At 41.4% G+C, this 144,179-nt stretch overlaps 3 protein-coding genes across 8 annotated transcripts; 2 read left to right on the top strand and 1 right to left on the bottom strand.

Moving 5' to 3' along the window:
- Positions 1-62,862: 62,862 nt before the first annotated feature.
- On the top strand, positions 62,863-83,154 carry Slc24a5 (solute carrier family 24 member 5). Its single transcript, XM_057782043.1, has 9 exons — positions 62,863-62,983; positions 63,569-63,748; positions 75,352-75,435; positions 75,523-75,626; positions 75,956-76,056; positions 77,819-78,099; positions 80,278-80,484; positions 82,255-82,356; positions 82,795-83,154. The coding sequence occupies exons 1-9, from the start codon at positions 62,863-62,865 to the stop codon at positions 83,115-83,117; spliced, it is 1,503 nt and encodes a 500-aa protein (XP_057638026.1). The 3' UTR covers positions 83,118-83,154.
- Myef2 (myelin expression factor 2) lies at positions 82,999-118,740 on the bottom strand. Of its 4 annotated transcripts, XM_057782044.1 has the most exons (17): positions 118,457-118,740; positions 112,116-112,324; positions 110,862-110,914; positions 109,453-109,460; positions 109,261-109,354; positions 104,826-105,017; positions 104,063-104,216; positions 103,576-103,625; positions 103,405-103,468; positions 94,565-94,666; positions 93,080-93,130; positions 92,740-92,808; positions 92,348-92,446; positions 91,995-92,066; positions 90,254-90,462; positions 89,997-90,048; positions 82,999-83,850 (listed from the first exon to the last, which is right to left on the bottom strand). In XM_057782044.1, exons 1-17 carry the CDS (start codon positions 118,588-118,590, stop codon positions 83,687-83,689), a joined length of 1,776 nt encoding a protein of 591 aa, XP_057638027.1. In that variant the 5' UTR covers positions 118,591-118,740; the 3' UTR covers positions 82,999-83,686. The 4 variants fall into 4 exon arrangements, with proteins under 4 accessions (XP_057638027.1, XP_057638029.1, XP_057638028.1 ...); XM_057782046.1 differs by lacking the exon at positions 91,995-92,066; XM_057782045.1 differs by lacking the exon at positions 93,080-93,130.
- Positions 118,741-131,414: 12,674 nt separating this feature from the next.
- Ctxn2 (cortexin 2) lies at positions 131,415-141,385 on the top strand. 3 transcript variants are annotated; one of them, XM_057781814.1, is made up of 2 exons: positions 131,415-131,617; positions 140,839-141,385. In XM_057781814.1, exon 2 carries the CDS (start codon positions 140,896-140,898, stop codon positions 141,139-141,141), a length of 246 nt encoding a protein of 81 aa, XP_057637797.1. In that variant the 5' UTR covers positions 131,415-131,617; positions 140,839-140,895; the 3' UTR covers positions 141,142-141,385. The 3 variants fall into 3 exon arrangements, with proteins under 3 accessions (XP_057637797.1, XP_057637799.1, XP_057637798.1); XM_057781816.1 differs by lacking the exon at positions 131,415-131,617 and adding an exon at positions 131,811-131,973; XM_057781815.1 differs by lacking the exon at positions 131,415-131,617 and adding an exon at positions 132,008-132,210.
- Positions 141,386-144,179: the final 2,794 nt, after the last annotated feature.

Below are 144,179 nucleotides of genomic sequence, written 5' to 3'. Positions count from 1 at the left end.
TACCCGTACCATGGAGGGTCATCTTGTCAGTTTATATAGCTCTGGATTTGCGTTTTTCTTCCGTCAGTCAGCCTACGTATCCTTATGCAAGTCAGTTAGTGTTAGTGGTTATAGGCCACTCCTTCGTGCATTACAATATCTTAAAGAAAATTCCCCATCATTCTTCTTGGTTAAAACTATTGTTTTATATTGTTTATATTGTTTTATATTGGTAATACACACTATTGCTTTTTATTATTGTTTTTTCAAACTAAAAAGACAGAAATTGTGTGCAGTTTCCTGTCTCTGGCCAATGTTGTGATGAGCCACCAGGTCTTCATTCCAGAGCAAACACTCCCCAGATGCTACGTGTCCTGCCAGGATATTGCTGCAGATGTACACTTGGCTGGAGAAGAGTACGGCTCCCCTTGATCAGGCCTCCTTCCAGAAATAGCATGCACTGAATGATTGCCTGTGGATGAGGGGCCGCACAAGCCAGTCCTCTGTCCCAGCTCAGTGCAGTTCTTGAGGTCTGAGCTTGTACCAGGACTGCCCACGAGCACAGGGGAGCCCTCTTCCAACTGCTGTGCAGGCCTTTCTCAGCTTGCCCCACTCCCTACCCCTTCCCCAGGCCACAGCCCTAGAAACCCAAGGCCCTGCAAGGAAACTGCAGTCCAGTCAGCCTCCTGGAAATCCCGACTCAAGACGTCCCCCTCTAAAAAACAAAACCATCAGTTCTTAGATAACTACAATCCATGTAATGATGATTTTGTCAAAACTATATTAATGAAATGTTGTCTTCTCATTTTATTTGTTTCCATTTTTCAATATTTTCAAAAAAGTTTAGAATGTTCTTATGTCTTAGAACCGCTCTCCTTTAAATTTATTCCTAAGAATTTTGCATTTGTCATTGATATTTGTGTGTGTGTGTGTGTGTGTGTTTGCATGTGTATGTGCATGAGAGAGAGAGAAAGAGAGAAGGAGAGATCTGATGTTTTTATTACCCTGCAGTAAAAAGTGAATTTATAATTATAGACTATCTTGTAGAAGAAACTTTCCTCTTTCATTTTGTAAGACTTCAAAGTCTGGAACTAGACAGTGAGAGTGAGTGCCACAAGGGCACACTTCAGGCCACTTGGCATACACCTCAAGAACAAGGGTGCCTGTGTCCTACCCAGCACATCTCCAAGAAGGACAAAGAGGGACTCTCTTTAAGGATTCAGTCCCGTGACACCTGAAATTGGAAGCCTACAGGAGGATCGAAGTGACTCTTTCAGGGGAGTGACCACTGGAGTTGTGTGCAGCTGTGTGCAGCTGTGTGCTGGATAACCCTCAGTGATTCAAGATTCCCACAGGCAGGCTGCAGTGACGTCTTATCCTACCATGAAGCGCTCCCTTCTTATTCCCCTTGGCAGAGCCCTGCAAACCAGTGTTCCCACAATGCCTTTGAGATACTGCAAAGACAGACAAATACACTTTAAAAAAAATCTCGTAATGGGGGAAATAGGTTTGATTTAAAGCACATATGACTAACTTGAAATATGAATTAAGCTTTGCTGCTAGCTATGATGACCTGGAATGAACTTACAAAATAAGAACAAAAAAAAATACAGATCTCAGCAGATCGAAACTAAGGAATCCACCTAAAACTTTGAGGACTTGGTAAATGGCATCTCAAAACATCCCAACTCACCTCCTGTTCTCTAAATAACGCTTTATTGGAAGGCGGCTGAGACTACGCCACAGGTGCTTTTGTGTTATAGGGCGAGGCCGCAGCTGTCAGAAAAACTCTATGACCTGTACACGTAATCTACTTAATAACTGGCCCATTGCAAAGGAAAAGCCATCAGCAACCCCAAGCTCAAAAATAAGACAATGGGAATAATCTAGTGGTTAAATCATAGAATCAGACTAAACTTAGTTACAGTGTGGTTTTAGCCAACAAATATCTCATTTTAGCAATCCCCTCTACTAACTGTTGGAAACAGAGATAATCACAGTATTTTGGATTATTAAATAATACAGCATCTGGCAGATTGCTTAGCACAGAGAACACAGTCAATACCATAATATTTAAACTCAGTTTCTGATAGTACATTTTAGCTATTACTGCCATTGTTTTAGGACAGAACAATGTCAGTCTTTTGATTGGTGTTTCCTGAAAACACAACACAAAGTAAAGCCGGAGAAAGTAAGGAAACCTCAGTGGTTCTTAATGTCAAGCCATGTAAACTTCATATCAAGAGAAATAACAGTAATAAAAAGATATCAAATATTGACGAGAGGATCAACTCACTGAGACATACTAGCCCTAAATTAAGATTCCTGAATAAAATACAAATATCACATAAGTCTAGTTATACTGAAGTGCTGATTAGCTAAAATCCAAACCCAAGGAGACATCTTGAATTTGGTCAGTCATGTCTTACCTAGGTCTTCGTATTCCTTCTAGAATGAAGACTTGCTCCCCAGTTGCTTGGAAGGGCTACTTACTGGGAGAAGGCTGTGAGCTATGAACCTCAGCTAAAAAGAGTTATTTCACCATTTTCAGGCCTACCTTCTTGAGTAGCCTGCCTTTGATGTCTGACTGCAGACAAATGGAGGGATATAAAAGCCAGTCCTGCGACCCCCTCAATGCAGCTCTCAAGTAGATATCTTGGGTTCCACAGTCATATACCACCTGGTTATTCATTCAGAACAGTAGTTCTCAACCCTTTGGTGTTGCATATCAGATACTTAGATTACGATCCATAACAGTAGGAAAATTACAGTATAAAGTAGCAATGAAATAATTGTATGGCTGGGGTCACCACAACATGAGGAACTGTATTAAAGAGTCACAGCATTAGAAAGGTTGAGAACCACTGCTCTATAAGGACAAAGTATCAGACTAAATTCAACCAAAGGAATAGAATGAGAAAAAGAAATGGCTAATTCTATAGCTGTATTTAGAAATTACACACCTTTCTTTCACTACTTTACAAAAAATATTCAAAAAATAAGAATATAGACATGAACAAAATCAATTTGGCCTAATTAACATTTATAGAAGAAACAATAACATTTATAAAACACATGAAATATTCACCAAGAGAAATCATATCCTAGGTAATAATTTATCAATAAGCTTAAGAAGAGGAAACATAACTATTAAATAAGTTGACCTTTAAAGCCTTCGGAACAATCCTCAGGTACAGATGTTTTGCATATGTCATCCCCAGCATTCAGGAGGCTGGGCTAGGAGCCTGGAGTTAGAGGCCATTCTGAATTATGGGGTGAGTTCCATTTCAGCCTGGAATACAATGAGAACCTGCCTCAAAAGCAGAATGAAGCAAAAAAAAATATTACAGTTAGCACCACAGTGGGTTGAGAAAAACTCAGAACATTTCTGCTGTTGACCATGGTTCTCTAGAGGAGCACAGCAACTTGTGGAAGGGGGGAAAAGAAAGAGGGAGGGAGGGAGAAAGGGAGGGAGGGAGGGAGAAAGGGAGGGAGGGAGGGAGGGAGGGAGGGAGGGAGAGAGGGAGAGAGGGAGAAGGTAAGAGAAAAGAGGATTTTAGGCCACAGTTAACTAAGAAGCAGGAGTGCGAGAGCACCTTCACACTCCTGTGCACCTGCCCACCCCTCACTCACGCACTCCTATGCACCTGCACACCCCCTCATCTGCACGCACACACAAAAAGATAGAAGACTCAGAAAGGAAACAAAAGCCTCCGGCCCAGGGAGAATTATTCCCGGACCTCAACTCTTAGCCAAAGAATGTTTGAATCTTTCAACTGGAGTTAGGATTGCTGTTTCTGAAGCACCAATGACTTCTTGCCCCTCCCTGCTTTTCTCCTTCATGGACAGGAATGCCCAATGTGGTTCTTCTGTGTTCCCTGCACTGTCCACTGCTGCAGCAGCAGATGGAGAAGTGGATTTTCTCATTTCACAGGTGAAGAGACGTTGTGCTTGAGTTGCATTGAACTATCTTTGAGAAAGGACACCTGAGGAGCCACATCTTCTCCTCAGTCTGGTTTAATACAAGCTGATTCATCTTTTAAACATTAATGCTGGGGCCTCAGGCAAGAATGAAGGTGTGTTGCCTGTGATGCTGGTGAGAAAATGAGAAACCAGAGGGCAGGCTGTGATGCCCAGCCTCCACTTGTGGCAAACTCAGTGTAGCCGTTCCCCCATGGCACTGAATGAACACAGTGCACAGAGGTGCCCCCTCGTCCGTACCATGTTATAAAATCGGTAGTTGCCACTTCCACAGATCGCTGCTCACCTGGAGGAAGCTACTGGATTGTGTGATTAGCCTGTAGAGAGGCCACCATGGCAAGAGACCAAAGCCTCCAGCCTTGGGGGGTCTTCTACCTCTCAGATGACTGCTTTCCTGGGTGACATCTTACTTGCAGCATTCTGAGATCCCGAGTCCTTCTAACCCAAGGATGCTACTTCAGTCTCTTGGTCCACTGCAACTGAGATAACAGACGCCTGCTGTTTCAGGCAGCTAAGTTTGGGGTCATTTGTTCCACAGAAATTGATAGCTGAAACGTCCGCCTCTCTACAGTCCAAAGTCAGGCCTTTGCCAGCATCTCTGCCACGGAGTTGAGCAGCCAAGTGCAAGGAGAAGGACGCTGAGTCAATAACAAATTAGTCAGCCACAGATAAGGAAGAAAGCAAGGGTAGAAGGCTCCCTGGAAACTGTGGATAATGATCAATCCTCCTGATGAATCATAACACGTTCCTTGTGTCAGTCAGGCTAGAGGTGTAAAACTGTTTCCTAGGGCAGAACAGCCAAGTGGAAGGCACCAAGAGTTCAGCGTAATGGATACCTGTCCAGCCCTCAAACTCAAGGCTGATTTAAGGCAGCAATACATTTTTGAGAACAGGACCTTCATCACTGTCAGAGCAAGAACAGAATTCAATTCAGTCTGACAAGCTATGGTGGCCTCTGCTTCTGAGGCACAGGGACTGACAGGTGATCTAAGTTAGAAAGCAGGTCAACTGTGGTTTGCTATAGCGTTGAGTCACCCCGTGCTGCTCACACTGATAACAAACTGGTGCCTTTGCACATGTGCTAGGTCACTACAATCAGAATTAAGGGGACAGAACAGAGGCCGGACAATAAATAAATGATAATGGGGATCTAAAGAAAACTCTGAAAAGGACCTCGAGTGGGGGGAGATACAATTAGATTATCAAGATTCTTAAATAGTGTTTAGGGTTGATTCTGGTATCACTATAGGAGAAAAGTCAAAAGGGTCACCATCATCTTCAGCATCACCACCGTCACCATGGTCATCATTAGCAGCAGCAGCATCACCACTGTCACCATGGTCATCATTATCATCAGCAGCATCACCACCATCACCATGGTCATCATTATCATAGCAGCATCACCACTGTCACCATGGTCATCATTATCATCAGCAGCATCACTACCGTCACCATGGTCATCATTAGCAGCAGCAGCATCACCACCATCACCACGGTCATGACACTGTCACTAGCATCACAACCATCACTATGTTCATGACCGTCACCAGCATCACCACCATCATTACTATCATCACTGCAAACATTAAGTACCCACCTGTATGCCAGATATTCTAAATTGCTTTTACGGACTAATTTATTTAATCCTCACAATAACCCTGTGATAAAGTTGCTATTACTTCTTCTCATTTAAAAATCGCCAGAGCATGGAAGACAAGTAAATCTCCTCAAGTCACAAAGCTGCTGGCAGGCAGCATAAGGACACAAGCAAGATGTTCTAACGCCCCCTGCGCCATTCTCCTCTCCCTGAACCCATGTGGAGCCCATCAGAAGATGAGCTTGCACTTTTACCTGACAAACGCCAAGGTAAAAGGAAAACTGGGCTTAAGAGTCCTGGATCTGTTACCTTCCTCAGCAATCCTCAGCCAAATGAGGGGGAAGGGATTGACCATGTTCAATAGGACAGCCTTTCTCGTTGGCATCAGAATCCCATCTCCCCATCCTAGGTTCCAGAAGGAAGGAGTCTCTCGAAGAGAACCCTTTCTCAGGCCACACTAGAAAATTCACCACAGAGACCCTGTGGAACCCTGGGTTTGCTGAGGGTTGGAAAGCATACCTTGCCAATGACTGATACATAGCCCTTTCTCTTTAACTCCATCTCATGTAGGCTATCTTAGCCAGTGTTTTAATATCACATAGGGGACAGTGGGTAAGACAGCAGAAGCAGGGCTTGTGTATAAAAAGTAGAATGATGAATAAGTTAAAGTGTTGCTGCTACTGCTTATAAAGTAAGTATATTACCGAATGCTCATTTCTTTATCTTGTTCCTTCCGGGTTCTTGTATGGGTGACAGCCAATGAAGAGAGAATCAGGAAAGTGTAAACTAAACCTCCTTCACAACATCTCCCCAGAAACACATTTGAGGACATCTTTACCTCCATGTTTTTGTGTAAGTTTTATACTTCTTATGTCACCCGCTCTCTTGTCCCAGGGGCATAAGGACACTGAGTTTTCTAGCATATGTGGTTTATGCAGTCTCTGTCCCCAAGGCGGACATGGACAGTAACACAAAGATGTATAAGCTTGGAGGTATTCCCATAATATTTTATTCACAAATATTGAAATTTGAAGTTCATATGCTTTCTTGGGTCAGAAGTTATTCTTTTGGATTATCTCTTCCCATTTAAAGGTAGAAAAGCCATTCTTTTTTATTTGGTTGTCCTTTTTTATTTTTTTAATTTATTCATTTATTTACATCCTGGTCTCAGTTTCTTCTTCCTCCCCTTATCCCCTTCTATTTCCATCCCTCAATACATTCCTCTTCTATTTCTGTTTAGGAAAGGGCAGGGCTCCCATGAGTATCAACAAAACATGGCATATCAAGTTTCAGTAAGACTAAGTGCCCTCCCTTGTATCAAGGCTGGGCAAGGAGAAGCAGTATGAGGAGCAGGGTCCCAAAAGCCAGTAGAGACAGAGACAGCCCTGTTCCCACTGTTAGGAGTCCCACACGAGGATCAAGCTACACAGCTATAACATCTTGCAGAGGGTATATGTCAGTCCCATGTAAGCTCTCTGGTTGGCAGTTCAGTCTCTATGAGCCCCTGCGAGCTCAGGTTCATTGATTCTGTGAGGTTTCTTGTGGTGGTATCCTTGACCGTCCCTCTACAGGCCTTTCTCACTGTCTTCTCCGGGATTCCCTGGGCTCCGCCTAATGCTTGACTGTGGGTTGCTTCTGTTTCCATCAGTTGCTGAATGAAGCGTCTCTGATGACAACTGGGCTAGGTACCAATCTCTTCTTAGTTCACAGGACACGTGTAAAGAAGTGTCATCTTTCCAGGCCGTATCTTTCCGACACTTTCTGAAACCAGAAGCTACCAAAAGGCCAGCTGAATCATCCCTGGGTCACCAAACCGCCCAGCACACTGCTTCAGAGAAGTTCAATATTTGTGTATTGAATGGTTAACCACACAGAAGCTGTGATTCTCCATCCTGAAGATCTGGATATAGATCACTTGGTTCTTTGGTAGTTAATTTATCTTTGCCACAAAACCCATGTTTCTAATTACTGTCCCCAGACTTCAGCCTCATTTCTTTCAATGAGCCGTATCAGCATTTGGATTTTGCCTTTGTGGTTGGTTGCTAGTTCATCTATGTGTTTACTTCTGTAAATTGCCGGCTGGCTGCTCTGCCTTGAACTTCATGCTGTTTAGTTTGGGCCTAGTGGTTATATTCCCAAGCCCATCATCCCCAAATTCCTCAGGTATAATCTGTTTTCTATCTCTAAATGGCATCCGCTTGCAAAGGAAATTTATTTATTGCTCTGGTGCAGCCTCACTGGGCATATTAACCCCATTTCATGGTAGGTCCCATACTCAGTAGTAAGTAGCCAACACAAAACTAACTCACCGGTATTTTTGAAAACTTCTATGTCAGATTGCTTTGTTTTGGCAGTATTGGTATTTTGCTTGGATATTCTGGTTTCTGATTTTGTATTTTAGTGTGTGTGTATGTGGGTATATGTGTGCATATGGTGTTTCCTGTGTTTTATCTTTTTGCTTCTAAATTCTGGTTTGGTTGGCTATTTACTTTCTTTCTTTTTTTTTTTGTTTTGTTTTGTTTTTCAAGACAAAGTTTCTCTGTAGCTTTGGAGCCTGTCCTGGAACTAGCTCCTGTAGACCAGGCTGGCCTCGAACTCACAGAGATCTGCCTGCTTCTGCCTCCCGAGTGCTGGGATTAAAGGTGTGAGCCACCACCTCCCAGCTGGCTGTTTATTTTCTAAGATAGACAGAAAGAAGGCATGAATTTAAGTGGTGGAGAGGGGGCAGATTCTGAGAAGAGCTGGGGGAGGAAAACCATGGTCACACTATATGCTTGCAGCAATGGTACTGCCAGTCCTAGGTCACAGGGCACACTCCTAGGACACCGACATCAAACTCAGACAGATTTCTAGTGTCGATTCCTATAATCCACTAGGTTGAGCCTGTGGTCGTGGAGGCATTGGGGAAATGAAAGCAAAATTTCAGCCCAAATCTGCTACTTCTGTGCACTGGGACTCAAGTCTACCAAGCTCAAGCATAGTTATCTCAGACACAAAGAACCAAGAAGGGTCAAGAGACTCATGGCAGACTTCTGAGCACTCCCAGAAACCCCAGGGACAGCGCTCAGAGCCATCTGCGTCCCCAAGCGGTTACAATCACAGATGTATGTGGCTATGAAGCGGCTGAGCATCGACAAGAGCCCATACTTGGTCTATAGAAGGCACTCAATAAACACCTGTTGGCAAAGTGATTGAATTCCGTCTGCAGACACTTGCTTTATCTGCGAGTTCTTTCTCCCATTGACCACTAAAACCACGCCGGTCATAAAAGTGGTATACACTGCTTGTTGAATAAGAGATTTGTGGTTTTTTTATTTTTAATGTTTTCTATATGATTTATTAACTGGGGATACCGTTTAAGAGGTAAGTAAATTAACAAATCAGGGGAATTCTTTTGTCCTATTTCCTGATTTATGTGTTAAAACACACAATCACTCTTCCTAATGTCATTCTTACGAGCTACTTTCCCTTGGACCTACAGCTTCCGTCATTCCTCGTCCAGGAGCTTATAAATTAGAGAAGCTTTCTGTGGGTAAGAGCGCTGACGATGTTTGAATACCCACTTTAGAGCAAGTAGCGCAGGCATTTTCTTCATGTGCTTTCTCTTGTAATCCTGGCAGCTTTGCGAACGCTCCAGTAACTTTCAACTAAATCATCACAGAGTTTCAATTTCCATCGTTAAGCCCTGCAGATAGATCTGTAACCACATTATGCTAATAAATAACTACATTTCAGGTGGATGGTGGGAAATGATAGAAACGAATGCGCAAGGTAATAACGCAGGTTCCTAAGCCCAAGCCAAACCTCATTTACTCGCTTCCTCTCCGGTGATCAATGGCACACTAGCCAATTAAAACTGAAATTGGGAAATGGTGCTGACATGATTTCGTTCTTGCTGCTTACTCTGAAAAGGGGAACCCTGCAATTTCACTAGGTCTGTCTCAAACACTGCAGGAGAGTGAGCCGAACTCATGAGTGGCTGTTTTCTCAGATAGCAGAAGAAAACGGAGGTGCTTTGCAGTTGTTGAAGGAGCTGATTTTTCATTCATGATCCTAGGCATTCTAGGATTTAATGTCCCCATGTGGAAAAAAAGAAAAGAACTTGGCCTTCTTGGAACATCTTTAAGAACTAACATGTACAATATTTATATAGGACGTCTCAGGTTTGTTTAGGAAGACTTGCTTTAAAGGGCATTTCTTTATAATCCTTCAGTATTTCAAAGATTCAGTGTTTTCAAATGTCTGACTAGAGTAGTCCAATGTGTTCTGTATCTCAGAAGAAAACAGGAGTAGCAAGGGCTGTTTGGAATGACTGTCTCTTGCAGATTGCTTTCTCTTGGTCCATCTAATTCTCAGCCTTTCAGTCTGTTGGGAAAGTTGTTGATAAGATTTCAGAACACACCATGCTTTGAAAAACAAATTTACAAACTCTCTCCAGTAAATTATACAACTCCTTTTGTTCCAAGGACGCTCAGGGACTCCTACAGCTTCATCCACTCACACGGAATCCAGAAGACTGCTCCATAGTCTATTGGACGTGCTGCGTCTCGCCCTGTGCCAGCAGATGGTGCACCTTTGGTGTTGTGTCCCAAGGAGTCTGTGCGTATGTTAGAACCCTGTGCGTAGGGCTAAAGATCTCAGAGACTGACCCAGATTCACACTGCGCCTCTAAGAGGAGGTTTCAGATGTGGAACCATGCCGAGGAGATGAGCATGCGCTAGAGAGATGGTAGTCAGAGCTCCAAGCACTCAGCACCAGAGCGCCGGAAGCCAGCAGGCGCAGGGAAAGGCAAGGGAAGATTGTCCCCCAGAGACGGCAGCAGGAATGCAGCCTTGGAAACACCTGAATTTGAACTTTGCTTTCCAGTATTAAAGAAAGTGAATTTGTGTTATATAAAGAGCTTTGGTTCATATCAAATCGCTATACTGGCCCTGAGAGAACTAGCGGAGCCAGACATCAAGCTCGCCTTCTGCTTGGAGACATGTCTGCGATTTGATTCTCGTGGCTGTCTTTTTTGTCCTGACAAGCAGCTTCCCAACTCCAGCCACTCTCCCCCACCACACCCTGCCAAAAGGAAAGAGAAGAAAATCTATTCTTGTGTTCACTTTAACCATATCAGTACATAACGTTACCACGAGAACATACTTAAGCATCATTGGCAATGTACTGTTGATAATTAAAATGGCTAATTGTTTCCTTTCCACTTGGGTGGTCTTTCTTGTCCTCTTACTGAGAACGAGAATGGTACTACTTTGTCACAATATTTTCAGTTATTCTTTGATGGATCAACGGTTCTGAAAGAAAAGGAAGATCCATAATGACGAGGGAAAAGAATACAGACGATTAATTTTGTCCAGGTCCTGGCCTTGAGCCTTTGAGTTCCTGTAAGTGTTTTTATGGAACTGGATGATTTCCATCTGGTTCCTTACATGCCCTGTCACCCGCACATTTCAACATCCCTAAAAAGACACCATAAAGACAGTAATGTGATTTCCACCTCTGAGACCGGGCATGATCAACATACTATCCCAAGGATATATTCTTACCAAAAACCAAAGCCCAACACACATACTTCCTGGCTGGGATGGAGCAATTACCTAATCAAAGGCCTTGTAACAACTGGTTAACACGCCAGGATGTCTTCTAGTCCCAAGAAGAAGCTCGGAACATTGCACAACTGAAAACAGCTAAGCCACAACTTCCAAAGAACTTAATTAGATTTCCAACCGTTATCCTGAAATTCATTAACAAGACAAAACAAAGCACTGGCTATAAACAAGGCTGTGCTCGGTCCTTACTGTGTTTAAACACTATGGTATAACATCTCCTAAGATGTTCTCCACGGTTCTGTGGTCCTCTGCATATGTTCCCCTTACTCCCTTCTTTTTCTGGAGCATGGACTATGATTTGTTATATTATCCCTAGATGGCTTGCTCTTACACAAGATGCACATTAAACAGAATAACGGAAATGAGCATTGGGCTGAAGGGCTTCCTAGCCACAGAAATCAGTGTCCAGAAGCATAAACAGCCTCCCTGTACCAAGAAGATCTTAGTTATTCTTTATGCCACCAGAAATGTTCTCCATGGAATAGTCCATCCCCGCACTATCTACCTTCCCCAGGATGTTATGGCCACCACCCGTTCCTCCCAAGCTGCAGTGTTGAGACCTTCCTGATCTAGGAGGGGAGACTCTGCTTCCAAACATGATTTGGCTCAGTGTGGCACTCGGTCACATCAGACCTTACCCTGTGTGCCTGGGACATGGAGCTGCCTGCCCTGAGCATCTCCGGCTTTCTCATTCACTTCCCTTCTTAGAAACCCCAGGCTCACCCAAAGTAAACACTGTTTACTGTGCAAATACATCAGAACCATCCCAAACCCTGCAACCTAAGCTGACTCCACCTAGAGATCACCTCACCTATCTGTCTGGTGACAAGCCCACCTGACCTTCACAATCAGTCACAGGGCTTCCTCTACCATGATGCTTCTCCCAGGTATACCAGCCAACGAGGATTTCCTGAGACCTTCTGGGCCTTGAGTTTGGTGTGTAATTCCCCCATTGCCTTTAGTTCCATCAGTTGTCTGATTCTACTAGAGATCCATTCCTGGAGGTCTGCACTGCCGCAGGCCTTGTGAAAGTCACAGGCTTGTCTCTGTCTTTCCCCCTTTCCATGCCTGTTGCAGGTACCCCTGACCCAAGGCCCTGGGCAGAATATATCTGAGTAAGTATTTGTCAACTGGAAGACTATGTGGAAGCATAGGTCCGATGTCTGTTCTCGCAGAAACCATTGACTTTGATGATTAGAGAAGAGTCACACTGAAGAAATAAGAGATAATAAATTTTCCTCGGGACAAGTCACTGTGCCCTCTCTTCCTTTAGGAACAAAACAATGTGGGGAGACAGAAGACTTCCCCCCATGGAAGCTCCATGCCTGTGGGCTTCTTATGCCAATGACAGGATGTCACTATCACATCCCACCCCCATCCCCACCCCTGCCACTATCCTCCCACTCTGAACCCCTTGCAACAAAGGACAAAGCAAGGGAAGGAAATGAAAACCCAATAGTGAGGAGAGTCAAATAAGCCTACAAGTTGGAAGAGATGGCTGCAGAAGCCCAGGAGTGTCTGTCTCTTGGCTGCCTTTGTCCTTGTTCCACATCTCAAAGAAAGGTTTATCACTTGAGACGAGGCTATATCTCCAGCCTGATCTCTGACCTCCTTGCCACTGAAGAGTTTCCTAGTTCAGACTAAGAATTCTCTTCTACCCATAGCTAAGACCATCATGTTCAAGTGCAAGGGATGAGGTCAGCGGCCTGGCTAAGCAGCCAGGTCACAGACAGAGATCACTCTGAGCCATTTTCAACCATAGCGATAGCCATAGGGAGAAGACTCACATCCTGCGTGAGCAGGCAAAGTGGAAAGCGCAGGGATGGGACCAAACGCACAACACAGGTCTGGAGGGTCCAGGTGTGGTCTTGAACTGGTACAGAAGAAAATTTGCCCAGGAGTGGATGAAAGTAGAAGATTCCATGCAGAAATGACTGCTGAAGGAGTACCATGGCCTCCTCATCAACATCCCAATCATGGCTCACAGTCTGCTAGACAAAGAGGAAGAGGTGGAGAAGATGTATGGAAAGAAAAGAAGTATTTGCTTTGCATACACTCAGGCCAGAGAGAGCCTGTAGTGGAAGGGGAAGAAAGAGCTGAGTACAGCCAGGGTGCAGGGAAGGCCAGATGTGCTCAGATGAAACAACAGCTCCTTCTAAAAAAAAATGATGAGGAAACAGGCATTGACAGCTACAGTGGACAGCATAACCAGAGAAGAGATTATCTGGAGAGGGGGAAGTCGGACCATGGTATGGAACATTAGCTTAAGTTGGCTCCGGGGCAGGTTGGAGAATTGGCTCCCTCAGCCAGTTTGCAGAGTTGCCAAGGACATTTAATAAAATGCAAGCTCCCAGCCTCCAACTAGAGGCTATGATTAAGCAGATCTTGTATAGGGTCCAGGATCTATAAACAAAAGATGCTGGATAAAAGGGGAGGCTAGAAAGCTAACGAAGTGAACTCAGCTATGGTGGAAATCCCAATAAACATTTCCTAATCCTCGTGACAAGGCGAAAACCATTAAGGCAGACAAGCAGCAACAGGCATAGTCTATACCCATTGTCCCGCCCGAAAGATGTCTATCCAAAGCCCATACTTGGATCCAGTGGCTTCTTGAAGCAGGAGTTCTCTGCACTATGATCCAAGTGTCATTGTCTTCACTTGCCTCTATGGCCACATTGCTTTGTGTGACAGTCCATGCCCTCAATTCATGCTTATCAGTTCATCTTGAATGTACCTGTGGAATGCAGAGGCAGCCCCGAACTCAGGAACAAAAGACAGTGATGGATCTTATAAAGTGGAAAAGTTACTTCTCAGTGCCATAAGGGTGACACAGGGATGGCACTGTGAAGGCTGAATGACCAAACTAGCCACATGCACTCCTTCCGAGAACCAAAGCACCATGTAAATACAAACCATCACTTCCTGTAATCCGACCGCTCTCCCCCCAGCTAAACCACCGCCCGCTCTGGATACTGTGTGCATCATCTAACCACTCTGCGCCTGGTTGGAGCAGGGCCCTGGAGTCTAAGTGCAGGGTTTCTCACGAGTGCTTCTGTTGCCAGACAGCAGTGCACAAAGTGGGAGAAGCATAGCCATGCAGTCTGGAGTGCCTTCAGTCCACCCGTCCCTGGACAGTCAAGGAGGACTGCGATATGGGTCACTCTCAACACAAGCTAGAAGACAGATGCATTGCTAGGAGGATCTCCACCTTGTCCCCTGAGACACAGAGAGAAAAATCTACCACCTTTGGTCCCAGTGGTATTCTGGATGCCAGCCACAGCGTGAGTTAGGAAAAAGCTTGCTCATCCAGTGAACATCAGCAAGACAGCAAACAAGACAAATGAGAAGAACCTAAGCCGGGACTGGATGAGGTTTTGAATGGTTATTAGGCCAGCCTAGGACTGTTGTTTGTTACCAACTAAGCAGGATGTCTCACGAACTCCTCCACAATCACACACGGGCTCAGAATATATGAAGGGATACGATGATACCCTTTCTCTACAACTTGATTTGTAGATTTTGTTTTTCTGCTTATAAGAACACTGGTGCTGGCTCTGGTCCTTTCTGCATATAAAGTGCCTCTTTAAAGTTCTCATTTGGAGTGAATAGTCCATTAGCTTTTTGTAGTATTTGGCTTTGTTCCTTGATGTCTGGATTGTTTGCCTCCCCACTTTGAGGAAAAGGGGAAGATGAAAGCCTTCTGTAGCTATGGGAAAACAGTGTATATACCACTGGGCTGCAAGGAGAGTGGTTACAAGGTAGACATTCTTCTTACGTTGAAGGCAAGTCTTGTGAGAGACTCTTACTATTGGTCCCTCAACACATTAACAAATTTGCTCATCATTTTCTGTGTGTGAAACTTTACCTAGTTTTGAAATGCTTTGGTGACAGCTTCAGCATTATTCCAGTTACTCTGAGTAGTGGATAAAACATCTGAACACTCATTAGCACTTGCACATTCTGGACCAAATGATGCAAGTATCTCGGGACCTGGGGAGGCTACAGACTCAATCTAGTGCTGAGACATGATCAGGGCTCCTACAAACCAGTCTGACAATGGAGCCAATCTTTCCATGAGCTCAGGTGCAACACCATGTGAAGGGTGTGTTAGTTACTGTTCCATTGCTGTAAAAAGACGCCGTGACCAGGGCACCTCTTACCAAAAAAGGGGGGCATTTAATTAGGGGCTTGCTTATTATTTTAGAGGGTTAGTCCATTACAATCACAGCAGAAAGCAGACAAGCAAGGTTCTAGGACAGTAGCTGAGGGCTTTACATCCTGATCTGCACACAAAGGGACCAAGGGAGGGAAGGAGGGAGAGAAGGAGGAGGGAGAGACTGGGCCTAACCCTTCCCAAACAGTTCCACTTCCTGGTGACTAAGCATTCAAATATAAGGATCTATGGGAGTCATACCCATTCAAGCCTCCACAGAGGACAACCCAGTCTCTTAATCTGTCAGTTCTTTGCACAGGGCTTTTTGGGGTTTGGGCGGATCCCCCTAAGAATATGGAAACATATCCACAAAGACAGTGAACCTCAACAGAGATTCAACACCTTCCCTGAAAGTGAGGAGCCATGCTGAAGGGGGCAAGAGTTCTCAGTTCAGTAAGGTGTAACATAACCCTTGCTTTATCTCTGAGCCCTAGGAGTCCATAGGATCCCCAAGTACATGGCTAAGTTCTGGTACATCATTGCATACCGCATTCCACAGTTTTGTGGACATATTCCAGGCTGCCATGTTTGTGCCAGAGCATATTTGGGGATCACAGTAGCCTCAACCCAAGTGTTTTCAGTCAGCATCAAAGTTGCCCTGTTCACGGCATACAGATTTTATACTGGAATCAGGGCAGAGATGAGCAGTCATAGGCCAGGAGGCAGCAATTGCAGAAGCAATTTCCCTACTCTGTGTGACCTCCTGAACCATCAGTAGTATCCTCTGGCTAATAGAAATACAAAGGTCCTAGAAACCATATTAGCACAACATGAACAAGCCAAGCATCTTGAGGGTGGGCGCTTGACTACATCACCACTGGAAAATCACTAAGGTCTTCCAAACATGTGACTGCAAATCCTTCCCCAGCATGGGGTGGGGTTCACCAGAAAGTTCACCCAGGCACCAGTGAGTGGTTTTCATAAAAAGAAGGACTTGTGCATGTTACTTGTGGTCAGATTCGCAGTAACAGCAGCCTGTGTGGCCCCTGGTGAAAGAACAAATGCAGATGAAGCCCAGTCTCCGGAGAAACCTAGAAATCTACTTCCGTGACGCTGGGCGCAGTTGTTTGGGATTTGGAAAGGAAAACTTCAAGGGCTCGCTGATAGAAATCAAGAAACCCCCTAAGTCTCTAGGGTCTGAAATAAGTACCACGAGCTAGCCCAGGCAGGCTGCCAGAGGAGGCAGTAGGAGGGAAAGCAAGTGATGTCATTGCAGAAGCACCCAGGAGCCCACAGCCCCAGACTTTAGACATCAGAACCAACTGTCAGCTGCCCATGTCATCTCCTCCTGCCACCTCTCAATACCTGGCCACCCGTTCTGACAGGATTCCTCACAGTAGAAGTAGACACAACGGAGCCACCTGATACCGTTTTAAGGTCAAAACTGGGTGGTAACTGACTGTTTCTTTGCCAAAATTCTTTCATTTCATAGTAGTCTCAGAGTGGTGTTACTTATATGATAGTCTAAATAGTCTCAATTGTCTGAACTTGAGTCTGGCCCAGGCCTGAATTCTGGAGCCAACACCAAGGCATTGCCCACTGTGGAAAGTTCTTCACAATTTCCAAGTGCGTTCATTCTGTTTTAGCATCTGGACACTTTGGAAATCGCTAACACTGCTGAATGAACCTCTGAGAAAGACGCAGTGCTGGAGGAGTAGTCAAGTACTTTACGTCCTGATATGTGGGCAGCAGTCAGGGAGAGACAGTAGACCTCAGAGTTCATCTCCTTCAGTAAGGCCACACCTCCTCTGACAAGGCCACACCTCCAGCCCTTCCAAACAGTTCTACTAACTGGAGACCAAACATTCAAACACATGAGCCTATGGGAGCCATTCTCATTCAAACTGCCACACCAGTCCTGGTTTAACAATGTTTTCAAGGTGACTTCCTGTAAGCTTACCTGCATTTTCTTGAGTCTGTAAAGGTTTTGTGAAATAAGCTGAGAATTTGAGAAAATCTTAGTAATCCCAACAGTAGATCTGAAAATGGAATTAATTAGAAAAATCAGAGTGGGTCCGGCTGGACGCCTAGGCACTGTGACCCTAGCAGGACATTTACCTTTATAGACTGAATTCTCGTTTACTAAATGAGAAATGCTGCCTGCTTACTAAGGATGAGCTAAGGTTCTCGGGAGGGCGTGTGAGTATGGGGAGCTCTCACACAAGTGAGATGGTATGTGTAGCCAAGGAGTACTGGCTGTAGGAAGGATGCTTCAGGCTCCAGTCTGGGTTGGTAGGGTGTCCCATCTCTGCTTACACTTATTTAAATAACTCTCTGGAATTTCACGAAGACTAGAACACAGGTATCAAGTCAAGATACAAGAGATTTATCTCAGTCTCAGAAAAAGAAAAAGAACCTTGAAGACAGAAGACCTTATACTAGTTAAATAATAACAACAACAATAAGAAAAATAATAATTTATGTGTATGGATTCTTTGCCTGCATGTATGTACCACACACATGTATAATGCCTTAGGAAACCAGAAGTGGGCATCAGATTCCCTAGTACTAGAGTTACAGACAATACCATGTGGGCTCTGGGGATGGAGCCTATGTCCTCTGGAAGAACAATGAGTACTCTTAACCACTGAGCCATCTTAGTTAAATGTTTCTTGTTGTAACCAAGTACCTAATGAGTGGCTGCTTTGGAGCCAATGATAGGAGTCAGCAGGTAAAGACACCTGCCCAGAAACACTAGTAGCCTGACTTCAATCCCTGAAACTCATGCAGAGGTGGAGGGTGTCCTCTGGCCTCCACACCATGCTACACGCATGCCTAAAATAATAAATAAGTAAACATTCAAAAAGCAGCGTTGTTGGAGAGAGCAGGATTACCTGGTTTGGTTTAGAGTCACCGGTACGATCCATCACAGCAGGGAAGGTGTCACATCACCAGGAGTATGAGGTCCCATAGCATCCACTGTCAGGAAACAAAGACCCGTATAAATGATTTTTTGCTTTTTTTTTTTTTTTCTATTTAGCCCAAGGTCCTAGCCCATAGAAGGCTACATGGTACCAACCACATTCTGGGTGGGTCTTCCCTCCTCAGTTAAACTTCCCTTAGAAATGTCCTCAGATTTGTCCAGGGGTTTGATACTCAGTCCCATCAAGTTGACCTTTGAGACTGACCATAACAGAGCAGCCCACTTGGTAAACAGAGCCCACCACCTGGCCTGGAACACATTCACAGTCCCCAAGGAAACTCCTTTGCTCTTATCGTGTTTGGATCCCATGCCCTGCTCTAGGCTGTATACTCTACGTTCTGACCTGACTGATATGCTCTCACAGGAAAGCCTCTAAAGATCTTGGCAAAGTACTGCGTACACTAACAGCTGGGAGAATGGCTTTTAGGTACCGTGGTTGACCTTGGGTCCAGAGTCGGCTTCAAATAAGACCCCTCTCCTGGCTGCTTCTTCAAATAAGACCCCTCTCCTGGTTGTATCTCACTGAACAAAGTCCTTTGTCTGAGTTCAAAGTAGAGCCAAGGTCTTCTCCCAAACTACCTCCAGGTCACATTGTGAGAGCCAAAGTTGCATTTTAAGTTTTAATTACTATGCCCTAGAGATCCATGAAACAAAAATGCCTCTGATCTGCAAGCCCCTTGCCCAAGAACAGATGGTTCCTGAAGTACTGGAGGGTAATGTTTATGGGAGATAACAAGCCACAAGTTTTCATGTCCCTAAACAAGTTTATTTGACCCAACTGGCGGGAGGTTCACAGGCAGGAAATACGTAAGGATATACGCTTGCCCCTGATTGGATGTAGGCTAGAGGTATGTCTGGATGTAAGCTCGCCCCTGGCGGGAAATACAATGAATTATGGGTTTTCCTTCTTTTTTTCAAATATTTATTTATTTATTATGTCTGTCTGTCTGTGTGTATGCCTGCAGGCCAGAAGAGGGCACCAGACCCCATTACAGATGGTTGTGAGCCACCATGTGGTTGCTGGGAATTGAACTCAGGACCTTTGGAAGAGCAGACAATGCTCTTAACCTCTGAGCCATCTCTCCAGCCCCTGGGTTTTCCTTCTTAAACTGATGCAAACCATGACTTGGGGCCATTTCCCAGGAACTTGGGTGTGGACCTGGCCAGAGCCCATCCACCTGGCCAGTATTTAATTAAACTTTACTTCTAATTTGGCTTTAAACTGTGGTAGTGCTCTGATTCTCGATAGGTGGGCTTAACCAAAGCACCCACACACACACACACACACACACACACACACACACACACTGCCTTCTCTGAAGCTGCTGTTGACTGCGTCCTGTGGCTTCCATGAACAAAATCAGCCTTCTTTCCCAGACACAAAAGGTCTGGATTAGCTTTGAAGAGAGGTTTCCTTTTAGGACCTCGCTGTATCTTCCAACACCTCTCCTTCTAGAGTAGTGGTTCTCAACTCCAGGTAGCCACCCCCCCTTTGGGGTCGAACAACCCTTTCACAGGGGTCACTTAAGACAATCGGAAAACGTATGATTCACTACAGTAGCAAAATTACAGTTATGAAGTAGAAATGAAGTAATCTCCTGGCTGGGGTCACCACAACATGAAGGGCTGCAGCATCGCGAAGGTTGAGAAGCATTACTCTAGAGACTCTTACTGGTCTAGAACCTGATCCTCTCTTCTCTGCCCCACTCCCTGACGTCTTTCCTAAAATCGTTTGCTATTTCCTGTTCTTATATGCAGCTCATAATCCATCTGACTGGCTAATGAAAACTGAACTGGGGAATTCCAAGTAGGCCGGCTTCCTTCCTCTCTCTTTATTCATTTTTATTCATTTTTAATAGCACTGCAGTTTCACTTTCCCCCTTGTTCCCATGAGGCGTCTTTCTGCCCTATAGCGTCTTCACACCTAATGGGAAGTCAGTGCATTGGACTCAGGCAGGCCCAAAAAACCACTTTAGCATGGAGAGTAGACACTGTAAGGGACAAACTCCAGACAACATAAAAGTAGATGAATTGCGGCTATTCATTACCTAAAAACAGAGACTTTGAGACTATTTCATTTTCTTTTCTACTTTTATCTCTGCCTTCTCCCCATTTGCCAACTTCAATCTCTCCACAGTCTCCCCCTACGTGCATTCCAGTCAGCACCCAGCATCTGCCTGCAGCCTGTAGGGAGTGGATGCAGCCTTCTCTCCGCTTTCTTTGAACCTTATCTTGGAACCAAGGCTAGGCCAAACGCCAAGTCACCTTGGAGGGCTACTCCCCTGGTGCTCTGCAGATGGTTTCCTGCCTCCCTCTCCTCTGACATGCCTCTTCACCTTCCGAACTGCCCCATACTGACTCCAGCAGACTTAGACTCCTTTTGACCTAAGCCAGCCTTGATCTGCTGTAACCTTAGCTGTATTGCTTAGCTTTCAACTTCCAAGAGCTCACCTCTGCCCCATTTTAAGAGAGTGCCTAATTCAAAAAGTCACCCTTTCAAGCAGACAGAGCCTTAGCAAAGAGGACACAGCCTTTATTTGAAATCCTACATATCCCAGAGCGTACATTTCACCAACATAGCGATACACAGCAAATCCATGCACGACTTTGAAGTCTGAATGAGAACGACAGTAAGAAGTGGAGTTACTTTCCCACAGTCATACCTGAGTAGAGGACCCGGTGAGAACAGAATTGTGTGCTCACAAATCTCAGGGCTCTCTGCACTGTCCTGCAGACACTGGGACCATTCCCTTCTTACAACGCCACCACACCAGACTCCCTAACATTGGTCTCTGCTGGAGCCAGACAAGTCTACAGGTAGAATTTCTAAAATTCCCAAGAGGAGGTTCCATCCATCACATCCCCAAGCCAGCCCATCCTGAGCCTGAGAGATGGTAATAGGAAGAGTGACTTTTATATTGAAGAAAGGAAGAAAGTGAGAAGCTTAGGAATAGAGAGGATTTAGACTGTATTTCTTTGAAGGGTCAATTTTACTGTAAAATCTCTTTTAATTTGCTTTAATCCAGTTAAGTATTCAGTTTGCTGCTAGACTGTCAAATTTCTGAATTGGTATCCTTCAAGCTTCTTTCCTAAGACAAAACATCTGCCTTTGTTTGGGAATTTGGGATATTTTTTCCTTATTTCACTTTCTCTCTCTTTCTTTTTTATCACCCTCAAGACGGCTACACCAACACCATAGCATCATTAACCCAGCTGCAGCTTTGATCTGCTAGCTCTTTACTGTGGCCCACAGATGTTGCCTGCCATTGTCCCACCCTGCAGAGAGGTCAGCGGAAGCCATAACTCACAGGCTGAAGCATTTGAAGAGATACCAGGGAGTCATCATCCAGGCTTTCAAAACAGCAAGGAATCTACATTCTGAGAACTTTACTGTGGCAAGAAATCAGGACAAAGTCTGCCTTTTGTTGTCCTTGATGCGCAGGGAATCTTCCCATTAACAGCCCAAGAGAGACAGGAAGCCTGAAGTAGCTTGACATCTGGGAAATTATGTTCTCTTAATACCCATCATGGGAGCATCTACTGGACATCTGGATTGGTCGCTCTCCCCAAATCATCTGGAACCCTTTTCTGTGAGGTTTTCAGATAAAGAAACTGAGGTTCAAAACGGCTTGCTCCTTGCCACCAGAACTGTTCAAATGAACTTTGTCTGGTGTTGCATAAGTGTCTCAATTCCCTGCGTCCTTTGCTCAGAGAAGAGGTAAACATCCATGTAGAATTTGAAGGTTTCCAGCTGACAGCTTCTGTCCAAGTCAACCAGGACCTGCTGTCCACCCAGGACAGAAAGCTAAAGTCAGGATTTCAGCCCACCCAGACCAATGACTCAGTTGCCACAAGACAGTCTGCTGGCTCTGTGCTAAGAAGCTGCTGAAGACAGCGCTGCTTCAATGACTAAACCCCTTGCAGAGTCTAAGATGAACTTGACCTGATAGCCTGTGTAACTATGGCATGTTTCCAACAGAGTCCAATTTCCCCCAAAATGCAAAGAAGAATTGTAAAGGGAAATAAATTGAGTTTTTTTGGTTATTGGTTTTTTTGTTTGTTTGTTTGGTTGGTTGGTTGTTTTTTTGTTTTTTGTTTTTTTTTGATTACAACTAAGTACTGCATGGGCAGGAATCAGAAGATTTCCACCCAATTCATGGGTTCTGCCAGCCCTGACTGACTGTGCTATACCCAGAAATCCATGGTAAAACATTAAGGATCCAAACATGATGAATGCAAACGCTTGAGGAAAATTTGAAGCAAACAACATCCCTATATGGGTACTTCATAGGGAGGGGGTGTATTCTGTTGTGTTGGCTTTTTAACTCTCTTTGGAGAGAGTTTAAAGGAGACGAGAGAAAGTGTTCAGCAACATTGCTCAGCCTGAGTCGCTGTATTTGCCATACTGTGTGGCTTCTGGTGAGAGCTTATTCACCCTAACTGCCTCATAGCACTGACAAGCACCCTACCTCCCCACTGTGCTGAGAATTTGTGCTGTCTTCACGGAGCATGTATTGAAATGTTATGCTGATTGAGGCTGTGAAAGAGGTCCAGCCACATATTACCAAAGGAATTAAACAGATGTGTTTTCTGCCTTCCAAAAACTCATGGTCTGGTAGCCCCTTGGCCCATATACAGAGACGTGGTATGTTAACCTAGAGAGGACGTTGATCTGTGTCCACGTTAGCTGCAAAGTCAAAGCCATTCAGGGTAGCAAAAGCTGACACAGGGCCAGTTTTACCTTGCTGGCTTTATATCCGAAGCACTAACTCAACACTGTTTTTTATTGTCCATCTGGTAAAGCTGGGGGTAGAGAGGCTGGAGAACGGGCTAAAGATGTCTGGTTTGCATGGTCTTTGATAGAACCTGGAAATACATGGTTTTGAAAGCAGCACACGATAACTTACCGTAGCTTTCAGATGGGAGAAACTTTTAGGCATCATACCAAACCAGAAATAATGAAGGAAAAGACGGTCTTGTTTAGCTATGGTATACGCACACACCCCCCAAATTAGACAGCATATATCATGTATATTGTTGACGGTCAGTTATTCATTAGGTATTTTAAGTTGGTTTAACCTTGCTTTGATTTTGCACAGGGATTCTTATTAAGTTCTGTCTTTTATCAACATGATAATAATTTATTTGCATATTTAATTAAATGATAAATCAAAGCTAAGGAAGTCTCATCTGTCAGTGGGACAGCAAACACATGGTAATGAAAATGCAGCCTGGGACCTTGGACTACCTTCTGGAAGGAAAGAGATTACATGCCTCAGGAAGAAAATAGCCGAAGGGCACTCATAAGTATTCCAAAAGAAAGAAGTGAAAATGAAAACAGTCAGTAAAATACAAAAAGATGTCCAACCTCAATCATTATCAAAAGAAGTAGCATTTTATATATAATATTATAATATATATACATATACTGTATTTATATACTATATGTTGTACAATGCACACACCTTTAGATTGGCAAAGGCAAAAAATAATCAAATATATTCATTTTTTTAAAACTCAGAAAACCACCTACTCTCCTGTACTTCTGCCTTGACCGTGCCTGTCTGTAACTGTTTAAGCTATTTTGTTTTTTCTTTTTTTTTTTTTTTTTTTTTTTTTGGCTTTTCGAGACAGGGTTTCTCTGTAGTTTTGGTGCCTGTCCCGGAACTAGCTCTTGTAGACCAGGCTGGCCTCGAACTCCAGAGATCCGCCTGCCTCTGCCTCCCGAGTGCTGGGATTAAAGGCGTGCACCACCACCGCCCGGCTTGTTTAAGCTATTTCTAATTGCCACTTGGATCCCTGCAATGACCTCCTACCTCATCAACTTGTCTTCCATCTTGCTTCTGCTACTCAGTTCTCTCTACTCAGCCAAAATTATCTTTCAAGATATAAAGATGATCTTCAGACTCTACTTATATCTCTTCTTCCTGTTAAAAATAAAGCAAGGGGGCTGGAGAGATGGCTCAGTGGTTAAGAGCACTGGCTGCTCATCCAGAGGTCCTGAGTCTAATTCCCAGCACCCACATGGTGACTCTCAACCATCTGTAGTGGAATCTGATACCCTCTTCTGGCTTAAAGTCGTCCATGCAGATACAATACTCATATACATAAAATAAGGAAACAAATCTTTAAAAACTAAAATTAAAGTGGGATCCTTGTCATGACCTCTAAGCCTACCTCTGGTCAGTTCTTTTTCCTTACAGCCTCTTCAGTCCACGCCCACCCCTCACCCATTTCCAAGCAAGCTCTCTTCACTTCCGGTAAAGCTGTGTTTATATGAGCCAGCAAGCATTCATCTCCTTCGTTAACCGGTTAACACCTGTTTGATCATCAGGCCTTACTTTTAATTCCTCCTCCTTCAGGAAGTCACCCTTGAACTTCCAACTGAGTCAGTTCATGTCCACCAACTCAACAATACTATGAATCTTCCTTCAACAACATACCAGATTCCACAACGACCCAACACGAGGCTCTTGGCACATACTGGGGTCTCGGTCAATGTTATTGAATAAACTTTAAATCTTTCCAGAGATCATTTTGATAACACATGCCAACTTTTTTGACATAAGTATATTCTTTGTTTGAGAATTCTACTCAAAGAAACTTCTTTTTCTTTTATCTTTTACATGCATACCACATACATCACAGACATGTACACACATGGGGGCCAGGTCTGACGTTTTCCATTTTTTAAAAATATGTGTATATTATTTATGTAATCAAAAAAGAACAAAGAAGGTATTTTTGTCTTGGATATAAAATGTAAGCCAATTTTGTCTAATATCTGTTGTATTGCATAAAAGGAAGAGCCTCAAGATATTATTTTTTAAAGAGGTTACCCCAAATTCCTGTGGCAAAAGGATGGTGTCAAATGTAAGAGCAGGGGCCAGTGAGATGGCTCTTCTGGTAAAGGGACTTGCCACCAAGCCTGATGACATTGGACACACAAAGTGGAAGACAAGAATGGATTCCCACAAGGAAGTTGTCCTCTGAACTCCACATGCAGACCATGGTATGTTTGTGACCCCTCCCCTGTCACACAGATACCAACTAAGCAAAAATGCAAAATTCCTTGTTTAAACAAACAAACAAACAACAACAACAAAAAGGGGAACGTGGGCAGACTTGTAGTTGAGATGGGCAGCAGAGGAGGAACCAGCAGCCCTTCACGATGAGGATGCATGGAGGCTGGATGAGGGCTCAGCAAGTGAAGGACGGCAGGGAGGGACAGCACAGAGAGCAACAGGAAGTTCAAACAGGGAACATGCAGACTAACAACACAACCAGAGCATAAGGAGTGTAGAGGGCAGAGAAGACGGGTGAGAGAGCCCAGGCTTTTCCATCCCGGCACGAGACAAACATGACCAACACAAGCAGAGAGTAGCACGGTAGTCTCTGTGCTTTGTTTTTCTGTTTTCTTTTACTTTTTCTTTAATCTTTTTAATGATAAAATGCACTACCGTGGTCAATGTTACAGGAAATGCATTGACATATTTCTATATTTATTCAGACACAGGTATTTGATTGTCAGAGTCTATGTGATTGGAGGAGACATTCCCAGTATGCAGGTGACATGTAAAGGGTTTCACACAGTGGATTTTGGTGGAGATTCTGAAGTTGCAGCCTTCAAAGTTCTAGTTTCCTTCCCGGTGTATAGTTCCCTACGTGCTTGTCAAAACAAGCTGGTCAAAAATACATTCATGAAATCTTGGACTCTTGGTTTTAAAATGCTATTTGAATTATGCATGCCAGTTGTGAGGGACCCAGGCATGCTTTCCAAAACAGTACTGATTCTTTTCCTATTGATTTCTTGAAGTTGTTGTATTTTAACAGATTTAGCCCTTCATCTGACTTGGTTGTTACAAATATTTTTTTAACCTGTACCTGAATTGTTTTTTGACTTTATTTAGTGTTTCCTACCATGGAGAAATGTTTGATTTTTATGACCAAATGTATTCATCTTTTCTTTCATGGCTCCCGAATTTTATCGTGCTTCAAAAGGCCTTTTCAACTGCAAGACCATTAAATAGTTTTTCAGTGTTTTTCTAGACCCTTGACAGTTAAACTTCCGTGTTGATAGTCCATCTGGTGCTCATTTTGTTAGGAAGAGTTTTAGAAATACAACTCTATTATTTTCCAGATGGCTACTCAATTGCCCCAGCATTATTTATTGAATTGTAAAACTACTCTGTACTGATGAAGATATTCAACCTTTATTAAGCCCTAAATCCTCACCAGTAGCAAGGTCAGCTTCAATTCTGTTGATCCTGTGGTTCTGTGTATCCTTGCACAGATATGAATCTGTATTACTTAGGTTACTGTCCCCTGCTTTACAAGGGAGTAGTGGAGGGGATTGCTCCTAACATTCATTCCTCCTTTTCCAAATTTTCCTGGATACTTTGGCATGCTTGCTTCCCCATTGAAACTCTTATCCCAGTGTATCCAATTTCAAGAAAATATTTAAGAAGGCTTAGTAATTTTACTCAGAGTCTATTAGTTTTATCATTAATTCATGGAGAATCGGCAGCTTTAGAGTAGCATGTAGTCTTGGCCTTTTCATTTGCGGAGTTTCATTTTTGAAATCCTGGTTAGCACTCGACAGTGCTCGTGCCGATCTCACAGGTTCCATACCATATAAGGGGTACTTATTGTTAGAGAAGAGCAAGACTGGAGGTGGAGTGGGCCACGGTAGCTCATGAAGGCTGAGGCAGGAGGATTACAAGTTCCAGAGGCCTAAAGTTCCAAGTCTGATTGGGCAACTTAGGCACACTTTTCCCCGTTGTTTTTCTGTCTTAACTTAGAAGGGGAAACGAATGAGATGGAGATCAGTGGTGGGGCACTGGGTTCCCTCCTCCAGGATCAGAGGGAAGGAGGGAGAGAAGGAGGGAGGGAGGGAAAGGAGGGAGGGAGGGAAGGGAGGGAATGAGGTAACTAACATGAAAGGAGAAAGGGGTGAACGGTTTTGGCTTTTAAGTGATATGTTTGTGTGTCATGTTGAGAAGGGGTAGAGTTGGGCTTAAATTTAATTGAGCAAGCCTACACTCCCCTGAGAAGAGAGCTTCAGTGAAGGTTTGTCTACATCAGGTTGGCCTGTGGATGTGTCTGTAAGAATCCTCAGTGGATGCAGGAAGTCTGGCCTGAATTCAGAAAACAGCTCATGGTGACAGCCCTGATAAAAGGACATGAAAGAAGGAGACCATTTTGCTTTTTTACCTGCTTGCCCTTTATTCTTGCTTCCAAGTTCATCTACTCTGCTGCTGCTGTTTCTGATGCATTCACTGATCTCAGAACCAGCTTCTTTATGCTTTCAATGTGGCCTGAATACTCCTTTGATTTCTTGGGGGTAAAGGTCAGTGAGGAGACTACTTTCCAGGCAAGGTGGTTCTTGGGTTTCAACAAGATGAAATGTCCAACAGATGGGAGGAAATGAGCATCTGCTTACATAGGCACAGGCTTCTTAGAAGGCAAACCCATTGGGTGAGTCAAAACTCTTCTGAGAAGATGGGAGGTAGGTACTAGAGAGACAAGGATGGAGGTGGGACCTTGAATACACTCTTGTTTGGAAAGAAAGTAGAGCCAGTAAAGATGTGTGCACATTAGCGTGTCTGCATGTGTGTGGTAGTGCGTGTGTGTAGTGTGGTAGAAACAAGTCAATGCGGAGCTGAGGCAAACAGACAGCAGACGGGGTGGGAAAGCATTGCTGTGTGACCTCCATGTAAAACATCATGATAAACTTGCCCTGGAGATAAGCTCTGTGGAGTTCAGTACTTCAGACCCACATAAATCAAGGCAAGATTACTTCTCCGGGCCTCCACGTCTTCATTTGGAAAATGGAGATTGCAGCACAGCCACTATAATAACCATGCAAAGACAGCAGGCAGTCCGAGAGCTCAGCTCCACCTCTAGCACACAGGGCTACTGAGCAGAATTTTGGTAAACTGGATTGTGGTTGCTTTGTGCTAAAGGAGTGTGTGGTTCACAGTGCACAGAGAAATCAAGGAAGCTGGAGGCTTTGGCATTTAGAATACGTCAGAGGTGAGGCAGGAGAGAGAGATTTGCTCAGAGCAGAGGGTACAAAGAGTAGATCCCAGGAGATGAAGACATCACCAGCTTGTTGCCTCCTCTACGCCCTTTCCTTGGGTCTCCCCAGCCTGCTCCCTTCCAAACAATCCTTTTCTGAGCATGAACAAATACCGTCTGGACACATACACTCTGCTCTGTGCCTGGCTTCCACTGCCATGGGCCCTGGAGCTCAGTCCTCTGGGTCTGGAGACCACCGTTGCTCTCCACAGCTGCACTCTGCCGTGTGGCTGTGCAATCACTTGGCTCTCCAACGATGAGCACTTGGGTGCTCTCCAATCTTCTCCCATGTAAAAGATGCTCTGATGGTTAGCCATGCACACCTGGCGGTTCACACAGCCATTCTAGCCTCCCTGGAAACTCCCCGAAGTAAAGTTGCTTCAAGACGAAAATCTTAATCAGACTTAAAAGGACAGTCAACTCCTGTAAATACATAAACCAAACTCCAGTTCTTTGTAGGGTGTCCAGTGCAGCACAGGAACAGATAACTGAAGCTCCCCACAGGAAAGATGCTTCTATTTCCTCTCTTCATAAAAACACAAAAGCAGTGCAAGCATCCATGATGAATGTTAATTTTATTCCCTATTTAATGGGCTTTCCTCCAGATGTTGCGGAAATCGTTGCGTTTGACACACTCTGCTGTAGTTTTAGTCATGATGCTGTTCCATGACTTTTGAATAACATTGGGACAAGGCTGAATTTTGTGGGAATTAATGTACAGAAACTTGGGCTGGGGTTGGTTAAGATGTCAACTGTAGAGTCGCTTTGAGACAGCTGCAGCAATGACACACTCCTGACTGAACTGCTGAGTTGCTGGCAGGTCTGCGAGCTTAAATTCCCATGGCCCCCCTCTCCTTTCTTGGCTTTTCCCAGCACCAAATACCTAACTCACACTTTAAGACAGGAACCGTCTTCTCCCGGGCCACAAGCATGAAGCCAGCCAGTCTGTCTGTGGCTGCTGAGAATGGTGTCTTGGCGCTTCCATGCATGAGACAGAAGAGCCAAAAAGAATAAAGAGCCAAAAAAAAAAAAAAAAAAAGAATAAAGAGCCAGAGATGGCCCAGTCTCTTTATTCCTAATACCCATCATTTCCTCCTAGATGACTCTGACAGGAAGAGAGTGGCATTTTTCCAGGGGAGTTCCCTCCCAGGTCACAACCTCATAAATCAGGAAGGGCTGCCCTCCCACGAGTCTACACCAAGGACAAGCACTTTGGGTTGAACAGGAAGCCATCCCAGGCACCCAGAAGGGATGACGAGATGCTGGCACTGGTGGAGACATCGGAGAAAACCAAAGACTCTGTCCAGCCGGCAGAACATGGATGCCCGTTCCTTGGAGCATTTTCTATCAAACTGAAAAATCGTTGTAATAACAAAAAGTCTGATGGTTCAGTCTTCAAGGAAGAAGCAGCAGAGAAACAGGTCAAGCTGGAGGTGGCTCACACGTGGGGCTGGGGAGATGAAGCCACCTGGGGATGATACAGGGAGGCAGTACAAGGCTGAAGAAGAGCATACAGGAACTCTGGCCAGCTAAGGGAGCTGGAGGAGGAACAGCCTCAAGAAGCAAAGCATGGCTGCTCTTTTTTTTTTTTTCTGCTTAAATCATTATATATTAGCTACAAATTTGGTTTGTTGGCCAACACTCAAAAGTGACATATGGCCAATAAAAGGTTCGGAGTTTTCCATCTGCTGCTCAACTTTATCCCGGCTTCCACACGTACAGCAGCATGTCAGGGCGAGCACACATCAGATTCCTTTCCTGAGTCTGCACAGCCTGTTAAGTGGGCACTATTTTCAGTCAGCATATGCCACCAGCGCAGCAGAACGCTTCGCAGGTTGCGATGCACGTTCTTGGAAATCTGTTCCGCTCACAGATCCAACTGCCTGCCAGGAGCCACGGAAGCAAAGTGGCTGAGTAGAAGCCTCTGTAACGTCCCAGGCAGTCGGGCAGTCGCTGCCACAGCGCAGAGCCCCGGAGGCATTGTCTAGATGCTCAGCAAAAAGCTTGCGAGATGACACTCTGGGTGCTCGTTAAAACCCAAAGCCAAATGCAAAGGAATTGGCAGGCGCCGTGGCCAGGATTTGGAAACTGTATTCACTGGCATTAAAATGCAGAGAGAAGAAGTCTATTTTCTCGGCTCTGGATCCTTCATTCCCCCTACCTTGAGACTAGAATTGTCGGCCTTAGCACACCAAGGCTAGGTGGCCCCATTTGTGATGTGTCCACGTATCAGTCAGCCTGTCTGCTCTTTATAAACGCTGTTCCTCTGCCACACACTTGGGGACACAGTGCTGGTCCTATGTGGTTTTGCCTTTTTAACTGAACTGCCACGAGGACAAATTTTCACTGAGGCTTGTGAATGAGAAGGCTCCGGATACTCCAAACCGTTCTAATCCTTTCCTCACTCTTGTGTTCTTAAAAGCAGGGCCCTGGAGAGGAACTGATAGCCACAGAGACTTTTATGTTCAAACAGAAGACAGTGGGGAGGGGGGGGTTGATGAACTCACAGCATGTGGCGGCTGGAGGACCAAAAGCTCCCTTTCCTCCCATCCTCCGTGATGACGTCATCGCGCCTGCTTGCTCCGCACTTGCACTTGTCAGGAATGATTGCTAGAGGCAGAGAGAGGTTGCAGTGAGGCGCAAAGCCAGCCTGCGGCTGCTGTTTCAAATGTGTCGGCAAAGGTGGGCTAGAGAGATAGACAGAAGAAGAAAGACTCATTGAAACACTACACAGGAACCGACATAAAAAAATAGAGTCCCTGAGACTGCATAAAGTGGCATAAATTCTAACAGTGAATCATTTGCACAGAAATGGCCCCTCGGCTCTGACAGACAGAAGGGATTTAGGAAGATAGGTTCCTCCCGAGTTCAGTAAGAAGAGCTGGCAAGGAGGCCAATGGGGCTTGGGGTTTGGCTGAGACAGTCTTTCTCTGATGTGCTGCCTCCGTGGGAACTGTCTGTAGGAGACAGCCTCTCTGGAGACTGTACTTTTTAACGTGTGTGTGTGTGTGAAACTTTAATATCACTGCCTCTGACCCATTTAGACTCAAGTCACCCAAGAGTTGCTTTGCTCTGTGTTACTAGATGGCTAGTTAATAGTTTAATTTAGAAACAGCCCCTGGGTCTGGAAAAACACCCAAACCGAGAACCAGCATTCAGCCCAGTTTCTGCTTGCTGAAATAGGAGGCTCTCTCTCTCTCTCTCTTTTTCTCTCACTCTCCCCCCTCTCTCTTTTTCTCTCACTCTCCTCTCTCTCTCTCTCTCTCTCTCTCTCTCTCTCTCTCTCATATATATATATATACATATATATTCATATTCCCCCATCTCTCACACTCCCTATACCCTGTGTACACTCACTGACACATCCACCTAAGGGACTGGCTCTGGCAGACATCAGTGGAACAGGCTGGCTGGCTACCATGGCCATGAGCATCTACATAGCTGTGACTAAGACTCATCAGCCTGAACCAAGAACACAGACATTCTTCCTGGGGTGGGGGTGGGGCATGGGGACATGGGTTCCGCTACCACTGCTGTCCTTTCCTTAGTATTACCTTTGGAAAGTGACTGATCTTTTTATATTTTATAATTATTTCTTGTGTATGGGTACAATGCCTGCATGCATGTCTGCATAGCATATGCATGCCAGGTGCCTGTGGGGGCCAGAAGAGGATGTCAGAACTCCTGGAGCAGGTGTTATAAATGTTTGCAAGCCACCCTGTGGGTGCTGGGGATGGAATTCCAGACCTCTGTAAGGGCAGTTAGTACACTTAAAAGCCGAATCATTTCTCCACACCTGCCCCCAGGGACTTAATCTCCGGAGGTTTTAGGATATCATTCGACAGATGGTGAGACTTATGGCATTGGCCACATGTCACATTGTGTTTAGCGTGGTCACTACGAGGGTAAATACTATTTACAATACTGAGCTATGATTCTTTTTCCAGTGTGTATGATACTTTCTTGATGCCTATGATACCTTTAATCCCCGACCACTGCCTCAGTGGCCGTTAGCGACCAGTTCTAGTGCCCTCAAGCAACTTTACAGAGACATAATACGGCAGCACTTGCCACTGGCCTGAACCACAATGCTCTCACCTCCACAAGGGCCTCTTCGTTCCCTAAGGTTGGGCTCTCCCTGGATCGGGCGCTAAGAGAAGTGTTGAGAGGTGATTCTAGTAATATTTGGCTGTTGTTTCCTGATCGAATCTTAATATCCAGGCAGCCCAGGCTGCCCTCAGCTCAATATGTTGCCAAAGATGACTTTGAACTCCTCACCTACCTTGCCCTACTTCCCAAGTGCTAGTATTGCAGGTGTGTACCACAGTGCCAGGTTACTCTAAATTTTAAATTAAGTCTTTCTGCCCCCATCTCTCTCTCCCTCCCACCCCCCATCTTTCTTTCCTAGTCACCGTGTGTGTGTGTGTGTGTGTGTGTGTGTGTGTATGAGAGAGAGAGAGAGAGAGAGAGAGAGAGAGAATCTAGGGTTATACAGGATTCCCCTCTGTATGCTGTGAATACCACTGGTTAATAAAGAAACTGGCTTGGCCTGATAGGGTAAAACAGAGCTAGGCAGGGAAAACTAAACTGAATGCTGGGAGAAGGAAGGCGGAGTCAGGAGAGATGCCATGTAGCCCTGCTGGAGACAGATGCCAGAACTTTGCTGGGTGAGCCACAGCCTCATGGCAATAAACAGATTAATAGAAATGGGTTAAATTAATATGTAAGAGTTAGCCAATAAGAAACTAGAGCTAATGGACCAAGCAGTGATTTAATTAATATAGTTTCTGTGTGGTTATGTCGGGGCTGAACTGCTGAAACAAGCAGCCTCCTACTACACCAGGAACTCACATCTGCTAGGCAGTGCTCCATCACCTCTACCACCAAGTCACATCCCCAGAAAAGCTGGGACCATTGATGAAGGGATAGCAAGATGAGAGAGGAACCAAAAGACAGCAGATGAAGAATGTATTGGTGGATACGTTGCTGCCGTAGCTAACTTAGACGCTACCCAAAGTCTCAGAAGACCACACAGCGCATGCATTCTAATGGGCATAGCCAGTAAGGTAGCAAAGCATCTGTCCATCACCTCTCAACGCCCAGGTTGTTAGCTCCCTGGCATGTGGGCTTAGCACACTCTCTACCCAGAGAAAGTCACAGATAGCTGCAGGTGCTGACTGGAGAGCCACGTTTATACAGAATCCGGGAATTCTGAGAGCCAGAGGTAGACACAGATGCAATAGCTTTGACTGCCCCACTCTGCTCCAGGAGTTTGCTAGACTCGGGCTGTGCGTATAGCTAAGAATCTACAGGCAGTAAAGAACGCATGGCAGAAACTCTTCTGGAGCTGATGGGGAAAACAGGAAGTGGTGGATAAGCCCCCATTTATCTCCTCAGGGTGGATCACCCCGAAATCCAGTTGATACTCTTTCTTAAATTAATTATCTCGTGAAATCAAGCAAAATATCTCACTCGGGTGGAGGAAATTAGTTTTACAGGCACCCTTCTCGCCCCTTCTCTTTTCTGTTCCACTCCCACAGCCCTCAGCCCTGCTCCCTAAAACCAAGCCGTACTAACAAGCTTGAACCTTAACTGTTCTTTCCAGGGAACCCAAGCTAACACGAGTTAGCATCGTCTCCATTGCGAATTTCCGAATTCCCATTGCTGTACCAACTTCACAGAGCCCAGAGGCACAGCATGGGGCATGAAGTCATGCGTGCACCTACTGAGTGACTGAGGCCACAGCATCCAGGAGAAAATGTGAAATTCTAGTACTTGAGTAAGCCCCAGCCAGGGAAATCCTGACCCTATGGATCATGCACCACTGTTGTAAAGTTCCTGCTTCTGCATATTAATCAGTAGAATTTGTAGAGCAGCCGAGCATTCCCCTTTAGTGGCTTCCCAGAGTGGAGCGAGGAGCAGCATCCTTGCGTTCTATCGTTATCTGCAATCGCATACCATCCCTACCACGAAACAGCAGTAGAATGGGCCCTTATCAAAGAGGAAATAAAAACACAGACACTGTGCTAACTTTAAGTGTTTCAGGTCAGTGTCAGATTTTATTGTTTTGAGCACAGAGACATTGTCTTCTTCAATGCAAAATCCATGTGCAATACAGGAAACAAAACTCACATCTTATATGCCCTTTGCTGTGGCGTGTCAGGCATCCCAACCTGCCTCCTTGTGAGTCCCAGCAGAGATATCAGCCTCATCTGCTGGGGCTGCCCTGATGCTTGGACATGGGAAAGCTCGGTGCATACTATATCACTTGTTTCTGAAAGAAGGACCGTGACCCTTCCACTACCAAAGTGCCAATGACTATTCAATGAGGATGCTGCCCTCTGCCCCATCATGACACACCACATGCTAGCAGAGTCAGCAATGACCTGAGTGAAGCAATTTCCATGTGACCCCGGCCTCACATTCACCGACAGGAAGGACCTGAAATGCCCAGAAGAAGAAATGGGCATTGTAGGGCACCTGGACATCAGCTTTGCCCTGGGCCCACCCTGAGTTAGACACAGGGTGACCAGAGTCTTCTCCCCAGGGCCAGCGACCCAAGGTGTTAGTCACTACGGTCTATATAGTCTTGTATGGAATCATTCCACTCTATGAGTGCCCAACAGAAACACAAATGGATACACTGCATCGTCATAAAATTTACCCAAATAGGTCATGTTCTGATGGACCTGGATGAGTTCTTGTCACCTTCATGAACACACCAGGGTGATGTATTGTCCATACTGTGGAGTTTTTTCTCAAGCCCAAATACTCTGCAAAGAAATGACACAGCAAGACCCAAGCATCCTAGCATAGTTCAACTTACTATGTACTCTTCATAGAAATGAGAAGTGGGGGAAGCAGAGGGTATCCTTTCAAACTAACTGTGAGAAGATGGGAAGGAAGGAAGGAAGAAAGGAAGGAAGGAAGGAAGGAAGGAAGGAAGGAAGGAAGGAAGGAAGGAAGGAAGAGGGAAGGAGGGAGGGAGCAGGGAGGAACAGAAGAAGGAAGAAAAGAATGAGCAAGATGACAAGGTCTGTCACTTAGAGGAGTATGGATGGAGAGAAGGGGTCAAACCACAGCAAGACCGATCATCCCTTCAGAAGAAGAACCCCACCACAGGAAGGGCATGTACTGCAGAACTAACTGCTTCAGAGCAGCCTACTGTGCTTCTGACACGGGTGCTGGGCATCCACATCCTTAACCAGGCACTCATAGGACTGAAGTGACCTTAAATTAAATAATTTGTAGAAAGTACGTAGTACAACTTGGCCACTCAGCAAACGTCAGTTGTCATTAGTTGGTGTGTTCTAACCCAGTATGAGACCAAGGAATGGGATGTATCAGCATGAAATTGCAGCCATAAATTCACCCATGCTTGCAATGGGTAGCTAATAGTAGGGGCCCCACTGGGGAGTCCACTGAACTGTCTGGAAGAAATGAAGGGGTGACTCAACACACACACACACACACACACACACACACTTTCCCGCAGAACACAGCCCTTCCGTAAGCCCAGAACCCGTTAGTCCTTGCCCCTAAGAAATCTCGCTCTCCCCAGATTTCCACATGTGGATATGTTACACACTAGATGTTAACTTCCACACTCTGAGGGTGCCCATCAGGAAAGCAGGAGTATGCTTCTCCTGCCATTTAGTTCCCCCACATTTTCCTGAAATCTCAAGTAGAGACTCAAGAAAGAACGAATGAGTTAAAATATAACTCTTAAGATACATGAGACTATTTGCTCTCTAACTCTGTTTGTGGGAAGCATGGTGAGGCCTTGTTCACAGCACTTGCCCCTAATGGGCCAACATTAGACAAGGGCATTTAAGATGAAGAATTAAATTCCCGGGCAGAAGCATAGACAGCGCCAGAAAAAGAGAAAATGAGAATTGGAAGGTGACTGTTTCCTGGGCTGCAAATACATATCTCTTGTGGAGTCCTGCTAGCCTCAGTCCCTCCCATCTTGGGTATCCAAGAGCTCTGAGCTCTACTTCTTGGGGGAGAAATTTGAATATGTGATGCTATGCAATACTGGTGTCTAACTCCTCTGCCTACAAGATGAACAGCAGTGACAGATAATCTCAGATACAAGTTAAGCTGGGACACAGTAAAAATTACTTAGGACCCCCACACACATACATACACGTTCTAATTTAGTCTTGATAGGACTAGGATTTAAAAGAGCATTTAGCTTTTTTTGTCACGAAATATATGCACAGACAAAAAGCCCACAGGTGTACAGCTCAATACATTTTCATAGAAGCACAGAGCTATGTGACGTGACTACCACAGAGATCAGTAGACAGAACATCACAATGAAAACCTCCTCTCTTGCCCTTCCAGGCCTACCACTCCCCCAATGGTAACTAGCCCAGCTTCCAATAGCAGACCAACTTTGTCCATCTTTGTGGATGATGTAGATTCAATCATACATACAGGACACTATTGGGATGGTTGTTCCAGTTGTCAACTTGACACGTCAAGAATGACCAGGGAAACATCTCAATGGGACATTGTCTAGATCAAGTGGGCCTGTGGGCATGTCTTTTGGGGATCATCTTAAACACACTGAAGTGGGATAGGCCTGCCCACTGTGGGTGGCACTGTTCCTTAGGCGTAGGATTCTGAACTGTAAGCATAGTGAAAGTCAGCTGATAACTAGTTACGTGGGTTAACTCGTTGCTCTCGGATCTCGACAGTGATCAGTTCTTCAAAGTGCCTGACGCTGTGCCGCCCGACCCACAGCAGACTGTGACCTGCAATGGTGAACTACAATAAATCCTTTTTTCTCTTCATTCGCTTTTGTCAGGATGTTTTTATCATAGGAAACAACCCAGACAGCTCTTCAATATGCAAGCAAGCTTCTGCTTGGCACTTCTAGGAACTGACTCTGGAGCCTGCTAGAGAGACACTCTGCCACAGAACTACATCCACACCCCTTGTAAGACTTTGAAGTTTTAGATTGTTTTACAGAAAGGAATACAGATGGCGCAGTGTTTGTGCACGTAGCTCACCCCCAGACCCTCTTCTCATTGACACGTTGCCTAACTATGGAAATTTAAAAGGGGCTTTTCCTCAACATTTTACTTCAGGGATTTCCCTCCTGTTGAGAGGTTGGTGCTCCATCCTCATTGTTGAACGGTACTTCATTAAGGGAAATCTCCCTAATGATTTATCCAGACTACCATGATGTATATTTGGAGAGCTCCCAATTCAGAGTCTTTGCAAATGGTGCTGTTATCAACAGTCTGGTAGACACGGAGTGTGTAAAAGGCTTTTTGAGGATTCTAGTGTCTAGTCCTGTACCAAGCTTTTTTTCTTTTTTCTTTTCTTTTGGGCCACTAACCAGCTCCCGAATCATGACATGGAGACTTCTCATTAGTTATGAATGCTTGGCCTTATCTTATGCTTGTCCCCCTAGCTCTTAGAACTTAACCTGTTTCTCTTCATCTGCTGTTTGCCTCAGCGCTTATTATCTTTCTTTCCTTCTGTATATCTAACTTTCACAGCTTGTGTCTGTCTGTCTGGCAGCTCCTGGCTTCCTTCTCCCTCATTCTCTTTGTTCTCCTCTCATTCTTCTGGAGCCTAGATTTCTCCTCCTATTTATTCTCTCCACCTTCCTGCCCTTCCTATCACTCTTCTGCCTAGCAATTGGCCAGTCGGCTTTTTATTAGACCAATCAGGTGCCTTAGGCAGGCAAGGTGAAACAGCAACACATATTTATATAACTGAACAAATGCAGCATAAACAAATGTAACAAATCTTTATATCGTTAACAAAGGCAGCAGAAACAAACGTAACACACCTTTACATAGTTAAAGTCCTATTCTGCAGCATGAACAAATGTAACACATTTTTACATAGTTAAATATTCCACACCACAGCCCCAAGTGGAAAGCACTGGTATAACAACCTGAACCAAACAGTTCCCTCCAGCTTGAACTATTCTTAGCCTCCAGTGAGTCCTTCTCTATGTAATTCTTACATTCTTCTAGTACACATCACTGTGCTGAGGTGAAGTGGGCTTCCACAGACCCATGGCTTCCTTTAGCTGATCGGTTGTTTCCATTTCCAAATATCTCTACTCCAGGTTTGTACGGGTTCCTCCCACTGAGAGATCAAGGCACACAGGGCCCACTTAGCTGGATCTGGCTCAGTGAAGGCCTTCCCTCTGCTCCTCTGGTGACAGATCTCTACAGGCATCTGTGGGGAGCAAATCCCGAGTGTGATTCTAGGCAGTCAGCCTCCCAAGGAGCTGGACCAATCGCATGTCTGTCTACTGGTCATTCATTATTCCTTTTGTATACTGTTTCCCAATTATGCCTTTCAAATGTCATATTTTTCTTATTGACTTTGAAACACAGCTTCCCACTTAAGAAAGCTGACCCTGCTTTTCTGGTATAGATACTGCCATTCTCTTCAGGAAGGCTTGCCTTTGAATTTTGTGTGTGGTCGACCCTGAGAAGCCCACATCAAAGCTAATCTTTGTCCTCCCTAGTTCTTCCCAGTTCCACACTAAGCTGTGGGCCTGCATTATTCTCAGCTCATTCTCAGCAGTGCCCGAGACTCTTACTCTAACAGGGACGGCAGCTATGGCTCTCAAGAGTTTATCTACATGTTGTTTTCCCAGGTTTTACAGCAACAAGATGCCAGTACAAGCATGTTTATTCACAGTTCTGCATGTCAGCTCTTCAAAATGGAAATACTGAGAGAGGCTTGCCTAGAGTCCCTTAGGGAGAAAACATCCTGCCTCTCGGGTCCTGCATCATCTTCCTTGGCATCCGCCTTGCTAGTCTCTGCTTCAGTCTTCACGCCGCCTTCATCTTGGTCTGTATGTCTCTGGGATGGTTAGTTTCTGTACCAACTTGACCGAACCATGCTCCTCAGATGCTTAACCAAGTGCTAATCCGAACGATTCTATGAGAGTATTGAGAGAAGACCAGTGTTTGCGACAGTGGTAAATACTTGGAGTAAAGCAGGTTGCCCATTCTAATGTAGGTGGGCCACGACTGATTAGCAGGAAGCTGGAATAGAACAGGAGAATGAGTCCTGAAACCAGAAGGGATTGTGCTGCTGAAAGCCTTCCATCATGAGCTGTTGTACCAGCTCCTCTCTTCTCTGGGTCTGAAGCTTGCTCTTTGGCCTGTAGATATGAGCCTTGCCAGCATCTATAGTCATGAGCCTGTTCCTGATTCAAGTAATCCTGTCTATGCTCACACACATCCTGGTGGCTCTGTCTCTCTGAAACTCTCAGGCTAAAGGTTACCTTTTCCTAGACATCTACCGCCATTAGATGCAGAGCCTACGGAAATCCGTTATGACCCGTTCCCATCACATCTGAAACGTCCTTGAAACAGGACTGCCCTTTCCTCCAGTTCACAGCTTCAGACACCCTCTGTCCTCATTTAGGAAGCCTCTCTTTGCAAGAGAAGGAGAGCACTGCAGAAACCACAACCAACCAAAATGCAGAGCTGAGGAGCCCGGTGCTGATGGAAACATCTACAAAACAACCCCCAGACCTAAGGCTCGAGGAACATTGTAAAGGGGTTTGGAAAGATTGTCTGAGCCAGAGGAACAGGGAATTTGCTGTGAGAATGTGTCTTCTAATAATGTCAGAAATTGTGCCCATACAGCCTCAACAACATGGCTGCCAAAACATGAGAACAGGAAAACCAGCAATAAACGTGCTAAAGTGGAGGAGGAAAAGAGCACAAGGCCTCAAGCCTACATGGAGGACTAGCAGCAAGTAAGAAAGGCTGAGCGTGGGAGACATAGTCTTCCCCAGGGAGGAGCACACCGGCTGGCTACACAATACCAAATTATCAGCCCCAAAAACATACGTGCAGGTAGCATTATACAGATGGACCAGGTTATATTTAGGAAGATACTTGTATATACATATACATATGCAATAACAGTGAAAAGAGAAATTGAAGAGCAAAGAGGGTATATGAGGATTTGGAGGACTGAAAGGAGATGAGATGATGATATAATTATATGATAATCTCAAAAATAAAATAAAAATATTTTTACAAAATAACACTAAAATAAAAATCCAGAAATGAAACCATCAATTGGCACAGTGCACACTATGGATACCTTCCCATCCTGCGACTCTTCCCTAGCTGAGCCTGTGTCTGTGCCCGAACCTGAGGGGAGCTCCTCTTTAAGTGGGCAAGGAGCCAAGTCTGTTACAAGGAGAGGGCTGCTTGTTTGTCCTGGCCACCCGACTAGCTTAGTCCCAAAATAATCATACAGAAAACTGTGTTAGTTAAAACACTGATTAGCCCATTAGCTCTAACTTCTTAGTGGCTAACTCTTACATCTTAGTTTAACGCCTTTCTATTAATCTGTGTATCGCCACGTGGCAGAGGCTTACCCGGCTAAGTTTTGACAGCATGTCTTACTCTGGTGGCAGATCCATGGAGTCTCTCTGACTCCGCCTTTCTTTCTCCCAGTATTCAGTTCTGTCTTCCCTGCCTCCCTAAGTTCTGCCCTATCAACAGGTCAAGGTGGTTTCTTTATTCATTAATGGTAATGACAGCACACAGAGGGGACTCCCACATTACAAGTCTTAGTAAGGGCATATCTCAGGGGTACAGTGGGAGCTGCTGGAAAAGCAGGAGTTCAGTAATCTGATACCCTGTCAGGTCAAAGTACCGCAATATCGAATCATCTGACCCAGATGCCAGGTAACACCAGGAAGGACCAGTAAATACCCACCAGTGAGAGGTGAGGTGGTAAGGGATAGAAGCATTAGTTTTCAGTAGCTATGATTATTACCTGCTGTGTGCCTGTGTTGCCTTTTATCAAAACATAACTATGTTTTCTTTAACATAAAGTCAAGAAAGTCCTCGGCAGATCATTTCACTGGCGTCCCAGAGAGTCAGAGGGAAGCAATTCATTACCGTGCAATTGATCATAGCTTCTCTGTTAAAAGTGCTTCCCCTTTTGGTAGCTGTGAACTTAAGAATGACAATTGAACCCAGGACGCAAATTCAGCATTACTCCTCCTATGATAAGCCAAAGAATTACTAAAATATGTGCCCGGAAAGCACAGCACTTTAAGGATGCGAGCTCGTGCTTCTCGACTGCTGAATAACAGTCTTGACACACACCCCACAAGCTCGTGCTAGGACTTCACTGGCTTATTCGTTTTCAGATACCAGGTCAACAAAAGACCCCATGCTGGAAACTTTTGTTTCATTTGCTCTCTTGAGTCAACTGCAGGCAAGGGACAGAATGTGGTTCTTTTAGAGGCTGTCAATAATTATTTTCATCAGAAAGCTATTTTAACTCATTATTGATGCTTTTTAAAAATGTCACTCTCTAGTCACCACACTACTGATGACAAAGGACAAAAAAATAAATAAATAAACAGTGTCTTGGGAAATACAAGGCACAAATCCTCTGAATACAGTCATTGCTTCATCCTGATATCAGTCACTAAATTATCTTCCTTTTCAAGGAAACACAGTAACCCTGGCAGAGATTCCCTGTAAACATCCCTTCTCTTCTCTCCCAGAGTCAGGTTTGATGCCAGAATGACACTGTGGTTCTGGGCCGAGACTTTAACATTGTACCGATTGCCAGCTAACAACCTTGGCCAGTTTCCTTAACCCTTCTAAGTTTCTGTTTGGAAAATGCAGGCTGTCGGGTGTATGTCTCTTGTGGGATGGGTACTTGGAGGAACAGGCAATGTGCTGCAGGACCCCAGCAGCAGAGAACTGCAGTATCAGCTGTACTGTGCAACGTGGGCTTGCAACAGCCTGGTTGGTTGGCAGCATCTTGGGCCCCTTCTCTTTTCAGTGGTGGCTTCATTCCTGGTTCATGCATGGACAGCAAGAGCCTGTTGATCTCCATGTCCTTCACATCCCATGGCCGCATTCTGCCTTGTAGCCTAATATTAATCTCTTCACTCTGCTTTTTTTCAAATGTCTGACACTGGGCACCTGTTAAGAACAAAAATTTACTTCTTATAGTTTGGGAAGGAGAGAGGGGCCAAGAGCAAGCTGCTGACAACATCTGGTAGGACCTGCTCTTCATTTTCAAAAAGGCGCTTTGGGCAGAAGGAAAGAACACTATCCTCATATAGCAGAACATGGAAATACAAGGCTGCTAACCTGTTTATGGCATCAATGGTGACTTAATGTCCTCACTGAAGTCTCCTTTCTCTAGAAGCCATCACATTGCTAGTATCCAGGATCTTATAGCAGACAGCTTGGACCATGACTCTATGCTGTGTCTTCCTTTTTGTTTGCAATGCTCTATGCTGTGCCCTCCTCTTCCTTGTTGGTGCTGCTCTTCCACACAGGCAGACAAGGAAGACCAGTGTTGTCTCAGAAATGAGCTCATCCCTCATCTCTGAAGAAGGCTCAGACTTATAGCACTGGTCTGTTAAATCTTCCATTAAAGGTAATAAAAGAGAAAGTAAATGAAACTAAGTATCCCTTCTTTTAAGAAAAAGACAAGAGTTTACCTTGCCCACACTACCTTGAACACAGGCTTAAAGTGTAATGGAAAAATATCATGGATTGGGTTACTTACGTGATATCTTTCAGTATCAAATTACTTTAATTTCAATACTAGTGGGTTGCACTTTCCCTCTTCCTCTCTACTAAAATCCCACTCATCATTCTAGATTGTGTTATACATGTTCCTTCAGAGAATGAACACACATAATGATGCCCTGTACTTCCTGCTAGTCCTTGTTAATTAAAGACTTGAGCTGAAGTTATTCAGGTACTCTAGAAGTTGCTGACTATGTGGTAGCTCATCCAATCTGAAGCCAGAGCTCCTGCTTTCATTTCTTATCCACAACGTATAATCCATATTCCTTTTCACACTGTGTCATCCTTATGATGCCAGCGCACACTAATAGCCCCATTTGCTATATGAACAATAACGACTGAGAGAGACCCAGACCTATAGTGACTCGTCCAAAATGACATTATATTTCCACAGCCATGGCATCGACCAAACCATAAGCAACGGCATTGTTTTTGATAATGCAGCTAAGCACAAGGAAAAAGGCAATGCTGGAGCTGTTATGGTGGCACACACGCCGGGTGGAGGGGTGTTCTTTTAATAATGTGATACCGGAAACCTCGAGATGCCTCAAAATGGATTAGCTATTCTTAGTTCGAACCTGAAAATGACTTTTCTCACACATAAGAATTGCAAACCTCATCAATAACTGCAATCCTTTACATTTTTGCTTCTGGCTCCCAAATTACTAATCCTCACAGAGGGAATGCAGCGGTCCAATCAATCTCTCTTTGGAGCCACAAAAGCCGGAAATCTATATGACCATAGGCAGCATGTTGGGGCAGTATTGATGAGAAACAAAGTCTACAAAGTGTATCTGAGGGACTCAGAGCCGATGACACCGAAAATAGAAACATTCTGCTTTCAACCACTTAAACCAATTCAACACTCAAGTCCTGCGGGATGGATATGTGTGCCCTTTAGTCCGCCGGCCTCCTCCTCTAGGAGGAACAAGATTTACAAGAAATCTTGAAAACAGAGCCAAATCTTTCTCCCTCCCTCCCTCCCTCTCTCCCTCCCTTCCTCCTCCTCCTCCTCCTCCTTGTCCTTCTCTCTCTCTCTCTCTCTCTCTCTCTCTCTCTCTCTCTCTCTCTCTCTCTCTCTCTCTCCTCTCCTCTCCTCTAACACAATTCTCAGAGTCTGACTACCCAACGACAGAACACTCAGCCCATCTTTCCCAGCTCCCAGCTGCTCCGGCAGCCTTTTCTTCAGAAGAAATACACACACACACTCACGCATGAGTGTGTGCACGTGCGCACACACACCGCCAAGCATTAGTTCTCAGTGCTGTCTGGACTATCCACTCCTCAGATACTTCCGGGATCTCAGAATCTGCCCCTCTCACCCTGCGCCTCAACATTCTGCTCCACACAACACTGCCTTTGAAGAGTTCATAATTTTCTAACACACTAGGGAACATTGGCCTTCCTGCAGCTTCTCCTGTAAGCCTGCAAAACTTTCCAGGAAAGAAAAACTTTTCTAGGAAACACAAATAACCTTGTATCCCGTGAAACTGGGAGGCAAAAAAATAGCGGAATGTGCACAGCAATTGATATCTCTATATCTTATTCCACAGTGGAGATATAAATAGGATGTGGGGGACCAAGGGCAGATCAGATCTCAGATAAGAGCGACCTGAGACAGGCAGAGAAGAAATCAATGTGTACCAGAATTAGTCTAGAAAAAAAAAATAATCTCTAAGGTTTGGGGGGAAGAGGAGACGAAAAGAGGGTGGAGGGCTGTGTGCCATTTCTTCTCAGCCTGAGCTCTGCACACAGTGAATGGTGAGTTGACCCCTCTGCACAGGGGATTGTCCGGAAACTCAAGCTACAGAGAGCTTACTGCACGTTAGACACCAGGTCTATGCTACTAAGTGCTAGACACTGGGTTTGTGTGATGCTCACTTAATCACCAAGTCAAACAGGAGGCAAGCCAGATATACAGTTGTGCTCAGAGGACTGTCTTGTGTATGAACAGAACGTGAAAACTGTATCATTTTTAAAGGACATCCAGATGTTGGGTACAGCTTTCACATAGCACAGATGATTTGAAAAGTAGTCCGCCCTTGTCCGATTTATTATGGTACTCAGTTACTCGAGAGACAGAAATCTTGAAAATCAGTCATCTATATTTAATGCAAAGATTAGCACTTGCCAGAAAGGAGTGGAGATAAGCCCAGTTTGTCATGCCCATCACATACCCAATCAGTACAGGCACAAATCTTCCAACCACAGCGTATGGTCTCAAGACTTTAATATTTTCCCCATGCAGTTATTTGCAAAATGGTCCTGAGTGGAAGAATGGAAGAATCTTAACCAGGTTTGGTGACCAGGCAACCAGCGAGACTACACACGTGTGGGAAATGATGCGGTAGAGCTTCGCACTGCACGGTCATTCATTAGCACGTGTTTATTGTTAAAGAATCCTAGAAATTATGTAGATTAGCTAATAGTAGAAGAGAAGACTTGCTATTATCTTATTATCTGGTAAAAACCATGATTAATGACTTGGTATATATTTTTACATGCACATAGAACACATTTCTAGTTTTTACAAAAATATTGACTTCTTAGCTTACTTTTAAGTATAGGAATATATTCTCATATAAACAAACAAACTCCCATATAATCAGGTTTCTATTTAGAGGGCATTCAGTTATATCATATTAGAAAATGCAGATTCTTGCCCGTGTTTAACATTGCTAGCCACATCACAATGAGTGAGTACACTGTAGATGTGTTTGTGGTCAGGAAGTTATGGTGGAAGCTATTCAAATTTCAAAAGCTGTTTTGATCCAAGCTGCGGAATTGCCCTTCAGAAGAGTCATTCCAATTTACACTCCCACGTTGTCTGGGTGAGGATCCAGAACATAAATCCCGATGCTGTGACTCCAGCTCACTGGCAGAGGGAACTGATGATTTAAGGATCTGAAGCCCTTATAACACACTGTCCATCGTGCACATGAGCACACCCATGAGTAAAATGATCACATTAATAAACTATATACACGGGGCCTGGAGAGATGGCTCAGCAGTCAAGAGCACTGGCTGCTCTTCCAGAGGTCCTGAGTTCAATTCCCAGCAATCACATGGTGGCTCACAACCATCTAAAATGAGATCTGGGACCTCTTCTGGCATAATGTTGTACATGCAGATAGAGCACTCATATAATAAATAAATAAATCCTAACAAAACCTAAATACACATATACCTATATATACATATATCAACTAAAACAAAAATCCTTAGCAACAGATTTGGCATTTGCCATTAACTCCAAAATCTAAAGTCTTGTTTCATCAAATCACCATCTGAACCTCAGTTCTCTGTCTATCAGATCTGCCCTGGCACCCTTCTATTAGGAAGTCTGTGCCTCAACCCTTCAAAGGGGGCAAGGGCTCCAGCCCTCCATCTGGCCCAGCCTCCTCTTTTAGCTCCACCCTCTACTTCTCTTTCAGGGAATCTTGAAGCCACTATCTCGCTTCCTGAATGAACTTGGTCAGCTCTGAATTCCATGTCTGAACACTGCTGTACTTCCTAGATTGCCTGACAGTTCTACTCCTCTGCGAAAGTCCAATTGATACAATATCATATTCATGAAGCTTATTTTTCATTTCCCAGCAGTCACTCTGTTCCCTGCCACACACATCATTCTATTTATGCCTATTTTGCAATATTTATCACACTAAAAAGAAAAATATTATTCATGCCTGTCTCTTCCTTATTGCAATGAATTCTCAATATTTTCTGGATTTAGAATTTTCCTAAGCCATAAGAGATGTTTAATATGTAGTTGATAAATATGCAACAGCAATGAATGAATAGGTTATGTATTGTCTTGCTTCATCTGTGACTTCTCTAAAAACCTGAGAGACTTACTCAAAAATCACTAGAAGACCATCCTTTTTTACATCTAAGGGTCAGTGTCTCTTCTGGGGCTTATCAAAATCTAGTCACCCCGTAATAGCATCTTTTTTATTTCCTGTGAACAGGTGTCATCTCCCATGGCCTCTGCTCACGTTTGTCCTCTTGGTTTCTGCATCCTTGTGCATTTGCAGTCCTTTAAGGGCCCTTTCAGTCCTTATGTCTATATACCCGTGAAATGACCTCAGCAAATACATGCTCCAAAATTTATGAACCCCCTGATTAGCTCAGTGAAGTCGCTGACAGGGGCCTCTGATGTAATAGATTGGCGCAGAAATGCTTTTCTTTCTGGTGATCTGTGAAACCTGGGTGACACGATCAACATTGGAGGGGGGGGTGTCAGGGAGTGTTTCGAGGCAGGGTTACTCTGTGTAGCTTTGGTGCATGTTCAACATTTTGGGCTGTAGAAATTTGAAGTTCTTCAGAAAAGTGACTGGCCTAATCCTCAGGAACATGAGTTGGTTTAGCAAGTTCTACTCTAGATCTGCACTCATGGTGCCTGAAGCTGAAGCTGGACCAGGATTCGTATGCCCACCAGACAGCTGAGCAGGTGAAACCGGGGTCAGCGGAACATGCCACCCAGCCGTCCCAGCAAACATGCCTCACAGTTAACTTTAGAGAAAGATTGCAGAACAGGAAAAGAAGCACAAGAAAAATAGCAAAGATGGAGGAAGTCAAAAAAGATAATTGGATATACAAGGGATAAAATTAGTTCTTAAAAAAATACAGACCCCAGCCCTAGACAATAAAGACTACAGGCAAATAAAAAGAGGGAGAAGTAGTGTCTCCAAGGGATGAGCCCCCTCGGTAGTCTTCCAGTTCCAGTGGTCAACCCTGAAATCACACACACATAAACAATACCAAGCAGATTCATCAGGTTATATTTTTATAGTTATACATTTACATAAAGGTAACAATAATAATATAAAAGAGGCCATTTGTTGAGAGGGAGTAGGAGAGATATGGGAAGGGTTGGATGAAGGGGTCAAGAGAATGAACGCCTGGAAGGAAGAAAGAGAAGGAGGAATATGTTGTAATTATATTTTGATTGAAATATCTAAAATTAAATAAATAATCTAAAATAAAATACAAATTAATTCACCAAACAGGTTTCAAGTAAACCTCAGTAATACCCAGGTTATATCATTGGAAAAAATAGTTGCTATGTTCTTGTGAATATTAGTTAAAGTTTAATCTGGAGCATATAGCTGGCTCTAAAGTGAAAAGAAAAACTCATATAAAAGATTGACAAAAATGTATCAACTTATAGGGTAGAGGGTAGGTGGGCTGGCTTAACAGTTCTGACATCTGCTGCTCTTCCAGAGGACCTGAGGTCTAGTCCTAGCACATATGTATCACAGGAAGCTGTCAACTGTCGGCAATTTCAGCTCATCCTATGTTTCTGGAACCCAAATACATGTCCACACACGTTTATACACACACACACACACACACACACACACACACAAATACATAAATAACTTTTTAAAGAATATGTCACCTTACATAGGAGAAGCACAGGCCTTCCTACCATAGAATCCTAGACTAATATCCAGCCTTTAGCTGAGATTGGCAGTTAACAGCTGCTAGAGGAAGAAAGTCAGCTTTCTTTAGTGTTGTGCTTTCTGGAGGGGCTCTAGTGGGTGACTGCATCCAAGTGTATATGGATGCACTAACTGGACTCAGTATTGTGCAAAATAAACAAAATATAGAACATTACATTGGGAAGGAGACATGGAGAGGGATCTAGGAGGAGGTGGGGGTGTGTGACTGAAATACATTGTTCATACAGATGAAATTCCCAAATCATACATATGTGTATAATAACTTTAGAGTAATATATTTCTAAATCCAGCGCCTTAGACCACTCGGCCACGCTACCTCCCAGAGTAATATATTTCTAAAATAAATATTTGCCTTAGAAACTTTTGCTTTGCCCTGTGGAAACACCAAATGATTTTCTGGCAGTTTTCGAAGAAAAAAAGAAACAGAAAACAAACAAACAAAAATAACATGAGTCTTCAGGGAATAAAAGACTCCAAAAATTTGTCTAGAGACCTTAGGTTTTACTTCGGTCTCCCCAAAAACAATAGAGGAAAGCCTCGCCCTCCTGACAGCCCTGCTTATGACTTCCCATAGCAGAAACTGAGCTTGCTTGGAGTTACTGGCTGTGTGAGTGTTAAGTTGGGTACAGCTAAGTCACCCTGCTTCAGTGGGAAAGCCAAGTGATGGTGGGTGGAGGGTCACCGCTAGCCACACGTCCAGGCCCATGAGTGTGAATCTGTATACAGGCAGGCTAATGGCTGAACCGTCACACTCAAAAGTAAGCCCAGAAGGGGCTAGAGGAGAGGATGGTTTTGAACTTGAACCTCTTGTTCCTTTTGTATCTCACTGGACAATCTGCCAGTCTCCGAATTAGAAGGATGCCCAAGAGTCACAAAAAACAGTTGTGTGTGTTGGAGGGAAGATGGGAAGCAGTAAGTAAGTAAAAGAGAGGCTGAAACAAGACTATAACCATTCTACAACCACGTTGCTGTTGGCTCTCCCTAGCCAGGCATAGTAGCCTCCTGCAATACCTAGGACAATATGGACAAAGAGACAAGGAGGCCAGCTAGGACTCTTGGGCTACAACCAGGCCAAAGAACACCTCCCATTGGGTTCTAACAGCAAGCAGCCTGTGCTAGTGTGATCTCAGGTGAGGTAGCCTCCTGCAGCTGCAACCTTACCTGAAAGACTCGGATGCTTGAGTCCGTGTGTTGCCTGTCCATCCAGCTGCTGGATTAGCGTCCTTCCAAGGGGTCAGGGAGGCACTTGTCCAAGAATATATTCTCCAAACCCCTTCCAGTTTGAAGAACAGAAAGACAAGAGATGAGGGCTGGGAATGGCAAAGGTATGTGTGCCTTCACGTTCTAAAATAAGCAATTTAGTTCTTGTCTGGGCAGCCAGATGGTATGCCGACAACATGGAATGCAAGGGTTCTTCTCAGAGAGTTCCCTCAGACAGTGCATTCAGGAAGTTGATTTAGTAGCAATAGTTCCATTCAGAGAAGAGTGTTGGCCTGCAAGGCCTAGTGCACTGCTCATGGGGTGTTTCAAATCAATTCCCTTCTCCTCCAGCTCCTTGCCCCCCACCCCCAAACAATAGGCACAAGGCCGACCTACAGCTGATTGCAAAGGAAGGTCTTTGGGGGAATATTAAGAACTTGCAGAAGCTGAGTACTGTGGAGAGAATTACAAAGCCTGTGTTGGTTGTCTCTTTTCTGGACCAGAATCTCTTCCATTCAGCCTGGATGAGCTCTGTGACTTTTTGAGTGCCAAGCCTAGGGGAGAACGTCCAAGCCCAGAAAATTCTGAAGAATCCCTGCCGAACTCCTTCATCCTGAGCAGAGGGAGCATCAATCTCCCCTCAGAGGGATGGCAGCCTTCACAGCAGCCGGAGGAAAAAAAAACGATTATGCTAACTTAGACCCTGAGGGCGTTATTATATTAAAGCAAAGAAAATAAATCTCCACATCCCAGAGTGCTCGGCTCAGGGTCTCAGCTTCTTTGTGCCCTCAGCCCCTCCCCTGGACTCACAATGAAGTAGAGAGGAAGGAGAAAATGATAACATCATGCTGGAGACAGGCCATTTTCCAGATCACTCATTAAACCCCAAAATAGTGAAGCCCTGGGAGGGCACTGCTTGAGCCTGAGAGCTAAGATTGAGTGAGATGAGCCCAGATGAACTGAGAGGAACAAGTATCAAAAACGTCAAATTTCACTGAATTTAAATACAGCCAACAAAAGTCTGCTGAATTTTCCCCAGTTGAAGTTTTGTGCCCAGCACATTTAGTTTTGCCAGGAGCTAGGCTTCCAGGAATCACCTAGGGCAAAAGATACTCTCCTCGTGCACTACCTCAAAAGGATGGAGGAGGGGCGTTTAACCCGGATTCTGCTAATTTTAAAATTCTTTCAGCTCTAAAATGTTCATTTTTAAAAAGTGCATTTGTCTTTTGTCTGCATGTATTTCTGTGCACTATGTGTGTGCAGTGCTGAAAGAGGCCAGAAGAGGGCATCAGAACCCCAGAACCTGGAGGGACAAATAGCTGTGAGCTGTCACATGGGTGCTGGGAACTGAATCCTGGTCCTTGGAAGAACAGTCTTAACCATTGCACCACCTCCCCAGAACTGTACTGTTTATTTTAAATAATACCTGATACCCACAGATGGAATAGTTCCCAGTAATTCAGAGGCCAGGGATGTGCCCTGCCATGGGAGAGAAACAAAAAAAGTACGTGCTTAATCAGGGAGTGGAAATACAGCCTTTCATCTCAGCACTCGGGAGGCAGAGGCAGGTAGTTCTCTGAGTTCGAGGCCAGCCTGGTCTACAGAGTTTCAAGACAGACAGGGTTACACAGGGAAACTTCATCTGGGTATGGAGCACAAGCTTTAAGAAGGTCTAAAAGCCTAAGAGTTATTAACTTCGTTTACTTGAAGTTTTTGCCTTGTTTTATCTTTTATTGAATTTTTTGACAACTTTATGCATGTATGTATTGCATTCTGACTGCGGTAGCTCCCAGGTCCTGTCTCCCTACTATCCATACTAATCCTCCCTTCTCCCTATAATTCCCTTTACTTTTTGGTATTTTTATTAATTTTTGAGCATTTTATACAATGCTTTTTGGTCAGCTTCACCCTCCTTGCTGCTCCCTCCAGTTCCTCCCAGAATGACCCACACCTCCTGGCCTCCTCAGCTTCCTGCCCCCTGTTCAGATTCCATCACCACTGAGTCTAATTTGTGCTGCTCGTCTGCTCACGAGTGGGAGGCCATCACTGGAGTACGATTTCTCCCGGAGAAACTGTCAATTGTCTGCAGCCCTCCAAGGTGGGAGCTCATGAACCTCCCCCACTCCATTCTAGAATATTGACTGATTTGATTCTCATATGAGAAACCACAGCTTCTGTGAGTTCCTGAGTACAACCCTCCTGTCCTGCTGACAGGTACAGAAGATGTTATCTTGTTTCACTTCTCTCTGCCCTCTGGCTCCTCTCATCCTTTCTTCCCCTTCCTGTGTGATGGTCCCTAAACCTTGGGGGGGGGGTACAGATGTCCACCCTCCTGGGTGATGGTCCCTAAACCTTGAGGGGGGTGTACAGATGTTCCACTAAAGGCTCAGCAGTGCACTGACACTCTTAACCAGATATGTTTCTGAGTTAACTACCACCCACTGCACAAAGACATAACAATGAAACCCATTTTGAGTTGCAAGCTGTGGGTGCTCACTCATGTCCAAGGTCAGGGCTCTGTCTTGGTTTTGAGGCTCAGTGTCAGTGGGTTTTCTGGCTAGCTCACTGAGAACCGGGGTCTGGGGAAGGTGAACACTGGGTAGAAATGTTGACTCCCTTTCAGCTTTGGCTGTGGCTTGAGCTAGCAATGCCACAAGGATCAAAGACCCCGAGAAGTCGGACCCCAAGCTCCTATTCATCCTGGGACCCAAGCTGCTTCCTAGAGAAAAGAACAAGTGAAAGAGTTTCAGGCAAGGAGCAGTGGAGACAGTGAAGATCCAGGGAGCGATGCTCTTACACTGAGGGCTGACTCCACCTCTGTCTTCTCAGGCTGGGCATAACATGGCGACAATAACTCAGCACATTAAATGTGAGTCTTGAATTTACATGTTTAAATAGCAAACGACAAGAAATATGTGCTCTTTTACATGATGCATTATCTATACTAACTAGGAGTTAGGAAATAAAAAGGAGATATTAACGAGCTGAATCTAGCTTAGACATAGGTATAACCTCCCCTTCCTTTGCCTTGCTCATTCCTCATTGTCATAGGGCAGCCACTGAGAACCTTTGTTTCAGAGACTAGTGAGCAGGTACTAAAAGCAGAGGTTACCAGCGTGCTACCTTTCCTCCATGTGAGTCAGCTCTCCATCACAACGCCCAGCACCTACTTGATGCATCAGCAGGTGGAGCTGAAGAGCTGTCTGAGCCACTGCTCAGGGATGTTAGGGGACCTCCCAGACAACTATTCAAAGACAGCTCTGATGGCATTTTATGTCAGATAAATGGCAGGAAGACCTGACGTATTCCTACAGGTCCTGTGGATGTTTTCTTGAGAAACCCGGGGAGAAATGAGTGCATTGCCCAATTCATTTGTCCTTTCACTTGCTCCCCCACAATTGCAGGGCACCGGACTGAACGCCGAGGAGCTGCAGGAAGGCAAGTAGACAAGCCCTGCCCTGTGCTCATCACTAAGGAGCACAACACAGTCTTCTTTCGAGTACTCTGGCACCAGGCAGGGCTTGTTCTCATCCTGACTGCCATGTGGAGAATCTGAGATTTTAGGAAACAGATTTGTCTTCACACATGAAGCAAGGATTGGTAAACCCACCCCAGGAGTTCTCCATCTTCCAGTGTCACCTGGAGGTTTTACTTTAAGCTTCATGCCTGGGCCCCTTATAAATTTTGGTTCAGTTGGCCTATGTAAATACCAAATCGCCAGTAGTTTCCAAAGTCACGTGTATGTCTCCTGAGGAGCAGTGAGAAATCCTTTCCTTTTCAGAGCTGGGTGTTGAGCAACACACACCAGCACCGCCTGCTTAATCAACGTGCAGCCATCGGCTTCGATGCCCAAGTACAAATAGTGGTTTCCTACATCAGTAAATGTGAGGTACCCAGAGCCTTTATACAAAATGGATCAATGAGCAGAGAGCCGTGAATTCTGATAGCTTACCAAGGAAAAAAAAAAAGACCTTCCCTTTTACCACCTGATCAAAATGCAGTGACTTCTTGCATTGTTCATTTCTGCGGCTGTCATCAAATACTGTAAAGAAAGGAACTTTACGAGACAGGGCTTTTGCTTTGGATTACAATTGCAGGGAAGGGATTGCAGAATCAGGGGCTAGCAGGTCACACTGCATGCACACACAGGAGGGGGGGGGGACAGGAAAGGGACCAGGCTACAAAAACTCAAAGCTCATATCCAGTGATGCAGATCCTCCAGCAAGGCTCTCCCCCTAGGGATTGCATAACCTTTCCAAACAGTGCCCCCAGCAAGGTGGGGGCCGAGCTTCGGAGCATAAACCAGGAGATGTGGTTCATGCCTGTAATCCTAGCACCTGGGAGGTGGAGGCAAAAGAAGCGAAAGTCCAAAGACACCCTCTGTTACCCAGTGAGATCCAGGACAGCCTGGGCTCCGGTAGAGGGCTTCTCTAAACAAGATAAACACGCTAGGAAAACAATGAAAGAGGGAGTTCCATGAATTAAGAAAAGCCAGGCTGAACAAAGACATTCTTCTATAAGTTTAGGTGAAAATAATAATCCTGTGTAAAAAAAAAATCAGAACCGGTGAAATCCCACAAAAACGTATGAGAATAGGAGATAAGCAATAGCCCTTCAAAGACGTCAGAGGCACGCCCTGGAACAGTCATAGCCGTGGAGTCTGCACTCCAAGACACAAAAGAAATCAAAAGACATGAATATAAACCAGACTGTGATAGGGGAAAACTCAGAAATGAGGTGGTGTAAAAAGTGGGGGAGGACGTCAAAAATGAATCTCAAGCCAGAAGAAACTAAAGAGAAACGGACACAACAATGCTATCAGAAGACATCTTAGGAAAAATCGAGAGGAGAAAGGTAGGTAAACAAAATGAGTGTGTGTGACAGGACAGGAGCACAACCCTGGGAGAGTGGGGCAGAGGCAGAAGGGGAGCGCGTGGGCTAGCCTGTGCTACATGGAGACCTCATCTGAAAGGAGAACACAGAAGGGAGTGTAGGGAAGAGAATGGAGAAGGAGATAAAGAGCAAGTTTGAAGGCTGGATACTCAAGTACCCATGATAAGAATTACTGAAATTACAGAAGTCTGTGAAAGAAGAAATCCAAAGAAAGGCGAATAGGAAAACACTAAAAACACTATTGAAATAATCTCAAAAATGATACAGAAAAAGAACACATTGCACACCGAAGAATATGAGCTCAGAACAGTCAATGCTTTAAAGGTCGAGAAAATAATCCTCGAAGTATACAAAAAATGGGGGCACATCGTTCATAAAGGAAAGCTGTTATCAGCTTCTCGACAACAATGCTTTATGATGTGAGCAAACAGTTTCTGTGCAGCAGCGCCGCTCTTGAGACGCTTTTCCCTCCCACTAGGTCGCCTTGTTCAGCTTGGATGGTTTTCGCCTGGTCTTATTGTATCTTGGTTTGTTCTGTTGTCCCTTGAAGGACTTCTCTTTCCTGAAGAGGAAACAAAGGAGGGGTGGACCTGGGGGAGAGGCGGTGTGGGAGAGCTAGAAGGAGTGGAGAGGGGAGACTAAGGTGGGGATGCATTGTATGACCGAAGAGACTTCAATTAAAGAAAATAAGAAGGAATCCCTTGAAAAATCCTCAGCATGGTAGAACTCAGAGATTATCATTCCATCTGTCCTACCAAGAAATCGAGAAAATAAGCTTCCGACACTAGATATTTAAAGAGGCATGAGCCCAAGGACCAGGCGAACACCACGTAAGCACACTTGTGAGTTCTGGGCCAATGTGAAGCTACCGGGAAGGACGAGCTAAGGCTGTCTCGAGCTATGCAGGTAAAGAGGATAGAGGGCTCCAGCAGAGGCTGGACTCTCGAGCAGCTCTATTGGTGTCCCTCCTGGCTGCATTTATTACGTCAAGACTCTCTGGTGGTAACCTGAGGCCAGTCTAATGCCATTGTTTCCCATATTCGTGAGAACAGGCTCCTTGTGTAGGAAAGAAGGGGCGTGCAACCTCCGCTGGAGCAGGCCCGAGCCAGTGACCTCCACTGGGGCAAGCCCGATCCAGTGACCACCTAGGGAGCAGGTATGAGGGAGAGACCACCAAGGGCGCAGGCCAGAGCCAGCAACTTCTATGGACAGGGCGGGCTCGAGCACATGACCTCTGCTGGAGCAGGCCCACGCCAGGGACATCTGCACATCTGTGGGAGCAGGCCCGAGACAGGGACACACATGGGAGCAGCCCAAGCCAGGAACCTCCGCCAGAATAGGCCCAAGCAAGAAGGCAACCAACCTCCGCAGGAGCAGGCCCAAGCCAGTGATCTCTGTGAGAGCAGGCCCAAAAAACCTCCAAGATTGCAGACTAACCTCTGGGAACCTTCATGGTGACTGGAACCATGGCCCCAACTCCACAACAAGGAGCAACTATCTGCACCTTGGTTCTACTGGCACCTGGAAGAGTGATCACCAGACACACGGCTCCAAATACACCAATCAGAGGAAAAGATGGGTAGACAAGAGCACACTCAATACCACAAAGAACAATGACACCAACAAAAACTAGTGGCTCTAAAACAGCGAGACTTGAACACCCTAACAAAGATGAAGCAGAAGGAAATGACCTAAAAAAATAACTTTAAGAGAATGTTTGCGGCTCTTAAAAAGGAAATGAAAAATTCTCTCAAAGAAATGAAGGAAAAGACAAACAAAAAATTGGAAGAAATCAGCAAATTCCTTAAAGAAAACCAAGAAAAAGCAATCAAACAGGTAAAAGAAATGATTCAAGACATGAAAACTGAAATAGAGACAATAAAGAAAAAGAAAACACAAACCAAGGGAATTCTGGAAACAGAAAATATGGGGAAATGATCAGGAACCGCAAATGCAAGGAGAATCTCAAACGTTGAAGATACAATACAGGAAATAGACTCATCGGTCAAAGAAAAAGCTAAATCTAACAAAACCTTAACATGAAATATCCAGAAAATATGGGACACCATAAAAAGACCAAACCTAAGAATAATAGGATAGAAGAAGAAGTCCAACTCCAAAGCACAGAAAATATATTCAACAAAATCATAGAAGAAAACTTTCCCAACCTAAAAAAAGATACACATATGAAGATACTAGAAACTTACAAAACACCAAACAGACTGGACCAAAAAAAGTCTTCTCATCACATAATATCAAAACACTAATCATACAGAATAGAGATAGAATATTAAGAGCTGCAAAGGAAAAAGGCCAACTAACATACAAAGGAAGACCTATCAGAATTACACCTGACTTCTTGATGGAAACAATGAAAGCCAGAAGGTCCTGGTCAAGCATTGTAGACATTAAGAGATCACAGAAGCCAGCCAGGACTACAATACCCAGCAAAACTTTCAATTACCATAAATGGACAAAATAAGATATTCCATGACAGAACCAGATTTAACCAATACCTAGCCATAACCTCAGCCCTACACAAAGTACTAGGAAAAAAATTCCAATCCAAGGAATCAATCACAAAAACACAGACAATAGATGACCTCACAGCAGCAAATCCCAAAGAAGGAAAAACACACACAAAATAACATCACTAAGAATGAAAATTAAAATAGCAGGAACTAGAAATCACTGGTCATTAATATCCCTTAATATAAAGGATCTCAACTGAACTATAAAAAGACACAGGCTAGCAGATTGGGCTCAAAAAAAGAATCCATCCTTCTGCTGCATACAAGAAACACACCTCAACCTTAAAGACAGACATTAACTCAGAGCAAAGGGTTGGGACAAAAAATTCCAATTAATTGAGCCTAAGAAACAAGTTGGTGTAGTTATCCTAATATCTACCAAAATAGACTTCAAACTAAAATCAATCAAAAGAGACAAAGAAGGACATTTCATATTTGTCACAGGAAAAAAATCCATCAAGGGGAAATCTCAATACTGAGCATCTATGCCCCAAATGCAAGGGGTATATGTCAAAGAAACACTTCTAAAGCTTAAATCACACATTAAACCCCACACACTAATAGTGGGAGACTTCAACACCCCACTCTCACCACTGGACAGGTCTGCCAGACAGAAAATTAACAGAGAAATAAGAAAGCTAACAGATGCTATGGCTCAAATGGACTTAACAGACATTTATAAAACAGTCTACGCCCCCCCCCCAAAAGAATATACCTTCTCAGCATCTCATGGAACCTTCTCAAAAACTGACCACATACTAGGTAACAAAGCAAACTTTAACAGATACAAAAAAAACTGGAATAACCCTATGTACCTTATTGAATCAGCATGACTTAAAAATAGAATTCAACAGCAATACTAATTTCAGAAAATGCACAGACACATAGAAATTAAAAAATGATCACCTGAATTACTAATCGGTCAAATAAGAAATAAAGGAAGAAATTAAAGATTTCCTAAAATTCAATGAAAATGAACACACAAAATACCCAAATTTATGGACACAATCAAAGCAGTGTTAGAAGGAAATTTCATAGCACTAAATGTCTGCATAAAGAAGCTGGAAATATCCCACACTAGTGAGTTAACAGAACATCTGAAAACTGTAGAACAAAAAGAAGCAAACTCACCCAGGAGGACTAGATGGCAGGAAATAATCAAATTGAGAGCTGAAATCAACAAAATAGAAACAAAAAAAAAAAAAAACAGTTCAAAGAATCAATGAGACCAAGAGCTGGTTTTTCAAGAAAATCAACAAAATAGACAAACCTTTATGCAAACTAACCAAAAGACAGAGAGAGAATATCCAAATTAATAAAATCAGAAACAAAAAGGGGAACATAACAACAGACATGGAGGAAATCCAGAGACCCATCAGGTCATACTTCAAAAACCTGTACTCCACAAAATTGGAAATGGGCAATTTTTTGGATAAATATCACTTACCAAAATTAAATCAAGACCAGATAAGCAAATTAAAGAGACCCATACTGCTAAATAAATGGAAACAGTCATCAAAAGTTTTCCAACCAAAAAAAGTCCAGGACCAGATGGTTTCAACACAGAATTCTACAAGATTTTCAAAGAACTAATACCAATACTTCTCAAATTGTTCCTCACAATGGAAACAGAAGGAACATTGCCCAACATTTTTACAAGGCTACAATTACCCTGATACCCAAACCACACAGATATTACTAAGAAAGAGAATTACAGACCAATCTCACTCATGAACATTAATGCAAAAATAAAAAATACTCAATAAAATATTGGCAAACTGAATCCAAGAACACATCAGAACCTTCATCCACCATTCAAGTTGGCTTCATCCCAGAGATTCAGGGATGGTTCAACATATGAAAATTTGTCACTGAAACTCACCATATAAACAAACTGACAAAAAAAAAAAAAAAGACAACCACACATGATCATCTCATTAGATGCTGGAAAAGCCTTTGACAAAATACAACATCCCTTCATGATAAAGGTCTTGGAGAGAACAGGGATACAAGGAACATACCTAAACATAATAAAGGCAATATACAACAAGCCAACAGCCAACATCAAACTAAATGGAGAGAAACTCCCAGTGATTACACTGAAGTCAGAAACGAGACAAGGTTGTCCACTTTCTCCGTATCTATTCAATATAGTTCTTGAGGTCCTAGCCAGAGCAACAAGACAACAAAAGGGGATCAAGGGGATACAAATCAGAAAAGAAGTCAAACTCTCACTATTTGCTGATGATATGATAGTTTACATAAGCAATCCCAAAAATTCTACCAAGGAACTTCTACAACTCATAAACACCTTCAGTAATGTAGCAGGATACAAGATTAACAACAACAACAACAAATCAGTAGCCCCTCTTTACACAGATGATAAATGGGCTGAGAAAGAAATCCGAGAAATATCACCCTTTCACAATAGCCAAAAATCACAAAATATCTTGGAGCAACTCTAACCAAACAAGTGAAAGACCTGTATGACAAGAACTTTAAATCTCTGGAGAAAGAAATTGAAGAAGACACCAGAAAATGGAAAGATCTCCCATGCTCTTGGGTAGGTAGAATTAATATAGTAAAAATGGCAATCTTCCCAAAAGCAATCTACGGATTCAATGCAATGCCCATCAAAATCTCAGCAAAAATCTTCACAGACCTCGGAAAAACAATACTCAACTTCATACGGAAAAGCAAAAAACCCAGGATAGCCAAAAGAGTCCTGTACAATAAAAGAACTTCTGGAGGCACCACATTCTCTCAATTCAAACTTTATTACTGAGCTACAGTACTAAAAACAGTCTGGTATTGGCATAAAAACAGACAAGAGGACCAATGGAACTGAATCAAAGACCCGGATATCAATCAACACACCTATGAACACCTGAATTTTGACAAAGCAGCAAAAAATATCAAATGGAGAAAAGAAAGTATATTTAATAAATGGTGCTGGCATAACTGGATATCAACTTGTAGAAGAATGAAAATAGATCCATATCTTTCACGATGCACAAAATTGAAGTACAGATGGATCAAAGACCTAAACATAAAGTCAACCACACTGAAGAGAAGTGAGAAGTACACTTGAATGCATTGGCACAGGAGACCACTTCCTAAATATAACCTCAGCAGCACAGACACTGAGAGAAACAATAAATGAGACCTCCTGAAACTGAGCCTTCAAAAGGAGTAACCAATGCAGTTGATCGGACCCCATCAATTCTAAACAAATTAATTAATTCAAATCATTTTAATCTGGCTAGCTATTTTGGAGGAAGATAAAGGCCTTGAGAAGTAGTGACTGGCGGGAAAGACTCGAACATGCTTTATCTTTCACTGTTCAGCTTTTTGTACAAAGAGCAGATGGTAGTAGGAGCCATCTCTGAAAAATGCTGCAGGACCTTGAAACCTTCTTCTCTCGCAAACTCCAAAGAACTCCAGCATCTAAAAAATCAGCACGAATGGGCCGCTCACGCTACAGAGAGACAGACAGCAGCAGGCCTGGTGTGTGTGCTTCCGGCGAGCATGGTATCTCTGTTCCGCCGGGACAGTGGGAGTGGGTGTGAGGCTGCAGCAAGGACACGCACAGGAGCAGCCTGAAGGATGGCACACGGATACCGGAGTAAGAACAATGGGAGGCTGCTGGGTAAACTGTAAGGGGGCGGGGACAGCCTAAAGCGCATATAGAGGGCATTGAGGGAGACAAGACTAGACTGCGGCTTCCTGGGGGGTGTCCCCAGTGGCATGATACTGCTGACCAGATACACGCACACTAAAGTATCCGGTGCACAGGTCAGGAGGGTGGTTTCTTTGGCGAAGCACACACTGAGGAGCATGAAGGGGCACTTGGGGTGACTGCCAAGTTCTAGTTGTTAACCAAGATGTTCACAAGGTCTTTGTCATATATAATACTATAACAGAAGCCGTACACTTTATTTATGTGGCTTTATCTGTTTGGGTTCACAGATTCTTAAGACCGATGCAAAGGCAGTAAGAAGGCACTAACCTCCAGTGCCTTGTTCTTGGTAAATTCACCTTTAATAGGTTACTTTATTTAGACTGGGAACTTCCGTGTTTCTGAGACTTTTCCCAAGAATTATTAGTGTTTAAGCAACCAACTAATGTTCCCTGTGTGCCTACTATGTGCCATGAATTTCTGCTCTGTGTCATGCATGAGCTTGGACCTTCTGGCACTTGCTTCCTTTCTTAGCTTGGTGGACATGCGCTGAAAGGTCTGTATTTGGGCTCCTGCTATCGCTGACACTCCAACTGCGAGCGAGGCTTTGTTGCACGAACTGGTTTGTACCTTTCAGAGATCTTGAAGGACATCCAGCCAGCGCCTAGTGGCCTGCTTCCCTGGCCCCGCCCCCGTTATTTCCTGGTCCCGCCCCGTTATTTCCTGGTCCGGCTTCTGTGAGCACGCGGCCGCTGCTGTTGCACTTGTGGAGAACAGACCCTTCTCATCGACATTTGGATGACACCCCAGCCTGAGCACCACGTTGCACATCCGGAGAGCGGAGGGGCAGAGAGTTTACACCAGGAAGGCTCCCAGCAAAGCCACAGCGTGCCGGGGTGTTTTTAACAACACAAACTCGCGAGAAGCGGGAAGCGTCTTGCTCTCTTCACCAGATGAAGCCGTTTCTCCATCAAAGGCTTGGCACAATGATTTTCGAAGTTTTTTCAGTTATTTCAGTTAATTTACTATTTGATAATTGCATACGTGTATATAGTACACTCTCACCACACCAATTTTATGTGCAAAGCAAAGGAACCATGGCAGTTGCAAAGCTACAGGATTTCTCTGTGACGGCTTTTATCTCAACCCAAGAAACCGTGACAGACAGACAGACAGTGACAGGATGACAGAACACTGACCACACAAAAGAGACTGTTCTCAACAGGTTACATGCATCTGTGATGCAGTACTCACCCAACCCAAACAGAGGCTTTACAGAGAGTGGAAAGGAGGAACAGAGAGGTTAATTACCTTGCCCTAGGTCACACAGCTCATAAACATTGCTAGAGTTAACTTGTGAGGTCTCCTCCAGGCCCTCTGCCATCAGCCACAGGTTGTGCCACTGCCACAGGTTTTCCAGGATCTTGGCAAGCTGCAAGGTGTATTTGAATGCCGGCTGCCTTGTCCAATTAGCGTTTCATGCAGCTCCTTCTGGCAAAAAGGCACTGCTGATCTATGATCAAACAGCATCCATTCTGTCTCCTTAGTAGTTCGTGGCGTGCGGGCTTCCCGCCATCCCCACTGCTGCTGCCTTCTTTCATGCCGCCCTCATTCCCCAGTTCAGCTCTTATAGTCCCCTCCTTATTGACCTTTCTGCCTCTAGCTCTGTGGATGAAGATGAGCGATCCAAATAAAAACACAAAAGATGCCACGGTAGCCAAGAGGTATGCATACGCCAGCCCAAACAATTCCTAGAAGCAAGGGCTGGAGAGAAAGAGGGGGCAGCGTCAGGCAAAGACAGGTTTTCACAAGTCTAGAGGAAGTCAAAGGCAAAGTCAGTATGAAGACATTAAATATGATCCATCCTGGGCACAGACGCAGGCTTTCTGGGCCTGCCCTCAGAGACCCAGCCTGGAAACAGCTGTAGACGCTTGTCTGTGCCCCTCCCTAACTCCTCCAACCTCCCTGGGGCTTGGGTCTTCTGATCAGAGGAGCTGGGCTCCTGTGCTGGCCTCCTAAGCTGTGCCCCCCACCCCCCCGGGCAGGCACTGGGCAGGAAGGCCACTCCTCACATGATTCAGCATAAGCCTTGGTTGCTCCCTTCCTGAACCACACACTGCAAAGAGCACGCTGGAAATGCAGACAAAATGGGGCGCAAGTTGGAGAAGAAGGGTCCTGCTGCTGGGCATCTGCTGGGTCTCCGCACACCTGCCTGTCCGGGGTGTCTCCCTACCCAAGCGCCTCCGAAGGGCCACAGGTAGGTGGACAGCGGGTTAGACACCCAGACCTCACATCTGAATATGAGAGGGCAATGCTCTCACTCCTACTCTGTCTGTTCTGCTTCCTGGCTCTGCTCCACTTCTTGACAAGCCAGTGTGTGCTCCCCAGTGCTCTGTGGTAGTCACAGACCAGGGCTGACTGCGCTGCAGGTCTGTTTGTTGGAGAAATGATCAGAGCGTTCTCTCCTAGAAACTGCAGCAGGGGATGACTCTTTGGAGGTCTGAGGTCAGCTTGGGCTCTGACACAGAAAATGACAGAGGCCAGTGGCCAGAAATATTTATCCATCGGGGCTCTGGTTTCTTCTTGGGGACGCAGGCAGTTTCAGAAGAACTGTTTAGAGGCAACACGCAGAAGCGCTCTAAACATTCTTTCCTTTAATTCTCCCTGACCAGCTGATTTCATGAAATGATGTCTTTCAAGGACTATGTAAGGCTTATTATCATACTCACACTTCACATTTCCACCAATTTCTCCATATTCTAACCAAAAGCTCCACTTTGGTCTTTGTGGATTTGAGATGTGCGACCCCAACATCTTGCGATCTTCTCCTTTTCCTTAGTAGAAAACAGCACGCAGTGTGCGACCTCCCCAGCATCGGAGTTTCCTGCAGGGTTCTTCACGAGGCAGGAGAGCACGGACGGAGGCATAGTAATCTACGTCCTCATTATCGCCTACATGCTCATGGCAGTGTCGATCGTCTGTGACAAGTACTTCTTGCCCTCCCTGGAAATCATCAGTGATGGTGAGTGGCTGCGATGCTCTCCTGTGACCTTCCAGAAGGGCTGTCACACAGATGTCAAAACAGCTCAGTAACAGCTCTGTCCGTCTCAGCTGGCGGCAGAGCACCAGTGTTTGTCCTGGGGTCCTGTGTGGTTCATCCCGGGAGTGTAGGCAGGGGCGCAGCTTGCAGTTCTTATTATGCATTGCTCACTTCCATAAGGTTCCTGTCTGTCTTAGAACCTAGGAGGCTGTTAGAGAATGGCCCCAAGAATGTGTCCTCAAAGTGCTCCTGATACTCAGTTTCCTATGTCAAAACCTTCTTCGTTTTTATTCCGAGTAGATGATAAGCAGATGTGACTCTCTGCTCCTTTGCTGGCATCCTGCCATTAAGAAAACTGATATTCATGAACCAATAAATAAATCCTAAATTCCATGTAAAGTGATCTTAGCCATCAGATAACAACAAATTTAGATATTAAGCATTAAGTGTTGGTAGATTCTAGAAATAAGATGAGATAGTCAGAGCCTCTACTGTAGATTTCCCAGAACTGAGCATAGGCTTTTGTGGGTGCATTCTTTCCTGAACAAGGGAAAGCGATGGTTATGCCATCTACACGGTCAGTGCCTGCAGTCTGTCTCAAAGTTGGCTAAATCATTAAGTATTTTCATCTCACAACAAAATCAAAGAGCTGTGTCCTATTGTAAGACTACAGGGAACAGCATCCTCCTCAACTCCATCCCACACACGCACGCACGCACACACGCGCGCACGCACACACACACACACACACACACAAGCTGAGTGTCAATTCTCTTTTTCCCATCCTTCCATTCTCCACACATGCTGGAATGTTAGACAAATTATTTTCCCTTTTACGTACACCAGCAGTATCTTTAAGAACTAAAACAGTACCTGTAATGGCAGAGGAATGAAACCTCTATTTGCTCAAGAGGAGTAAGAAGCTTATCATAATGATTAATATTTAAGTAGATGAAAGTGAAGTTTTTTATATCAGTAGTATATTTCATGTTGATAATACATTATTACTTTAATATTAGATTATTGTAGTACATTATTTTTACTTAATGAAATGCAGTAAGCCAAACCACCTACATTTTCATCTCTTGAAGATCCCCAAGGATTTCTGAGCCCACCATTTTGCACGAGTATTTTTCTGTCAGCCTTGAGTACTGCTATTATATGCCTATCCATCCATGCATCCATCCATATATCTATCCTTCTATTCTTCTATCCTTCTATCCATCCATCCATCCATCCACTCAAGGGTCTTTACTTTTCCATATATTTTCTTATATATTTTCTGGTAGAGATTTTCTCATATTGCATATCTTCAAAACAATGATTTTGAATGCTAGCATGACAGTCCATGATCCTATAAGCAATTTGAGAACCTAACATTAGATTTTACTTATTATAGTGTTCAGTGAAAATTTATCATTTTAAGCTACTAATATCATAGGATTGCTTTAAATAATATTATATCCATATTGTATAAATTCTTAGCACAATTCTGAATCTTTGTAATTAGAGGACAAAGCTATGCATATTCAAGCCTTGTGATAAACATTGCCATACATACTCCACGAAGGGTGTGCCAATGTGAACCTCCATAGCACACAGCAGCGTCCATTCCTAGGAATGAGTACAACTTTTTTGTTTGTTTTTTGGGACAGGGTTTCTCTGTGTAGCCCTGGCTGTCCTGGAACTCACACTAGAGACCAGGTTAGCCTCAAATTCACAGAGATCTGCCTGCCTGCCTCCCTGAGGGCTGAGATTAAAGGCATGCACCAATACCGCCCTGCATCACTTTAAAAATATTTGTTAATTATGTAAAGCTAAAACTTCATGCTATAGAACTCGTAATTCTCCCATTTGTAGGATTGGTTGTGTTTATTGAAAACCATAGCCTTACTTTTGTGCTTTCTTGCCTTCATTTGGTTGGGGAGTGTTTATCTTGTTTTTCTTACTAACTTTTCCAGTTCAGGATTTTAAAAAGTTTACACAGATATTAATACTAACATAATTTGTATAATTTTTCATAGTATGTCACTTCCTTTTAAGTTGTACGCATTCATAGCGTTGAAGTTGAGATATTTTAAAATTAGGAAGCCTCCCTGACTTTCCTTTGGTCTTACATATGAAAGGATCTCTTTAACTGCGCCTCTAAAAGCTGCTGCTTCTGCTTACTTTTTTTTCTTCTACATTTAGTCTCTAGCCCAAACCTCATCTTGGTAGAATACATCATCTTACAAACTTGATCAATTCTCACATATGAAGTATATATGTATATGTATGTATGTTTCCATAATCCTAACTGTAATGATCTTTTCATTTTTATGACAGCACTACACATTTAATTAGAAAATGGGAAAAACTGAAAATTCAAAATATTGTTCACACCTCCACTAAGAACTGTAAAGTTCAATGACTCAGCTGAGTTGATGAAATAAATCTAGCAAGATTTCAGTTTATAAAAGTTGCCTGTAAGGGGCAAAATAGTAAAAAAAAAAATTCCAGTCCTGCAGAAGACATAACTTACTGCACTGAAGTTAGATCATGCTCTCCACATGTTCTCGGTGAGGTGACTTCCTCCATCTCTAATAACACGCCCACAACACCCCTTGCACAATCTTCGAAACAGGCAAATATGCATTTCTCAAGAAAATCGGCGTTGTCCACACAGCACAGTAGCTATTAGGAATGTGTGACCGATGGACGCCCACATGACACAACACAGGAAGAAGACGGGCTTCCTCAGCTGTAACATGTGACTCCGCTCTTTAGTATTAAAATGACCGCCAACAACATGAGATAGAAACAGTGGTTGTCCAACCCATTTGTTAAAGTCCTATCATTCCTCTTTCAAGGTCTGCTTTGAAATGTTGAGCAACCTAAGAAACAATCCCCACAGTTTGCTTCTCTCCAAAGGAACCTGACTTCCGGAGTCAGCAAGCCTTTGCTCCGTGCTTCTTGACGAGCACAGACCGGTACACTTCCAATCATTTCATTAGCTAACGAGCAATAGCACCCCTCAGAGTCTCCCACGGATACTCCACATTCAACTGCGGCAGTCCCTTACTCGGATACCTGTCACGGCGCAATCATGGAAGCCCAAGCACAGCATGCAGTTGTATATGTGTGTGTGTGCATGCGTGTGTGTGTGTGCGCGCGCACGCGTGTGTGCGTGTGGTTTCAGCTACATAAAAGTCTTATAAAATAGGGACTAATGCTGAGGAGGAAAGTGAAGCTAAGGAAGGTGAAGCTAAGTACACAACCAGGACAAAGAGAGCCCTCCCGATCCCCCCTCCGCTTCCGCCCCCCCCCCCCGTGTTCCACAACCCAAGCATGATGTCACATGCTAGGTGCTGTGATTTTCCACATCCTCTCTTGATATTAGTTACCATCATATGGTTGTTTCAGAAGACCAGTTCTATTTGAACAATTTCATAAGCAATTTTCTGCCCAAGGGCACAGAAAATTTTAACAAAAAAATGTATGAGACATTCACTGTAACTATGAAGCAAGCTACAAAAGTAAGAGTTGTTTTCTGAAATAGGTTTAGACTCTTAGAAACCTAGTGAGGGTTATAAATTAATTTTATAAACATTTCCCAAGATATCTAGGTTCTCAACCTAGCATGATGCCTAAAATACAGATGGGATTACTATACAATAGTATGGAGTTCAGTGGTCACATATAATGTTGTAACTTCCTGTTGGCATATATGCTGTAGCTCAGATAAGGCCGTGGTGAAGAACTGATGGGCCCCTGTCCAGTCCAGTGCCATCATCCTCGCGTTCTCTCTCCTCTAATCCCCAGTGAGTTATTGGGTTAGCAGCAGTCTTCAGTCAGGTGAAAGTGTAGGGGCCTCAAGACTAGACTCCGTGCAAAGGAAGGGTCAGAATCAGTGGCAAACAGAGCCTCTTCCTGGCAATATGGCAAGACCCCAGTCAACAGGTGCTCTTGTTCATTCTGCCTAGCTATAGTGTGCTGGCAATTTCTCCTAGACCTGCTACCACTAGAGGCTCCCAGCAAGGAGAGTCATAAAAGCCACACAGCCCCTTCCATAACCTTCAACCCTAGAAAAGCATGCATTTATCTCTACTGCACAGCCGAAACAGCCTGCTGATGCCTCGGTTGTGGGAGACCGCTACAAGAAGGTGTGGCTGGTTCTGCCCCTTCCTCTGATGCTCTCATCATCGCCTCCTCCTCTGCCCATTCTGACATGGATTCCAATTTGGCATCTTCTCCCACTCATTTAGGTTGGTGTGTAAGGGGAATTACAGAAGATTCTCTGAACACAGAGGTCTACATTACTATACAGGGAGAAGAGCTGTCCATGATGTTTTAACTGGAGAAAAGACCTGGCTTCTGGGGGGATAAGCAGGATGTAGACTCTGCAAAGGGAGGTAAAATATCAGTTCAGCCTAGAGCCAAGGGAACTAGGACATGATGTCATAACCTCAAAGACTCTCCTCATCCCCACCAGTTGTGCTCTCTAGACCTGGACTTGGAGGAGGCTAAGGAGTGGGTGGGGATGTATGAGACAGCAAAGAGATAAGGGATTCAAGATGACAAGGAGGAATGGGGCCTCGGTGGCATCTGGTCATTAAGTAAATAAGACTGGCTCAAGAAGCTATGTCAATGACTGTCATGCTTGGTTTGTGAAGTTAGGTACACTCACCTGTAACTGTGTCTTACTTGCTTGGGGCTTTTCCCCCTCTGTCTTTTCGTCCTATATGCTCATGTGCTCCCTGATAGGCCTATGACATTTCTGAGTATACAGAGGAGCTGGAGGGGGAGCCCTGGCGACCACATGTAGTGGCAGCATAATTCCTAGAGTGGAAGTGGTTGGAGGTGTCCAGGCTGAAGACAGACATGTCTGAGTCTAACTCCCAGCTGTGCAAGGTGCTAGCTCTTAGGAAAGATTTAACATCTGTCTGCCTCAGGTATGTCAGCTGGGAAACAGGTAATTATGGTTTAGTTCAAAGAACTCTGTCCTATGTACATGAGTGGTATTAATAAAGGGAACAAAGGCAACAGCCACTGAGTGCTATCTCAGAATGTACTTAGAAGGCTGTTAAGACTCCCTTACCAAGGAAAAATCAAGGTGTAGAAAGGAAGTAAGTCAATAAAAATATGCTTAGAGCAAATACCAAATCTATGGTTCATCTATGACAGCCTGAAGCCCATCTTAGGGTAGAAAACATCAGACAGTCTCACAGGGCAAGATGCAAACTTATAAAACCTTTACCTAACAACCTATGTGGCAACTTTACACTATAAGAGAGTTCCTTTGGTTTTTTTTTTCTTGAATATATTATTGTATTTTAGTAATCTTTGTTCAAAAAGCTATCTCTAAATATAAACTAACATACATATTTATAGTACACACATGAACACACAGCTCAACTAAGATCCCCTCGCCTGTCTACACCAATTTGATATGCATCTTTGTCGAAACAGAACACAGTATAAAAGCAGTATCCTTTTGCTGTATCACAGGCATCTCAGGTATACGGAATGGCTCTTGAGCCCCTTCCTTTACAGGTTAAAATCTCTACATGGAAAGTAGAGTGAAGCTCTTTATAGTCACTTGCTTCAGCCCAAATTCCAGGGAGCTAGTTATAAAACCTTTCATTGGAATGTTACTATTCAGTTACAGCAACTAATCCCTCCACCACGCTAACACGTTCTAAGTGAAAATGATCTTCCTGTTTTAGAAAAACACTTCAAATATTTGCTTTTTGTTTTTTAAAAATTACTTTCACTACCTCTGCCTTGAATCAATGTTTGCCAATGTTTCTACACTATGTTTCAGAGATAGATAATTTTTTAAAAAGGTAAGTTTTAATTCCAGATAGAGCCGGCTCTAACTGGAGAAGCTAGGATTTAGTAACTCTGAGTCTGACATTTGGATGGTCTACTGTTTGAGGGGATTATCTGGCTTTTAAGCCTCATGAAATTTACAGAGGCAAAGGCGGTCTCAAAGAACAAAGAGGCAGCATAGCGCCTCTTCCGCTTCCCTGCTGTGTGAGCTCAGATTCCCGAGAGCCTGGCGGAAGCTTCACTGGTGTTTCCCCCCACTCTGCCCTGAACTGTGAGATTCGTGCTCTGCTTCTGCATCTACTGTAGGAGCTAAGTATTCTGTGTACTTCCAAAATGCCGGTGCAGGAGCAGTCTGAAATGATAAAAATTGAGCTGTGTACTAATCGCTTTCTCAGTAAGTGGCTAAAAGGACCATTTCTTTGGCAGAAGAAAGATATAGATCCTATTCCATCTCTGACCTTGGGCAACAGTAACTACAAGGTTCAGAGGACAGGTGAATGTACTGTAATGAGCAGCTAGTGGTTTAGGGGAAATCTTTTTTCAGAAGAATCAGACCTTTAAAAGCATTATAGATATATTTCAGAATTCACTGTTTACAATATGAAGTGATGAATATAAGGCTTCGCTAAGAGACCTCTCTAAAGTCTCCCATCAAATTATTTGGCAGCACCAAAATTTGGGTCTCCATTTTAGTTTTGTTCTTTTTACTACATGATATGGAAGCTTATTTCCAAAAACTATCACAAAATTTCCAACTGAGCATTACAGAAAAGAATACACTTAGGAGAAAATCTGCTGGATTTTAAAACCATCTCATTCCCACAATACTGTACATTATGTAAACAATATGTTGGCACCTGAACCTATAAAAAAAGGGGGGGCTTCATTGGACATCTATATCTACTATATCTTGAAGTAAATGTGGTTGCTCTTTCAGAGAAAAAGAACAATAGCAATAGGGGGAAAACCGAACCATTTATCTTTAATAATAAACTACAGCAGAGGAAAATGTTACCCAAAGGTCAAGAAAGACAATGCCAATCTACTGTAAAGTTCAGAGGTATAAACCACTTTACAAGATATTCTTACAATACAATAGGGTTTGTAAAAATACCCTTTAAGTTTTATTCAGCCATCTAACAGAATTCTTCCTTTCATAACTATAATTAGAGCCCAGGGAATAGCAAAAATGCCTTTCATGATCAGAAAAATTGCAAAAGGCCACTGCTTTACCCACTTTGATAGAGAACAATCTACCACCGTTTCTCTCTGGAACGGTTTGTGTAATGAGGCAGTCTTCAGGCAGCAGTAAGGGAAGAGCGGTCACTGAGCGTACACCATCGCTGTAGGATGAAACGCTGTCACCACTCCAGGGTCTTCCTTTACTGCCTTTGGAAGGCAAAGCCTAAGAATTTGTGACATAAATTTTTAAGTTCTTGGAAACAGGCTGGAAAACTGTCAAGGGTTCTTGGTTCCCAATAACTAATTTTCTCCTACTTAAGAACAGAAGTGGGGGGGGGGGCTGGGATGGGCTCAGTTGGTCGAGTACTTGCATCACTTGCACAAAACCCTGCATTCAATCCCCAGCACTGCACAATCCAGGATTGCCATGACTACAGTCCAAGCATTTGGGAGGCAGAGGCAGGGAGATCAGAGGTTAAAGGCCATCTTTGGCAATACAGTGAATTCTAGGCCAACGTGGGATACTTGAGATCATTCCAAAAAGTACATGTGTATACACACACATATATTCAAAAAAGCATCAAATATAATTAATGATACCAATAGCATGAAGCCACGGCAACTCTATTGCCCACATATCTGCACATAATTCCCACATTTACAGTCTTTACAATTTACAAGACTAGACTTTGTTTCTTTATTCCCAGGTCCTGATTTTTCTGTTCAGATGTTCTGGGTATTAAAGCCAGGAACTCATGCATAGTAGGCAAATGCTGTTTCTTTGTAAAATGTAAAGTCCCAAACTCACATCTGAGAGTTGACATTATGAATATGAAAAGTAAGTTGAATGCCATATTATAAAATAGTTCATTTCTAAAATGAAACGTTGAACTATAGAGCAATTTGCTTTTCCTTTTTGTTGAAGTTTAAGATTCTACAGCAAGTTAGTAATATATTTATATATGTGTATGTGTGGTGTGGGAGGTTCTATGTGTTGCTTTTATTGGTTAATAAATAATTGGTTAATAAATTTTATTGGTTAATTTGAGCCTATGGCAGGGAAGAAAAGAACTAGGTGGGGAAAGCTAGGCTGTATGCTGGGAGAAGGGCAGAGTGAGAGAGACACTATGTAGCCCCGTCAATGACAGACGTCGGAACTTTAACCAGTAAGCCACAGCCACGTGGCCATACATAGATTAATAAAAATGGGTTAAATTAATATGTAAGAGCTAGCCAATAAGAAGCTAGAGCCAAGGGGGCAAGCAGTGATTTAATGAATAGTTTCTGTGTTATTATTTCGGGGCTAAATGGCCGGGAACCAAGTGGCTGTCTCATCCAACATGTGTGTACATCTATATATGTACAATTGGTACACATTAAGACAAACAAGCATAGGTCAGGATCCCTGGGGGTTTGGTCCTGGGACATCTCCAACACCAAATTCCGAGGACACTCAGGTCCAGCATATAAAATTGTCTATTTTGTGTGCATGGTATTCAGCACTCTCCTGCATACTTCACATAATTTCTAAATGATTTATAATACAATACGCATAGTGTGAACATAGCTCTACACTGTATTGTTCAGGGGAAAATAAGTGTCTTGTCCAATTCAGAAGGAAGGTAATTTCTTCTTTGAGCATTTTTGATGCATGGGTGGTTGAATCTGAGGCTATGACACCTGTGGGAACAGGGATAAGTATGTATGGTTTATATATGTCCCCCATGTAGGCCACTCTTAAGCATTAAGAAACATTATGAAAGCCCACAAATCACTACTTTTTTCTCCCTTCACTGTTTGCTAAAGTCAAATGTTTAAGTGACACAAACACAAATGGAAACAGATGAGGCCTGGAATTGTCTCACCCCAACTGTTCTCAACCCTGTTCACAATTAAGTTATAAGGAGGCAGAAGACTCAGAGTAGTTGTTTAGAGCCTCACAATAGTTCCAAAGGATAAAAATGGTGGCTGGGGCCTTTCCACTTTTTCTGTGTTTTGGAAGAAAAGCCAAAGTCCTTAGTTTTTAGGGTCCACACAATGTACCTTCTTACCACCTATTGTTCTCCCTTGGTGCTTCATTCCAGACCTGGGTCTGTTTCAAATATACAGACAGGCTGTACAGATGCTGCCTCACGATACTGTAGCTACTTAACCTGCCTATAATACTCTTACACACATGCGTGGGCTAAGAAACCTTCATTTCGAAGCCTCTCTTCCCAAGTTACTTTTCATTCCATGACATTTTAGATCTCTATTTTCATTCCTTGCTGCTTCTAAAACCTACATATTTTGTCTGTCCCTTCCCCCCAAACGCACACACACACTATAAAGCTACGAAAGCAGGAGCTTTTGTCCGTTCACTGTCATGTTCAGGCACACAAGTGTCTGGCATAGTTGGTACTCAGCGGTGAAAGCCAGGCGATTATAGCTGTCTGCCTCCAAAACTAGTTAAAATGAAGAAGCACCATTTTTATTGTCCTTCATAGTGTAGGGGGCTGTGCTGAGCTCAGCTAGCTGGTTCCTGCGTAGGGTCCCTACTGCAGTTATAGTGTGAGGATTGACAGGGAATCAATGAAGCCTCGCTCTACCACATGCCTGGTACCCAAGTCTGGAAGACTCAAAACCTGGAGTAATAGAAAGCAGGGATGTTAGTTAGCAGTTTGTCTGTCTTTCAGTATGAGTTCATGAGGTCTCTCCTCTATGGAGGTTTCAAGATAGCCTGCCTTACGTGTCTAGGGCACCACAAAACAAATGTGCCAAGACTGGGGCATGTGGCCGGGGATAGTGCGCTTAGCACACAGGCTCGAAGAGTTCAGATTCTCCAGGATCCAACCAAGCCAGGAGCCTTAATGCTCAACCATAATCCCAACACCAGGGAGGCAAAACACAGGTGGATCCCTGAGGCTTCCTGAGCAGCCAGTCTAGCCAATGAGCTGCAGGTTCAGTGGGACTGTCTCAAAGAGAGGACACTTGAGGAAATTCTATCACCTTTTAGTGTCCTGGCCTTGAAAACGTTACTACTCTGCATGGCCCCAGTTAGTCAAAGCAGTCAAAGGCTCATCTGTGTTAACACATGCTAGCCAGGTGCTCTTACTGCCGAACCATATGCTAGTCCCCGTCTTTAATGAGACAGAAGTTATTAGAAAGGATGTGGAACAGAAATATTGTCTTGAGTTTTAGAAAATTCAATCTGCTACACCCCAAACAAGGTATTTCTAAGGCCAAATATCAATGTCCCAGCAGAGAAGAAATGTGTACTTAAGAGCAGTCTTCATAGGCAAGCCTAGGTAAACACTGTTAGCTGCAGCACATAGGCAAGCCTAGGCAAACACTGTTAGCCGCAGCAGACTGATCCAAGTACACCAAAGTATGAGAAAAAAAATCTAATCACAAAGCAGCAGGAACAGTCAGAGGAGTTACCATCAAGGAGAGACTGCCATCAAGTCTTAGAAATTGGAATTCTAGTGGCTGGGGATGGTATACTTAGCACACAAGCTTGAGTTTAAATCCCCAGGATCAAATGAAAAGCCAGGAGGGGATGAGAAAAACAGGAGAGCTTCCTGAGCCTCACAATGAGTTTGAGGAAAGACACCTGAAAGGGACATTGGCCTTCACATGCATTCATAAACATGAACACATACAGGTACTTGCCTGCACACCCAAGTTACCATCTAGCATACCTACCTCCACTGGCAAACATTACCAGTGCTAGAGATTTCTGAAAAAAAGGCTGAGCTGTTTCTTCAACATGGCTTTCTCTTTCCCTCCTTAAGTAGGTCTCTCAGCTGTAATACTGAGTTACATGAGACTTCCCAACATCAATTACATGAACAGATTTGCAGGCCAAGCTGGAAGATACCCACAAACTATTCAAACAGCACAGTACTTGCTCATGCTTTTGCGTATTTTCTGTAATACTAGACTGAGCTTTTAGTTTACTGACTCCTTATTTTCCATTAGATAGTGTAAGTGTATAAAAGACTCAATCCAAACTCATTGTAGATCTTAAGAACTTTTCTTCTTCCCAGTTAAGTTAGGAATTTTTCAAAGAAGCTGTTTTGCAGCTCACCTATAGCTGGAAGCCATGAACTCTGAACTGGCAAAGAGTCCCAACTTTTCTGTCCCCTCTTTTTATTTTACATTTGTTTGGAAATAGAAGCAGGCTGTCACACGTATTTAGGTCAGAGGACACCATTTTGCAGAGTCAGTTATCTCCTGCTATGTGGGTTCTGGGAATAGAATTCAGGCTATCAGGGTTAGTGGCAAACGCCCTTACCCCAAGCCATCTCTGGTCCTTTAATGTTAATTTTTGTGTGTGCACGTATATGCACACACGTCATGGTGCAACTGGGAATTGAACTCAGGTTGCCAGGTTTGCATGGCAAGCATCTTCATCCACTAAGCCATCTCGCCTGCCTTCTTTCATGAATTCATAAGAAAACAAGATTCCTCCATTTTCTAACCCAAAATGTTTCCCGTCCCAGCTTCGGTCAGTACTGGGGTGGTGTGAAGGCGTGGCTTCCGACCGCTGTATGCAGCTTTGTGCCCTTCTTGTCACTGTCAGCCAAAATAACCATTTTCTTTGTCTTTAGCCCTTGGACTGTCGCAGGACGTTGCAGGTGCAACTTTCATGGCAGCAGGTAGCTCTGCCCCTGAACTAGTTACCGCGTTCTTGGGTAAATATTCCTTTGACTTGCTGCTTATTTGGTGTGATTTTAGTTTCTTCAAATCAGCTTTAACTGAGCTCCTAAACCTGCTCCTAGGTGTTTTTATCACAAAGGGAGACATTGGTATCAGCACCATTCTTGGATCTGCAGTTTACAATCTGCTTGGCATCTGTGCTGCCTGTGGCTTGCTATCCAACATGGTAAGAAATCTATCCGGTAAGATGCATTGTCTTGACAGATTCTAAAATTAAACTGCCTGGATGAACAAAATAGCACTGGAAATGTATTCAATCAAAATAATAACCAGTAGAAAAACATTTATTCAATTTATTTAACCCACAAATATCTTTTATTAATCAAATTTATAAAGTCAGTACAGGTTTAGAACAATTTTTAATTTTTTTCTCTATATAATATGTAAAACATAACAAGATTTTCCCACAAATATACAAACATTTTGTTACTATACTAAGCACTGTTCTTGAATGACTTACGCTGTAATGCAGACAATCAAACCACCGTTTTCCAGGTTTCAACACTCTCATGTTGGCCCCTGTTCCGAGACAGTGCAGTGTACGCGGTCAGTGTTGGGGCAGTTTTCGGCATAATATTTGACAACCGAGTTTACTGGTAAGCTTCAAGTAACTCACTCTAATGTAAAACATAATTACAGAGAGAATGCTTCAAGCCTGATGGCTTAGTAGGATAGTTTTTCAAAAATGTTACTTCAACTCACTTCTCACTTCAGCAGCTACTCCAGTCATGGCTTCTTCCTTCTCCTGTGTCATGTCCTCCCTGTCATCAGCTGGCTTCCCTCTCCTAGCCACTGAAGATAGCACTCTTCTCTTACCATGGTCTCCCTGCTCACAACTTTGCTTCCTGTCACTTAAAGCTGCACTGCTGGTGTTCTCTTACACTACGTTGTTGCTTGCCTGGCCTTGAAGTACTCAAAGCCATAAAAGCTTGGAGAACAAGTAGAAGCCCCTTCATTCCTACAATTTCTCCTATCCTCCCAGAACAGAAGAACCGCAACCTTGGCTAACAACCAAGAATGTTACATGCCATTACTAAAAAACTGTTGCTTTCCAAAAATCTCTCCACACCCAGCTGGTCCAAGAAAATGAAAAGAGCAAGTGACTCAGTGAGCAAACATAAAGTTCCCAAATAGGCCCAAGCATCTCCTAGGCCAATGGTCAACCTTCCTAACGCTGCAACCCCATAACATAGTTCATGTTGTGGTGATTCTCAACCATAAAATTATTTGTTATTACTTTGTAACTGTGATTTTGCTACTGTTATGAATCATGATGTAAATACCTGATAAGCAGGTTGTCTTAGGCCCCTGTGATAGGGTTGTTCGACACCAAAAGGTATAGACCCATTGTCCTAGGTGCTTATCGCTATGCTGGGCACCACAAAATAAAGAAATATAACACACATGGCCACACGGGTATGTGTCCAGAGGGTATCCAAACAGGGAGAAAATCAAGATAAATAAAAAGCCAGGCTGCTAGTACAGCACAGACCCTGGGATTCAGCTGTAATCTATAAGCGACAGGGACCATGAAAATATCCAAGTACATAAACAGTCCCTTATTGAGGAAATCAGAAACTATTCTTTTTAGCTGCAGCAAAGTGATTCATTGGCAATGAATAAAATAAAAAATACTCAAATGTGATGAAATTAACTAATAATTATAGTAAAGTGAGAAACCAAATCATAGACAATTCTTGGTGCCTTATTCAAAATTTCATTTTTTGAAAACATCGTTGATTTCTTGTGATATAAGCCAAATTCAGCTTCGAAAAAAAATCACCAAAAGGGATCAGAATAGTAGCGCAGAGCTGAAATCCCAAAACAAGAAGAGGCAGGATTGTGAATTTGAGGCCAGTCAAAGGTATACAGTGTTCAAGACCAAGCTATACAGTGAAACCCTGTCTCAAAGGCTAACAATTCCCCACCTCTAACTTTCATCTAAACATCACTAGAGCAAAGTTCCATCTAAAATCTAACATATTTTGAATATTTCACACAAAATTACTACATACTAAAATATAACAGTGTATTCTTTTCTAATTATTAAATATCTGGGGAAGGTATTAAGTATGTCAATGAAAAAATGTTGGAAAATGTCCATAAACTTAGTTTTAGTTTGAAAAATCTCTATTTTCAAAGGCATTTTTTTTAAACAGGAATCTGTAATGGATCTTATAATCCTCTTTTTTTAAAAAGAAAGTGTCAGGCTTTTAACAATGAGTTTGTATAAACAAGGCTAGGCAAATAAGTGTTTCAGAATGGTTCCTTGATTTTTCGAATGCTGTTTTTGTTAGAAAATACTATTTAAAATTATTCTAGATTGGTTTCAATCACACACAAACTTCTCATTTATAGGTACGAAGGAGCACTGTTGTTGCTGATTTATGGGCTCTATGTTTTGCTGCTGTGTTTTGACACTAAGATCAGCCGATGTGTTATGAAGAAATGCAGTCCTTGTTGTCCCTGCCTTGCCAGAACTATGGAGAGAAGTGAACAACAGACACTGCTGGGTTGGGAAGACGAGAGCCAATTCTTCACTCGTCGCCAATCAAGGACAGACAGTGGAATATTTCAGGAAGATTCTGGTTACTCCCAACTTTCTCTAAGTTTACATGGTCTTAGTCATGCTTCTGAAGGTAATGACAACATCCGGCCCACCCAGCCACTAGAAAAAGTTCTCATTTCAAGTTAGTAATTAGCACATGCTTATGAAACACACTTTGGAGTCAAAGATAATGAAGTATAAATCCTGGCCTTTTAAGAGCTTCCAATAAGCATTTTTACAATCAGCTAAAAGTGTGGGGGAAGGGGAGTACACACAGATGTGGAGGACAGAAGTCAGTACAGTACCGGATGCTGCAGCTCAATCCTTCTCTACCTCGTAGAGACCAGTCTTCCATTGAGCTTGGAGCTCACTCACTAGGCTAGACCAGCTGCCACCGAGCTCTAGAAATCTGTCTGTCTCTGCCGTCAGAGCACTGGGATTACACAGATGGGCTGCCATGCTTTTCACATGGGTGATGGGAATCTGAACTCCATATGCCTATGCCCCTACTGAATCACCTCCCCAGATCCAAAATCAGCTAAAATTTCAAAGTTTAAGTACCATAAAAAATAAACTGTTACTACTATGATTCATACATTAGGCAGTGAATAAACTTAGATAACATATGGAGAAAAGAGCATTTGAACTGGGTCTTGTAGAATAGAAATGGCACCTTTACTGCCCAGATGATCCAGGGATGTGAGCACGCTCTATGGACTGAGGTCGGTGGACACTTTGAAAGACTTGCTTGCATGTGGGCATAGACAGAGCTAAGGCAACACATGCACAATGAGGAAGCATAGGAATGGGTTGAGAGGAGGGAAGCACAGCAAGGCAGGTTATGAGGAGGGAAGTCACAGAGCTGCACACAGTGTTCACAGGGGACTGAACTGAAATGATAGGTCATGGACCACACAGAGAAGGCAGGGGGAACAAAGCAAACCCAGGCAAAAACCTGGAACCATGGAAAAGCATCACCCAACATCAGCAGCAAGAAGGAGGACCAGGCAGAACCAGGAGAAGACATAAGGCTAGGGCGTGCATCTTCACTGAGAGAAATGAGACCATCTCTGTAACAACCGGCATTGAGGAAAAGGGAATGGTTGGGATGAACAGAAAGAAAAACAGCAGGTGAGACTGAAACGTGTGGAGCGGAAGTTAAACATGAGCTTGGTATGTTCACTATGACAATGACATCCTGACCAGAAAACTTTATAAAAGCAATTCCAAGTTCAGTTCAGTGATTAGGAAGGAAGCTTCTAGTTTATCACTTTAAGAAAAAAAAAATGACACATGGCTTTTTTCATCCTTACAAAATATACTTTGCAATCTTTAAGGAAGAAGAGATTTATAACAACAAAACCTCAAAAGCACCAGTCAAACTGTTCATGCTAAAATTATATCTAAATTCATGGTGCATTGTTTGTGTGATTTGATCCAGTTTTTGCATAAGCCCTATATAAATTAGTCCACAGCCTGGTCCCACTTTTATCCATTCTTTTCATCCTGTCCCCTGAGCACACACTCTGGAGCTATCCCAGGAGACTACTAGGCCCAGCTTTCTCTAGATCCCTTCTAGCAACTGTGAAGCATGAATTTAGTAAACGATAAGATATAATGAGAAATAGAGGGAACATTCCCTAAGCATGTATTAATATACAAAAAACCATAACCCCATCAATTTTGGAAAAGGGAGGGGTGAAACAGCTGGGGGCAGGTTAATCCTAACGATGCACATAGCAGTGAAGCAAGAGTCTTAACTCTTACTCTGTAAACAATGTCACAGAACATTCAGCAAATAGTTCAAGACATAAGTCAAGTCTTCAGTGAAGAGGAAGTTGAACATCACAGCTAATGTTGTCTGCGTAGTTTCAGTTAAGCTTCTTTTGACCAGCAATAACAGTAATGAAGTATTCAAATGTTCTAGGATCCATGGTTCTAACCTTCCTAACGTTGCAACCCCTTAATACAGTTCCTCACTGTTGTGGTGATCCCTAAACATTTTATTGCTACTTCATAGCGGTAACTTTGCTACTATTATGAATCATACCATAAATAACTGTGCTTCCCAATGGTCCTAGGCAAACCCTATGAAAGGTCGTTCATCCTCCAAAGGGGTCACAACCCACAGGTTGAGAACCACTGTTGTAGACAGTCTTTAAAAAACGTACAGTGAAATTATTTCAACACAGCCTCTAAATGGGCCTTTCTAACATAACCGTTCATTGAGAAAACTCAAAATTGTTTAATTTTTTTTTTTCCACAATAGATCCACCAAGTGTTTTCAGCATGCCTGAAGCAGACTTGAAAAGAATTTTTTGGGTACTCTCTCTTCCTATTATTACATTACTTTTTCTGACAACACCAGATTGCAGAAGAAAGTTTTGGAAAAATTACTTTGTGATAACCTTTTTCATGTCTGCACTATGGATATCTGCATTCACATACATCCTGGTTTGGATGGTCACAGTAACAGGTATGTATTTTTTTTTTTTTTTTGGATTTTTCGAGACAGGGTTTCTCTGTGGTTTTTTGGTTCCTGTCCTGGAACTAGCTCTTGTAGACCAGGCTGGTCTCGAACTCACAGAGATCCGCCTGCCTCTGCCTCCCGAGTGCTGGGATTAAAGGTGTGCGCCACCACCGCCCGGCTAACAGGTATGTATTTTAAGTATAACAGCACAACAAGAAAATTACTTCATGTAAGAAACTGCAAATATTCCTTTAAAGTAGTCTAGGGAGCATACATCTTTTCAGCAAGACTAAAACCTGGTGTTGTTTTACAAAAAAAGGTTAATATTACAACCCAACAAGTTCATTCAGGCTTTGTGAGTTACATACCAAGGGCATTTCCCATTATTACACAGTCTAGAGTATAATTCATGGGGTATCTTTATAATTACACAGGGTTCATAAGAACTCTTCATACTGAATTCTAGATTCACGGTGGAAAACAAGAGAAGGAAACTAACTGGGTTTGGGGTAAGAGGTAGGTGCTTGCTGTTTAACTAGATGGTGTTTTCTTTTGTTTTACAATATGGCAATGGCAATACAATGCAGGTGACTAAGTGACTAAGTCTTGTTTTAGGTTTCTAGTATCTACACAAATAAGTTTTAATGCTTAGCCATATGTTCTACCCCTCCCCCCATGAAATACGGATTATAAATAGAAAAGAAAATGAGGGTCTTTCAAAAAGATTAACCTGAACTAATTTACATTAGAAATGAACAATCCTGCCATGCCTAAGTTACCCAATCTGTTTGTGGCACTGAAACTCACTGACCACAGTTGAACCCAGTCATCTACTTATATGTATAGACTGCTGTTTTTACACTGGTGGGACTAAAGAATTACAACAGAAACCACAAAGACTGCAAAGGTGAAATAATTACTACCTGGCCCCTTCTCCAAACTGTCTGACCCTGACTTCTCACAGATAACTTTATTATAACTGTATAACAACAAACAAAGACAGAATAGTTTTCTTTTTGTGAAATGATAAGAATGTCCAGGTAGCTTGCATATTCACTGTATCCAAGAATATTTGACAATAGGAAGAGAGGAGAATCACATTCAAGATCACAGATGAGTAACTAAGATGAAAAGCAACACTCTACTTACTCTAAACCATGTTTTCAATTACAATATTAAGAGAAAAGTTACCTGTCCCCACCCTTTAAATCTGCCCTCTGGTTTATTTCTCAGAATGAACTGCTATCAATGTCACACAAGTATTAAGAAATTGGGGATATGCTAAGACTCAGGCAGGAAAGGAGGTCCCTGTCTACCTCAGAGATCCCTGAAACAAAACAAACAAAAAACCCCAGTAAACGAAGTAGCACTTTCAAAGTCTTCACTTCAATCTAATAATGGATAAAAATAGTGGTAAGATACTTAACTCTCAACTACTTTAAGAAACTTCAAGCAAAGAGATCAGTTTCACCATACAGCAAGAAACAGTGACACCCATAGCTTCCCCCAGATACCAAATATGAGGATTTCTCATTGGAAGAATTTTGGTTGCTTGGTATCTTCTGATATCTGTCATTAAAAATGTGTGCTGCTCTGGTTACCCAAACTATCAACCTGTTTCAATACTTTGCCATCTAGAAGCCACACAAACATATATTGGGTCAAAAATCTAAACATACCTATTTTTCCTGAATAGAGAAGCATTCAAGCTGTCTTCAAAAACTGGTTCATATAAGATTTATGATTTGTAACCTGTAGTCTCTGTGCCTATTACAGGGGAAATACTAGGAATCCCAGACACAGTAATGGGCCTTACTTTATTGGCAGCAGGTACAAGCATACCAGACACAGTTGCAAGTGTGTTAGTTGCAAGAAAAGGTAAGACTGGAGGTCTCCCAGATGCACTGGCTGGGCCTTTAAGTTTGATTACCATAAGGCAAGTGAAAGTAAATAACACTTCCTCAGCAGCGAAGCATTTAGTTTTTAATAGCAGGTTAATTCCACCGACCCAGTCCCCAAAGACTGCTTACCTAAAATGTGCATTAGATGGTAATTCACTGTCAAATGAGAATGAAAAGCAACAAATAAGCTGCATACCTTATTAAAAATGGTTTAATAAATAAAGGTAATTATTAAATAAATGTTAAGACTTTAAATACTAACTCAAGGAAATACAAATTCAGGAAGAGTCTTGCTCTAACAATAACAGTTTTCTAAAACTAACCAACAAAAAGTATCCAGTGTTTTTCGTATGAAGATTATTAATAAAATATAGTATCGGTGTGCACATTTTAACAACATGCTGTTCTTTTGCAGGTAAAGGAGACATGGCTATATCTAACATCGTGGGATCCAATGTGTTTGATATGCTATGCCTAGGTCTTCCCTGGTTTATTAAGACTGCATTTACAAATGCATCTGCTCCTGTAGAAGTGAATAGCAAGGGACTCACTTATGTAACCATCTCTCTCAACATTTCAATTATTTTTTTGTTCTTAGCAGTTCATTTTAATGGCTGGAAACTAGACCGAAAGTTGGGGGTGGTCTGCCTAATGTTATACTTAGGACTTGCTACCTTATCAGTTCTATATGAACTTGGAATTATTGGAAGTAACAGAATAAGGGGCTGTGGAGTTTGATATCTTTAATAGTGTTATGTAGGAAAAGTGGAACTGGTAGAGGGGGAAAAAAAAGAAAAAACAAAAAACAAAAACCCATGTCTTCATTTAAGTCAAATAAAAAACACCCTTAACTTTATAGTGTAAGCTTTAACTACTATTCTTTATAGGCAGAGAAAAGTGATTCACACCAAACCAAAACCACATTCTAATTTGTCTGAGCCCTTTCTTTTCATTAACAACTAGATACAGAGCAGAGACTGGGGGTGGGGGGTGTCCCGATAACTTACAGTAAGATTGGGAAAATTAGAACAAACAAACCCTACTACTGGGAACAATTAAATGGCTTATTTGATTAAAAATGGTGTGTCCATCCATTGAAACTGAATGACCAGACTTGCCGACTTTAGAAACGCAAACTTGAGATAACGAAAATCACAGTATATTTTTCAACATTATACTGTTAAAAGCTGGTGGGAGTTTTAAAAGTTCATTTTTACAGCATTTGTAAGCATACAACATTACTAAAAAATGACTTTTACTAGGAGATTCAATAAACAGATGAAGGAATGTTCCAACCATGCTTGAAGTTACGCATTACGATCCAAGCGAACATCGATTTCCCTGCCACTGATTTTGATGCCGTTCATTATTCTGCAGGCCTTTTCTGCTGACTCTGGGGATTCAAACCTAACTGTCCCACAGCCTTTTGACTTGCCATTCTCCATCTTTATTTCTGCAAACATTACATGACCTGTAAAACGAGAGTTACACAATTACTAGTCCATTTAAATGGATTCCAGTTCACTAGACAAGTTTTGAACTCCTCATAGCAATGGAGATCACAGGTAATTTGGTTAAACATATTAATAATATATATATATGAGAATTATCAATTTATACTCTGAATACAATTCCTATATAATAACTACGAATACATACATATTACATAAAATTGGATTGGACACTGAGTTTGATTTTAAATCCCCAATTTCTGAAGTGGATGTTACAACAATAAGGCTAGGTAGCACAAATACCACCAACTCACTATGGCCCCTAACAAGATGACACTTTTAATCAAAATTATACAGTTGCTCACTGTTCAAACTCCTGAATCTTCTTCTCTTTTATCTTCATTTCACTCCTATCTTTACAAGAGCAAATATTCATAAATCTAAGTTCCACCATCAATTTTACTTTTTATTCAGTATCACAATTTGCATTCAAATCTTAATGATGGCATCAAATAAGAAAATGGTTATAAAAGACAGCAGATTTAAAACAGTAAAGATAAAAATGGTGTTCTAGAAAGGACAACGAAACCAGACAACTGTTTTTATACAACTAACATCACTGTTAACTCTAGAATAAATCTATAGTTATTGTATGATGAGTAACACTGAAATACAAAGTAGCCTGAACACCCATCAGTGAAAGCAGAGTACTTCTAAGAGTAAAGAAAGAGGAGTGAGTGATAAACACATGTAAGCAAAGACAGAGCAGTAAGACCACAGCTCAGGCCAACTGGGATGCATATGACCAATCCAAACAGACTGTAACTTAAGGGCACCACTATTTATGTAATACTTCCCCCTCCCAGGATGTACCTGTTACCAAATCATGCTAGACTTTGAATACTACAGCAGCTAGATTACTATGTGTTAATTTTAGTCTCTCAATCAAACCAGACAATCAGACACATTTAAGGCCAAAAGGGACAAAAAAGAAGAAAGAGAAAAGTAAAGGGCAAGGGTCTGTCAAGTGAAGACCGTTTCAGATGAAGAAAATGAGTATTATTCTGAATGAATAAACTAGATTGCTTTCCTGTTAAGGGCATGAGCTGAGGGACTCTGATTTACACGATCCTAGGCTACTTTTGTGTTTCCATTCACTTCCTGTTACTGCATTTCCTTTCAAAGTCAACTGATAAGCAATATTTTACCTTCTGAACACTAAATATGCAAAAAAATGTCAGACTGATTCAAAACCATGTCTTATAAAGCAAATCAGGAAATTCTTGAGTATACCCCTAAGAGTTGTAAAACATACTAATCCCAGAAAATTTACATAATTAAAGTAGATTGAAATAATATTTAGCCCACAACTAATAAAACAGGAAAGAAAAATGGTAATCTTATTTTCTAGTGGAAAAACAAAACAAAACAAAAAACCCCCCACAGAATGGCACTGAGAGATATATGCTAAAAGAAACATTAGTCTCAGTCAGGGTTACTATTGCTACAATGAAACACAAGACCAAAAGGAAGTTGGAGAGAAAAGGGACTTATTTAGTTTGTATTTTCAAATCACTGATTTATAGTGATATTTTATTTATGATCTAACAAAGTCTGCCTGAAGATCAGAGTGCAAAGCTAGTCACACTAGTCAATCATATAAGTCAGGCAGTGGTGGTACACACCTTTAGTCCAAGCCCTAAAGAGGAAGATAAGACAGGAGGAAACAGGAACATGTCCTCTTTCAGTCTGAAGATTTCGTAGAGGTAAAAGTGCTCTAGTGGTTGGCTGCTTTGTTTCTGAGTTTTTATTAGTCATGCTACAAGTGTTCATCATCAAGGTCAGAACAGGACCTGGAGGTAAGAGCTAATGTGGAGGCCATGGAGGGGTGCTATTTACTGGCTTGCAGTTTGCTTTCTGATAGAACCCAAAACCAGCAGCCCAGGGATAAAACCATACATAATGGGCTGGGCCTCCCACATCAACTACTAATTAAGAAAGTGCCCTATATGGCTGCCTCCAGCCCACTCACTTTTCAACTGAGGCTCCTTTCTCTCAAATGATTCCAGCTTTTGTCAAGTTGACACAAAATTAGCCAGTACAGTGGTAAACAGCAACTTCCAAAATCCACCAGCATGTAGGGAACTGGCACCCAGGAAGGAGCAACTCCATTAAGGCAGAATGCTTTGGCACATGGTGGCACTTACAGTTATCTCCAAGGACCATGGATGATTTTACAAGCTTTGAAGCTATGTTAGCTTTACCTAAAAATTTAGATTTTTCTAAGTTCTACAGCATACGGTGATAATCAACAATGGGTTTTACTTGAGCTAGATTCTTGAAAACAAGTTACTATCTCTTTGCATAAACCATCTTTCAATATTTCAGACAAGATTTTCTTTCACTTTCCTCTTAAATTGATGCAGCTCAGGAAGTCATCATTTAGGCATCCAAACTCCTCACCTCACAGTGGTTTCACCTTCCCTTTGACCTCTCAGCTAGGATACCGGAACCTTCTCAGTTTGGAGACTTAGATTCTAGAGTCAGCCCCTACACACCTGTTTCCACTGTTAGACTACCCAAAGAAGGAAAAGAATACCAAGTTGCTGGCTGGCTTGGTTATTTCTAGAACCTGGGGGTTGAGACACATCAGGGCCTTGCACACACCAGGCAAATGCTAAAATGCTGAGCCATGTGACAGTGTCAACTTCTGGATTAGTTTTAATTTTTTTTTTTTTTTTAAACTTTTTGAGACAGTCCCACTAACAGGCTTACCCAGGATGGTCTGTAAGTTATTGAACAGCCCAAGCAGTTACCCTGAGTGCTAAGACTACAGACATTCACGGCCACACTGAGGTGAGACTCTACATTTTCTGACCCTATGGAAACACAAATTAAAGTATTTTCTTTCTAAAAAAAAAAGTAATTTAGGAGGGAAAGTTTCAAATAATTAAAATTAATCTGCTTAACTTTTTACATGCTGAAGAAGCCTTCAAATGGCCTACTATTTAGCAAAATTTCAAGGAAAAACAAAACCAACCAGACCAGCATTTTATCAGTTGTATAGGACTAAGCTCTGCCATAAGGAGATCAGACACACTGTGGTCACAGAGCAAGTGTGAGAACTACTTAGCACACAATGAAAGAAAGCTTTCCGCTTTATTTAGTCCAGGCTATTGCTTTTGGAAATGGTATATATTTGGGGAAATGCTGGCATAGACCATAACTAAAAATAAGCCAAATTAATACATTCATAAATAATTAACAAAATCTGTCAAAATAAAACTATGACACTGCTATCTGGAATGTTGCCTTTGGGGTTTATATTAGTAAGACACCTGCCAGTGAGTTATTTCCTGGCGGATGTTGTGTCTAGAGTACCACTAGATTCCTGCTAAGAAAGGGAAAACATTTACTTAGCTAGCTTGGGCTCAGGAAAACAAAACACAGCAAATCAGCAATCAAACAAACCTGCTTTTATGGCTAAAGGTCAGTATTTGTTGGTCAGGTTAAAAACACTATTAAAACAGAAAAACTCTAATATTTAAAAATAATGTAAGATGGCAGGAAACAGATGGTTCAGTTCAAACATGTTAGATAGTACTCTGGCAATAATGAAGATTTAGTTCTGTATTACTATAAATTATTTTCTTTGCCATCAATGTAACTCCTATTAGAACATGGAATGATATGGAGTTTTGTAAGCATGGCACTAAATATAAAATTGAAAAGCAATTTTTATACTAATTTGGAAGTAAAAGACCAAACTCATTAACCTTTTAACTATCAGATAATTCAAAAGGGAAAGAAGAGAGGGAAATAGGAGTCCTATATAAGTAAGCCACTATTTTAAATGCAGACTTAGATACTTTCTCTTCTGACAAAATACCTTCCATTACTGTCAATGCTACCCCAGCCCTAGCTGTTCAATGTTACTCCTGCCTGACCTCAAGAGAGTGCCTGCTTTCAGTATATGTACTTACTCTACACAAGCTACCAACACTCTTCCAAATAATGCACTATGCTTTCTCTCAGTAGTGAACAACTGCCAAGTCACTTGTATTTAACAAGGTTTTTTTTGTAAGAACTGTCTCTTCTTCGAAATTTAAGTTAATGTAAAATAAAAGGGTCATCAACAGAACATCCTAGGTAGATTCATAGTGCAAGTTCTTTAAAAACTTCAATATTTGATTTTGTTCATCTCCAAAGGTCTGGCAGACTGCTAAAACACCAATGATCCTAGATTTAATGAGTAAATGAGTAACTGAATGAAGATTTAATCAGAGTGCTTATGAACATTTTATAACTCTTCTATATGTACAGAAATAAAAAGTGCTAGCTTAAATAGGTGAGAATTACCCTAAAGAGCCTCATCCGGGGTGAAAGAAAATTAGTAGATCATTATAAGAAAAGCTAACAGGAAACTAAATATAAAGAACTATATATAGCAATAGTATTCCTGACAGTAGTCCACAAAGACTTTTTCCTTTCCTTTTTTTTTTTCTTTTTTCTTTTTTCTTTCTTTGCCTCCAGTATTAGGAACTGCCTCAAGACTCGTGCATGAAAGGCAAACACCCTACCACTGAGTAACATCCAGTCTCTCTTGGCTTTTTTACCTAATTTTTTAATTCTGAGTAACTTTTTGTTGTTGTTTTATCTATTGAAGAGATTCTTCTCTCATTCAATACATCCCAATCAGAGTCCCTCAATTCCTCCACCTTCCCTCCACCTCCTTTCTCTTTTCCACATCCACTCCACTCCTCCTCCACTTCCTCTTCAGAAAACAGCAGGCCTCCAAGAGAAAAAAAACCAAACAGGACAAAACAAGACACAATAAGGCAGGCAGGGTAAAAAGCCCTTATATAGGGGCTGGACAAGGCAACCCAACAGCAGGCAAACAGTCAGGGATACAACCGCTTCCACCGCTATGAGTCCTACAAAAACACTGACCAAACAGCCATAACATACATACAGAGACCTGGTGCAGACCCATGCATGCCCCCAGGTCTGCTGTTTCAGTCTCTGGGAGTCCACGTGAACCCTGCTTAGTTGATTCCATGGGCCATGTTTTCCTGGTGTCCTCCATTCCCTCTTGGTGTTTTGCTTTTTTATGAGACAATCTCAATAAACTGTCCAAGCTGACTTTGAATTGACTCTGTAGCCCAGGCACATCTTGAACCTGTGGCATCCTGTCTTAGCCTCCCAAGTAGCTGAAATTACAGGCCGTACCACCAGGCTCAAGGTTGCTTTTGTGGAAGAACACTAAACTTACTTGTTTTTTTTGTTTGTTCGCTTTTTGTTTTTTTATGCCTTAAAATACTAAAGATGCTGGGCATGGTGGCATATGCCTTTAATACCAGAACTCTGGAGAAGAGGCAGGCAAATAGATCTTAGTTTTCTGTTAACTGGAAGAGGTGAAATGCACTGCTTTCAGCCCCCCTTTCAATGTAACATACTACATGAGTATCTTATTGTGATTTTAGTCGGGGATTCTATATAATAGAAGGAAAACTGTGGCTCTGGGTGAGTCACACAATTACCCCATATCACACTATTACTCCATTACCATACACCGGGAGAGGAGCGGAGGGAGGACAAGGAATACTTTACCTATGAGTATGGCACATAAAAAGCTTTATTTGAAAGTAATAAACCAGCCAATAACAGACAGGCCTAATGAATAACTATGGTCTGTAACTAGTCTCCTTATAGCCAAAAAGAGTTTCCAAAGGACTAGAAGAGCCACCAAAATCTATCTGTGTCTAGCTGGGTTCTATGCTTCTTACTACCTTAAGGTCCCTATGTTATGCAGGCAATGTAGTGTACAGAATGGACTGTCCCGTCAACTATGCATCAGGAAGAAAGTAAACATGCCTTTTACTAAGTTTCTCATGAGAAAAAAAATATTCTAATGGAAAAACATATCAACCTCTTTAAAATATGGTAATAAAGAAAACTTCTTTACAACAGGTCCTGCCAAGTCTGCACTAAGCCCTGTTGTTTGTTCCAAGTCACCAGACAGCAAAACTATTATTTATCTAAAGTTGAGTCGGACAAGAATACGACCGGGATAAGCCAAGATCTAATCACGGTGTTTTAAAGTTTAGGATTCAAAATGTCCCACCCCCAAAACATCAGCATAATCTGTAGCTACTTGTATACTTACCACATTGGCTGAATTTCTCTTTTAGTTTCTGCCAAGTCAAGTCAAAAGGCAGCTGGAATGAAAAGAGAAATTAGTAACATATATATGTGTGTGTGTGTGTGTGTGTGTGTGTGTATTACATAATACTTATATTTTCCATACATATGGAAATAAAATGAATAATTATTAACAATAGTGTCCAAATTTGTGTGTGTGCGCATGTGTGTGTAAAGATATAAAAAGAATTTTAACTTTCCAATATATTTATATTTGCTTACATTTCTAACAAATATCTGGTTGCCTTTGGAGCCTAATCTGTCTCTCATTCCGCTTCCCATGGGACCTGATAAAAAACCTCGATCTACGTCGATGCTCCTTTCCAGTATTGCTCCAATTCCCGGCCCCATCCTGTCAAAGCTGGAGCTCATGCGGTCCAGCCCCATCCCCATGCCTCCAGTCACACTGCTCATGCCGCCCATACTGCCACCTGCAGTGTGGGGAAGGGCCGGAGGATTCGGAGGATTGGGGAGTTTCAAGTTAAAAAAAAAAAAAAAAAAAAAACATTAAAAGGAAAGACAAGAGAAAAGGAAAAAGAACAATTAGTTTTTGAAAAGGTGAGAAAAAATTCATTTTTATAACAGAAAACAAAACAAGTAATAGTTTGGTATACATTTGATTAGTTGAGAAAAGTTAACTTTAGTCACAATATATGTGCCTTTTAAAAATATAATCATAAAAATATCACATACTTAGATCCTCCATCAGCTGCATATAATACTTTTAATTCTTATATTTATTTTTGCAATAATAGCAAATATAACTTGAAAACAAAATTTAGAGATAAGACAAATTGTTAACTTAGCACACATGTTGCTCCCACATCACACTCCCTACACATGACTCCTTTCCTTGCTCACCCTGTACCGCAGTATGTGCACCTCTGTTTCCCACACAACTTCTACTTTGCTACCAATTCAACTTCCAGTAATCATAGACAACAGTAACTCAATATTACATAGAACTTGCAAAGAGAAGAACAAAAACTATTATTATTCTCCTTTAAACGAAGCTTGAGAATTTACTTCCTCATTCATCTTCTTATGTACTGGGTTTACTTCCTGTTTTCCTTAATTATCCTGATCTCATCCTCAAAATGTAACTCTTTTCTCATACCTATTATCTCTACATGAAAATCAGTGCTGTGACTTTCCAGCTGGTTTTCTGTTGATAACAAATGTAACTGGGGAAACAGAGATGCAAACACTGAGATAAAGGGGAAGGGAAGGATGTTACTGAGAGGAAAATGAATGTTGAAAGATGGCAGAGCAAGAAATAAGACGAGAATCACATGGTAAGCAAATGTATCCAGCGGACAGAATTTTAGAATCTGTTTAGTAAGTTTGCTTCCTGTTTCCTGAAATTTCAGCACCCAAAGGAAGTTAGTAGGGTATGGAAATTTCTCAGGCACAGCCAAGTTGGCAATACCGGGCAGAATCTCAGTCATGTGTGCAGGCTTTATGTGAGGTTTACTACGTGGGGACTGAGGGGAGGTATTTGGCACTCTCTAGTGCTGCAACACACTTATGGTTTTGAAGGGTCTAAGAGAGGAAAATAATCATCTCTTCATCTTTATCCCTCAACCTCAGGAAGTCCCTAAAATTTGGTGTTTTGTCTCCACCTGCCAGAAGGCATAAGGCTTAAAGATGAAGCAAACTAGTAGCTGCTGTGCGAAATAAAACAGAAGAAGGGCCAGTATATAAGCAACAGCTGTTTGTGACACGGGACGTGCAAAGACAGTTCTTGGACTGGCTACTGAATACACATTCTGGTATTAGTTGAGAAATAACAAAAACAAAGTTAATTTTCAAACAACCAAACAGAAATGTTTTAACTCATTAAAGTTTCTCAAAATATGATAAGACACATTAACACATTTACTGCACTACAGTAACTACTCTTGCAAATTCCTTGCAAGCACTCAAATACTACTCAGTAAGGTCTATTAAAATTTAAACCTACTTATTCCAGTTCCTACTGGACCCATGTTAGAAGCTCCTATTCTTCCTGCAAACCCTCCAATCATTGCACTGCCTAAACAAGGATGGAAAGATAATATACTAATTAATTTAAATAATGACACTTGAAAATGCCCAAGGTACTATACTCACAAATAACTAAACATTTATGAAATTTTTTGGAAGTAAGAGTTAAAGTATTTAAAATACTATAAAAGACAGCCATGAAAATAAAATCCTAAAGTGTTTTCTTCTAGTAACAAACTATGTACATAACTTTTAAAAAAAATTTTCACCAAAAAGATCAGCTTTTAAGAATATGACCTGAAAAGGAAAAAAGTATGCAACCAGCCCTACCAAGTCTACCAAAGGAATCGCCAAAGCCTCGATTTATTCCAATATCACCACGTCCGAAATCTCGCTCCATGCTACTAGTCATTGCACCACGGTATAGCTCTGAAAAGATGTGCAACAAATTAACCCTTCTTCAAGTACATCAATGCATGGAAAACCATTCAGGAATACGTCTAAGCTAAACTGAAGAAAAAAAAGCAAAAGTTATCAATACAAAACAGTCTGTAGCATACCAACTTACCTCATACACTCACTACACAACCCACCCCCCTCCCTGCAAGTGTCCTCTAGTGCCAAATTGCCTTTTGAAGACCCTACAGCATCTATTCCTACATGTATGTGAAGGTACATATCTCAGTAAAAAAAAGAGAAACTCCCTGAGTATGTTCACTTACCTCCCATTCGGCCAACTCCACCAAATCCTGCCATGCTATTCATTGCTTCCAGACCACCAAACCCAACTCCTATGAAATAGAGTAATTTTGAGACTTGAGCTCTGTAGATAAACAGTACATTCTAGAAATGTTAAGTCACCAGCAAGTGCTTCATACATTCCACCTTTTGCAGGTACTTAACACATCACCTTCCTTTAAGGGTATATTACGCTCAATTTTGGTCAACAGCATTTAGAACATGAGCCAATAATAAACTATTACTTTTTTCTAGATTTCTCAACAGTTTCTAGTTTCTTTAAAATGGCGATGAGTACATGCAAAAACAAATACTTATACATACCTCCTCCAATTCTATTCATTCCTCCAAAACCCGGACCATCCATTCCCATACCTCAAATAAAATACACAGTATGTACTTTCAGTAAATCTTACTTTGTGACTAACTAATGACATTATAGCAAAATAAATACCATTGGTTTAGTCACAATGGAACGCTAGAGAAGCAGGTGCAGGTTATAGGACGGTTTATAGAGCTACGTCATAGTGGCTGACTAGTCACCAGTCTTCAAAACAGGCCTCTGAACATCAGATAAGAAAAAAAAAGAGTTTACTGGTCACACAACACCCAGTTGGAGAGCATCTAGAACCAGTGTGCACTCTTTCAGATACAGTGATGTCACGATAGCAGATTTAGCAATAGAATACAAACCAAAGTCTCCTCTAAACACAGCAGTTAACAGGCTGGTCAAATTAATAACAAATAGCCTATGTCTAGAAGGGAAAGGTATGATATCCTAAAATAAACAAGAAAACATGATTTTTGTCTCAGAATGAAAATGATTTCCATCAGTACCTTATAATTTATAAAATATGTATCAACTCAACAAAGGAGACTATGACAAGTTTATCTGCCCCTAAAATGCAATGCAATTCTCAAAGGATGGTCTGGGAACCTTTGAAAGGCCAAGAGATCAAAATAAACTCCATCACTAAATACTGCTGGGTTACAGGGCTGCTTCCTCTCATCCTCTCACAACTACAATGTGGAACGTTCCATAAACTACAAGGTGCATGCTATCACAGCAAACAGATGCAGACACAGCAAGCAGTACAGCTATCTACATTAACCCAAACACTATAGATGCCAAAACAGAATCACTCTTCCTTTTTTATTAGAAATACTTTATTTTCTTAAAAATAGTACTTATGCTAATTACATGTTTCATATTATATGCTTTAAATATAATTTTTAGGGTTAAGATTGGCATCAGGGTTAATTATGACTTTTAAATAAGTCAATTTTTACAATTTTAAGTTTTTAAAAATACAGTAAATATTAAGAAACAAAACATTAGCAAAATCATGTTACAGTTTTCAAACCTGAAAGAATAAAGTTTGCTGAACTTAAAATTAAAAGTTGGAAAACCAATCTCTAAAGATAACTGGGTCCAAGGAGCATACAAATAGCTACTTCAAAGCTCCCTTCCAAATGTAATAAATTCAAATAGCCTGTGCTACCCATTCCACAAACCCTATATTCCACAATGTGCAGAGTACTACGCTAAGAATTCATCTACCTTAAAGCACTTCAATATGCATGGCGCTCCAGGGCTAGCTTTCACACGCCTGGCCCCAGAGGCAGTCCCCACCTGCATCTGCCCTCTTTTCATGTCAGCTGTTCTCTCAAGGTTTCTTCATTTCCTTTTTCAAACTCAACTGACATCCTCCACATCTCTAAAACAGAGTTCTCTAGAAAAATGGAACTAATACATATAAACTTTATTAAATAGCAAATAAATCAGAAATGTTTTAGGAAAAAACTTACCACTTGGACCCAAATTTCCCATGACACCACTTATGTTCAACTGGCTGGCACTAATAGGTTGTCCACCTGGACCAAGTCCCATTCCAATGCCTCCAAGACCGCCTAAATCACAAACAACAATATTACTGAGACTCATACAAAACTGTTACTAACCTTTACCCTAAAAGATTACATACAAATAGCAGGGGTTCTTGTGTTCAATTACAAAACACCATATAAAAAGACTGTAATATCATTTATAGATGAACAGAATTTTATGAAGCAAGTACAGCTTATGTTCCACTTTAAGGTACTGAGAGAGGCCTAACAAACTCGCAAGAGCTGGGCTGAGGAAATGGCTCTGTAAGTAAAGGGCTTGCCTTGCAAACACGAAAACCTGACTTAAATACCCAGAATGCACACATTTTTAAAGCCAGGAATGGTATTAGACATGTGCTCTCGGTGCTAGTAAGATAACAGATTGCTAGGACTCACTGGCCAGCTAGTCTAGCTTACTTGACAAGTTCCAGGTAGTGACAGAGTAGACATTGCTTAAAGAAAAAATACCGAAGGCTGTTTTCTGGCCTTACTTCCACACTTGTTCACTTCTAACCCCTGAAACACACACACACATGCACCCCAGGAAAATGTGAAATACACTGCTTCGTGCCCCATTGTTGTGCTCTTCTCCAGGCCGATGGGGCCATTGGCACCCTAAGGTCAGAGCAATTGTGATTACTGCAGACGCTTCAAAATTACTAATACTCCTTTGTGTAAGGAAGAGACCTCACAAAACGGCACTTATACCCCACAAAAGTTACCCACTGGCTTGGGAAATGGAGGGGGAGGATAACACACATGACAATTTCTTGCTGGCAAGTTCCTCTTCCTTTTGTGCTTCTGTAAATAACCACAATTAAATTCACCAATTCACCAAATAAGACTTGGGTGAAGTCTTTGGGTAAATTTGTCTATTGCTGGTACCCTCTCTGGGGTGAAGAGAGATTTGTCAGGCATTTCACAACAGAAAATGAGCATCTTGCCCAGATTTTAGAACCACTAAAACAGTATTACTTTCAAAATAGTACAAATGAAAAAGTCGGCAATGACTGAAGACCCAAGACTGAGCTCGTGCAATGGAGACAGCCTCTAGTCAGTACTCTCAAAGGCAGAGACACAACCCGTCTTAAACAACCAACACTAAATCCACTTTTAAAATTCATAATAATGAGGGTCTAGAGAGCTGGCTCAGTGATTAAGACGACTTGTTACTCTTGCAGAGGACCTGGGTTCAGTTCTCAGCACTCACATAGCAGATCACAAGCACATATAACTCCAGTTCGAAGGTCAGATGCCCTCTTCTGGCCTCCACAGATACGTACACAGATGGAGAAAAATGCCCATATACATAAAACATCTTTTAGAAACCCATAACATTGAAAAAAAACCAATATTAATTGCCTGGCTTTATCATGAACATTTATTTATACTTACAAAATAAATGTTCTCATATCTATAAAGCAAATTTAAGAAATTCTTGAGACCTTAAGTTGCCTGAACACTGCCATTTACCTATGTGATTAAATTTAGACCTTATGTCTTATATTTAAATTCAGGTTTTTTGTTTTGTACTGATTCTCTAAGTAAATAAAGATACTGAAAACCAACTTTAGAAAACCAGAGCTATAACTACTACTGGGCGTATATCCAAAGAACTTCAAATCCTTGCACATCTATCTTTATTACTGCTCTATTCACCATGGGAAGAAAGAAAATAAACATAGAAAAAGGAACCGGCCTAAATATTCACCAAAAGAGAGATAATAAAAACATGCTAATATACACAATGGAGACTTACTTGGCTGTAAAGAAAAATGAAATCTGGAGAAAAAAACCTACTAACCCTGTAAAATCTAATATTAAATGTGGTGAGCCAACTCAGAACAACAAGCCCTTCATGTTTCTCCCTCATCAGCAGACCCCAGCCCATACTGTGAACATGATCAAAGTAGACAGGGTAAGCAGGGTCAAGTCAAAACTGCAGAAATAATATCAAATATTTAATATATAATAAGTTAAGTATTATTATATTGTGAATATTTAACTATTATTAAATACTTAATAATATTATTATTAAATAATTTCCTATTATTAAAAGGTAATATTATGTGACAAAGTGGGACAGAGCATAGACAAAAGGACACATCAGCTAAGAAAAAGAGATTATAAAGCTATTTCCTATTTTTCAAGATGTGTACGTGGATTCAACTTTCTGTGCACTGAGGTAGCAATAACCATTCATGCATTCCCAGAGTCCAGCATGTGTTATTCCCTTGAGACAATGATTATGGAAGTTAGGATTTTTGTAATGCCGCTGGTCACTAACACAAAAGGAAGCAGACATGACTAGTCACTAAGTCTATCAGCTACACTGCATTGACCCATTTAGAAAAAAAAAAAAGCTAATTTTTTTTTAAGGGATAGAGATCTGTAACCAGAATGAAAACTTTCTTCTCCTTCTATTTAAAACTCTATTAATAGTGCTGTCCAAGGTAAAAACGGTACCACTATAGACAAAGTATGGAGATTTTTGTTGAAATGAAAAAGCGTGGCACATACACACAATGAAGTTTTACTCATACACAGAGAAGAATGAAATTATTTTCAGGTTAACAGAACTGGACATTAGCATGTTAAAGAAAATAAACTAGATTCGAATAAATACACTTTTCTTTCATGAAGATTTTAAACATAAACATGTGATATGAAGTAGAAGAGGGCTATAGAGGAGGAGAAGGAGGACTAAAAGAAGTAATAATGGGAGTGAAAGACAAAACACTGCAGGTGTCTAATACAAATTTAATTCTCCATATACACAACATACACATGTGTGGCACGAAAGGAGACAAACTATCTGGGGAGGAAGAGGGCCAGTGAGAGGACAAGGAGGAGTAGGATACGACAAAGGGAGACAAGGAGATATATGAAAATGACTTAATAAAACCCACTTTGAACCCTGGCTATGAATGATGCAGGGAGGGAGGGAGGATTAAGTTGATTGACGGCAGCTTAAAGATAGCAAAACTAAATTCTTGATGGCTATTTAATAAACCTGTGTATCTTTTTCAAATTCTCACTAATGTAGCAATTAGGGCTTGAGGATGAGAAAGATACAGACACATATTTTAAACTGCACAGGTCAATATGAAGTAAATATGTTCCTACGCCTAACAGCACAGTCAGGCTCATATGTACAAGCACCATTTTGTCGCTTCTGACAGGTCAGTAATTACATTAATCTCAAAGAGTTATAAAAAAGAAAAGAAAAAATCTTAATGTGAGAGTTATGTGAAATGAGAAACTTCCCACTTGCAAATCTGTAATAAAATTTGAGTGAAACAGATGAAGGAAGGAAAAAACAGAACAAAGAGTTTAAAAATCATCTTAAGAAACCAATTTAAAGTTCATCACCTCTCCAGGCGGTGGTGGCACACGCCTTTAATCCCAGCACTTGGGAGTTCGAGGCCAGCCTGGTCTACAAGAGCTAGTTCCAGGACAGGCTACAAAGCTTCAGAGAAACCCTGACTCGAAAAACCAAAAAAAGGTCATCACCTCATATCTCAAGAGAAAAGAAAATACAAAATTACTTAAAAATGTAAAGTACACATAATAGGACAGATTTTTTCATTAATTGTTTGAGAATTTCATAAACATGCTTTGATCAAATCACTACCCCAGTCGTCTTTCAACTCCCCCAAAACTTTTCCCTCCCAACATCACATCTTTTGTTGTTGTTTAACCCCACTGTTTACTTCGTATGTATGGGCGTGGGTGTAAGGACATCCACTGGAGACTGGGAATTCTCTCAGGGGCTGCATTCCTGAAGAAAACCAATTTTCTCTTCCTCAGCAACCATTAGTTACTCAGCTGGGGTGGGGTGCATGTGTTGTTCCTTCAGCAATCACTGAAGGCTGAGATCTGGGCAGGGCTTGAGCACTACAATTTACTGCTGATGGAGGTATAGTGACGCCGACCAGGTAACTGGGAGGGAAGAAGGCTGCCTCACAAAGGGAGAAAGGGCAATGTTCAACGACACATGGTTGGTCATTTTTTCCAGAATTTATCTTTTAAATCTTCAACCATTGTAAAATCTCGATAAACAGAAAGTCATACTCACACTGCAGTGAAGCTGTCTACCAGAGACGACGACTTTAAAATAGCTCCATGAACAACAGACCAATAGAAAGGGGGAGGGGCAATTTAACAAGGAGTTTATCTGAACTATGAATTCTCAACAATGGAAACCAGAAGAATAAACTACTTTCAAAGTGCTAAGAAACAGTAACTTGACCTTAAACCCTCTAACAAGTCAAACTATTTCAGAAACATTTACAGAGCAGTCAACACTGGGAGCCTTTACCTATAGTAACTCCTTACTGAAAAAATAAAAAGCTTAATAGATGCTCCAAAAGAAAGTGAGCAATACCAGGCCTAAGGGTAGAGAAATGATAACAGAAAAAATAAAAATAATATCTACTCTATGAGATCTGAAAAAGTAACAGAATGAAAACCCTGAATGATAATAGCATTCAGTCATTAGAATTAAAGTAAGAGGGCATGAAAGCTAACTTCAAGAATTATACATACATAACAAAAGCAGAGAAAGACAAGTATTTATTAAGTACCAAAAGTGAAACACAAACTAAGAAAATACAAACCCAAAAAAATGACCAATGTGAGGAAACTGAATCCAACATCACATAAAGACTCAAGCAATTTTCTTAAAAATATAATTATACCTATAACATTTACATACATATACATCAAAAACAGTATTATAAAATAAAATGAAGGGGGCTGGAGAGATGGCTCAGTGGTTAAGAGCATTGCCTGCTCATCCAAAGGTCCTGAGTTCAATTCCCAGCAACCACATGGTCGCTCACAACCATCTGTAATGAGGTCTGGTGCCCTCTTCTGGCCTGCAGGCATACAAGCAGACAGAATACTGTATACATAATAAATAAATATTTAAAATAAAATAAAATAAAATGAAGAAACAACACACAACTATTATACTGAATATTATACAAGGACAAAGTAATTACAAAATCACCTCATAATAAATTATTTTATTCACCAAGAATTTTTCATTATTTATCAATTCCAATCTCTATTCATCAATTCTAATCTTGGATGCACTTGATAATTGACCTTCAAAATATTTTCAACAAGAAAAAAATGGTACATCTATCAATATACTAAGAAATTTACCATTAACACTTTTCAGTAATTGATAACCCAAAAAGATAAAATTATGAGAAAGGACAGAAAACAATTAAAATGATTAACAAGCCTGATTTAGTAAACATAGAAAACATAAAAAGGGGGCTATGGTATGCCACCCACAGTAAAATGTAACTATTTCACAGAATCGCAATTATATGGACTATGTTATATTACCGTATTGAACCTAAGTTAGAAACTAGTACAAAATAAAGAACTCATGCATTTGGAAATTCAAATTTTATATTTTCAAATATACAAGATGCAAGAATATTGTAGTAGTAATTTTTAAACACTGGACTACAATAAAAATTAATCCATAGAAGGACCTACGTACAGTAGTTAAATTTATAATCCTAATTGCTTATGTTAGAAAAGAGAGAATGAAAATTAGTGAAATAAGTAATCAACTTAGAGTCAGGGCAAAAATTAGATTGAACCTAAAACAGAGGAAGGGAAGAAATAATAAAGAAATTAAATATACTAAAAACAAAGCTCATTCTTTACAAACACTAATGAACTGGCAATTTCTAATGATAATGAGCCAGTAAGGAGAGACAGCTCAGCCATAAAGAGCATGTAGTGCTTTTACAGAAGACCCAAGTTTGGTTCCCAGCATCCACACTGTACCACTCACAACCACCTGCACTTCCAGCACCAGGGGATCCAACATCCTCTTCTGGCCTTGCAAGCACTGAAATAATATGCACAAACCTACGTACTGATATATACACATAATTAAAATAACATCTTCATCAAGAGCAAAGAGAACTATGAATAGAGAGAAAATTTAAGATAGTGCTATACTAATAAAGTTTAACACCAAGTATCAGTGGGTAAAGGTGCTTGCTGCTAATCCTGACACCCTAAATTCAATCTCTGAAACCCATAAACTAGAAGAGACCTGATTACCAAGGGCTGTCCTCTGACTTTCCCACATGTACCACAGCAAGCACATACACAAAATCCATGCTTAAAACAGTAAACACTTTAATGTTGAAGATAGACAAAAATGGGAGAAACCCTTAGAGAAGATATCAAGCAGCAATAAAAAATATTAACAGTAAATAAGTCACCCCCAAACATATGTAAAGGCCAGTTTTACACAATTTTTAGCAAATATTAAAAAATAGGTAATTCTTAAAGAAAAAGAATATTTTAATTTAGTATTACTTCTAATAATTTAAAATGTAAATCAATCTGAAAAGCAGAAAATGTATAAAAGCAGTATCATGCATTAAAATGAAGATTTATCAGCTTTATTAATAAAACAGAATCAAGAACAAAACACAAAACAGTGAACCGTGAAATAACATATTATGTTACACTAAATCTTAAAGTCAGGGAAGCTATTTTTATGTTTATGGATGTACAAATATACACTCACATTACTAAAATTTATATAATAAACATATTCATGAGTTGTCCTCTCATTAAGAGGAAGACACTGAGAAGTGGATGTGGAGTTGGGGCATTTCAAGTCTATTGATAAAATTTTATTTAATTAGAAAAATCTAGTAAATGTATGCCATACAAGAGTTACAAAAAGCTGGGCGGTGGTGGCGCACACCTTTAATCCCAGTACTCGGGAGGCAGAGGCAGGTGGATCTCTGGGAGTTCGAGGCCAGCCTGGTCTACAAGAGCTAGTTCCGGGACAGGCACCAAAGCTACAGAGAAACCCTGTCTCGAAAAAAACAAAAAAAAACAAAACAAAACAAAAAAAGAGTTACAAAAATAATTTTACTTCTGTCTGCATATTTAAAACATTTTGTTAAAAGTTTTAATAATAATAATAATAATGAAAGAACATGAAGAGAAACAGCAACGTCCAGTAATGCTGCAAGAGCAATAGTGACTACAGAGCGCTTACACTGTTGTTTTATAATGCTTTAGAATATAGCAATCAGTGGGCATGTCTTGAGAATCTGTAGATCTAAATCTACTCAGGATTTGTTTTCACTACTGGGATTGAACTCGGGACCCCATGCATGCTAATCAAGTGCTCTATCATTGACGTATACCAACAATATCCCGACAGACACTTTGTTTGAAGTGCTAGCTCTACACTGAGTCCAGCTCCAGGTCACACTAAGTTGTTCAGGCTGGCTTGGAACTCACTCTACAGCTGAGGCAGACTTTAGATTCTCCTGCCATAGCCTCTTAAGGATCATAGGCCTGTGCTTCAAGGTATGGCTAAGGACATCTAAAGAAAATATGAAAAATAACAGTTTTATATAAAAAAAGTATTATTCACTGTGTGCTGGCTAATATATTTAAGATAATTTCGGAGATAAGAAAATGTATCAATGTCACATTAAGGAATGAAAACACAGACTTTCTCTTGAATTAATATGACCAAGAGTGAGACCAAATTTGAATTCTCCACTTGTCTCTGTATCTTCCACCTGTCTATAGTTTGTAGTTACTGGACTGTCTACAGTCAATGTGTCTGTGACTGTCTGAATACTGTTCTGATGTCTGATTATCCCTATGTCTGCCTTTCTTTAACACAGATTTTTGCCCTGTATTCATCAACCAACACAGAAAGTATGGAATGGGGATAAGATAAAAGGTTCTTCAGAAATCTTTAACAGAACTTGTACAAGGAAAGAGACTTAACTGACCCAGAATAGTAAACAACACTGCAAACACACATTATCAAACAATAACCTATGTTGCTCCAACATTTATGGTGGATATTTGTTTTAAGGGTGATTTCAACCTGTTGGCTACTTTCAGAAACGATTACCACAGTATCTACAGACACACTATTCTGAATTAAGGACATGAAAGAATACAAAATTTAAGGTTAAAGGTAGGTTAGGTTGTAAAAGATGATTGCATGGGAGATCCAACGTATAATAAGGTTGGTTGTTGCACTATTCTCTTAAAGACAGGTTAAAAATCTGGCTGAGTAAATAGTAGGACAGCAGGTTAAGTACATAGTCTTAAATGTTCATGAGGGGAATTAAGGTCCAATAAAAGTTCACTCTCTTTAAATGCAAAGTATATTCATAAGATTGCATCATACTCTGTTATTAGAGAAATAAAGGTTAAAACATGTAAAATACAGAACAGCAAAATGATCATGGAACACCAATAAAAATATCTGGGATGAATTTTCAACATGGAAAAATGGTTATAATTTATTGTTAAGCCCAACTTCTAAATAACTGATATAATAGTCTGAAGCTACTTAAATGCATATACATACATACACATAAGATAGCAAGAATATATGTTAAAAACTTAAAAATGGTGGATATCTTATGGTAAAATTATAGGGTTTTTCTTTCCCTTTCTTGTATTTGAACTCACCAAATACATTAGTACTTAGTAACTAGGTGGTCAAAAACAAACAAATGAAAAATTTAAAAATTCATTGATAAATCTCATATTTATCTTTTTACTCTTTACCTAATCAGAAGCAGCAAACTGCGCAAAATTCCAAACTAATCTCAAAGGAGTGTGAGAGCGACTTCAATCTGGGCATAAAAACAAACTTCTGCTTTGTACATAATGCAAAACAAACAAACACACAAAAAACTCCGGCTGTTTTCTAACAAGTTTCTACTTACGTGGTAACTGTGATGTCTTACTATCATGTGAACGGTAGTCTTCATGAGGGACAGATTTGTCATCCTAATTACAAAAGAAAAATTATTATAGTTAAAAAACAGCTCCTAAGAACTGCTGTGCTAGGAACACATCTGAAGCAGTGAAGGCCAAGTTGAGAAGGAGAAACTCACCATTTTCACATGCATAGGTCTATCAAATAAAAACTGCCCATTGAACATGGCTGTTGAGTCAGTCAAGGAAAGCCAGTTGACAGCAAAATTATACTTGCAGAAAAATTCTCATATTTAAAGAGTCTGAAACTTTCTCTACTATTTTATCACTTTACTCATACTAGTCTCTTCCTCTGATTTATACCTTAATTCACCAAGACTGACTAGGTTTCATCAAAAGCCACTGCACTGACACACAATGGAGTGTCAAAGTATGCCCACACCCATGCTGCAGCAGGAAGGAAGAGCAGAAAACCATACAGCCCTCGACAGCATGACTAGTTCAAGTTTGAAGAGGGACTCTAGTACCTAACTAGGAACAAGTCTTAGAACTGCAGACAAAAGCCTAATTTCTAAGCGATGCAACATTACACAACATGAACAAGAAACATGCAAAGGTATTAAGTCTCACCAACTTCATTTAATGCTAAAATACAGATCAGGATACAAATTGCTTGAACTGCTTCAATTGCTTGCTCAAAAGTGACAGTGCCCATGCCTCTGCTCTTGCCATCCTTGTCTTCTTTAATATCTGCCCGCTTTACAGTTCCAGCTATGCTGAACACTTCTTTTAGCTTCTTCCAACCAACTTTGAAGTCAAGCTTAACATAAAATTGTATAAAGTTACATACAAACAAAATTATATTTTCCAAACTTATAAAACTATAAACTAATTCTTGCTCAATAATATAAAATAAAAAATAAAATAAAAAAGGTCTTGTTTAAAAATCAGTTCACCTATATCTACCTTCATTGAAATTCCCCAAATCTTTAAATTCCTCTATCCTGTTGTGTACACATGAAACTTGGCATCTATTTTGACTAAGGAAAATTTGTGTTTGGAAAATATTGTCCATTTCACTAACTTTCAAAAGCACAGAAAAATGGCAAACCAACCACAATAGGCACTTAAAACACCAAGACTACAAGAACAAAATTAAACTATGAAGATGAATAAAACACATATAACTGACTTAAAGTTATATATCTAAGAATGCCACAGTTCTGTCTTAAAATGTTAAGCAACCGCTTAGCATTTAAAGTCTAACCTCAGACTACTTACATAATTTAGGTTTGAGTTTAGAATAGTTATGTCTTTACTTACTTAAGCTAAAAATAAACAGAATGACCTACAAACCTATCAGCATACATCTCACAAAATAATATCATGATGAGAGTTAACTATCAGAACAACAAAAGCTTAAACTTACATTAGCGACAAAAATTGTGGAACCAAGTCTACCAGCCTGCAAATTGCTGATAACCTCAGGAGGAATGTTCGGATTATTGAGAATGGAAGGTGGCAAATTCACCAACCCAGACCCCACATCAGAGGTATGTGATCCTTGAAATGATGTTCCTGTTCGCTGCAGTGCCCGGCGAGCATTTTCTCCATCGGGATCCTACAATGCACACTAAATGTTAACTGCTAGCAAATACATCAGTGAATATATATAATTCAAGTGGTTTAAATTCAACAATAGCTAACCCATCTGGACCAAAGTACTGACAGCTTTGAGGACTAAGGTTTTGTTTATTCGGTCCCCCCCCCTTGCAGGAAGTGAGTCCCATAAAAAAACCTAAGGACAAAAGATTTCAGACTCAAAAGCTGGGAGTTTCAAGTACTTTTTTTCAGTCACTGAGGCCACATAGAAACCTGAAATTAGTTTAGTTTGTTTTGTTCTTATACTCATGCAGAAGTGTGGCTGCATATATATAAAAATGCCCTTAACTCAAAGAGTAGCAAAACACTTTCTGTGCCTCTTCTTTGCACAATACAGCAAAAGTGAACTCTCACCACTAGACAGCCAAAATATCAGATTCAAACTAATTCACAGTCTCTACCTAGGAGAACATACTACTGTAAACTAAGGAATACAGAGATAGAGGAAGGTTTACTATCACGGGTTAACATCACTCCTGAACAAAACACAATAATCCATTTTATAATAGCTTTCTCAACAATGAAAAGGACCTGTGACAGGAAAAGAGGAGCAATAACAGAAGGCCAAGTATCCAAGTAAAGAATTATAGCGAATATTTTTAGTTCATTCACTTTTAGAAGAAATATCTTTTATTAAAACAAAAGGCAAATACAAATGTATTTCGCCCACTCATTCCACTAAGTAGAAGGCCAACAACAAAACTCACGTTAAGACTACATAGAATGAGAGGACTATTATTTACATGTAAATTATTATGCCAAAAATTCTACTTTCTCATTCATGAACTCACAGCACTTGTGCTTGCCTGTATAAGATCAGTCCAGCCAACATTCTAACATGGAAGGATAAAGGACTCAGAGCTCCTACCAGGAGGGATCTATCGGCAGCAGCTGTCAGCTTCTGGGGAAGAGACTCAATTTTCTTAAAGGGTCTAATCCCTGGCAGGCCAGTCATGCAACAGTGGATGACTCCCCACCACCACACACTCACAGGAGAATATGGTTAGCGCACATCAGACTCAGGTTTTAAAAATTATTTGGGAGGGACACAAAGAAAGCTGGGAGAGCAAGGAGGTAGGAGTGGATCTAGGAGCTGGGGGAAAAGGGAGTAAAAATGATCAAAATACATTAAATGAGATTCTCAAAGAATAAAAATATTCTATCAAAATCTTTCCTGCTGTGTACAGTCTGTAAATAATGATTAAAAAAAGTGAAATAAAATAAGGAAGGATGACTTTAAGAAATTCTCCAGCATAGTTGGAAGAACAAAAGAAGGAAAAAGAATGAACGGAAGAATAAAAGTATGACAGACTCTAATGTGTTTCTTCATAATGGAGAAATTAAAAGGAATACAAAAGTAAAGAAAACTGTTACCCAAGAATGCTCTAAGACTTTCAGTTAATAAATAGTTGGGATTGTTACTGCTCACTCTGTCACTTGACAGGATCCAGGATCACCTGGGGAATGAGATTTATGGGCATGCTTGTGGGAAATAAACTGGATTAGACTAATAATAACTGCTTTTAATTGTGAGCTGGACCATTCCCTGTACTGGTTCCTGAAACGCATAGAATGAAGGAAGTGAGCAGAGCATGCATTCATATCTCTCTGCTTCCTGACTATGAACTCAGCTGTTGCAGGCTCCTGCTGCCTTCAACTCCCCACAATGACGGACCACACTTCAAACTGAGAGCCAAAATAAATTCTCCTAAGTTGATTTTAGTCGAGTATTTTGTTACAATGACAGAAAAGAAATTAAGACAGTCATAAATGTTTCAGATTTGAAAAGTGAAAAACATGTACAAAAAAAATTTGAGAATAATGGTTACCTACACAGGAGGATTAAAAAAGAGAGCAAGCTCCTTCAACTATTAAAGCACATAGATTGTTTGTATTAACAGTGTACATTTGTTCTGTCACACGTAAGTAAGCACTATATATACATTACACACACATAAACAAATCGCATTAAGATCTTACTTAGTTTTTATTCCTCTTTCCTCCTTGCTGTCCAGCCTGCCAATCATTAACTGGTAATGCTATTAGTGGATCTACTAATAATACATGTACGACTCCTACTGATCTTCATGCAACTGGATAGAATTCTAAAGACCTACTAAAGAACGCTGCAAACACCCTTCATTAGATAACCATGTAAGCAGTCCTCAGCAGTTTTATCAGTCACTAGTTTGTAAATCAGATATTCCCAGGAAAATGACTACCTTTATTGAACATTAGCTGAAGAGTTAAATAAACCCTTCATTACTTAGTAAAGTTAAATTTGACCTTTTTTTATAACCTTCTAAAATAGTTAAAAATAGAGGTATCCTACAACTTCATTCTAGGGTTTCCACAACAGATCTGGGCTCTACAATATGCTACAACAATCACATGACCTAAGCCTTTAACACCCAGTCAATTTTGTCAATGAAAAATAGAAAGATACTATAAACACAGTATGCTTAATGTCTATAGTGTCTCTATGGAGCCTTTATAATACTCGTTTCCTTTAAAGAGAAGCAGGTTCATAAAATAGCAAATTATGATCATTAAATTATTAGAGGATTATAAATTGTGACAAATTATTTAGGATGCCAGCACATTTCTAAAACCTTAGCCCTGGCTTATTAATAAAAGCAGCAAATAAATAATAAATGACTAGTCAAAGCACAAAGCTTAAAACACTCCCTACCAAATCTCTAGCTCTCTGTCAGTTCCTTTTTTTTTTTTTTTTTTGGATAATCATAATCCCAGGATCAAACAGGATTCAAGGAATTTGGAAGTTAATTCCAGTAAAGAATACAGGACACATGAATATTTTGGTATCAAGCCATTCAAACTATCATCACACTAAAGAACAAGATATCAACAATCACTAACAGGAATAATTTTTACAGTTTACATTTACAATATAGTTAAGACTATTTTAAGCACTGTGCTAACAGCTTTATATATTATCACAAGTATAGGAATTAGAAAACACTAGTTAACACTTTGAGTCTTTACAACACTTCCAGAGATTTTCTAATATTTCTCCTATCTCAGTGACAAGGAAACTTAACAAAGGTTAAGTGAATTGCTCTGCCTGGGTCACTCTGTTCTAGTGACAGAGAATGACTTACAATCTACTTATCACACTTCATACAATTCCCATAGGTATTATTGGTGGTGGTATAATAAGTTCTAGAGACTAGAGAAGAGCGGTCATATACCCTGTCACCTGGCAAGAAAAGGATAAGCTGGAACTCAAAATCACCTTCTCCTGTAGAATGCCAGCCAATGAACGGACAGAATCAGTATTAGCACAACATTTCAAATACTCAAAATAACATTACCTCTTTCTTTCCTTCCTTCTTTCTTCTTTCTTTCAGTTTTTCAAGACAGGATATCTCTATGTAGCCCTAGCTGTCCTGAAACTCACTCTGTAGACCAGGCTAGCCTCAAACTCACACAGATCTGCCTGCCTCTGCCTACCAAGTGCTAGGATTAAAGGTGTGCACCCCATCATGAGGCTGCCTATTTCTTTCAATACAGACTTAGCAAGGATATGTATGCAAATGCATCTATGTTCAAACTATTATGGTAAAATTAACAACATAAAAGAATTTATGAAATTGAGGGTTATTCAAGCTAATTATTACCAAGATCAATGACTCCTATAAGTGGTATTATGTAAAGTACCTTCTGGTCATTTTTCAATCCATTCATACTGCAACAAGATTCCCATTATAGATTATTCTAAATCCTAGACTCTATATGCTAATCTTATAGAATCTAAATTAATTTTATTAAAGATGAACATCAATCTTATTCAAATCCACAAGCTAGTGTATTATCAAGCAACCAGTAATCAATTATAATACCCATTGAATTTTCAAATTAAACAAGAGTCTAAAACTAAAAATGTTTATAGAAAATAAAGTCTTCATCTTAAGTTTATCATCTTTAAATTTATGGGTCCTGATTATTTTCTAATTGGGGGCCTCTATTTAGCTGTGACAAAATTAATTAAATATAAAGAATAACTCTTATTACGAGTACTAGCAAATCATCTATAAGAGAAATTATCACTAGCTACAATTCTTTAATAAGACTCTATCCTTAAAAGACAAGTTGCAAGAGCTAAATGAGAAAAAAAATGAAAAGTGAAAGGAAGCATGTCCATATAATATTTAAATTCCAAATACAAAAAAATAACTCACCTCTTTAATATTCAGAGGTCTTCCACTAAGGTCATATTTGTTCATAGTTTCTAGTGCTTTTTTTACAAATTCTTCATCTTTGAATTCAACCACACTTTAGGGAAAAATATATAAGAAATGCTTATGTAAAAAGATTTCTTATTCTAATCACAAGATTAATTTGACTTAAGATACTTTAAAAAAAAATCTTACCCACAACCCTATATCCAGTAGATTGTCAATATATGCAAAAGAAAAAAAACATTTTAGGTCAGTAATTGAAGTTATTGGAAGACTCTAATATTTAAGTCATCACACGTAAATCAAGAAGACATTTTTTTTTCTTTTTTTTTCACCTCCAGAATGTAATAGGCAAGTGACCATGCATTTTCTACAAATTTTTAAATCCATCTAATACGTTACAAGCTTGGAGTACACTTCTATTTTCAAGTGACTCTGCTTAAAATTAAAACTAGTACCACTGTACAAATTTAATCAACAGTAAATAAAGGAAGAAACTGAAGGTTCCAATATACAATGTTCTTACACATGAGTATTTCAAAAAGATGCAATGCATACAATATGTATTGAAATCTAATTAAAATAGCAAAATCAACATGAATTTTTTAAAAAAATTATTATTTTATGTGTATGGATATTTTGCCTGCATGTAGGGCTATACACAATATATGGGTCTAGTGCCAAGAGAGGCTGGATGAAGATGTCAAATATCCTGGAACTTGAGTTTCAAATGGTTGTGAGCTGCCATGTGGTATTAGAAATTGAGCCCAGGTCCCCTGGAAGAGCAGCCAGTACTCTTAAATGATGAGCCATCTCTCCAGCCCCCATGAATATTATGTTAAATAAAGTTATCTATTAGATTAAAACTGGCTGCACACAATTGAGGAGCATCTAGTTGGAAGCATGTAAAACAAATTACCCATGCTAAGGGAATGTACAAAATCATTCTTTAAAAACAATTCCTCTGATTACTATTCAAAGTGCCATTTGAATGTGATGACAGTTTGTATCTCTCATGTACCCAATCATTTTATGAATATGATGAGACGCTAGAAGAGTTTTCCATTATATTCTTCCGTATGCACATGCTGCTAAGTCAAAATCTATCATCAGCCTTCTAGGTCAACTTAATCATAGACATCATTCCTAACAATTGGTCAGAGCACTGCCTCTTGTATAGTCCTGAAGGCTACCAAATTAAGCTTTTCAAAAAAGTTTCAAAATTATATTCGAAATTAACACCTTTAAGCCACAGGCCTCTCATGAAACCCTTGGAAATATTATCAATTCAGTGACTTGTAAAATATCCCTGAAGACATCAAAATACAACAAAAATAACTATATTAAAGTTTTATTAGCTAAGAAAAGCATACCTTAAAGCATTAGAAAAATGAATGCCCTTTATGAATATTTGCAAAACCCATCATCCCTTTCAGGAAGCTGGTTTGGTTGGCATGTCAGACTTGCTAGTATAAAAACCTCAAATCTTAAAGTAAAACAAAATGAAACTTAAGTTTCCAAAAGTCTGATAGAGTATTATACAAAAGTAAACTGCTGAGGAACTTTTAAACCTCGAGCAGATTGTGGCCCATAGCACTTACCCTTGATTTTCCTTCCGCATCCTTAAAGAGCTCCACGTATGTAACCTCACCAACTACATAAGACATACAAAAGGAAGATACCAAGAAACAATACATTTAAACACCAGTATCTTGCTTTACTGCACACCTGTGCACAACTCTACAGAAAAGCACCTATTATTCACCAGCAATCAGGACCAGATCAACGTACCTCCTATCAATAGCTATAGAAATTTAACTAATTTTCAGAAATTACATCATCCACATTCTCTAAAAAAGCTAACAACCATATTAACCCAATTCATACAGCAGATCATATTTGGCCAGCATGATGTGGTTGGTGAACAAATGCACATATACATACAAATGACCCCTCAGCCTATCATATTAACAACATTAGCACTTTTCAAATAGCTTTGGTCAGCCTACACACAACAGCTGTTTTAAGGTGACTTCCTACCTGAATGTCTTCAATCATGTTTGCCATCAGTAAACTAAATTTACAAGTCATGCTTCACAGCAAGCCACACACTTCTAAATAAAGTCAGTGAATAAAACCAGTCAAATAGTTGTCACCTTACAACAGATACACCAATGCAATTAAAAAAATTATTAGAGAAGATCACCCTCAAAGCCAAGTACATAGTTTGCAGGACTGTTGAACCTCAATTTTTCAAGAGATAACAGAACTAACTTTTACAAGATCAAGTATTGAAATTATTTTCCCCCAAAACCAAGCATGTGCATAAGATGAAGGTTTTCAGGTTGTCCTGAAAACACAACTGCAGCAGCAGTAACACAAATTTAGTACAGAACTGCAAAGACAGCATCATGGCAGTCGTGACAATGCAAGCAAAATGAATTCCACAGCCAGATTCCAGACTCCACCAAAACATCTTTGGGGGAAAAAAAGAATCGACCTTATTATACATACATTAACAAGCAAGATGCATTGCTTAACTAATGCAACAGTCCTTTAAAATCTATAAAAACTTCAACTAGACAAAGCAATCACTTTAACAAAATTCTTGGTGGCATGCAGATGCTGGCTTCACTATCCACTAAAATGGCAAAAAGAAAAGTACTTCATTTATTCATACTTCCTTGTAACGAAATTGCCAAGTGGAAGAAAAAGAAAAGATTAATTCACATGTCAAGAAAGAAAAGTCTTTTTTTTTTTCTGAGTCTGTGTGGCTAAGAGGAATAAAAAGTTTGCTTATCTCCTCCCCTTCTTAGATGACGATTACAACAGTAAGTTACTGCAGAAATCGTTACCTTTTTCTCTCATCAGGTCTTTAATAGCCTGCCATTTCATGTCATAGGGGATGTTGCTAATAAACACTCGGTTCCGATTTGGACCTTTCTTTTCTCCAGTACCCGAATTCTTATCTTTTGAATAGGGATGAAATCGATTGGCCTTCTTATTTCCCGTCGACTTTTCTTTTAAATCAGATTTTTCTTCTTTCACTGATTCATCATTCTCCCTGTGAATTATAAGACAAATAAAAGCATCTTCAACTGAACTTCTAAGAACAGAGCTCTTCAATCACTCACATCTGTGGCTTCACAAATCTCTCACTTAAGCTAGAAGCTGGAGGTCAGCCTGGGACCCCATGCTGTTCAAGCGTATCAATTTTTCAGTTAACAGTTGATAATTTTCTTCTCTGTTAATAGTTGTAAGCATTCCCAAACCCAGTTTTTCCCAGCATACTATTCAATAAATATTATTAGACCCTAAAGCAGAGGCATGTGAGTTATCTCAACATCACAGTTACGGAAGAATTAATTTTGGGCTTCATTCAACTAAAACCCAATTCGGGCCATCAAGAGGGCACTTGAGCAGGAACCCGATGATCTGAGTTCAAAACCAGAACCCATGTTAAAGATGGAAGGAGAGAATTGACTATACAAATCTTTCCTCTGATGTCAATATGTTCACACATCATACACATACATCATATATACAAACACCCCCACTCACACAAATGTGCAAAATGATAAAAAAAAATTAGTATTTTAACTAAATTAAAATTTAAAAACTAGCTCCTACTTGATGCATGGTGATACTTATAATTCTAGCACTCAGGGAGACAGAAACAGAAAGATTACCACAAGTTTCAAGACAGCCTGGTCTATAAACTAAGTTTTAAGCTAGCCAGCCAAACCAGAGCTATATAGTCAAGATTCTGCACCCCTCTCCCCAAAAGAAGATAAATGAATAAACAAACTAAAATGATTAACTGAAAATTTTATTACTTACAGATTAGTAAGTTTTTCCTAGAATTTTCTCCTTCCCGTAAAACCATAATCAAAATACAGTCACCTCTATCTACCTATTTAATACATGCATGCACTCATATTCACTACATGTCAAGTTTTATTTATTCCCTACTTTGATAAACAGAAAATGTAAAAGGTATTCTAATATCTTCATGTTGAACATAGGCTAGGACACTTGAGAGAATTATCTCTTTTACTAGTAATGCTATTTATAATGCAAGGATAGAGTTGAGGAGGGGGAGATAATTAAACACATCATGAGGCAGAATCTACCAATTTTTTAAATGGGGCTAATTGGGAAAATTAATTTTTAAGACTTTTCTTGCAATGTAAGTTTTATGATGTCACATATCAACATAGGAATAGATAAGATATGGATGGATATCTTATCTTTATATATATATAAAGCAATCCTAGCAGATAAAAATCTGGGTTAGATTTAAAATGCAATTTATATTTTTAATATGCAAGTACAAGTATGCAAGTGCACATGCACACCTGTGAGCAAGTGTACGGAGACCAGAGGACAGCCTCAGGAATATCATTCTTGTCTTTGTGATAATGTCTGCCTTTGGACTGATGCTCACCAAACTGGCTAGACTGGCTAACCAGGGAGATGCAGGCATCCTCCTGTCTCCTTCTCCCCAGTACTGGTATTACAAGGACACACTTCCATGCCCAGAACTTTCATATGACACTGGAGCTCACACTTAGGTCTACACTGCACATAAGGCAAGCACTTTTCAACTGGGCTAGCTCCCCAAGCCTTGAAAGCAATCGTATTACATAAACAACAGTGGATTTAACTCACGGATTGCTTTAATCAATCTTTAAGGCAATTTTTATAAACTTTAATGTGTCAAAATCTCTAAGAATAACGAGCAAGAAAACAGATTTCTTAAAACTTAATTGATTATCCTAACCAACAAACCAAATATCATAATCTAGGTTATGAAGTCTAAGATGAGCAATTTTAGAAAGCTATAAACTTCTTACAGCATTAATATGGGAATTTTACTTCTTAAGACACCACTCTCCTGAAGGGTAACAATATTGCCATAAATAAAGTGCATACGGTCTATGAGAATAAAACCTATATCCTTTGGTATCCACACTGTACCTAGCATGGCTAGGTACATCCACACTGTACCAGCATGACTTGTGCTGGATAAACTGCAATTTTCTATTATCAGTTAAAGACCCAGACTCTGGAGATTGGGAAGATGGCTCATGGCTCAGTAGGTAAACTCTTGATATGTAAAACTGAGTGCCAAGGTTTGGCTCTCCCGCACCCACATAAGAAGCTGGACGTGGAAATACACATCTGTAACTCCATAGCTGGGGGGTAGAGACAGGTGGATTCCTGAACCTCACTGTCCAGCCAGGCTAGCCAAATCAGTGAGCTTTAGGTACAGTGAGAAACCTCTCAGAAAGTACACCCGTACACACACACACACACGCACGCACGCAAGCACACACCTAAACTCACTGAAAATGGTGATTCATGACTGTAATACCAGCACTCAAGAGGTAGAAGCAAAAAGACTGCCAAGAGCTGAGGGCCAGTCTGGACTATGCAGCCCAACCTAGCCAGGACCTGATCTCAAAACCAAAGAGAGAAATGCTCAAACAATCAAGAAAGAACATTAGTACCAAACTTGCTTCACCACCTATTCATATTTTGACAGGGACATTTCTTTATCAATCTTATTCTTTCATAAAAAATGGCAAGACCTGAAAGGTGTCTTCTCATTGTTCAACTCTAGATGCATCTGTGTGTGAACAGAGTGGCATTTCTGAGAATAGAAGCAAGCAGCCAAAATTTACAAGGCCTCTTCTCTGGTTCCTAGCTACAGCAGACATAACAAACCTTTCTTTTTAATTCCCCTGAAGAACTATCTGCATAATAATGTGCTTCCACTGAATTCACTGAATGTTTCCAGTCTGGGGTCAGGTAAGAAGATATCTAGCCTTTTGATAAGTATCCTTCCAAACTGCTTTTATCCTTGATGAAATCAAAAAAATGCACAGAATTCTGAAGTACTAAGTTCCTCCCTTATTCACCTTGCTGAAGGTTAAGTGACTGTGATAACCATTTGCTCTTGGTCATTCATTAAAAAAATATATTATTAAGGAATTTTTTTGTTTACTTAAAGGATAACCAGGGAGCAACTAAAGGTTTCTCAAAAAACCAGAAACCGAACTATCAAATAACCGATCTAGTAATCCCACTTTTTGAATATAAACAAAGGAAATAAAATGATCTCACAATTCTGAACTCATACTGTATCACTTACAGTAACTTAAGATATGAAACTGAACCAAAAGTCTGCTAATCCATTAATTAATGGTTAAAGAAAAGAAAGGTGTGAGAATGTATATATACAGGCGCAAAATGACACACATACAAGAGAGAGAGAGAGAGAGAGAGAGAGAGAGAGAGAGAGAGAGAGAGAGAGATTCAGTCTTTATAAGGAAAGCCTAGAGGTCTATGTGCTAAGTGAAGTAAGCCAGACACAGAAAACCAAATACTGCATGATAACTAAATCAGAGTACAACGATCATTACCAGAAGTATAAGATGTCTGCCTAAGAAAATAAAGTTCCAGTTACCAAGTGAATTCTAGAGCCAATATGTAGTACAATAACTATAGTTAATGACACATTGTACACTAGAAAATCAGAGAATACATCATAAATATTTGCAACACTTTTATATTAGCTCAATTATAGTAATCATATAATATTTAGAGCAAATCAAAATATGCTATTTATCTTCAATATACACAATTTTTATTTTCTAATTATAACTCAGCAAAGCTGAGGGACAAAGATCACAGTTGTGATCTTCACTCATGATAAAACTGATGCTTTATTAGTAAACACTTCACAATGCCCCAATGCTGGATATTTTTAAGTAGCACAACAGAAACACATTTATAATTACACAGAACTAATGAAGAGTCACAATACAATTGCTGCTTTTCTTCCAACTTAATTTAATTTTGGGAAGGAAACAAGTATCTTTAATTCCTGTCTAAAGAACAAGCCAACTAAATCTTTTACATGAGTTTCATGATCCCAAAAGTTCTCCCTGTATGTCTTCAACAGATACCCACTGGAACTTTAACATTTAAGGCCTCAAGGTACAACAATGAAAAAGACTATGGATTAATTTAAATTCAATCCTGATGACAGTAGCACTTAATTCACTTCTAAGCAGTGCATGTTGTAAAACAGCATCTGGTCATCACAATTATTTTAATAAATTGTTATCATTAAAAGCATGGCAATCAGCCCAAAGTTTAGGGTTGTCAACCATCCCTATGGTTCTCAGTAGATGAACATTAAGATTTAAGGCCCTACTTTTTCACTGTGAGTATCTCATGATGGCCCATCAGATAACAATAAATCCTTTAGGAGCATACTGGTCTCTACTCAACATTGGAAAGAAAGGGAAAGAATGAATTAGAAAATGGAAACATTCTGTATTTACTGTTGACACCCCACCCCCCCATATTTTGTCTCCTGAAATTAGAAAATGGTTCTTTCCCACCTTTTCCCATCCTGCAATACAACTGTTGTTGGCGCTATATTTTCAGATCTAATAGAGGTTTAGAGACCAGCTTCACAAGTACCAACATCATAGGACTCAAAAATTATTCTCTTCCAGAGTAAGAGGGTGGCACTCCCATGCTTAAGACAGAAATTAATGATACACACCTGCCATCCCTGAGCCCCATTCCGCCCCACAGATAAAGTTCACATAAGCTTTACCCAAAATGGCAGTGTTTACATGCGACTTAAAACACAGGATTGCACATACTCTAAGCTCTTTGTTACTTATGCTTACTTTCCATACAGATACAATATGGGGGTATTTTCAAATCATGACCAAATCTATGGAGACAGAACCCAAAGACAAGCAGGCTGACTAGTATTGGTAGTTATTCCAATTTGTTTTTTCTTTCTATTTTTAATGGCAAGTCCATGAAGGCCCACGATCCAGTAGCTCTAAGCCTCACTTGCGCTGACTTCTCGATGGTGGAGCAACATGCACATGTTCCACCCAGGAACAAACTGCACTGAGTTCTAATCTAAACTCGGTTCTGCTCTGAAAATGCTGCCTGTTCAAATGTCACCAGGAGGGTAGGGAAGCTAAAGTCCCCAGTTAAGGTCTAGCCAACTCAAAGGTAACACAATGGATTCTAAATAATGGCACATTAGTAAGATGCCTCTCAACATATATCATTTCAAAAATGAATATACGCTTCAGCAAACACCAACCACTGAACTTCCAAAGTTCAGGATGGGCCCCAGGGAAAAGGGATAATTCCTCTTAAATAAACTGTCAGTGGTTAAGAGAAAATATCCAATGATGTCATCCAAAGAGCAAGACTGTCGTAATGATGCTGAGGAGAGCTACCACATCTAATTTGCAATCAATTCAATTCAGTGCATTCCAAGAAACTGGTGCAAAGGGTACCATCACTACCGCAAGTATTTCCACACAAAAAGGCCAGACGTTCCCCATAAGCGCATGAGTTCACTGTTTTCTATCAAGGCAGAACTGAGAGGTGCAGGGTGTTTTCACTACATTACTGACATATTTAACTTCAATTTCATAGAAGGGACATAGAAAATGCTTGCCTTCACATCACCCCACGTGACAAGGAGAGGCAAATGCAATATGCCTCTATCCTACCGCCGTATTTATAGATTAACGCCAACTGAATTCTCTATAGTGACAGATAACAGATCCGACCTTAAAGTCAAGAGTTTTCTTCTAAAAAACACTGTATTTTGTGGGTTAGGGGGTGTCATTTTGTGGCCTAGCGCCTGCCTAGCACACACGAGGCCCAGGGTTCCGTTCCAGCTCTGTCAAATACACTTATATTCTAGTGATTTAATTGTATCACCTCATGCTGCTTTATAGTAAAATGAAGGCCACCATACACTGAGTTTGTGTTTTAAAAAAAAAAAAAAAAGCCTGCATAGACGGCAAACATCATCGGGTGAGTGGAGGAGACCGAGTCCCCCTTTTAAAGAGCGCCAATCAAGGGGAACACAATGGGTTCGGTGAGCTCTAACACTTCAGACACCACCACGGCTCACGCGGCCCCCAGCGGGGCTCGGAACCGGGCCGGGAGAGGAAAGGTCCGATGATGTCATCCCTAGGTCCTCCCCCGAGATGAGGCTAACCTCGGGCCTTTAAAGGGGACCGTTTTCCGCGCGCCGGAGGCCGGGGCCGCCCGCGCCGCACCTGCTCCCGCACCGGGGCCGCCCGCGCCTCCCGCCCCGCCCGCCGGCCCTCCGCCCGCCCGGGGGAGACAATACATTTTAACGCCGTTGGCGCTGCTGCGCGGCGGCTTCTCGGACTCGGCGGGGTGCGGGTCTCGCCGCGGCTCGGCCGGCTGCTGCTGCGGACCGTCGTCACCCGCGGCCGCCTCGGGCTTGTCGGCATCGGCCATCCCGCCGCGGGCTCCGCCTCGGCCGCGCTGAGGGCGCCGAGCGCTACAATGGCGGCGGCCGGCGGAGCGGTAACGGATCGCGATTTGAAAAGGCCCCGAGCGCTCGGCGGCCCGGATCTCGCGAGAGCGAGCGGACGAGGCCCCGCGACTTAGGGAGCGAGCCGGGGGCGGGGCTCCTGCGCGGCCACCTGCGGAGAGCGCGCCGGCAGCCAAGGGGCGCGGGCATGGGGGTCCTCAGGGGGCGGGGCGATTGGATACAGGAAGTACGCCAGCGTCGTCTCTGGTGAGGGATGCTCTACGTAGCCGCCGTGCCCCCGAGTCACCCGGAGACCTTCAGTCCGGTGCATCCGTGAGTGGTGGCCGCACCAGTTGACTATTTTCTTTGAGGTCTGAAGATCTCTGTAGACCTTAGCAATCAGCTAGGAAGTTGAAGTTTCTAAATTCTCGAGGCAGCAGCCTTGTGGACAATCTGTAATTTTCTTAAGAACTGTTGTACAAGGGGCCCGGAGGGAGAGCCCCGCAGTTAGGATAACGTGCAGCTCTTGCAGAGGACCCAGGTTCGGTTCCCAGCACCCACATGGAGGAGCGCCAACTCCCTCTTCGAACCCCACAGGCACTAGGCGTGCACTTGGTGCACATAAATAGATGCAAGCAAAACACGTACAAGTGGAATAAAAGTAAATATTTATCAAAGTCGGGCGGTGGTGGTGCACGCCTTTAATCCGGTCAACCGGGAGGTAGAGACTGGCGGATCTCTGTGAGTTCAAGGTCAGCCTGCTCTAGGGAGCGAGTTCACGCCAGTTGACGCTGTTACACGTAAAACCCTGTCTCGAAACAAAGAATTTTTACAAGATTAACTACAAAGGTACATTCTGGGTTTTGGTTATAGTTTTTTTTTCCTTATGAAAAACACAAATTTAACTTCAGTGCTATAATTGGACTTCACACTAAAGTGATCTTTTCAGTTGAAAAATGCAAAGACCTCTCCAAACGTTTCCTTCCATTAAAAAGTGAGTGGCATACTGCAAGCGTATTTTATAAGCTATGAAATGCTCTGTAAAATGCTGCCCTTAGAGCACTGTCCACATAGTGTCCTAACACAGCAGGTGCTACTGCGCTCTCCAGTCAACCCTGGGGGCGAGTATTTGCAGTTAGATAGGTACGGGATGGAATGAGGCTGGGGCAGTTGAAGCTGGAGCCCACCTCCTCGCTTCTCAACCTCCCTCGCAGGGAGGATAGTAATACCTCCCTTGCAGGGTAAGGATTTAAAGAAAGCTTTCACAGAGGAACCAAGTGCTACCGTATTCCGGTCTCTATCTCTTAAGACTCCATTGTTTCAGCCAAGGAGAAGCCAGATGGTTTTCCCTTCAATAATTGGTTAAATTGCAATACCTTTCCAGGTATTCATCATCCCGTTATTGTTTTGCTGTAAACCAAATTGCTTGGTGTTTTATCACAGAAACAGAGAAGCAAACTAGGGCATGGAGACCTTGCCTGGGGGGGGGGGGGATATAAAAAGAAGAAAGATCATACCATGATCACACACACACACACACACACACACACACACACAATCAGCAAAACAGAACATATGACAAATTAAATGGTTGGATTTGGATGCACTAAGATTCTAAACTGAGTGTTTACAGATCTAAGACTATATCTCAGTGGGAGAGAGCTTGTCTAACAGGGTTTAATCCACAGTACTGTACCCTGTGCTGTTTTGCAGTTCGTCCTATGATGGAAATACAAATGCTTATCACTAAATGGTAGAAACACTTGAACCACTTTCTAATGCCTTAGCTTACGTCAGCCTACCTCTACCTCAGTGCCACCCAGTAAGTCCACCCAAAGGCAGATTAGAGTAAGTTCTGGAGAGGCCTGCTCACTTTTCCTTGCACAGGAAGAGACATTCCCTTTCCCTAACACGTGGGAGACTTGGGCTTCCTCCATCCCAAGCCATGGATGTCAAATGGTAACCATTTTGTCCGACACCCTCACTCTAAGAGCACCAAGAGATGGTTACCTCTCATTGTTGTGGTCTTTAATTTAAATATTTATATTTTTATAGCATTGTTCTCGATTTTTAATTATAACATTTAGAAGAAAAAATAATACTTCTTAGGATGATGACTTGCGAGGTTCTATCCCTACGCTGCTCTGAATATTTGGTAATAATCGTTAGAAGCTGATAGAGAAGATAGCCATCCTCTTTTTATCTGCTGATAGTAAATGCATTGACAATGATAATTACTAGAAGCCCATGCTTCCTCCTCTATTTGCAGCTACATGTACCTTAGAGGGTGTATTTCTGGTCAGTAAAATCTAAGAGAAATGTTGAATGGATCCTGTAGGAGAGTCTTAGAGAAAAGTCATTTAGTCTTAGAGGAAAGTCATTTAACAAGGACCGTGGTCCCTCCAACCTCTTTTGTCTCCCTCTGTCATTGGCTTAGAATAGAGAAATTACGTTTACTGCAACGATCACTTTGTAGAACCCAGAAAGTGACCTCATAACTGGAAACCAAGGATGAGGAGCAGGATAAAAGAATCAGGATGAGGCTGTGAGGCAACAGTAACTACCCTGGCATCCTAACTCCCGCCTTGCTTTCTACAGTGACTAACAAATGTTCACCCTGATTAAACTGCTGCTTCTCGGCATCTTCCGATAACGCACAACTGAGCTTGATGGTGATGAGAGTAGCTTTCGATGGAAAGGACTGATTTGCTTAATAGCTTCTTCTATATGATGGTTTAAAATGGTTTTCTGATGACACCACTCACGTGTGCCTGACCTGTTCTTTGCTTTATGCGATAGAACACTGCAAGTTCCCTGTCTTATGTCCATCCTCTGCTCTCCTTACGGAATAGAAGCAGCTTTGCTTTGAGTGACACCGGGCCTAGGTAAACGATGCGCATGCGCACATGACACGGCTCTTTCTGCGTTGTGAGGCATAGTATTCAAGGGATTCTGGAAGTGTCTTTTTCCTGACAAGTTCTTAGCTTTTCTTCCTCCCTGTGGGGTCGGAAAGTTGAGCATGCATCTATATATGGAAACCATGATTCAACAACCTTAGGGCAGATCGACTTTGAACAGCTGCAGAGGAAGAAGATAAAGACCTGAAACTCTGCTGACATCAGAGAACCCCTGTATAAGCTTTTGACTGTTCATAACCAGGCTTCATGTTTGGGGACCAAAAGAACTTTTCTTTGAGTACAGTTAAATTTCTGAAGGAGTTTAGCTCCAACGCAGCCATTTCAACAGAGGCATTCATTACTGACAGATACTTATGGGTACAGTTGGTTGGAAGCAATGGTTTTACAGTAGTTTACAGATGTGACTTATCTTGTACTACATTACAGAGGAGTAGGTTGAATTTATTTCATGTCAATGTATTTCAACTCACAGGCCATTTAAATATGTTAAAATATATAAAACTGTGTGATGTGAATAAAAGCAAACTCGATAGCATGTATTTCCATTGTTTTCATTTCTGTTTCGGGTGGCAGCCATTTAGACATGTCGTAGGAGGAAGGCCCTCATTCTGGGCCCTATATGCTTTCATGACAACTAGCTGGGCTGGGAGAGCAGAAGTTGAGGAGTTATTGCTAGAATTTGGAAATTTAGAACAGGTAGGAATGGAGAGGACTCACCAGAATTAGCCCCTGTAACTGTGAAAGTTTGAAGACCCCTAATGCCCAGCAACACCGCATCTGCCCTTTGCTGTGACCACTAAGTTACCTGCAGCAACTGCTGGGTCAAATGGCTTCTCCTCTCCCTTCTCAAAAAGTTGCAACACTGTTGCTCATTGGCAGAATTTATATTGAAATACAACTAGAGAGAGATTTTTGGCAATGCTGAATCGTCAAGAGTCCTATGTAGTACAATTTCCAAGCCACTTAGCACAGTTCTTGATATATAAATACACACACACACGCACACAAAGGCATTTACAAACTAAGGCTAGTGGTAACATAATTAAAGCATGAAAGCTAAAATGAGTTTATGATGTTTTTAGATTTCGTAAATTTGACTAAGAACAAACATAATGATGAGAAGATAAGGGATGTGTATGAAAAGCTCATACAGAGAGAAAGGAAAAATTATGAAATAGGAATTTTCAAGATAGCTGAGGGGAATGGGGAATGCATGAATGTGACCTGGGCATCAGACTGATATCCTCAGAGCTTACCTCATTCGGCTCTGTAACTGGACTTAGAGTTCAGCTATTTTTTAACTTGGTAGTCAAAACATAACATACTGGGGGAAAAAACAATGATTTTCCTCAATCTGTTGACATCCCCACTTGTCAGTTATGTATTAACTGACTGATACTATAGAATCATATACTGTAACAGAAAAAGGATGGATTTTTGAAATAATTTCAGTCAGTTCCTACTATTCATGGCTCAAAAATTTGCAGAGACTGTGTTGAAAGTAACATATTATTTTACTTAACAATGCGCATAGAAAAGAGCTTGAATTATGGTTTAAATGAAACTATTTAGAAGCGTGTGGAGAGTAAAATTAAAACCAATTGAATAAAACTTCATTTTAATCATCACTTGGAGCTGAAACATTGGGTCCATCTATCTTTGCCAAAAGAATTTCTAGCAAAATGTAATATTGTCAATGAGACTCATCAGATAGGCCAGGCTTAGGTCATTATCCACACTGAAGTACCATCAGCTCATTTCACTTATCAGTCCACCCGGATAATTCTTTCACTGTTGACAAAATCCAACATGGTCATTTTCTAAACCAGTCATCCCGTTATCAAATTCTCCCATCCTCTTTCAGCACTGGCTACTCCTGAGACCCCAGATGATAAAATGACCTGGGGGGAGGAGGCTAAGGAGAAAAGAAAGAAAGGAAGCTAATAGTGTGATAAACAACAACAACAAAACCCCACAGAACTTTAAAGCATTCAATACTGAGCTGAGAAACTTGAGATGAGTGCCTGCTCCATTTATTCGTCACGGAAGCTTTTAATTGGTCCTCTTGAATTACATTGGGATGATAGGAATGAACCTCTAGAAAGTACAGAATGTGCCTGCATTGGGAGCAGAATATCTGCAACTGTGTCTCTCTTTTTTTTTTTTTTTTTTTTTTTTTTTTTTTTTTTTTTTTTTTTTTTTTTTTGGAGAAGTAGCAGATACTGCTTACTAAAATTTCAAAAACATTCCAAACCCTTCCTCCAAAAAGATTAAAATAATTTATGGAGTGTAAAGGTAAAAATGACATTCAAGATTGATAGGAAAATATTTTTAAAGTCAATCAACTTCGAAATACAAATGATTATCTAAATACATTCTAAAAATCACAAGATTATTAAAATTTTAAATGTAAAAAATAAATCGAATAAAGTAACTATACCAAAATTAGTCTATATGTTTCTTCAGCATATTAATTTTTGTTACTCAATGTTTGCGTTAACTGTACTACATAATAAAATGAATTACATTTGAAGATTCTACATATTTCAGCCATCAACCAGAAAATGTGGATTCTGCAAAGGAGAAGAAAGCAGCATTGCCACGGACCGGCTCAGGGGAGCCACTCAGACCGTGGGAGAAGCAGGGTCCTGGTAACAGGAAGGCACAAGTTCGGTGAATGACAGACAGACACAACATACAAGAGAGTGGTTGGAATCTGCTGCGATTTTACTGAATTCATGTTTTCATTATATAGTATTCAAACAAAGAACAAATCAGAAGGTCATGTGTCATTGGTTGGCACAGTATGAGAGCTTCTTTTAGTCATATCAGCGATATTTAAGAAAAGTATATTATCAGGAACAGGTGTTAGACATAAAGCATCCTTAGAAGAGGAAATCTTGTCCTTGGGAATGTAAACCTCAGGCAAGTGGTTTCATCTTATGAATAGAAAGTTTCTGTCTCATTATCACTATCATGGCCCTTCCTCTTCCTAACCCTTATTTCATCTAGTGACCAAATATGCCTAATTAGTTCTCTGCACCTGTTGAAATATACTTTTTAGTACCTTCTTATGCAGCAGACACCATGGGGGTTGGGATCTAGCAAGCCTATCCATAAAGTTTAAAATATAACAGTCTTTGTCCATCAACATTAACCTATCTATTTCCTTGCTCATCATACACTCTGTGTATGACAAAGGTTCTGCTGTAGTCTTATACATTCCCATACTGTGCTTCCCTATCTCAAAGCTGTTTCTGAAGAGAATGATCCTTGTCTTGTATATATAAAGACTATCATTATTATGAAAAAAATTGTGCAAAGCTCATATCCCACACAGCCAGCTACTTGAGAAACCCGTCTGTGCCCCAAGGGCGGCCAATACCAGGCTATCTGCCATTGACCTCCAGGAAGCCTAGTCCCATGGGACACATAACTCCCGTCCGGCATAATGACATATGTCATGTCACACAGACAACACTGGAGTTGGTGTGGCACAGCATATTGGCTCTACTGTGACTCCAGGAAGCCATCCCAATATAAAAACCTTGGGTGCAAAAATTACCAGTGAAGAGGCTCCAGGCAAACATAACCTCCCTAGGAAGGACCCTAGACTGATTCAGTAGAAGAAGATCTTGCTTTCTCTTTTATTGCAATGCGGTCCTGCTGGACTACATTCTGAGTGAGGCTGTCCTCTGTGCTTGCTAATTCCCATAAGTTATCACATCTTTTTACAAGGTAGAAGTGAACACTTCCCAGGTCTGGGGAGTAGGTTTGGATGCAAAGTTGAATTATGATGTGAATGGGAGGACCCGAATTTGAATCCTCTGCATACATGGAAAAGCAGGGGGTGATGGTATGTGTCTGTAGCCCCAGTGTTCAGGAGGTCCCTGAAGCACATTCACCAGTCAGCCTAGCTGTGTCTGAGTTCCAGGTTCAATAAGAGACTTTGTCTCAACGTCTCAAATAATTAATAATAATAACAATATAGAGAGTAATGAAGACACCAATAGTACAGAGAGAGAGAGAGAGAGAGAGAGAGAGAGAGAGAGAGAGAGAGAGAGAGAGAGAAAGAGAAATTAATGCTTCTGATCTCTAACTTAATTAAAAGACAATATTTAGGGTCTAGAAAAGAAACAGAATACACTGTGCTTTAAGGTTAAGCTAATTTGTAATTATAAAATTGAAACTCTTTTCTGCCAACTTAACATTTTCGCATTTAACATTATTTGTCATAGTCAGAACCTGGAAACAACCTAAATGCCCCTCGATCAAAGAATGAATAAGGAAATGTGGTACATTTACACAATGGAGTACTACACAGCAGAGAAAAATAATGACATCTTGAAATTTGCAGAAAAATGGATAGAGCTAGAAAACATCATATTGCATGAGGTAACCCAGACACAGAAAGACAATTATCACATGTACTCACTCATAAGTGGTTTTTAAACATAAAGCAAAGAAAACCAGTCAACAAATCACAATCCTAGAGAACCTAGACAACAATGAGGATCCTAAGAGAGACATACATGGATTTAATCTGCATTGGAAGTAGGAAAAGACAAGATCTCCTGAGAATATTGGGAGCATGGGGACCATGGGAGAGGGCTGAAGGGGAGGGGAGAGGAAGGGAGAGGAACAGAGAAAAATGTATAGCTCAATAAAATAAATTTTAAAACATTTAAATATTTAAGATTATAATTTAGATTTTTGTTTCCATAATAATTAGATTATGTAGTTGCCTATCTTTCAATATCCTACTAAAATAAATTATATAAATATGTACATAAACCTGTCATTCACATTCACCTAACAGTCATTATTTTGACTGTGAGTAAATGACTTTAAGTTATTTCTCCACTTCTGATTTTATGACACTAATTTTACAGGTGGCCATAATCTGAACTTTTTTAAGAATTAATTTAAAAAACAATTCAAAGACAAATAACTAAATAGAGAAAAGAATCAATTTTTTTTAAAAATATATGAGTTCATAATTTTTAGTTATTAATTTGACTCTGGTCTCCCTGGGAAGTAAAAGAAGCAATAAACACAATCAGTCACACAGTCTTCACAATATATGAGAAAAAAGCACAGCTCCCACTCCGGTTTGATTTAAATGAGGAGTGGGTAGGAGTGCCCCATTTGCATTTCAAGCAGTGCTTCTTGGGAAATTTCCAAGCTCTCTAAACTGTACAGCATCTTAAAAATAAAGTAGTAGGCAATGTGTTGACTAACTACACACACACACACACACACACACACATAAAATCAATGTTGTATGTATGTCAACTAATATCTAATAACAACTCTATAAAAAATTAAGCAGTTTGTGTAAACCAGGAATCTTTCCAATAGAATATTTGTAGATAAAGTCCAATGTAGCACCAAAGCATGTTAAAGGTGATTTTGTCAGGGGTTGTACAATGTCAATCACTTGACTTCTATTCTGGAAACAGATCACAGTTTCTGAAAGCATAGGTGAATCTCATTACTTCAGAAAGCCATTAGTGAGTTTCGTTTCTTTCAATAGCTTCTATGGAAGTTGTGCAAGAATGTGAAGGGCACATGTTCCTTGCAGTTGAGTTAATTCACCAGTTCTTTTGCAAAAATAAAGAATAAAACATAAGTAGTATATGAATTTCTATAGAACTATAACTTTGTAGAAGTTTTGCACTACTTTACAATAACAAATCTTCTCAAGGACAGATAACAAATCTAATTTATTTTGGATCCCAGCACCTAGCAAAGGAAGTGGAACAGAATGGATTTCTAATCACACGCTCCTGAATGGGCCACTTTTCAGACTTTTGAGAGCATCATCTTCTTCCAGATAGCTTGAAAAGATCAAGGTCATGTGCCAACTAACACCAAAGAACCTAATTTGCAGTTAAAGCTTTCCTTTGGCATCAATTTGAAAACAATAACTGGAAGGATTGTATTAAATGATGTATGATTTTTAAAAAATAGAAAGCCAGGGGGTTGAAGAGATGGCTCAGCAGCCAAGAGTATTTTTTTTTCCCTGCATAGGACCTGGGCTTAATTTCAGCACCCACATGGTAGTTTACAACCACCCATAATTCTGACTCCAGGGAATTCGATAACCTCTTTCAACCTCTGTGGGCCCCGGGCATGCATGATGCAAATTCATACATGTTGGCAGAACAATCACACACATAAAATAAGTCTTTAAAAAAAAAAGGCAGACAACCACCCAGAGCAACCTTCAAAACCTATGTATGGACTTGTGACATCAACGGTCAAACAAAAACACTCTCCCGTTGTTCTATACTGAGTGAGAATTAGATGCGTAGCATCCAAGTGCTTTTAAAGATTTATTTTTATTTATTTATGTGCTCTCTCTCTCTCTCTCTTTCTCTTGGTGTGTGTGTGTGTGTGTGTGTGTGTGTGTGTGTGTGTGTGTGTGTTTGTGTGTGTGCCACCTGCATGTGGGTGACAACAGAGGCAACACTAAGATATCAGAGTCCCTGGAACTGGAGTTTCAGGTGGTTGTTAGAGCTGCAGTACACACTTTAGCTGCTGAACCATCTCCCTAACGGCAGCATACTGGTATTTAACATAGGGCTTCATGGGCACTTACCATAGAACTATATTTAAAGTCATAAAATAACAATTAAAAATCTCTAGCTATGATAATCATTCCTGAAATGAAGTTTGACTCTATATCAGATTCATGTCACTTGGTTCTGACCCTTTAAGCCAGGCTTTTAAAAGAAGTGATTGTGTTTAAGAGCCCTTGAGAACACTGAGGAAATACAGAGTGGGCTGGCAGGATGGTTTAGTGCTTAAAGGTCCTTGCTCCCAAACCTTACTACCTAAGTTCAGTCTGCAGGACTCAGTCAGAAAGATAGAGACACTGGGAATGGAAAGAGTATTATGAAATCTCAAAGCGTTAACCCTCAGTGACACACCTCCTCCTACAAAGCCACCTCATTATCCTTCCCAAAACAGTTAGAGCAACTGAAGACCATGTATTCAAATACACGAGCCTATAGGGAGCATTCTCATTCAAACCACCACAACCAACAAGGGCTCTCGAGCACTGAGTCATCTCTCCAGCCAGTGAAATAATCTTGCTGTGAGATAATGCTCTTGTACACTGTAGATATTCATCATTCATATTGGTTTAATAAAGCACTAGTAGGCCAGTAGTTAGGCAGGAAGTATAGACAGGGCAATCAGACTAAGAGAATTCTGAAAAGAGGAAAGGCAGAGAGTCAGTCATTAGCCAAATGCAGAGGAAGCAAGATGAGAATGCCTCACTGAGAGAAGTACCAAGTCACGTGGATAAACATAGATAAGAATTATGAGTTAATTTAAGTTGTAAAAGCTAGTTAATAATAAATCTGAGCCAAGCCGGGCGGTGGTGGCGCACGCCTTTAATCCCAGCACTCGGGAGGCAGAGGCAGGCGGATCTCTGTGAGTTCGAGACCAGCCTGGTCTACAAGAGCTAGTTCCAGGACAGGCTCCAAAACCACAGAGAAACCCTGTCTCGAAAAACAAAAAAAAAAAAAAAAAAAAAAAAAAAAAAAAAAAAAATAAATCTGAGCCAATAGGTCAAACAGTTTATAATTAATACAAGCCTCTGTGTATTTATTTGGAACTGAATGGCTGTGGTACCAGGCAGGACAGAAACCTCCATCTACATAATCTTAAAATATAGGTCAGAGAAAATTACCTCACTGTTTAGACTCTATAAGGAAGTGCATTGCTAGAATACAATACTTCTAGTACCTGGATAGTTGAAGTATGGTTTTAAGACTAGAAGCTTCTACCGTCAGTTCAAACAGATGTTAGGAATGAAGAATCTGGGACATAACCTTACACCTACAGAATTAGAGTCTTCTGATTCTCACAAATGTGAAATCCATAGCTACATTAAAATTCAAGCAACTGTTTTAGTTCAGAGCATTAAGAAAAGATGCAGCCCTTAACACATCTGGAAAAGTCAGTACAGCTATGAGCATGCCCCTGGAAAAAGAGACATCCTCTGCTCTTTCACAGCAGGCAATTAGGTCAGCTACTCCTTAAGATGTCGTGATCGTTTTACATTTAAAGGGGGAACAACTTTTTAAAAGATGGCCTTCTATGAGCTCCCAATATGTTTTGTGCAACTTTTAAAAAACATGAGATATTTTTATTATTTATTGAGAATTTTATGTAATATATGACCATATTCATTTCCCTCCCCAACTCCTCCTAGGCCCACCACCCATAATGTCCTCACTTCCTCTCAACTCCTTTAAAAAGATCCACTGGGTCCAATTTGTGCTGACCTCATACTCCCTCACCTAGATATGAGGCTAACTACAGAAATTTGATCAACCTACCAGGAACCATACCCGTAAAAACTGTCTCCCCCAACAGAAGCTATCAAATGTCAATAACTCATCAATTAGGGGTGGGTGCTCAGGATCCCCTCCCCCACACCGTGTTAGAATGGACTGGCTTGGTCTTGTGCAGGTCTTGTGTGACTGCTTTGAGTTCATAAGTAAGCAGAGAGTTGTCTTGTTCAGAAAACACTGTTTTGCTAGGGTCCACCCTCTGCTTCTTTTCTTTTCTTTCCTTTTCTTTTTTCAAGACAGGATTTCTCTGTGTAACAGCCCTGGCTGTCCTAGAACTAGCTCTTGTAGGCCAGGCTGTCCTCAAACTCACAGAGATCTGCCTGCCTCTGCCTCCCAAGTGCTGGGATTAAAGGCGTGCGCCACCACAGTTCTTATAATCTTTCCTTCTCCTCTTGCTCAGTGGTCTATATGCTTTGAAGGGGGTGATGCAGATTTTCCATTTGTGGCTGGGCGCTCCACTGACACTTATTTTCTGTGCAACTTTTTTGTAAGATCATTAAATTTCTTAAGTAATAATACTCAAAGTGGCCATAAAATTTGTCTTCATTACTAAATCTGGTCACACTCACACTATGTGTTCTCAGCTAAATAACAACAACAGAAATAATAATGTCCAAATTCCATATCTACGTTCCCCATAAATATTAACAATTCAATAGTTCATAAGAGGAGCAATTACACTTATAGGGGATCCACAGGTGCTTGCCAAGGGTAGGTTCTGGGAATAGAGTCAAAGGACAGTCACAGTTCGGAAATATTAAAACTGAGTGTGGAGGAACCTCGAGGAGGGATGAGATGGGAAGTATCTGTTGCTTGGATGTGCTCTGCTTTGCTTTCAGTTCTGTCTGTTTGCAGTGTGTATATTCAACGCTTTAGAAAACCAACCTTACTCTACCTGAATGGTTCTGTCACAGCTAGTTAGGCATCTTCTCGCAGGAGGGAGGTCTGCCTCAGCGTTCAGCACTGCGGACAGCTCCAGGCGTCTGCGGAAAGGGGTGGGGTGGGGCTTAGGAGGAAAGGGGCGTGGGTAGTGCAAACGAACACTAAAATGACTAAGTGACGCATCAGTTTTCGGTTAAACCAGCGCACCTTTCACTCGGTTTTTTCCCTTTGTCTGATCAAAGGAAATATAAAAACCGTAGCGCCTTCTAACAACTCGAGACCGCTGTTTCCACGCACAACGTGATGCCTTCGGCACAGCTGGAGACAGACATAGCAGAGGCAAGGATTTTCGCAACGAATTAATTAAACCCTCACTACTCTAGGAAGCACAAATAGTGACGAACCCTGATTGCTAAGCTTCAGGGTTTGCGATGTGAATGAAAATGAGACCTTGTCTCCGCTCTTTCTAAGACCTGAAGAACAGACCCTGTTGCTGTTGTTGGAGTCCCTTCCCCATCTCACGTCCCACCTCCTTGGCTCGCACATCCACCTGCGCGCAAATATTTACACATTGCCACACCAGAGAAATGCACACATGCACACACATTTTCCTGCAAACACTCTCGCGCACGTCCTTCCGCGACTGCCTGTGTCCTGTCTCTCACCCAGACACAGACACTTATACACGTAGGCCAGAAAAGCGCAACCCTCGGTCCTGTGACTCCCTCCACGCAGGTCCTCGGAACACGCTGCGGTTTACATTGAACCGATCGGCGAGCACAGACAAACCTACCAACAAGTCTACTGGCTGGAATTCATTTCCATGGCAACAAACATGGAAGGTGAGCCCATCCACCCCTGCTGCCTGTGAAGTAACTTTCTCCCCCCCCCCCCCCTCAGCATTCACCAACAGGGTTCCAGCGCCAGTCCTGAGGAGAAGGTGTCCTTATTCTCTTGGATTTCAGAGACAAGAGAGCCGGGTGGGGGGCAGGGAAAGTCTGTAGGTTTGGGTGAGCTCAAATTCTGAAAAGGAAAGAATGCCTCTGCAGCTGCTGATGCTGTCAAAAAAAGAAAAAAAGAAAGAAAGAAAATGTGTTGTGTATATACGGATTGCTGATGTTTCTCCCATGATGTCTTGTAGGAAGTTTCCATGCTTCCTGCAGCTTAATATGTAGAAGACAACCGGAGTCAACATAAGGTAGAATAATAACGATGGTCTAGACATCTTTGGTGAGACAGGTTGAGAATTTCCAGATCAAGCTTACCAGTGCTTTGGAAGGAATGGTTGTCTGAGGAGCCACCCAAATATTCTCTTAAGGAAAATCTCTCAAGGTTGATGTCTTCGGGGCTTTGGGGGTAGATTGGTGAAGATCCCGAGGTTCTGGAACTCTAGGAAACCAGCATGCATGTGCTTCAGCATGATGAAGACATCTGGGTTTGTAATTTAAGGATTTCCTTTTGATTCCAACACATCCATTCCTAAACGATAGCTCTGTGAAGATATGGCCTCAATAATGCTTTCTGCTGTTCCTTAATTTAATAGGCTTTAACAACCCTTGTATTTGATGCAGAGTCTGTTGTTTGTGTACAGACGGGCTCATTATTTTTTAAGCTAGAGGTTGCATGTCTCATTTCATGAAATGACAAGTATCTTCTCACTAAAGACTGTTGTCTCGTGGCTACTACTAAAATACTTTTTACCTAGAATATCCTATTGCGCCCCAATTGTAACTATTTCAGATTTGATGTTGGTGATGTTAATACTAGATAAATAAGCATGAGGGGAAAACCTGTTGATTTTTAAAAAGCTATAGGATGCTCTTGTGTATTTTCAGGAGGTACCTACATTTTACTACTGACTTCTGCAATTGCATGTTATTGTGTGCACGTTGAATAACTGTTTGCACAAAGCAAACTTGATAGCTCCTAATCAGTAAATAGTTCACAGAGGAAAAAAAGCATTGCCTACCGCATTCATTCATGGACATGAAAGGCTACATGCGTAAGCAGGTATAAAGCGGCTCTCCTTGGTGGGTCACTCGCAGTGACATGATTGCAATAACTGAGCCCAGAGGCTTTGTTGGTGTTGTCGTCATGGTCAGTTTAACTACCAAGCAACTCCATGACATTGGGCCTTGTGATATCTACAGGTACTGCCGTGGCCCAATGCTATGACTCATCAGGACTTACAGAGCAAGCATGGCATTTGCCATTAGAGAAAAGAGATGCTTTGAATCTGGCTGCTCACTACCAAAGTATCTAATCATTAACGCCAATGGCTGGAGTTACAAGCAGTATTTTATCACTAGTAGAAGTAGTATAAAAACACACTTTAAAAAAAAAATAAAAAAAAATAAAAACACACTTTAATACTTCAGCCATTATATGGAGGCATTCTGACATTTAAGCTGATTGGTGCTTGTGATGTTGTCCATTTTTTGTGGCATATCATATTTAAAGTAAATTTTACCTGGATTCAAATTCCTTTTAAAAATTCATTTCTTTTCACAGTTACGTTTTTCACAAGGGCCTTTTTATCAATTTGTACTTTTGTTCCTTTGTAATTCATTTCTCTCATGTCTCACCCATTTTCTATTTGTCAGAGAACCTATTTCTCAGGTATTAAAATATTATTTTCCTTTTAAGGTAAGCCTCATAAGATCTGTTCTACAGATCTTTACTTCTCTCTCTCTCCCAATTGTGGAAAATGAAAATTTGTCTTTACTCTCTAGGTGAACATGATTTTGAGAACTTTTTCACCAGGAAGTAGTCAGTGCTGTAACTGAAGACCTCTGTTTGTTTCTGATATGATTATTACCAATATTTTATAGAATATACTCCACACCAATGGAAAGGCACATAGTTCAGAAAACTTGGTGATATGTTCTCAAAAACTTCAGAGTTAGTTAGTATTGAAATGAGACAATGTACTCATTTTATATGTCAAATAATAAAGGAAAGTTTGGGAAATTACTTGAAAAAGCTAGGCCTCAAATACCAGTGTTTTGATGTTCTTGAGTCTGAAGGCTAACGTGCTTCTGTTTTTGTGTTTATCTGCCCACTTATACAGCACTGCATCAATCAGCAGGCTTCTTTGGGCTTTGTCTCCTTTTCAACTATGCTCCTATATGGCACTTTGTTTGAAGATGAACATTAAAATCTAAGTTTTTCCTTTTAAGATATTAACAAAAACCAACGTTTCTCACTTCAATTGTTGTTTAAAAATATAATCTACAGTTTTTTAAACATTAAATGGATTGACTTAGGTTTACTTTGAAAAACCAAATATCTGGTTAAGTCTTTCTTATTGAGAACAAGTCATATTTGAATGCATTATCCTTCTGCTTTTTTAATTTTCACAGAAGTAAAACTTGTTTTGTCAAATTTTATTACCATCCAATTCTATCTCCTCTTTAGCCATTATACCAAAATTTTCTTCAATTTATTAGCCTTCTAGAACTTTCTATAATGGTGAAATAATTCTGATACCAGGCCTTGCTTGCCAGTATTTAGTTTCCACCCCATAGAATTAGACAGTTTTTCAATGGTCCATCGGAAAACCTTGGCTTTCTTAGTTTTGTGTGCATTCCTACCACGAATTAATTCATGATCCTGATTACTTCTTGTAAGTCCACTGGGAGATCTTATTTTCCCTCTGTAAGAAGGGTATATATTGTGGTTTATTGATAGTGGGTTTTTTCTTATGTTCAAATCCTATCTGGTAATAGCAAACAGCATCTTGCTGGACTTACGAGAAAACCATCCTGGATCAGTCTAGAACAATTCTATACTAGAAAACACTTTAGAAGTCTGGACGTATCTCCTGTCTTCTTCAGTGTTCTCTTTCAATAATGTCTCCTCCTCTTAACTCGAAGGCTGCAGATACTTCTATGTACTGTGGTCCCTCTATCTTGCATTTATTCATCTGCATCAGTTTTACTTGATAACCAAATCTAAAGTGTTCTTCCCACTAGGAACTTTCTGTTGTACAAAATTATCTGGGTTGACTCCTTACATGAAAATCATGAGTTTACAATGCTCAAATTTACATTTACTTTGTAAATCTCTAATGTTGCCTGTTTTTTGCTTAGGGAACATGCTGTTTTTTCATCTGTTCAAGCTTAACAGAGTTGAGCTACCATTGATGGACCTCCTTTCATAGCTCTCCACATTCCGTCCTAGCTTTATGAAGAGCTTTCAAACCTACACTCTCTCTTCCTTATACTTATTCATACAGACCTTCATTGCTGCTCACACGAAGCATCGTTTTCCATTTCTTCTAAATATGTAGACGATAATAAAATTAACCCAATATGGCTGCTGAGGAGATAAAATATGTGTAAAGCACTATATAAGAGAAAGGCAGTAATTGTTGAACTTGGTTGCTTTTCTTTTTCAATACCCAAGTAGAGGACTGACTTGCTTTTATTATTTTTTTGAACAGGGCTCCTCTCTCTTGCTAGTTGGAAGCTCTTTGAGTAGAGAGGCCACATCTATTACCATGTGACAGCAGTGCAGTAAATACTTTGTATTTGTATGATGAGCTTCAATGAAATCATTTGTGTTTGACTGAGCCATGATGGTATTATCTTTCTGGACCTTTTGTTTCCATTCAAGTTAAGATTGCTTCTGCTTTTCGAGAAACTACTTCATATCTTCAACTTATATGGATTTTTGATGAATTTCAATTTGAATATTTATTTCATGCAAATTATCAAGCATTATCGCCCCAATTTTCAGTTAACATATTTCTCTCCTTCATTCTCAAATACAAGACTTTTCTAAATGTTTCTATCAGATATTATGTTCAGGTTTCATCTCAGAACTTAAGTCATTAGAATTCTTTTGAATCTCAACACTGGGAGCTATATATAATTTCAGCCAAGTTTTCTGTCAAATTTAGTAAGTCTCCAACCTAGTCATTGTTATGAAGCATGTAAGAATATATAGGTAAGGCTAGACCTTTGTGATCCTACCCTGCAGACTGTCTTCATGACTGTAGAACCTGTAATTATTAGGATAGATCAGTAACTGTGAATCTACATAAAACACCATAAACCAGGCATATCTCACATATTCCTCATAAAGAGATTACAATAGAAGGTCCATGAATTACCAAAGTCACTAAACATGCTGTCCCATGTCCCTAGTTCATCATGTTAACAGTAAACTACTTAAAAAAAAAGTGGAGTTAACTGTAGATATCTGAAGTTTTTCTCAAAGGCCCCTCTGTTAAGTCCTGACTCTTAGCTACAGCTACAGGGCTACTGGGAGGCACTGAAACCTTAGGAGTAGGTGTACTTTGTCAAAAGAAGTTAAGTCATTGTGGAGATGATCTTGAAAAGTACAGTGAGACCCTGGTCCTTCTCTCCCTCCAACCACCAAGTGAACAGCCCTCCTGTGCCACATTCTAGAACCAAAATCAGGCTCACATGACCGCAGCTGAAACTGTCAAAGCAGAGGGCCAGAATGAACTTTGAAGTTTGCCTACAGTGGAAAGCAGAGCAGTGCATGATTGCCTCTCACCCGTGTTATCGTCAGTGCCTTCAGTGCCAACCATTGCTTACCCCGTGTCTTTTAGCTACACATCGCCAACACAGAATTTCCTCTTCCGCTCTTTGAAAAACAAAACGTTTGTCTGGACTCACGACTCTGGTAACTTTCCCATGGTCAGTCATTTCTGAAAGAGTATCTCCACACTATATACACCAGAGGAGGTTAAGGAGTCTTGTGTTTGTCATTTATGACTTTAAAATAATTCTGTCTGCCTCTTCCTCAAGGCATACTGCTCAGTACGGCACATCGGTATCAAGTTCACCAAGGAAAATGCTGACATATGTTAGTTTCTACTTTTTTTTTTTTTCAACGAAAAAGTTAAGAAAATATTCTATGTTGACTTAAACTCCTTTAACCCTTTAGACATTCCGACACCGCCCTAAAAGTTTTGGGTCACTTTCCAACATGTGTTCAAATAGCACTGCATTTCATGTTATATTTTTAGTAATTGAGAGATCGAGTGCTACAAAGTAGGTTTATTGTCATGGTAACCTTTTTCATTTAACAAGCAATTGTCTATCCACACACCATGCACATCCCTACTCCATTCAGAAGATTTTGAAGCGTTTCATAACATCCTTCCTTACTAAGGCTGACAGCGAAGGATTCGATCAAGAAGATGGAGTACTACACCAGAAAATTTAAGCTAACTATAAATAAATAAATAAATAAATAAATAAATAAATAAATAAATAAATAAATAAACGAATGGGCCTGGAGAGATGGCTCAAGGGTTAAGAACACTAGTTGTTCTTCCAGAGGTCCTGAGTTCAATTCCCAGCAACCACATGGTGGCTCACAACCATCTCTAATATGATCTACTGCCCTCTTCTGGCCTGCAGGGATACATACAGGCAGAATACTGTATATATCATAAATAAATAAATCTTTTTAAAAAATAAACAAACAACAAAAAAAACCCAGAGAACAAATATAAAATCGGCATCTGTGCTTTCTAGTACAGAAGAATGTCTATGTAAGATAATTAAGATATAGTCTCCTGAGAAGACAAAGGGAAATTCACAGAGTTACTAGGAAAGATCCACATTCTCTCTCTCTCTGGACATAAAAACTCGTGTCTTTTTGAGAAGGCCACATTACATCAGTTTAACCAGAGAGAGCAGGAACGCTGGCAGAGCTGTTGAATCCTGTTGCTTATCTTCATGGTTAGTTTTTGAAAGCAAATGGAATTCCTCTTGTTCATGCCAACTGCTAATAAACGAAATTTCAAGTTCTCTGAATATTGAAAGATTAGGTTAAAAAAAGAACTTTGTTCTTTAATGATTGTATCCACCAACATATTTAACTTATTACCGTTCAATACTTATTGAATAGAGATGATATGCCAGCTTAGAAAGTGGTTTTTTTTTCTATTAATTCATTAACTCACTTACGGTCCAAGAATCTAAGAACAAAGTGTTATATGGCATATGTTAGCTAAATTTTGTATGAAGGGCGGGGGCTTTTGTATCTCTGATGAGGAAGGCATTTCGTTTTAATTTAGTAGAATTATATAAACTGCGTGTTTGATTGCTGTTTCTGAAAATTTTTTTATTGTTGTTGTTGCTTTGCTTGTTTAGTTGCTTGGTAGGTTTTACTAAGAATAACAAAGTTGCCGGGCAGTGGTGGCGCACGCCTTTAACCCCAGCACTTGGGAGGCAGAGGCAAGCAGATGTCTGTGAGTTCGAGGCCAGCCTGGTCTACAAAAGCTAGTTCCAGACAGGCTCCAAAGCTACAGAGAAACCCTGCCTCCAAAAAACTGCTATTGAGTTAATTATTGGCCCAAGGGCAACTCAATTGGCTTCTTCTGTGACCAGCTATGACACCTCACATATGTTTAGTCTATGATGTCTTTAAAATATGTAACTATATTTAGTTAATTTTATGACATCAATCTGCTTAGGCCATTTTTACATGACAGCAAAATGAACAAATCATTAAACCTGCCCAGGTGTTTTAACATTTGTGAGGCTGTTTCAGCTACCAGACACAGAGGAAGAGTTTAGTAACCTAAATGTTTATTAAGAAATGCCCTTTAGCTCCTAACCTGGAGATGGATGGAGGATAAAACAGGTGTAGACAAAGTTGAGCTGTGATCTTCACCAAAACAACTTCAGCTGATACCCTGTGGTATCAGAGCTAGACCACATCTTTAGCATCTTCCCCTTTGAGTCAAGATGGTCAGAGTCACATCGCTCACTCAGTGAACAGCATCCTTCCCAGGGGGAGACACACCTGTGGTAGGGCAGCTCTCTGCGCCCAGGCAACCCATGCAACGAAAGAATAACAACTGCTGGGAACGCTGCCAGCTGCTAGGCAACAAGTCCTACATTGTGGGTACACCACGGAATCTGCAGTAAACCAATGTTATTGGCCCTTCTGTTTCCAGGGGTTTAGTTTTGTTATCTTAACTTATGTGCATATGTGTGGATATATGCACATGAGTGATGCCGTCCTCAGAGACAGAGGCGCTGGATATCTTGGAGCTGGAGTTATCTATGTTTATGAGTTGCTGCCTGACATGGGAGCTGAGAACTGAATTTTGACACTCTGCAAGAGTAGGACCCCTTCCTAACTGCTGAGTATTATTGGCTCCTCTACCCACATCCCTTTGCAAATGTTAAATGTAGCTTACAATACAAGGACCATGAACTTGACAGCATTTTACAAATTCCAAAACAGAAAGTGTTGTTTGATCCTGTATCCTATGCCTCCTACAGGGTAAATAACAAAAGAACTCGGCCTCTGGCAAGGTCATTCTGAGTTACTTATGTAAGCCTATAAAGGTAATTTTTTAAACAGGCAAAGCACACTTTTACTTACTAGGACATTAAAAACAACGTGTAGAAAGATCTCCACAAAGGAATTTTAAAATGTTTTTTCCTTTTATTGAACAAATGTCAACCAACCAATGCCAGAAGTAGGGAGTATGTCTGTCACTGGTAGTTTGAAGACTGAGCTCTTTTGTAAAAAAACAAAAACAGAAACCAATAATAAAAAAAACAAAACAAAAACAACTTTCATAAAATCAGTGTTTCTAAGTTTGAAAGTTATAAGCCTTATTACTCTCTCCACACATTCCCACCTATCCCTTGTTCTATCTCAGTGTTCTTTTTTAAGTTTATTTTATTTTATATGTATGAGTGTTTTGCACGCCTATATGTTTGTGCACCATGGGCATGTCTGATGCCATCAGAGGCCAGAAGAGGGAGTCCGATCCCCTGGTGCTGGGAATCAAACCTCCATCCTCTGCAAGAATAAGTGCTCTTAACTGCTGAGCCATCTCTCCAGCTCCCTCAGTTGCTTTCTGAAAATGGATAAGGAGCTCCGTTGTATTTAAAGCCAACTTCTTTAACATCTTAGCTGTAGTTTTAGAATATCAGTCATAGATAGAAGCATGAGAATGAGACTCTTGTTTAGAAGGACTAGGGAGTTGCCTTAAAGTTAGCTGAATCACAAAGAACACACAATTTTAATTTGGATGTTTTTTTATTTAAGGAAGTGGTCCTCAACCACTTGATGCAACTCATTAATATAGTTCTTCATGTTGTGGGAACTCCAACTGTAAGATTATTTTCATTGCTGCTCCATAATTGTAATTTTGATACTGTTATGAATTATTGTAAATATCTAATGTTTCTGATAACCTCAGTGACTTCTGTGAAAGGGCTTTCAAGCCTCCAAGGAGTCTCGACCCACAGGTTGAGAACCACTGGCTCAGAGGTTCAGAAAATGAATGTAGATGGTTGGGAAGTAGCTAGTGCACACAGATATTGTGCTTAACCTCTTTGTAGTTGTGATGTTGGGGACTGCCTCCACTCAGGCAGTTTTCAAGGCATAATTTAACCAGGTGTGGCAGCTCTTGCCTATAATCCCAGCATTCAGGAAAGCTGAGGCAGAGGGATGGCCATGAGTTCTGTGACAGTCTGAACTATAGAGTGAGGATTTCTCTCTTGTGCGTGCGTGCACAAACACACACACACACACACACACACAGAGGGAGTACATATAATAGATAAGATACTGTAAGCATGCAGCTATGAAAACAAGAGCTGAAACAAAGAGTCTATCACGCTGTTTAAAGGATCAGGTTTTGTTTCAGACAAAATGGCCCTGGAGAGAGACCTTAAACATAAGGACCTTAAACCACAGGAACAGCTTACACTCTTTGTGTTTGCGCTATGATCTCTACATGCAAAAATGCAGTGAAAATTCAGATTAAAGAAGCAAGGACCAGCGAATCAAAGGCATTTAGTGTTAATCAGATGATATCACTTTCATGCTTGCCTTTCTATTTCAGTGTGCAGGCATGGATTTCTGTGTCCATAGACAACTCCACCCTTACTACAGCGGAATAAGCATCTCCAGTGCCAATTTCATTCTGGTCTATACCTGATACCTTCAAACATCTTTGATGAGTTAGGAGACCTTGAACATACCTGCTTTTATAATGTCTTGCCCAATGCTGCACAAGGAGGAAACTAAACTGGGTCCATTCTGTGTCCAGGCGGAGAACTGATTCCTGCAGGGACGCTGAAGAAGCCCCACAATGCACCAGTGAAGGATGAGTAGCATCTACTGCGGCAATTCTTCAGCTAAGATGAGCGTCAACGAAGTCTCTGCCTTCTCCCTGACCCTGGAGCAAAAGACCGGCTTTGCCTTTGTAGGCATCCTGTGCATTTTCTTGGGGCTTCTTATTATCAGATGCTTCAAAATCCTATTAGACCCATATAGTAGCATGCCCTCTTCTACATGGGAAGACGAAGTGGAGGAGTTTGATAAAGGGACCTTTGAGTATGCCCTTGCCTGATGGCGGCCTAAGCTTCACGCTTTTTCCAGTTGCCATTGGGACACATGGTAGACACGTTCGTAATTAGCTTGACTGTGCTGCTGCTGAGAGGATCATTTCATTCACGAAATTCAATAAACATCTGTGATTGATCTGGCCACCATGCTGGGTAAAATCTCGTGCTCTTCTTGGTCTCCCTCCGCGGAGGTTTCTATGCAGAGAGCAGAACTGTGACTTCTGCCACCTCATTTCCTCCTCTTATATCTGTCCTTGCTGTCTGCTCCTTTCTGTATGCTACTGAGCTAGCCGGTCGGAGACTTCAGCATATCAAGCCCTTGTAGCCTCTCCATGCACCACACTGGAGCCACCGCATAGCTTTAGCGAACTCTGTGTTATGTGACGCTTTTCTTAGGGAGACATGAACATATGTCTGCTCACCCCAGATAGAGAGCCAGTGATAGACTGGGGTTACTTGCAGGAATTATGGGTGAAAGATCACTTCCAGGAGCAGAAATGACTCAGCAACAGCTTTCTCACCAAAGGTCCACCTCAGCATGGGTGACAGCTCACAGAGATGGAAACCGGGAGCTTGGGGCACAGCCTACACAGCTCCACAGGTAGGAGAACTCCTCTTTAAGATAGCTCAGCTTGCTGACAGTGCCTCTTGGCAGATTTTACTGCTTCTGTAAGGTCGGGGAAGACAGGAGCTAGGGTATCCGGTCAGTTCTGGGACTTTCTGAAGCCTTTGGTTGGTTTATTTCCTAAACTTAGCAAGCTTCGCTGGAGCAAGGAATGTTTTCCCTCCCCTTAGAACATTCCATGTCTTGAGGAACTTTCCTCCAAGATGGGGCCTTATCTCAGAGGAAATTGCTATACAACACTTGGGCTCAAAGGCCTCTGGGTCCCCAAAGGAAAGACTGTTATTTCTCAAACAGAGGTCATAGGTTGGAAAGTTCACAGTGGGGCAAATTCAAAAAACCAACACCCAAACCTTCTAGCTCTGCAGACATCTGAAGGTTCTTAGAATGCATGCCCAGCATTCTTCTGAGGCTTGAAGCTCTTCCATAGTAGAATGCTGTAGTCTAGAGTGCCCGCCAGTCCTGACTCACAGGGACACTGGCTGGATCACCCTCCTTCATGAGAGAGCTCCAACACTGCCCGGTAGGAGGGGCAAGTGTACAGAAGCATGAACTCCAGTCAGCCAGCCGGCCCTTCCACCGCTAGAGCCATGCCACCCTGAGCCAGTTGTCTAATCTCTGTGGACTCCAAGGGAGAGACAACCAGAGGGGTGGAATGGCCCTTTAAACTAACAGCCTAAAAATGCTGCACGCATCCTTGGAAAGCCAGAGAGCCAAGATGAGGTTTGACAATGCACAGTTTTCTAGGTCAGGAGTCAGGGTTCTGATATTGGCTCACGCAACAACTAGCTTTATCTAGCTTTATAACCTAGAAAGTGATCTCAGGGTAGACAGCTTTCCACATCTGTGAAACCAGTGTGAGAAATCCATCCTTATGTCACTAAGGGATGCTGGCATGAGGACAGAGATGTAAAGGATAGAAAAGCACTTGGGAAACCATGGAACATGTAAAAACACCATGCTCTCTATCTGTCTCCATACTGCTCCAACCCAGCACTGAGTTACACATGCTTCTGCCACACCTGAGTTCTACATGGGTGCTGGGGATCTGAATCTAGGTGCCTTTGCTTGCAAGGCAGGCAATTTTCCCACTGAACCAACACCCTGGCCTCTACAACTTTTTAAAAAATATTTATTTATTTATTTATTTATTTATCTATTTTTACCGAAACTTCCATTCAAGTCTGTGGCATTCCAAAACAGCAGCCACAGAGAGATTCCTGATAGAGATTTTTGTTGTGGTTTATATGTTTTCTCTCCTAGTGGAATTTTAAAACCTATGCGTTGGTTGTGGTTCTTCTGTACCAAGCCTTCACATCAAGGAGGCTCTTGGTGCCCCAGCTGGTACAAAGACAGCTCACATCCTATTGGTTATCTGGCCCAAGAATAATTCAGTAAGTTGGGTTCAACTGATCTGGCTGAAAGGCATCTGTGCCCAAACACTGGGCATCATCTTTGTGACCTGGGCTTCTGAAGGGCTCTCTAAGATTCATGGCCAACTTCATGCAGAGGTTCCGTTTGTTCCAGAGACATCATTCACGAAGACTTTCCATTTCACAAGATCAGATTTTTATTTCAAAAAAAGAAAAAGAAGGAGAGAGAGAAGCAGAAAAGAAGGAAAGAAAGAGAGGGAGGAAGGAGAAGGGGGAGGGAAAGAGGGAGAAAAGGAAGGGAGGAAAGAAGAAAGGGAAAAAGGAAGAAAGGAAGGAAGAAGGGAGGGCGCGAGGGAGGAAAGGAAAAGAGAGAAGGGAAGGAAGGAAGGAAGGAAGGAAGGAAGGAAGGAAGGAAGGAAGGAAGGAAGGAAGGAAGGCCAGATACATTCATAAAGAACACACCATTTCAGGGCATCAGCTCCCAGCACACTACCATTCCTGGTCTCACTAAGAAGAGACTGCACTGACAGAAAGTGCTTGACCCGTGGCTTTAATTTTTATTTTATTAGTACATCTTAGTCTTTTGTGAAGATGGGGGAAGGAGAATGGTCATCATCTGTATTTTCAGGGTGAGAAATGATAACTATAAATGGCTGGTTAGAGTTGGGATAGAACATGGAAACTTCAAGAAATGTTAATGTTCCTACAAATAGACGGCCAATATCATACCCAGATCAGCCCCCAATGCCACACTCAAGAGCCTGTTAGGGAGAACAGGAGGAAAGGTAGCGTACTCCAGACAGCATGTTCTGGTCCCTGACCCACCGCAGAGGCTTCAATTAAGCTCACATCCAAGGCTGACTTTATGGATGGTGTCACTTCATCCATATCCCCCAAACATCCCTCAGCCACTCTAGGACAAAGGCCATCGTTTCCAGGTCTGAGATAACAGTCTCGAATGAGAATGTCTACTTGACGGAAGACTGAGAGTGAAACTAATTCATCCACACTCAAGTCAGACAAACATGCAGCAGGAAGGAGAGGCTGG

The sequence above is a fragment of the Chionomys nivalis genome, chromosome 9, assembly GCF_950005125.1.
Source record: "Chionomys nivalis chromosome 9, mChiNiv1.1, whole genome shotgun sequence".
Lineage (NCBI taxonomy): Eukaryota > Metazoa > Chordata > Mammalia > Rodentia > Cricetidae > Chionomys > Chionomys nivalis.
This window is presented reverse-complemented; position numbering and strand designations above follow the sequence as displayed.

Coding starts and splice junctions, on each gene's coding strand:
- Slc24a5 (XM_057782043.1), top strand. CDS start 62,863: ATGCAGACAAAATGGGGCGCAAGTTGGAGAAGAAGGGTCCTGCTGCTG. Junction 63,749..75,351: donor CCTGGAAATCATCAGTGATG/GTGAGTGGCTGC, acceptor CTTTGTCTTTAG/CCCTTGGACTGTCGCAGGAC. Junction 75,627..75,955: donor GTGGCTTGCTATCCAACATG/GTAAGAAATCTA, acceptor ACCGTTTTCCAG/GTTTCAACACTCTCATGTTG.
- Myef2 (XM_057782044.1), bottom strand. CDS start 118,590: ATGGCCGATGCCGACAAGCCCGAGGCGGCCGCGGGTGACGACGGTCCG. Junction 112,325..118,456: donor AGCGCCAACGGCGTTAAAAT/GTATTGTCTCCC, acceptor TATAATTCACAG/GGAGAATGATGAATCAGTGA. Junction 92,809..93,079: donor AATGAATAGAATTGGAGGAG/GTATGTATAAGT, acceptor TCTATTTCATAG/GAGTTGGGTTTGGTGGTCTG.
- Ctxn2 (XM_057781814.1), top strand. CDS start 140,896: ATGAGTAGCATCTACTGCGGCAATTCTTCAGCTAAGATGAGCGTCAAC.